Genomic DNA, 142,506 nt, shown 5'->3' on the forward strand with positions numbered 1-142,506 from the left:
TAAAAATATAAATTACTTCATCCTAAGGGAAAATAGCACTACTAAATGAGAAACTACAGAAAAACCACAATGCATAAACATATGCTCTTTCCTGAGAATATATGTACTATAATAAAAACCCCACCAAACTCCATACTTAGTAAAAAAAAATGAGCACCAGTAGCAGCCCCCTGAAATCCTCAAGCTGTGTGATGTTATACTATCAACACAACCTCTTTTCTTCTCTAGGAGATATGTCAGCAATGCCTGCACACAAATCCAAGGTAAACATCAGAAATCTGGGAAACATTCTAAGGGATTTTTAGGTACTTTCCCCTTGTTTCCATGACCTGCTGCAGTGCCACCACTCACCTGCCTGCTTGCACCATTTTTTATCCAAATTAAGTTGTGCAAATATCAACTTTTCCGTGCTGCCAGCTGCATGCTCACCCAAAACCAGCTCCATGGCTGGGCTGGGACAGAATTACAGTGCACGCTGAAAACAGTGTTGCTGAATCTGCTGCACTCTCTGATGTTCAGTTTTGGCTGTAAAGCAACAGACTGGCCACAATGTGCAGCCTTGATATGTGACAGTGGCTGTGATCAGTCAGAGTGATGGCTTGGATCTATAACAATAAAACTATAGGGAGGCACATGTTTTAGACTTGAATAAATTTATTAGTACCAAGTGTGTTCAGTGTATCACAGACACATATCATGGCATCATAAAACATATTAAGAGGTTAATCATTCAAAGGCCTGTGTTATAATGTACATTTTTTTAGTGTAGCTCTGTAAAGCACTGATTTAAAGCATAGTTATATTTTGAGAAAATTGTAAAAATTAAGCCCTCTCAGTAATTTTACTTGTTTTGGGCTACCATTTCTAAGGTTGTGTAAGAGGACCTATTCTCTGCAGCAGCCAAAGAGTCAGGCAACCCAATGCAAACGTAAAGGACTGGGTGAAAAGAACCAGGTTCCCAGGAACAGGGACGTAAGACATGCACAGACACAGAAAGAAAATTATGCCACCTACTATCTAGGGGGTAATAAATTTCAAACATTCACTGTCCTACATCTGAGCTAAAAACCCAGACTAGCAAACAAAGGTGTTTACGTGCTGCCCCTGGAGTGGAAGTTGAACAGCTCCAAGGGCTTTTAACACAACAGCCACAGCAGGTCCCTGGAGAGCTGTTAAAGAACCTGAAAGTTGCTTCAGCACAAAAACCCCTCACATTTGGCCCAATTCCATGCCATACCCAATGTGCCTCTGTGCTGCTCCTGGGCCACTGGCCCAAGAACTCTCCTGCAATCAGTGGCAGGTCAGGCTCTCTCAGAGGTTCATTCGGGCCTCTGTTACTGGAATTACAGTTTACGTCCTTCCATCACCAAAAAGCCAATCTCAGCGTGGTCTCTCACATGCAAACTTCACACACACCACTTCAAAGGCCCTTGGAGATGTGTCAAGCAGGTAAAGCTACAAAATGTAACACCAAGAGACACATTACAAACTCACACCCCTGGCTGTTCCCACTTTATCCTTGTAAAGATTTGCAGGTTTGATCCTGGATTTATGGAGATCATCATCCTGTCTCCAGAGACCCGGGTTCTTATGCTTATCTGAGACAGCACAGAAGGTCTTTGTGATCCAGGATCCTTCTCTTCTCTCGAGAAATAGGATGAGAGGCTTCATTATCTTTGGATAATGGAAACTGCAAGAGGAAAGAGAAAAAAATAAAGCTATGGAGATATCCTGATATTGGGGCCACAGTACTTCTGTAAGTGAAACAGTTAAGGATTATAAACTCCTGGAAAATCAAAACTATGGGGAAAGGAAATTCAGATGAAAATGCATTAGATTCGGAGGAATGCTTCAGGCCACTTAAACAAAAGAAGTCAAAATATTTGGTTTTCACTTGTTTTCAAAGCTAAAGGGAAGAATAATATGAATTTTGCTCAAGTGTGCAACGATATCTGCTATTTCCATCTCAGGAAAAGCCTTCAATTACTGTTTAAATTGTTCATTTACACCAAATTTTTGCTAAGTGTAAGTCTAACAACTACAGAACTACTTCCAATTGTTTATAGACATTATTGCACTGATAATTAAGGCAGTGGAAATAGTTAAGTGTTGCATTGTATTTTACAAAGTATTTCACAGAAAAATGTGTTTCTGATTGAAACCTATGCCTAATTTATTTCCATTTGTTTCCTACCCAGAGAAACCATTTTATTCTTCATTTTACTTGTTAAACTCAATGCATGCTCTGTATCTGATTACCATTTGTATGTATGTGCCAATTATATATCTAGAACACATTATGTATCATATCCGTGAGATTATGCCAGATTTACTTGTTATTATTAGCCACGTAGAGTCAAATGTGCTCATAAATTGCAAAGCTCCATGTTTCTATTTTTCAAAGGAACAGCAAGTTTTCCTAATTACTTGCCCAAAACACTGTAGATAATTTTTTTCTTCATTTTTCAGTGCTGCATTAAACATATAGCAGCCAAATCTACTTCTTCGTCAGAGAGATGCACCAAGAGATGTGAAGTGGTCTTTGTACATTTCCAAATGAAACTTTTTATTGCAGTTGTAAAAAATTCAGTACGCTTTTCACAGAAGAAATCAACAAACATTCCTTAGAGATGCTCCTTCATACTTTACTTGGATGGAAAAGGAGAATGGCTGAGGCACCAGCTTCTTCACTGAAATCAGCATATAAATAGTTCTTTCACAAGCAAGTATTACAAGAAAAAAGGGCTGGGAGTTCTTAGACTCTAAAAAAATAATAGTGAGGCAGCCTTGGAAAGTGCCAGTTAGACAAGAATAAAGTCTCTGATGAAACCTCTTATCTTTCACAGACTTGTCCTGCAAAGTTGAACTTATGCAGAGAAGATGGAGCCTACTGGTTCATAATCCAGCCTCCTGTCCAATATTCTTATTATAGATTACATTGGTAAGGTCCAAAAGTTAATTAGTGCAGAATTTCTCTGGAAATGCATCAAAAGTTTCTGAGGACATGATCGAGGCCTTGGTCCAAGTCAAATCAGCGTCTGAAATTAGATGTCATTAATTTCTTATTATAACAAAAAATGCATTTTATATGCCATGCATCTTCAATTTCTGCAGCAGAAGAAGCGGGACACAAGGAAGTTTAGGCAGAATATTAAAACCATACATCAATTTTAGATCAGTGGGGAGAACGATCTATTCTGAACCAAATCATTTGGATTTTTGAGCAGTATTTTAATCTGCTGGTTCAGTTCCGTACAAGAGTGAAGAAGTTTTCCTCATGAAGAGATGTCACTTTTTATTTTTTTTTTTTTCAAGAAAAATTTGTTAGCAGAAGTTACATAATTATGCTTTCTCCCTCCAGGAAAAATGTTTGAATGTATTTCAGATGGGGCAGCAAGAGGAAGATAATCAGCAGTATTTAAAGGTGTAAAAAACTATCTGGAACCAGAATACCTCTCATGGTCCAGTGGCAGGAAAATTGGACTAATTCCACATTAGGTGCTATATTTAATAAATTATGGCTTTTAAACCATCTTTTCTGCTTTCGGTAATTCTCTGAGCTTCTTGTTGCGTTTTCTCCTTAATGCTGTACTGTAATTCGTCAGGACCTGCCTCTTTTCACACTGTCAACGTTTTGCATCTATCCAGTGGCTTGGAAGAGATGCCATTGGGAACTCCTGTTCTGACAGCGCTCACGGGGGTCACTCCTCAGTTTACTGATCGACCTCACCTGCAGCAAAGTGTGAACACAGCAGAACCATCACGACATTTCCTCCCATGAACTGGTCCTGGAGTAAGCACTGTTTCCATGGGAGAGAACAAACCCGCCCTCCAGCGCACTGAAGACTGTTCCATGTCCACAATTCTGAAAAGCAGCTGCAATAAAACACGCTGAGCTTGTGCACTGTATTTTACGCAACTGCGGGTAAGAACCTATTCTTTCCGTTTCTCAAGGGGAAGGGTGTAATTTTGATTTTTAGCCTAAACAACTCAGGTTTTTACACAGTTACCCTGTCCACGTCCGTACTAACTCTTAACCGTTTCCTGTCTAGCAGCTCCGGGAAACATCAGGCAGCTCCCTCAGCTTTAAGAGCGACCAGAACTTAAAGGTGATGTCTGAATTCTCCAATATTTCACGAAAACCAGCAGGGGCACAGATAAAGAAACCTCCAGTCCAGCTGGCCGGGTAAGGGCTGTGTGAGGGCGGGCTCAGCCGCCGCCATGAGGAGGGCCCGTGTGCGCCTGCGCGGCCCCGCCCTCGGTGCGGGCGGGCGCGGGAAGCGGCGCGGGCGGTGAGTGATTGAGTGAGTGGCGGCGCGGGCGGGCGGTAATGGGGCTCCTCATCCCCTTCTCCCGGGGCTCTTCCCGCTGGGAGCCGCCTCTCGGAGCGCTCTATCCCGCTGGAGGGCTCGGGAGAGTTGCCCGCGTGGTTACGGGCGCAGGTGGGCCCTCGGCGCGGTGTGAGCCAGCGGCGCGAGGTTGTGTTTCACCGGACCCCCCCCTGTCCTGCTCCCTGCGCCTTTCCCTGGAGCGGTGTTTGCTCGGGAAGGGCTGGGAAGCGGGATTGTTCGGGATACAGGCGGCCTGAGCGGTGCGTTGTCGCCGCTCTTTAGCCGTGAGGTACCGGGGAGTTTGTGTGGGAGCCTCCGCAGGGGTTTTGGGGTGGTTGATTTGGGTCGGGGATGCTCCCAGCGCAGCAGGGACGGCCGGGCCTGGCTCTGGGGCTGCGCTTCGCGTGTGAAACTCTGACTGTAAGGGAATAAAACTGGCGGGCTGACACCCCCTGAGGGGTCTGAACGAGCTGTTGGGTTTTTGTTACCCTCTCTCCCAGTTTTCGGTGTTTAAGCAGACAGAAGAAAGCCCCCAGCGCTGTACTTCGGGGTTTGCAGGTGTTCCCTATCCAGGCACAACTTTATGAACACCTGGCAGCTTTTCAGCCTGGAGAGAGCGGGAGTGTTGCCCTTGAATGAAGTCGGTACAGTGCAATGGGGAGGTTGATTTTTTTCACGTGTGCCAAACAAGGTAGATTACCCATATGAAGATAATCTGTGAATTGAACCGTGTTAATGGTTGCTGCTGTGAAATTGTCATACTGGGATATGTTTAACAAGCATTTACCTGGGAAAGCGCTACTTTTCACTCGCTTTCCCAGTTTAGTTCCATTCTGCATTTTTTTGGCTAAAATGTTTTTGTTTTAAAAAGTTTGTTTTCAAAACCGTGTGTGGCCGTTTGTAAACACACCCTCCCCAAACAAACAAAGCTCCAGTCCGCAACTGGATTCTAAATTAAACCTGATGAATTATCTTGTATTTAGAAGCTATTGAAGAGTCAGACAAGTTGTATGTTGGGTGAATAGTACTCTGTACCTTCCTTCTCTCCTGCTGAATATGTACATGTGCTAGTGTGGATACACACATACGGTTCTGATGGATGTTCATCTCAACTGTCCTTGCATCTGTTGCTCATTTTCTGGCTAATTTGTGTGTGAACTATAAAATACAGCTCTATTTTTTTTTTTTGGCAAGTATTACTGTTTTTCTAATAGTGGTTTGTGATCAGTTCACTAAAGAACTCTAAAGGTCTACATGTGAAATTATTTATAATAGTTGCAGAAAGGTGAAAAGTTTTAGGACCAGATTCAGTGTGCTTTTTGATGTGGAATATAACAGGTGCTTTCCTGTTTGCATATATTAACATTCAGGTGTTTCATGAAGGTGCAGAGGTGGTACCTTCACATTCTGGATAACACTTTGATGTTGTTGTCATGAGTGTTTTCTTCCTGAGCATGTGGAAGATCATTTTGGGAGAATCTGAAATGTTCTTCTTAAAGAATTCTGAAGAGACACACTTTGCTCTTGTAAACTGGAAACTACAGTAATCTTTTCTTATTTTTATAGGGCCACACAGTCATTGCTTTTCCTGCTGGATCCATCATGATAACTCCAGCTTTTGAACTGACCCAGGATCCGGATTTTCTCACAATAATAATCAAAGTACCTTATGCCAGAGCTTCAGAGTTTGATGTGTATTTTGAAGGGGAAGACTTTAAATTTTATGCTAAGCCATACTTTCTCAGGCAAGTAGTGAAAAAACTTCTAAAAATGTGAACTTCATAGTAGAAATTGAACTTAGTTTTGGTCCCTCCAGAGCATTCCTCATCTGCAGCTTTTACAATGTTGGACTTGCAGGCAGCCCTCTTCATGCAAAGATCTGTTATTTTGGATCTGGCCTCTTTGTTCTTAGGCATTAAATCACATTTAAAGAGAGTTGAAAGCAACTTTTCTAAATTTAACTTACAATATGTTTTTAATTGTAAGATGGCCAGACAGTTCTCTGGCTGTAGGTTTTGTAGAGCCTTTTCCTGGGAGGAATCCCTGGGGATTTAACTGTGTGGCTGCCATTACTACCAAAAGGAGTCACGTAGTTTAATCCTTTGTGCTGCTTTTGGAATGTGCCTTACATTTTTGTAGGCTGAGATGTTAAGCTGCCTCATTGAAAGCCTGACTAATTCTGCATCTCATTTCTTGCCCACAGATTGACACTTCCTGGGAGAATTGTAGAAGATGGCAGGGAAAAAGCATCCTATAATACAGATGAAGGTATTGGTTCATGTTATTGGTGTATATGTCTTTAAAAATGCTACCAACTCCAGTTATTTATACTTTAAAACAAAAAAAGCAATAAAGCTTAATAGTTTGTTGCTTGCAGAGTGTTTATTACATGCTTGACTTAAGACAATCAGATTGCTGAAGGAGTTTCTTATGATCTTCTGTGGCCTGTTTGATGGAAGGATTAAAAATAAAACAGAGCTTGTATTCTACTGTTGGTTTGTGTTTATACAATGTGAGTCAGGAGACCACAACTGGTTAAATATTCTCTTTGATGTTTTATCATTACAATCTTTGAATTTTGTGAAAGAAGGTTAAAAACACGCACAGAGATTGATGCATAATGAAATGCTACCAGTATGTGTCCCACTTCCTCTGAGCCTTTTAGATGAGAGGAAAAATGCAAATTTTTTTGTTTGTCTTAGATATTTTAAAGCAATAACTACGTTCTGCCTTTCTTTTAAGGAACTTTCACAATTCGGTTACCCAAGGAGGTTCCTGGCCAATATTTTGAGGGCCTGGACATGCTGACATCTCTTTTAGCACCAAAGAAATCAAGATCAGCAAAGCCCTTGGTAGAAGAGATAGGTATGACGAGAAAAATCGTGTTTATACTCATGATACATGTACATGATGAGACAGGTTTAGATCTGAAGTGATATATGTGGAAAAATACATTATTTGTATTACTGACCAGTCCCAGCTGTGAGAAGGGAATGAATAAATCAAAGTATGGATAAGTGTAGAAACAAGTATGTTGTGGACAATATACATGTCAGCTGTATAGGTTTAGTTATGTTGAAATTTGTCCAAAATGTGCTTAAAAATATGCTAATTCTCTGTAGATCTTTGTACCCCTCTAGTGGCTGCAGAACACACACACAGTGGAGTCTTCTGCTTTCTGCAAGCTACCACAGCTGGACTTTTAGCTCGATTAAAACCCCAGGTTCTGGTGGATGTCTTGCTTAACATCAGTATTTAACAGACAAAAATGTTTGACTATCTCTGTTTAAACTTTTAGCTCCTGTCTTAAATTATTGATAACATCGCTTCGCTTCTGTCAGGGTCCTCTTAACATCAAATTCTGACCTTGTTGAAATCAGTGGAACAACTATTTCGGTCTTTGAGGGGGTACACCTAAAAAATGTAGCATTTCCTGGTCTTCAGTCTTGAAAGTGGGAGAGTTGGAAGCAGAACCTGTGGGTCACTGAGCTGTATGACCCGGTGTTGTGTAAGAGTTCTTAAAAGATGCAGCAAAATAAGAAAGGCTTTTTGTCCTGCCAGTGTTTGCCTTTCTAGGAAATCATACATGTATCTTCTGTGCAATGATTTTCTTCCTCTGACCGTGCAATATGTGCAGCTGCCTCTGCTGAGCTGTCTGAGGAGGAGGAGGAAGAAGAATTTGACTGGGAAATAGAACAGACCCCTTATGAGGAAAGTTCAGAAAGCCCTCCACGACTGCAGCACCCGTATGGATTTGGCAATTTGCGGTCAGGGGTGTTCCAGAGGCTGCAGGTAGGTGCATTTTTGTCTCCTACTGTCATAAAAGTTCTGTTTAACTGGCTGTGTAGGCTCTCTGGCTCACGAGGCAACTTTTTTTAAGAGTGAACTCTTGAAGGTGTCTGTCCACCTGATGTGTGGGGTTCACAAGCATTGTGCTGAGGCATCTAAATTTGCTTTTCTGTGTTAATTGGTAGGATAGGAGACTTCAAATGCTGTTACTCTGCTCTTGTGCCTTCAGCAGTTTCTTTTAGTCGTGAATTGATTAAAAGTAATGTAAAACCCGAGTAGTATAACAGTATTTGTAGTCTACAGTGCTTTTATTAAGGTAGATGATAACTTTTTGTAGTGATGATTTTTTGTAGTGTTCTTGCTCTAAGCAACTTCAGCTGTAGCTGTTTAAAGCAACTTAATTATGTAACTCTAATTACTGCCTGAATTGTAGTATTTTCAGGTTTTGGAGCAGAAGGATTGCTATTTCTGGAGAAAGTATTTATGTTGTTAGAATATATATATATACTGGTTTACTCAGTGAAGAAATACATTTCCCATCAGCATTCAAGTACCACTACTTAATGATGTTTAAAAGGGCACTGCAGCTGTCAAGTAATGTACAGCCACTTCAGAGAGCAAGAGTAATCTCAAAAGTCACAAGAACAGTATCTGTGATTTTTACCTTGTCTTTGTTGTGGTTCTGTGCTTTTGTTAAATATTTCAAATTTTACAGCAATGCAAAATAACCTCCCTACCTTATGATAAAATGTCCTGAATAGACTTGATAATATCATGCATTCTAAGGAGCTTCAAATAATTGCATTTCCTTGGAATTTTGATGTTCCATTTGCACAGCGAAGGCAGAATTTGGAAGGTTGGAGATCTGGGGATTTCAGTCTAATGCTGATCCCTTCCTAAACTATTACCAAATCAATCTTACATGTCATACCAGTGGCTTGGTCCTGTAACTTCGACTCCGTTCGCAGGATGAGCTCAGTGATGTGATTGACATTAAGGATCCAGACCAGACTCCTGCAGGTGAACGAAGGAGGAAGCGCCTGGAAGCTGAGGCTGCCAAGTTTGAGCCTGATCATTACCTGTGAGTATTGACTGACTTCATCTGCTCAACCAGAGGCACCTCAGTGGAAAAACATTCACTTTGCCGTTCCATAAATTATTTGGTTTAAAGATCATGTCTGGAAAGAATAATTTCACTTCTCATTTGACTGTTCCTTTGTCTCATCAGGGCAGGCCCTGGAGGGTTTTCTGTGTGACACTGACACAAGACATTGCCCATCTGCTTTGGGGTTACTCAGCTGTTTAATTACTGCTTGAGTCTGTGCTCAAGTGGGGCTGCTGTGAACTCTTGCAGAGCATTGTTCCACAGTTCACCCCCTCAGCAGCTGAGCAGCCAATCCCTGCCAGCATTTTGGGTTGTAGATGTCAGAACTTTTGTTTTCCTCTTGTGAAACAAGCATTAATGAACCATCCTGGTCTGTGAGGAGGTAATTCGAGTTTTGAAGTGAGGAGTATTTTGTCTTGGCTGCTTTGTTTTTTGCTTTCACCTGAAAGCTGTTTTACAGCAGATTGAGGAAAAGTTCCAAATCAAAACTTTTTGTTTCTTTTGTGCTTCATTCCATTTAATGAACATGGAAGAAGTGGTTTTTCATGTTCTTTTCAGGTTGGAGTGTTTCAGGTCAAGTTAGTTTTAGAAGCTGTAAATAAAATAAGTTGAAGCTATGAGATCTATTAATATACATTGATTTCTGCAAGATGGGGTGGGAGAAGAGTTCAGTCCCCGGTAGGTAGAATGACTCCTGTGGTGTGTTTTGTGGGGATCAGGAAGGCTTTACCCAGTCTGAGTTTTTTCAGAAGGTGTCAGCCTCATGTCTTTCTGTATTACACAGAAAATACGAAGAGCTTTCTGGAAATATCACTTGGAAGTACATTTCACTAGAACTGAAGTAGTTCCTAACCTATAATGGGATGCAAATTACAGTAATTCTGAGTTTCCATTTTAGACTCCTGTGTTCTGGCCTGGTAGCTGAGTTACAGCATTTAGTTTAATGGCTGTGTTTTGGTTGCTTCAGAGAACAGATGATCCCAGCCTTCCTTCAAGAGAAGTTGTTTTCCCATGTACCCTGATTAAGAACAGAAGCTCTGGGAGAACTGGTGGCAAACAAGTGTTCTGGTGCCTTTGAGCAAAGTGTACACTGATATCTCTCAGTAACTTTACAATGACATTGAAGGAAGGCAACTAAAAAAATCTGTCAGTGTGAGAGTGAAGCAAAGGACATTCTGTGTTCAGTACACTGGGCGGGTTTTTGTGTGGTGATTAAGAAGATTTTAAGACATTTCCTCCAGTTGTTTTTTCAGTTCTCTGTATTTATACCATTGTTTGGGTCAAAGAAAAAGCTCAGATGGTAAGAGGAGGCTTAGAACTTGAGTCCTTTAGTGTAAATCCTCCCAGAATTGCTATATTGAGGTTTTTACCACAGTGCTGGGATGGATGTAATCTCTCTTCCAGAATTCATGTACAACTCTTCTTTTTCAGCTTTCCTGCCTCGTGTCCTTGTTTACCTAAAAGCCCATCCCTACTTTGTGGTTACCCTTCAGCTGCACACCCTTCCTCCCCACAGAATACCTAGTTCTTAAGTGGGAGACCCTCCCAGTAAAAATCAGGTGATTTGTGTGAGGAACCTTCTCTTTGGAATATTTTCCTTTTAATACATCCCGAACAAATCATGTGTGTTCACCCTTGTGTCACGCTGCAAGCTCACCAATTTCCCAGGATTCTGGGTGGCTCAGGGAAGGTGGAGGAAGTGAGGAAGGGATACTGCAAGAAAACAGAATGTAGTTTATGCTTTTAATAATGACTCTTTTCTGCTTATAAGTCAAAGAACATATTTCTAACGTGTGGAAAATAGCCCAGAGCCCAGTGAGGTGTATTTTATGTGTGCATTAATATATACCCACATGCACTATGAACTGAAATAAATAGCATATGACTTTTCTCTGTCTTTTCCCTAGAGCTGATTTTTTTGAAGATGAAGCTATTCAGCATGTTTTAAAGTACAAACCCTGGTGGGTTGATGCTCATAAAAAGATGACAGCCTTGCAGAGGGAAAGTCATCAGGAACATGACACTCATACATTTGGTGAGAATGTGCTTATAATATATATCTATACACACACCTGTTGCTTGAATGGTAATTGCTGTGATGCCATCTTATGTTCTAGGTTATTGTTCTTAAAGGAAGTTTATTACTTTACTATTATTTTTATGGGTCTCAGCCTTTTTCTGAAGGAAAATCGTGTCCTTTTAGTAACCTAAAGGGATGTTTTCAGGGTTAGTAGATGGCCTTGTAAGAGCAGTGTTAACAGATAACTGAGGTCACCTCCCTGCACACAGTGATTGCAGAGAGCACTGCAAGTTACTATTATGCAGATTCTTCTGTTGTCCTTTGCTCATTTCCTTTGTAGTATGAAAATCTGATATTGAAAGCAGATAATGATAATCCCTTCACCAGAGGTTCTTAGTGCACTAATAATACCTGCACTTTCACATTTTCTACAGGAGAAGAACAATGGAATTTGGGTAAATGTTGTGCATTTTACTGTGAATGTAATCTGATCTTCATTCCTGGTTTCTTTTCAGCCTGTGAAGCAAGAAATTGTTAATTATATCCATCATAAATATTTGATTTTAAAAGCATTGGACAAAGGTACAAAGAAGCTTGAAAACAGAATAATGAGGGGTTCTTTTGTTTGTTTTTTACCCATTCACTCCTTAGTAAATGAAACACTCTGACTGTTTGTCTGTGTTAAGGAATATCATTAAATTAAAGAGCTGCTGGATGATTTTATTGAGGAAGAATATTTTTTCTATGAATTGAGATAGGTATGCTTTTCTTCAGTATGTTTTTGGATTTTAGGGGCAGTAACAACAGGAAAAGTACTTGAGATCTTGGCAAACCTGCTAATGAAAATTACACGGAAAATGGGGCTGCATAAAACCATTTGTTTGTAAGAATGATTAAAAAAAATTGGTCTGACTTAGATATGATTGAGTGAAGAAATTCGTGTAGTTTTGTGGATCTTGAGGCAGTTCAAGTAACAAAAGAAGTGATGTGGTGGCTGGGTGGTGTTAATGGCAACAACCCACCCTTTCCCTTTGAAAGACCTCAGTTTTGGTAACATTTGTACTGTTTGAAGGGCAAGTGACTGAGACCAGTGGAGGCTCTTAAACCTGAGTGAGTTGTGGTGAGGGAAACCACCATGAGAGGGAGTGCAGGTTCCACTTGAAGGTCTGTGAATGGAAATACAAAAGGGCAGGAGGTGGGTCCAGGCTGTTCCCCCTGGAATCTGCTCATCAGCAGAGTGAGTTCCCTGGGGGGTTACGTTGCTTCGTCCAATCGAAGGATGGTCCAGCTCCTCTGAGTTACAGATCCAGGCATCCTTAGGAGCTGGGTGCAGTTTGACTGCACATCTGCATGACTGAGTGTCCCATCCTGCCTGGGGAGTGGAGGTGACACAGCAGGCACGTGAAAGGAGCAGGGCATGTGATGAGTGAAGGGCCTTCTTTACTGCTTGAGAAATGCCGTGTTGTTTCCACTAAAACTGAGCAGTCTGGCTGCACTAAGCCAGGCTGTGCTGGACAGGGAGAAGGAGGCTGTCACTGTACTGGAGTGTGCTCCTGGTGAGAGGCCTTTGAACACAAGTGCTTGGCTGTAAAAAGCCAGAGGGTACTCGAGCACAGAAGCTCTAAGGGCACAAACACTATCCCTGTTGCAGATTGTTCCAAGGTGTTGTATGATGTGTGGTGGTTCTTTGAGCCCGTGTTTGTCTTCGTCTTTGGCTGCAAGGAGTAATTAGGAATAGAGATGGCATTTTTTATGTTTTGCATGGCATTACAATTAACTGAAGATTTTCTTTGGTTGATTACTGCTCTTATATTCATCCCTGGTTATTTTCTCCCTGTTTTTACATCATCAGGTTTTTCTAATGTCTCATTACCAGATTTATTTTTTTTTTTCTTTTTGGATCATCTCTTCTCATTAACATTTAAAGTCTTTGTCTCTCTCTCCTGTCCTTACCTTGAATCTATTTTTATTTGACCTTTTTCTCCAGCTCGTGTGCATGGTGTGTGTCTTTTGCCTTTTTTTAATTTATTCTTTTTTGTCCTTAGTGTCTCTTCTTTCTTTGGTCCTTTCTTTACATTTTACTGTGTATCTTCTCTTCTGGCCCTTTTTGCTCACACTTAGTGTCTAATGCAAGTCAAGTAATACTCCATAAAGCCCAACTAATTACCCAGCCTTTCCCATGAGGGAATAAAACTTTTGGAAAGCTTTCTTTTTGCTGCTGCTGAAGTTTGCATCAGTGTCTCCTGCTTCTACAGATTCCAGATGAAAGGGTTTGTATTTTCCAACAGTCACATTCAGCTTGGTTAAAAGTTCATTTTTATTCTACTTCCAGTTGCACAACTGTAAAAACTCCTCTTTAGGCAACACAATAATCTTCAAAGGCTCAGGCTGACATATGTATTCAATCTAACATTTATATGCTCCAAGGATATCTCATTTTGTTCATGGTAACCAGTGACTGTTCTCTTTCTGATTTCTTTATAGAATGAGAAGCAATTTCCTTTCAAAGATCCACCTTTCAGTAGAGCTTGGCTCAAATATATACCATTACTGGTAGATTCATAAGTTTAAGATGAATCACTTTCCTTTTTTTTTATCAGATTGCTGCAATTGCTCTGTCTGCCACCTTTGCATCATGTCTGTGTTCCTGGCACTGCTCTGCTGCAGAGCAGGTATTTGTCATGTGAGGAGAGACTGCTTTTTATTCATGCAAAATCCTTAATGGTCCGTCTCATCTGCAAAGGACCTCAGATTTTAAAAAGCAAGAAGAGCAAGAAGAAAGAATGATGTATGGTTTTGATATGCTTTGCAGGAACTGTGTGTTTCTTAAAGAATAAAGAGAAAAATTAGTATCAGGAGATTGGGAGATCCAGGAAAGACTGTCCAAGTCCAGTGATTCTATGGAGAATGCCTGGAGGGAGAAGGTCAGAAGTGATGTGGAGGAAATGTGCTGTAAATGTTGATTCAAGAAGTGCAGGGAAGGAAAAACTAAAATTTTCATGGGAGAAAGGCAAAGGGATGAACAAAGCAGACTTGACTGATCACATTTAGTGGGAATATTGGTGTGCACAGGAGGACAACTTTGGGTTTTTAGAACTTCTAGTTCACTTCCTGTAGAACTGAGGCTTGTCTGATCACAAGTCTACCTGACAGAGCTTTAGGGGGTCTTAAAGATGGGCCCATCTGCAAGTTCTCCAAAAATGGCCCCTTGTAGAAGGGAAAGAGCTTTTCTTGAATAGTCAGTGCCCTGTTTTTAAATGTAGAGTCTGTACAGGAAAGAGAGGTTATCAGGATGTCAGCACTGTGGGAAGGTTCAGAAACCTCACATAAACCTCAGCAGGTCACAACAAATTCAAGCACAAGAGACAAATCAATAGAAAATCAGCTTCATTAGTTCAGTCACTTGTTTAAGTTTGTTATTATCAAGTATTTTCAGGGCAGTATCCAGCACAGGGGAAAATGCTGATCCTGCACAAAGCCTTTGGGCATCTTTCTAGGCAGAGTAGCACTGCCTTTTATCTCTTAATGGCTTAGGAAGAGCTTGAAAAGAGCCTTGTTTGCTGCTGATTAATATCAATAACTAACTTTATTCCTGACTAATCCTCTCTCTGCTGACTAATCTCCTCCTTTATCTGCTGCTGCTGATTCCTTAACCTACAGGGATAGAAGTACACGTTTAAAAACCTTCATGTGGTAAAATAATATTTTAGTTCAAAAAATAAAAAGGGAGGGATCAGTTCTCAGTTCTTTGAGAGAGCTGTGGGATTCAAGGCTTGGCTTGACAGGACCCTAAGCCAAGGCTCTGCTCTCACCAGAACACAGCTGGTTATCAGAGGTCCTTCCTGACCTGTACCGTCCTGATCTGACCACTGAGTCAGCTCTCTGTGCAGATATAGCACATTTTATCTAAGTGCCCCTAACACATTTAGAGCTGCAAGTGTCATAGTGGTCTGGAGATACGGATCTTACAGTGATTTAAGTGGTGTTATCGCAGCGTAAAACACCAGTAAGGCTGTAACAAAACACCCCTCCGGCTGTCAGACCTCATCCTCCCCTCAGGGATTAAACCGTGCCTCATTGACACTCAGGTTCTGAAGGGCAGTTTGAAATATCTTTGTTTTAACATGAGGAATGGCCAGTTTAAAGTACGTGAGAGAGATGATTAAGGTGTAAAGGTAGTCTCTGCAGGACTATCTGTCAGTAACTTTGTGAGGTGAATTTGTCTTTGAGTCCTTTACACTTGCATACATTAGCAGTTTCACTGTGGCTAGGAGGGTGGTTTTGCCACTGACAAATGTGCAAAGCAATGCAAAGTCAAAGTTACAGAAAACTTGCAAATTCAGTACTTGATAAGTACCAGCAGCTTCTGCTTTGCATCAGATTAATATTAATTGTTGTACAGACTGTTAACTAAAACGTTGGTAATGCAAGTGTACAGAAGTGCACAGGCTTAACACAGCAGACAGTGCAATTGCAAGTTTACTTGTTAATCTTACTCTGTATACTTGGCTTTTGAACTGGGAAAACAAAGTAGGCGGTGGTTTTGATGTGTTAATAATGAGCTTCAGGCCTGGATAATTCGCTGTTCAAAAACTCTGAGGAACGGATAGATATTTATTTGTAGCGTTATTTTCTCCAGAGAGGGATTTTATTTAGAACACCTGGCATTTGGCAGCGAGTTAATGAACATCATGTAACACTTACCTTTGGGAATTGTCTGCTCTACGTCTTGTTTCCTGTTGTTTAGTAAACCTGGAATTTCTGTATTTATGGTCCAGTTGGAGATGTTATGATGCTTCAGAGTTTGCATTTTAGAGGAAGAAAACTTTACTCCTGTGTTTCCTGAACTTCACTTGCAATTTCTTTGCTGTCTGCTTAAAACGGAAATAGGGTTCACATTTACATTGAAGCATCAATTTACAAAGAAATTTACTGATAGATTATAGATACATCACCTGTATTAGTGATATAAGGGGTAATACAGAGTGGACAGAAAAACAGAGTTAGAACTGCCACAGTCTTACTAAATTGTCATGTTTTTCTGGATCTTAGCAAGTGGAAGAGATTGGCTTTTTCTTTCATTTCTCCCACACAAGGTGGACTTAAACTTCATCTTACTCAGCTTCTGATTGTGCATCCAGGCAGAAATCCTTGGCACTTGCAGAGGTTCAGAATCATCAGTGTGTACATGCAGTAGACTGCAGGGCTGGAGCTTGACATTGAAAGGAATATATCAGAGTTTAATAAAAGTTAAAATGAAAGTAAGAATGATTTAGGTTTCTGCTTGAGTGATGAGTGACTTGTGATTAGTTACATGCTCCTTTTTAAAGAGACTGTTGAAGTAGTATTACCACCTATTAAAATGAATGTGCCAGCTTTAAATTCATAATCAATTATCCTTTTACTTTTTATAGTTGTCTTCTCTGAGGATGAGAGAGAGCAGCTGAGGAAGTTCACAAATAAATCTTACCTTCTGGATAAAAGGAGCCGTCATCATGTATATCTTGGATTAATTGATATCCTCCTGGCATATTGCTATGAGATCTGTGTCAATGAGGGGGACAAGAATGTAAGTTAGAAAAAATAAAAATATAATCTGTGTTAGGAACTTAGTGCTGCACCCTGTACTGCCATTTAGGAAACTTATTTTTTTAAAGTGGACTCACTTCCAAGCATTAAAAATATATGATTGACTTAAAATTAAGGACTTTGTATCTAGAGATACAAAGTATCTATTGGGAAGCATGTGGGGATTAATGGGATTTCAAAATACTTGTGTTCTTCTGCAACAGCATTTTAGTAGGAGAGATGTGGGATTGCAGGAGATTCCAGACAATTCTGTTTGTTTCTGATTTGTGCTGTGATGTGTCTTGATTTATGTAAATGGAAATTTAACAAAATAATCATTCTTTTTTGTTCTGTGCTGTTATGGGGATAATTTGCCCTTTTGGGAATGGACTTGTATCCCAAGTACAGCTTTGAGCCTTGAATCACCTCTGCTGCTATTGAACAATGAGGTGTTTTCTGAATGCTTTTAATCAAAATATTGAGTTGTGTAATCAAAATTCTGTTCTGTCTTAATCAGACTGGCTTGGAGGGCATGGATTGTAGAAGGAGAAGCAGAAATGCCCAGACCTCTTTATTCAACAGAATAATCTGGGATTGTTGTTTTGTGTGTTAGTGCTGCACAAAGTTGCAAATCTGGTAGGAACACAATTGTACAATTGGTTATTTGGTTTGCAGTGAGTGTATGGGATATGTAGAAAACACACTGTGGGTTTTGTCCTTTTTTTCCCCTCCTTTTTTTTTTTTTCTCCTTTATTCCTATTTAATAGGAAAACCAAGACATTCAGGCCACACAAATCTTTTACTAGAGCCAGGATTACAGATCAAGACTTTCTGGCTTTTTGCCCTAATCATCCCACTAGACCACACTACCACACAAATACTGTGAATCTGTCACATTTTAAGAATAATGACACTTTACATGCACTGCTGGCTTTGGGACCCTCTCCCAAAGCCAAAAGTCTTGAGCTGTTTTCACGAAACAAGGCAGTTGAGCTTGGCTTTTGTTGATTCAAGTTTCTGTTGCTTTGTGCAGAGGGACAGAATTCCACTAAAATGCTATTTTTCTGTGCATTGCTGTTGTATTTCAAAGACTTTGTTCATGGGTTCAATATTCCCACTATGAAAACCAACATCTGCATTGCAATATAATTTTTAATGCTGTCCTGTGGCCATTTCAATGCACATAATATAATTACTGCTGCTTATTCACAAAGGTTCTTCAGTTGCTGCCAGAATGTTAGCTTAAATAGTTTGCCAGCAGTCTTGAGTGTGGGATTAGATAACACTTATTTTACTGTCTTCTCTTAAAATTAGGTTGAATCATCTTGGAACATCAGGAAACTGAGTGCAACGTTGTGCTGGCTGGAGGTGAGGCAAAAATAAAGTTCTGTATTGTGTGGGTTTGCTGTATGTTGGGGTTTTATGGGTGTTGTGTGTTGCTTTTGGGCAAAGTTCACTCTTTCAGTACTGAAGATGAATTAAGTGTATGTTCCTGTCTTTAGTGTTCCTGGGAATGACTTCTGGGCTCTGTGGTAGTGTTGCTTTACCTGCCCCTGTCTTTTCAGCCTTATTTATAGAATCATAAAGTTTGGGAAAGACCTTTTTAAGATCATCAGGTCCCACCATCATCCCAACACCACCCCCTTGGTCACTGTTAAACCATGTCCAGGTGCCACATCCCTGTTTGTTTGGTTGCTGCTCCCCCTTTGAAGCCAACAGAGATTAGAGGAAACACTGAATTCTGTTCTTTCCCCATTCCCATTGTTCACTGAGTGCACTCAGACCTGTGTAAAGAAGTTGCTGAAGAGCTGGAAGTGGAAAGGACTTCACCTGGCCTGTAATGCATTAACTGTCATGATGCAGCAAGCTGGGAAGGACTGTCCCACTCCCATGCCTGAAATTACTGAGCCAAGGCTCAGTTTGCAGGATCAAACCTCAAATTTGACAGGACTTTTGGGTTCATCCTTTAAGCTTTTCTAGTGGTGGTCAATGTTATACTCACTAATAACTTATTCTGACAACAGGTCTTCTAGATCTTTTATTATTAATTCTGCAGTAGCAGGTCACAAAAGAGTGCAGTTAAAATGCACTGATTGCCTCAATTCCTGATTTATCTTTTTCAGATCCACGTCCTAACATAGTAAAGGGGTTTTCTGCATGTCCTTATGATATAGCAGTTCTTGGTGCAGCCTGTGCCAACAGTATATTTCATGCTCAGAAAATTCAGTCTCCTGGCACCAAGCTGTTAATAACTATCTCTGTTATACAAACCATGTAGGGTGGGTGTTTTCATCATCCTGTAAACAAAATTGCCTGAGCTCTGGTTTGTTTGAACTGGCTGCCATTTTGCTGGGCATGACATGTACACACACCTTAGCCTTTAAATATTAAATCACAAACCATAAATGATTTAAATGCTTGCTGGTCATCCATTAAAACGAAAAATGGGTTGAGGTAGTCACAGTGCAGAGAAGTGCTGGCTGTCAGCAAAGTGTTTTTATTAATTTTAATAAATTGAGGGTTCAAGGTGAAATAGGTATTTTGATTTGAATTCATAAATGGAGTATTTTGTCCTGAAAAGTGAAAGCTGGGAAGAAATTCCCTCTTTTAAGAAAGTCTTTAATACCACCTTAATGCCTCTTGCCTGAGTAAATTTGAGGTCTTCCTCACTCATAAAGGAGGACAAGGAACTGCTCTCCCCAGGCAGGTATATTTATCCTTGTCTTGAATATCTATAATTTTCATGGAAGGCAAGAGTCATGTATCATTTCTAAAGATCTCATATGTACACATGTATTTGGTTAATATCATGTGGATTTAATTTTTCTTTATTTTTAAAAGGCTTTTTATAGCTTCTCCTTAATATATATAATAACGTGGGACAGATGTAATTTATTGCTTTAATCTAAAGGATGGCAGAGTCTCGAGTTAGATGTTTGATTCTGATGTTCTCTACGTTCTCTTTTTAATCCAAACCCACTAAAATGTACAGGATTTGTTATCCTGCCACGCAAACCAAATGTGCAGTGTCTTCTTTCTGTTTAACATGTTGATTTCCATATCTATTCAAATACAGCTTTTTAGAGGCATAATATATAAAATGTACTTTTTTTCCCCCCCCTCCTCTTGTGCTATGACTTTTTTCCTTAAAGGAAAAAAACCAAGCACAAAAATCTTAATTCTTATTTTTCGCTGCTACACACAGAGCTTCTCTTGCATCCACGATGTGCTGGTGTCTTTTGGAAGAAGAGTGCTGTGCTATCCCCTGTACAGGCATTTTGGGTTAGTGACACGTGCCCTCAGTGACACAGCCATGATACTGCAATTAGGTGAGTGGTTTAGGGGGTTTGTTTATTAAAGTTACTTGCAACTTTTCTATTTATCATGAGTTACTACTTTAAAAAAACAAAAACAAACATTCAGGGTTAAGATGAATTTGTTTGGACAGAAGAATCACTGAGAAGCAGCTCTTCACTGGTTTATTTTCAATTGCAGGATTAAAAACCCACACAAATGACAATATTAATCTCTACCACTGCCAAAAACTATGGATTCAAAATACTATTTACATTATAGCAATCGGGTAGTGAAGTTTTAAGGTGAAGATGGACGGTGTCCTTCTTCACTTACCTCCACTGGCTTATGTTGCTCTTCATACACGTGAAAAAAATAAAATTCTGGTAACAAATCTGCAGTGATACAATGCTGTCAGCCTTCTGGATTATTTCTTTTTTCTAAGGAGGACAGTGCATGAGAGGCTAAGAGGGTGGGCAGGCCCTGGCACAGGCTGCCCAGAGAAGCTGTGGCTGCCCCAGCCCTGGAATTGTCCAAGGCCAGGTTGGAGCAACCTGGGCTGGTGGAAGGTGTCCCTGCCCATGGCAGGGAGTGGAACTGGGTGGTCTTTAAGGTCCTTTCCAACTCAAACCATTCTGTGATTCTGCTTCATGTGGACATAAATCCATTGGGAATGGCATGGGCAGCGTAGTGATGAAAGTAGATTCATGTAGATCCAAGGACTGCTTGGTTCAAATTGACCTCTCCTGATTTCAGATTTCTTTCAGGATGCTGTTGACAGAAGCTGGGACATGGTATAATGCAATGTTTCACAAGTAATAAACACAGTAAACTAATGTATTTTAAAATACTGAAGAATTCTGATGGCACTGAATGCCTCAAGTTATGTTACTTGACTTTAAAAATATTAGTCCTGTGTTGATGGATCACTTCCAAGATACAGGATACTGCATTTTTAAGCTATTAAGGATCCTAGTATGTGGTTGAAACATTTTATTTTGCATTAAGACTTTGTGCCAAAGTCTTAATTGTAAGACAAATGCATTGAGCTGATTAATGTTGAGGTTCTCAGCAGATTTCTTCATATGCTGTTGGAGTGATCTGTAGTACTTAAAATACTTCACAAAACTGTTCAAAATCAATATTGGCTGTATTTATCTGTTCTTTGGGTAGGGTTGAAAAGGGAATGAAATGCAGTGGTAAATCCATGACCCTGCCAGAGCAGGGAGGTTGGACCAGGTGACCCATTGTGGTGCCTTCCAACCTGAACCATCCTCTGATTCTGTGATTCTGAAGTTGTCCTCTATGAGCTGGTAATAAAAACTCATTTGGGCTCTTTTTTGCTACATAAAATGTCCTTGGCTTCTTTTCATGAAGAATCTAACACTAATATATTTACAATTCTGCAGTTACCCATTAAAAACAGATAGTACTATTGCCTAACTGGGTAAGTTATTACCAGGATGTTTCAATTTAAAAGTCTGTGATAGCTCTTGTGTTTAAAAATCCTGTTGTTCTCTCTTTTAAAGGATACAGTAAAGTTCAGTTTATCTTCTTAGATGAATGCTCCTTCCTGAAAATGTGGAAAAATGTACAGAAGTCTTCAGGAAAAATAATGTAAAATAGAAATGGGTGACTTTAAATTTCCTTTGCTTCCAAATACACAATATGAAAGGTGATAGAATTCATGATGTAGAATCAGTACAATTTGTTATATCAAATGGCAGAGACAGATCTTGGGTCAAATTACATCCTTTTTTTTTTTGAAATAGTCTGTGAAAAGAGGACTGGATTTCTGAAAATGTAGAATTCAAGTTGCAGGCTGTGGTGTAGCAGCTCCCATGGCAAGGAACTCCAGAACAACCCAGCGATCTGCAGACGATTGCTCTGAATTTTGTGTTACACGTGTTGGGATCTTTTTATTTGTGATCAGTACAATGCAGAGCTGTGACTTCACACAGGAGAGATGCAAGAGCCGTGTTAGATCATACGGACTCACGCCCTAAAAGCAGACTTTGGTGCTTTGCTGTGCTCCGTATTTGCCTGACTCAGGATTCCCTACTCCCTGTCTGGCAAGATTTGCAGCCTCTCTAATTAGAGACCCATTAAGCTCCCGGAATCCAAAACTTTTAATTTATGAAGAAAGACTTTTTAATTGAGAATTAGTGCGATATTCTCGGCTGTGCGTTGTCGCTTGGCAGATGAGGAGCAGCAGTGGATGCTGAAAATGCTTTGGGCTGACAGTTTGACAGCTGGAACCTGAGAAAATTAGCAAGATTTTAATTCCACATATCATTTCTTTTTAAAAGAGCTCACTTCTTTTTAGTCAAAATACTGAAGTTTGACAAGCTTGGCTTGACAAGCATCGATGGGGATGCAGTCTAAAAGTTATCAGTTATATTTGGGATTTTGTTTTCTTACCTGACTTCTTCAGTAGGTTTTCCAAAACCAGTGGGTTTTTGAATTCTTTGCCATGGCTTATTACTCTTTGTTCTTTCTCCTTCTTTCCACCTTCCTCGTGCTTTAACTTTCACACTCTGTCTCTATTTTTGCAGCGTGGAATTACAAACAAACAAACAAATGTTGTGCTTGAACAGCAGGGGGAGTTCTGATCTTTTTTTTTTTCCTTTTTTTTTTTCTCCTTTTTTTTTTTCCCCTCCTCTTCTAAATCTGTAAAATGTAATTTCATCCCTGTTCAGGTTTCATAGCCTAGGAGGAGCCAGCCTCTTGGGAGAGGGTTATTAGATTCCATTTGCAGTAGTGGCTGTTTTCATTTGAATATGGTGGTTTTTTCCCCATTAAGCAGCGAAAATAATTTTAAGTGTTCCAGCACTTAACCCTTTAGCAACTGTAACCAGCAAACTGAGGGAGGATATTCCAGCTAATTGGATTGTTGCATATGAAGGAAAAATCAAACTGACAACAGAAAGTTTTCTGGTTGTGGAATGAGAAATCATTTACATTTTTAATCCTTTACTGCATTTATTATCTGTGTATCAAACAGGCCCCTTACTGAGCCCTGGGGAGGGAGTTTTTCTTTCATTTTGTCAAATTATTCAGTAACTAGTCAGAAGCAGGAAAAGTTTTCCCTAATTTCAGGCCCTGGTGAGCTGTTGGGCAGTGACATCATTACACTGCCTCACACAGTTCCATGTGCTTGACCCTGCTGAGGGCTGTCTTCCCAACCTTGCTATTTTCCAGCACAGGTATTTGTGGAAGCATCAAGGGAAATGTGTTTTGCTCCAGAGAAATGATGGGGCATAACTCTTTGTTATCTGTGAGTTACTTTTCTGTTTAGTTCTTTTTTTTTTTTTTTTTTGGTTAAAATACTCTGCACTCTCTGCCTGTCACAAAGTTTGGGACAGCACAGCTCGGAGAAGTGGCAAAGCTGGGGGAAGGGGCTCCTTCAGCTGTGGGGAATTACATGCATGGCTGTGCCTTGAGGCTTTAGTCTTGCAGAGAGATTCCCACTGAATTCAGAGGCTCCACACCCAGAGGGATGTGGATACCAAAGGACAGTTACACTGCTGCTGTTCTGAGCCTGAGAAGATGATAAATACCATCTGTCAAGATTCCTAGCGATGTTACCAATCCAAAAATCTGTTTGCAGGAAAAGCTGCAGTTTTGAAGTGTCTGCTGGACATCCACAAGATTTTCAGGGAGAGTGACCCTGCCTACATCCTCAACGATCTCTTCATTACAGACTATTGCATCTGGATTCAGAAAATCAAGTAAGTTCCTCAGTAGTTATTGGTGTGGGTAATGTTTTTAGCATACTTCACCTATGAACAAGTATCAGCAAAGTAAAAAGAAATTCTGTCCCCTCTACATGGAAATATGATCACTCTTTTTCATTTAGTTGCTGTGTCTGTCCAGTTATTCTTGTGGAGGTATTCGGTGCATTATTTAATGTAGTGACATGACTGGAGAAAGGAGGGAGGAATTGCATTTTAAATAAAAATGTGAGTTTTCATTAATCTATTAATAGGGTTTTTTTGGGGGGAAAACCAGCTTCTGGGGAATTTTCATTCTATTGCAATCTCTCAGGAAGAAAAAAGCTTAAATATCACTTACATAACTTCAGGGTAAAGGTAAGAAATAACTTCTGGTTCAGAATTGAATTGACAGCACAGGCAGACCATTGACAGCTGTGAGAAACATTGATTTATGGGCTGTAGCAGTTGTAGCAATTGATTATCAACACCAGAGTAAGTGTCACAAATCTCCATGCACTGTGTGCTCCTGCCCCTGGAGCTGTTTGCCAGCTCCCTCTCCCTGACAATGGGCTTTGGCTTCCACTTCACTTGAGAGGAAACAGTGACTCTGCCACTTCCAGACAAAGTCCCTGCACTTCAGCACTTCTGTGCCTCACCTGTGTTCTTTCAACAGAGTCAGCATGGCTTATTTCCAGAGTTTTGGGAAGTTTGTAGCCAGGCTGGTTACAATATCAGCATGTTTTAATGGCTTAAAACCAAAAGTGTCGGTAGGAAAACAGTGGGAAGTGGATTAAATGATTAAAGCAAGCTGCATGTTCAAATCTTACTAAGCTTTATATTGTTCTTGTCAGATTTATTCTGTTTTTCCATGCAGCTTTTGTATTTTCTTCCTTCCTTTTTATGTCTTCACAGCCTTCTCTGAAGGGCCACAAAAGAAGGTGTGAGTTGGAATAGGCATTGCTGATGTAAACAGAAAAAAAATGCCATTTTCATGCTGGTTAATGTAGCAAAATAGAGACTCATAAAACTGGTTAAAATTATTTTTTGCTTTCACAATTTAACAAGAGAGTGTGGGAGAAAAATAACTTCAGTGCACAAGACACAAGGAGCAGTGAGGGGATATAGAGGGAAATGGGTAATAATTATGATGAGAAGGGGGAATGTGACAGAGAATTGAGCCAGCCTGCACGGGCTATAGGTTTGGGTGTGACCTTATCAGAACTTCTTGGAGAATTAAAGACCCTCGGGTGATAGCTGTTTGTTATGTGTGGTACATGATGTTGATTCTTATTCTCCTCTGTGTGCTTTCAGTGGTTGTGTTGCTATAAATAGCAATGAACAAAACACTCTAAAGCAACTACAGGTGTTTCCAAACATTCTGATTCATCAATCCTCATTAATTCCAGGAACAGCCAGTTCATTTTACACTGTCATATTTGAGGAGGGCTTTTTTTTTTTTGTCACACCTTAAATGTGTGGGAAGTTCCCCAGTTATGGGGAAATTCATGTTCAGGTTGAAGTTGAGATGAAAAAGTGCGGTAAATAAAGAAGGAGAAAGTTATTTCATGGATCTTTCACAAAGAAATGAGTCATAAGACAGTAATATCACTGCTGCCCATATCAATGAATATAATGTCGAGCAAGTCAGTCATAAAACCCAGGGTTTTCTTTAAATCCAGCCCAGGGAAATGCACAGTAGCTATAAGTGACTGATAGATTAACACGTTTCCTCCCAGACTCTCACATTATGTCCCAGTTAAGCAGAACTGACAGCTGCTGGAAAGAGGGCAATTAAGCTCTCTTATTGTCAGAGTGACAGGGCACAATAGCTGTCTGTCATTAGGAGAGCGGGAGAAAGAGGAACCGCAGAAACCATCCCTATTTTTAGGTCTGAATCAGGACAGCATTTAAGCATATGCTGAAGTCATTCCTGTTCAGTTTAGCAGTGAAACATGTGTTTTAAGTTCAGCATGTGCAAAGTGAATGGGAACACTTTGTTATATTCCTTTATGTTGAAGGGAAGCACGAAGTTCACTTGTCATTCAGAAAATACCTTGACAGATGCCGAAATGGGCGACCAGTTGTCTGTTCAGGACAAGAGTTCCCAGCTCCCCAGGGTGAGGCATCTGGAGAGGAGGGTGGTGCATCTCCCAGGGGAAGAAGGTTATGACATCCCTCTGGAGACTCCCTCTGAAGTACTGGCACAGGTTGCCCAGAGAAGCTGTGGCTGCCCCAGCCCTGGAAGTGTCCAAGGCCAGGTTGGAGCAGCCTGGGCTGGTGGAAGGTGTCCCTGTCCGTGGCAGGGTTTGGAACTGGATGATCTTTAAGGTCCCTTCCAACCCAAACCCCATTCTATGATTCTATAATTGCCTTTGTGGTGAGAGAGTTCTGTGAGGGGAAGGTATTCATAGGTATTTTTGTGATGGTCTTCCAGTATAGTTATTTTCATCTCCAGTGGGTCTGGATACTTTTCTGTTTTGTTTCTTGGCTGTTCTTTGCTCCGTGGAAGCTTCGTTAACATTCTTTGTCTCCATTTCCTCCTGTCTTTTCATAACTGAGAGTGCTCTTAAAATCCATGGAGGATTTTCTTTTCTTCCCCTCTTTCCCTGGTATTTAACCAAGTCCTGGTTTAGGTTGGGGCTTCTTTTTTCTTTTATAAATAGTCACAACAGACTGTAGGTTCTTTTGAATGAAGAATTTGGTCACTTTAAAAACAGCTGGAAGCAAACTTTTTAGCTCACCTGTGCTGGCAGAGAAGAGTCTGGGAGATGCAGGTTTAGGAAAAAAGCTTGGCACAGGCAAAACTGTAGTGGATGCATCCAGTGGCAGTAAGCACACAGTCCCATTCCAGATGAAGGGGAACTCCCCTGGTAGGTGCCAGCTTTTAAATATTCCATGTGGAAACAAAAACCTTATGGCCAGCAGTGTGTCAATGGCTGATTACAAATTTGGTTTGAGATCATGGTTTGGCTGTGGGGAAATGAGATGAATAAGTGAATGTGTCACTGAACTGGCAAGAGCTGATTTATTTTAAGCACAGTGTATCTGGAATTGGAAATGATTAAGCTGCTGAATAAAACACATGCAGGTGGCTAATAGTCAGTTGGGTATGGGGAGAACAAACCAGGTCTTTAATGCTAAGGATTTTATTTTCTTTTTTAGCAAAAATTGTTTTAATCAGGTGCCTGGTACTAAGAGAAAAATGGATTCCCGAATGTCTTAGACAATCAAGATATTAGCTAAAATTTTGCCTTCCTGTTTGCCCTCTTAAAGCTAGTTTTACCTGCTTTCTAGGTTTCTAGTATTTCTCTTTAAGCTGCTTGTGAGGTGACTATTAATAATTTCAACTACTGTATGAACTGGCATGTAAATCCTGTTAACTGTTACTAGGCTTTGGAGGAAGGGAGCATGTTGCTCAGCAAAATTCACCAGAAAAGAGGGAAAAGTAAATGTTAACCTGGATAACAAAGGCTCAACAAAGACCTATGGAGGCAGCTTGTGGTAAATCTCGGCAGGTGGTGTCAACATTTCTGTTGAAAAGCCAGATGCAGCCAGATGGAAAATTGCATCTTTAACCCCTGAGGTCATAATGACATGTCATCACTTCATTTGATCCCCCTGCTAAGTGAGCTTATCATCCACCCTGCTGTCACTTCTGTTATGGCTTTCATTTCCATAATAAAATTAAATTTAATTTGTCTGCTTTGCATGCCTTTGTTCTTTAGGTCGGAGCTTTTACAAGCCATTCTGATACATGTGGCAGCCTCTGAGGTGAAGTTGTATCTGAATTTGTATTGTAAATCTGAGGTTTTCTCTGTCTTCCACACCTTCCTTTGAGCAGGAGGAGATGAGGGAGAGGAGAAGGAGTTTTGGGGAAACCTCTGGTTGGTTGACAGCTGCAGTAAGGGCTGCTGAGACCCAGGGAATCCAAGTGTGGGCTTGTTGCAGGAGAGCTTTCTCTCCCTCTGGAGAGGAGTTCTGTGAGCCCACAGGAGTTGTCCTTCACAGAAGTCAGAATAGTTTACCCACTGCCTCTTGCTGTGCTGAGGTTCCTTTGTGTGGCCTGATGTCTTTCTCCAGTGTTTTGTGTTCCCCTTTGTGCCAGGCTCTATTCACACTGGGTTTTGGCCACTGTTGTTCGTGTGTGCCTGCTGGCCATGACATGGCTGGAGGGCTGAACAGTTCCTATGAGTCCTTGTCCAGGCAGGCAGGAAGTCCGTGCCATTCTGCAGCCCTGCCTGAGAGGAAGAACTTGAGCCCACGTCAGTTTAAAATACTTTTACCTACTATTTGCATGCATGTCTAGTTTTAAACAGTTATCACTTTAGTGTCAGTAAATGAGCATATTCTGTATTCCTGAAATGGAGGTGAAGTTCTGAGTGTTCCTGGCGGTTTTCCAGGGATTGGTACACTTAGTACAGAATGACAGAATGGTTTGGGTTGGAAAGGGCTTTAAAGATTATCTTGTTCCACCCCCCTTCCATTAGACCAGGTTGCTCAGAGCCCCATCCAGCCTTGACTGTTGTATAGTTGGGATTAATCTGCTCAAAGTTTTGTGGGTATGAGACACGCAGGAGCATAAGGTACATTTTTCATTACCACTATTTTTCTACTTTTTAATTTACCACCTGACCTTTTGTTCATGTTCTGTTGCAAGAAGAAATATTATTAAATGACTGTTTGTGTATTGTAGTAGCTTCAACTTGTGCAGTGAAGGAGATCTGTGTGTTAAGACAAATAAGCTGTTAAATTGCCTTGGTGTGTTCTCTGGAAATGTATCTTCAACTTGCTTTGTTATCCTTCACAAATATGTGCTCCCCAACCTGAGACAAATGTAACATTGCTAATTTTGGTGCCTGTAGGTGTAACATGCCAGTTTGAGCATGGATTCTTTGATTTTTTTTAAAGTTTGGAAAAAAACCCAGGGTTCCTGGTGGCATTTATACAATCTCTGCAGAAGCTGCTGTCTTTATTGGAACTAACTGAATTAAAGCTAAGCCAGATATTCCTGAGCTGTCCTTGCTTCTCCCTGGTTTGCAGGTGAGACATATCCTGAAAGGCAGGTCGGCCTCATGGGCCTGCTTTCCTTTTCATCTCTTCGTTAGAATCGAAACCTAGTCCTTGTTACAGCATAATTACCTGGTCTGAAGCCAGCAGGGAGTTGCTGCTTTACTTTAGGATGGGGATTTCTCTAAATAAATGTAGGATTAATTACATTCCCAGCATGTCATGGAGGTGAAGAGATTGACTCTGATCATTCAGCCAACCCCTCTTCTTTTCCCCAGGTTTTCTGAATCACTTGTTTAATCAATACAGTGTAGTCTTGGCCTGAATTGTTAAGGCCTGATGTTGCAAAGGCATTAAGAAGCCCAAGTCTTTCAGAAAAAAATATAAGATTTGTGAGATTTAGGATGTTTTGCTGCCTGTGTCACATCAGATCAGAAAGGGCACAAAAGGGAGTAAGGAACTCAACCTGTGGCATTGCCACATTACCTCAGGCTCTTGCTAGGTTTGGGAAAATGTTTTGAAATGTGTAACATCTTTAAGTAGCCAGATGTTATGATCTTTGGATGAATTTAAATAGAATTTCAACATGCATTCCAATGGTATGTTACAGTAATTTGTGAAATGGATCATCTACCTGCAAACGTAGGAAATTGGATCCAGTTATGATTTGCTCAAATCTGGAGAACTTTGAAAAATGCTTCGAAGTATGTAGAAACTGTTTGGATTGTGCCATTTTTGCAGCTGTTTCTCCCTGACAGTTTTGTTTTCTTTAGGGGTTTAGGGTTCTGTAAAGCTCAAAATACTTGAAAAGACAAAACCCAGGCTTTGAAGAGACTTCTGTTTTTCCTTTTTTGCTGATTGTGGGGTTGATATTTACAGAATCATAGAATGGTTTGGGTTGGAAGGGACCTTAAAGATCATCCATTGCCACCCCCTGCCATGGGCAGGGACACCTTCCACCAGCCCAGGTTGCTCCAAGCCCTGTCCAACCTGGCCTTGGACACTTCCAGGGATGGGGCAGCCACAGCTTCTCTGGGCAACCTGTGCCAGGGCCTCCCCACCCTCACAGGGAAGAATTTCTTCCTAATATCTAATCTAAACCTGCCCATTTTAATGAAATCCTCTTCCCTCTTTGTGGCATTTTCATGTTCCTAGGAAGGAATTAACTGTAACTTCTGAAAGTCAGGAGCGTCCTGCTAAATGAGGGGTGAACAGAGTAACTCTTGTGAACTGTGCAACTCTCCTGTGAAAATACTAAGTTCAGACAGGAGGATTCGGGAACAAAACTGTCCTAAAAGGCTTTGAAATGGTGCCCCACTAATGTTAGTTTATTAAATTTTTGATTTGTGATGGGGGGAAGAGGGAATGTGTTAACACATAATAAAGAGGAATCAGTGCTTTAAAGCATTCTCAAATGTTAGGGGAATATGCTAATTTTCAGCTGTTAACCTCTTGGATTCAGCAGCCGTGATTGAAAAGAACAAAGGCATAAGCAGTAATATATTCTGGATGAAAATCCTGCCTCTTGGCTCTGTGGGATTAATCTGATTTGTACAGCATGTTTAATGCACTTCACACAGTGGAGTCCTGAGGAAAAATGCACCTCAGAGTGTTGCATTTCCTGTGCCTTGCAGTCCCGTGGTCAGCTCTTCTCTGCTTTGACTGGCATTGCACTTTGACTTTACCTTCGTTGCTGCCCACGTCAATCTTAGTTTAGTGATGGCTGCAGCAATTTCAAGTTTGACAAAACTCCAGTTTTCAAAGTAGGTGGTGCAGAGAAAAAGCCAAATTGCTTTCACGGTGCTGCTTTGAAAGCAGCTTTGCCATTAGCATATGCTTTTAGCCTGTGTTCTGATGTAGACAGTTGTGTTACTTATCAGAGTGTGTAACAGCCCCATCACAAAGTGCCTTATTTTGATCTGTTTTGTAGTTAGAGGATTGTATTTTCCACTAAATCTCTTTAATGATATTTTTGTTGTGGATACACTAAAGCCCCTTAATTCTCTGCCCCCACCTTCTGCAAAACAAAGGAACTCATTGGATTGGGGAGATTTTTTTTTTACTCTGAAGGCTATTTTTTCCTTTGCTGTTTTGGCTTAATAAGAGCCACGCAGGTACAAGGGATAAATCAAAAAACCTCGGTGCTGCTTGTGCTCACACCTCTTGATGCACAGGGTGAAGAAGCCGAGGTTTATCAGGGCTGCTCCCTCCCTGTCCTGTGATGACTTGCAGCAGTAGCTCATGACTACAATCCCCCAATTATTGTAGCTCATGACTACAATCCCCAATTATTGTAATTCCTTCTTAGCAGGTTTTACAAGCTGGCATTACTGCTGCTGGCAGCCAGTTCAGCAGGCAGCACATTTTCTCACTGCTTGGAGTTAACTGTGCTGCTCTAGCTTTGCTTCTCATTCCCTCCCTTCGTGGCCTGAATTAACTTTGAGGTGTCCCTGCTCTTCAAGCTTCTACCAATAATTGGAGTGGCTACTTCAGATGGTCTCTGAGGTTTCAAAATCCATAAAAAAACACAGGATATGTCTTTTTAGATAAATCTTTTGTGGCGTTAAATGTTCTTTATTTCAAGGCTGAAAAGCAAGCACGGGCTGCCCCAGACTGGCCTTAAGGGCTTATTTGAACAACCTGCATTTTAATACAGTCAAGTATAAAATGACACACTCAACTAAAGATTGTAGACCGTGGTTATGGATGGGAGAATATAAGGCAGTTGAGGGCAGCAGCTTCAGAAAGAATAGGTGGGGTCATGCTTGAGAACAGTTTGAACCTGAGCACCTCTTTATCTCTGAGCAGGTGAGAGGGTGAACACACTTCAGCTGAAGAAGCAGAGGCATCATTTAGAAGAAGGAAGTGCTATGACCTTAGAATGCATCCTCTGTAAGGCTGTGTTAAAACACAGACTGGTTCTCGTGTCTCTTCATGCTGAGAAATGGAGAGAATTAGGGGAAAAAATGTTCCTAAATGATCTGTGTGAAGGCAAAGACACCAGGTAAACTCAGTAGTTCGTTGGTAAGAAAGGTAATGGTTGATCTAGACTTGTCTTCAGGTATGATGGGACAGGGATTTTGGGGTTTAGCCATTGTGTAGTATAACATAAAGTTACAAATCCATCCAGTTGAACAGGAAGCAGGAAAAATTCAGACAGAAGTAAGTTTTTGCATTTTCCTAGTGAAGAGTAATTATGAGTTGGTTCATTCTTCCTGGGTTGCTGGGTAATTCTGTACTGTCTTATTTGTTTCCATCATGACAACATAGCTCAAAAAAACACCTTGTGGCTCAAACATGGGCTCTGGGTCTGGTGCAGAAAGTATTAGAGATTCTGTGCAATTTGTTATGCTACTAAAACAGCCTCACAAGAGGAAATACTATCAATTTTCCTTAAAACTCAGATAAGAGTTAACCAGTTTATCAAAGAGTATGTTGAGTGTTGGAAGAGAACCCAGATTTATTTATTTTCATCCCAAGTCCTCTGCTCTTAAACCTTAGATCACAGTTCTTTGATTTAAAAATAGTAACTAATAATTTGCAAGCATATTATGTGTCTCTTCTTTCCCTGTTTTTGATGCATGTTTTTAATACAGTTTGTTTGTTTGTTTGCTGCCATCACGAGCTGCCAATGCCTCTCCTTAAGTCTTGCATCTTTTTTAAGGCCTGAGCTGTCACTGCAATTGTCTTTGAAGCAGGAGGTGCACACAGAGCACTTTGTAAATAACAATACCCAAGTAATATAATATACTGATTTAAGAGCCTTAAGGCAAAAACACTGTTTGCCCTGAGGGCCCAAAAAGGTGATAGACAGGTGGGTATAATACCAGAAATCCCCCTTCATGTATGTTTTAGCAAGCCCTGTAAAACATGGATTTTTAACAAGGGATTTAATCTCTCCTCCCAGCTGCTAGCTGCAGTTTCCTTTGATGTTTTTCCTCTCCTGCCCTCTGTTGTTTTTTCCTATTTATTCCCTCATTTTTCTACAGCTCCTGTTCCTTCAGGCTGTGTCTGAATGCACCTTGCTGTGGGCAGAGAAGGCAAAAGAAGAAAGCCATTTTTCCCCCCCTCAGGCTACAGCTTTGATTTTCCCAAGTTGTGGGGAGGCATTTCCTATCTGCCTATGGAAGGGTCAGTGAGCTGTGTCCTGTCTCTTCAGTCAGCACATCTCAGCTGACTCGTTCTCTGGTCTGGGGAGGGCTGAGCTCGTGTGATCGTCCCCTTGCCGAGCAGGTGGAATGTGCAGCTCTGGTCCAAGTGGGAAGCTGATCTCCAGGCTGAAAATGCCTTCCTGGTTTGCTTCCAATGTGGTCAGTAGCTAGCTTAATAATAATTATTGTTCCTAAAGGGCACGATCATGGAATCATAGAATAGTTTGGGTTGGAGGGGACCTTAAGGAGAATCTGATTCCAAGCCCTTGCCATGGGCAGGGACATCTTCAACTAGACCAGGGTGCTCTGAGCCCCATCCAACCTGGTCTTGAATGTTTCCAGGGATGGGGCATCCACAGCTTCTCTGGGCATCCTGTTCCAGTGTTATAGCACCCTCACTGTTAAAAACTTCTCTCCTGTCTCTGATCTAAATCAACCCTCTGCAGTTTAAGCCATCACCCCGTGTCCTGCCATGCCCCGGAGCAGCTGATAACAGGTGCCCCGGCACACCAGGGGGTGTGTGGGAGAAGCTGGGAGCAGGCTGTTCACTTGAGACCCTTGTGAAAATCTGCCAGGAATTTGCAAGATGCTCAGATTTGGTGCCTTTTCCTGTTCAGACTGTGTGAGATGAGAATGGACTGTGAGTGGGAAGGATACAGGTGGTGTTTTCCCTTCAAGTGTTCGGGGTGTCAGTCGGAAGAGATGGAGCACTCTAAGAGTTAAACTCGGATCAACCTCACTGTGTTTTTAGTGGATAAATTCCATTGCAAAGGGGTAGGATCATGTTGGAGTAATGTGTTTGTAATTGTGCCTTTAAGGCTGTTCCCTGCCACTGTTGTTATTTTTGTAATGCAGGACTTTACTGGCATTATCCTGACGCTAAAATTCACGTTTTCTGCCCTGCTGTCTGTGAGTGGTTTTTATTCTCATCTCGTAACACAAACTGTATAATTTGCAGTGCTAGGAGAGCTTTCTCCTGGATCACCAGCAGTGATGGTGAAGACCCAGCTCTAGGTAATGGCAGTTCAGAAATTTGAGGGAGATGGAGCTAATGTAGAACAACTGTCAGTGTTCCATTTCTGTAATGCAGCCAATATTACTATCACTTCATGAAATCTCTTTCTTTCTCTGCATCTGTTTTGTGGTGAGTTATCTATTCATCTTTCATTATTTGTGTTTATCATATATAACTTTGGAAGCTGTGCCATTGTTAGATGTTTGGACTGGCTGCAACTTACTGGAGCTATTTTGGCAACAAAGATCCATTAAACTGTTTTTAAAACTTATAAATACTGTTCGGTTTCTTTTTATAGTCCAATATTAATTCCAAGTCTGTTTTCTCTTACGAATATTTTCATAATATCATCTACATAAGTAAGCTGTGCTTGATTTCTTTTATAATCCATGATCTGTTTGGTTTCAACTTATCAAAAAGACCAAGTAATGAAAGTAAGATGTTATATTGGAAAGCTTCATCTTTTTTTTAAATATTTATAAATGTGAAGTTCAGCTCATGCAGTATTTAAATTCATTATGAAAGAAGCACTGTGGAATTTCTGAATAAATATGGAGGAAAGTCACTTGAAACATTCAGACTTATTAACATAAAAGAAGTCACTTAAATTGAAACGATGGTGCTGTGTTTTATATTTGATTTATGGTTAACAAACTGTAATACTTTAAGCTGTGTAGATAGCAGTTCATGTTTACAAGACTGCCAGTTGGATTGCACTGTAAGTACATCACTCTCTTAGTTTCAGGATCCATGTAATGCCCTTTGAAAGCCAGAATTTCAAGATTAAAGCACTTTATGTTCCCCTCAAACCCGCTGGATCCTCCCCATCAGCTGTTGTTTACGGTGCAGGGCTGTTTTCTGTCACCTGAAGAGAAGGGGGGGGCTTCTCTTGTCCAGAGTGGTCTGTTCGTGCTGCCTCTCTGCTCTTCCCATCCCATCCATTTCAAGTGGTGGCATCTTGCTAACAGGGAGATGTATTTTCCAGACTTCTCTTTGAACCCGGTGCTCCCTTTTTCCACTCTCTGCTTTATGTGGTGTCTACAAGAGAAGGAGGGGGAAAAAAAAAAAAAAGATTCTATAAACTTCCCACCCCAAGCCTTGTGCTGTTGTCTCTTCCTCCCATCCCTTGACACTTGCACCAGGCATATCCACAGCTGGAATTAGCATGGATCAGCTGGCTGGGGCGTGCGTGCCGTGGCCTCCTACCAAGTCAAGACACGAGAGCTGTGTCCTGCCAGCCTTTGCTCATGAGGCTCATTATTTATATCTCTGCTTATTTTCATGAAATAAGTAGGAATTTAAAGATCTCCTTTAAATTCTAGGCTGCTCTTAAATTTGATGAAGTTGCCTAATGTTTCCAGGAGTACTTAGAAAGGAAATAATTAACAGTATGGACATGGAGAGCGTAATTGTTTAAACCAAAGTTATTTAGGCTAAAAATCAGAGTCCATCATCTTGAAAAATGGAAAGCATGAATTCTTACCTGCAATTACATAAAATATCTTGCACAGATTGAGCAGCATTTCTTTCAGCAGCTGCTTTTCTAAGGAAGTGCAGAATTTGAATGGACTTTAGGGGAGATGGTTTCTTTCTTTCCTAAGAAAACAGTGGTTACTCCAGGACTAATTCATCTGAACAAATGTGTTATTGCTGGTGTGTTTACACTCATCTGTCTTTCTTTTGGTGCTGGTAAGGTAGAAGATTAGTTAAAGTTTAGGTCAATTTTTACCTGAGTCTTGAAGAAAATTTTCTGTTTCTCCTTTAGCAACCCATTAAATTCAGCTTTGTTCTTCTGTTATCTTCTGTAGTCATTGATCAGAGCTAATGAGATTTTAATGGAGTTATTTATTGCTTCTGCCTCTTACTATAAAAATGTATAATAAACTAAGAACATGAAACTGTTGAATGGTGGTGTTTGTGTTTGTCTCTCTGGCTGTTAATTGTACAACCCCTTCTGTGATCCCTTCAGATCTCATGAGCCAGGTAGGGTCCTGATGAGCTAACCAGCTAATAAAGGCTGGGAGGGGATTTAGCAGATGTTGCATGTTCATCTTTCTTATGGTTATCAAAGAATATTATTTGTTCTTCTGAATTAAGGCCTTTTGTTGCAATGAAAGGGTTGCCCTGTGGTTCAGGTGCTGTATTTTTCAGTTCAGGCCTTAAACTTCATGGTATTATAACTGTAGAGAATAGTTATGTTCCCAGAGCTGGGTGAAATAAAACGTGTGGATAGATTCCCCAGGCTTGTGGGGGAGCTGGGGTGAAGGTGTGTGCAAAGTACTGAGCAATAAAAACAGTAAAAGTTAGAGTTGTTGTCACAGTCTGTACTACAACAGGGTGCATGGATACACAAAGTGGTTGGCACTATTTGTTCACAATTACCAGGACTGCTTTCTACTCAGAATTTCTTTCAGAACTTAATTTGGAGTATTTTTGGTCACTGCTTCTGAGCTTGCTTTTTCAAAGCTATTTCACTGTTGTTGGAGGTCATTGACTAGTGTGTAGCTGAAGCACTCGTTACAAATAACCTTGGAAGTGAAATAAAAACTGGTGAAATACGGCATCTCCCATAAAACACATGCTAAAAGGTGTAATCGAGCCTTAATCTCTTGTCTCCAGGCAGACTCTGAGTCTCATGTTCTTTTGTAACCCATGACTTCTAAAGCATAGTTTGGGCAAATGGATGGTGTGTTTAGTGTGATGAGTTTCTCATTATTGCAGCTGAATTTGTAAGGATTCTTTTCCTGAACTGGGGGATTTTTTTTTGTGATTGAATCTCGTTTTTCGACCATTTGTGCCCTTTTTTTTTTTTTTGGTGCCTGTTGACTTGAGCTGTTTCTGCATTAATGAATTCTGCTTTTGCATTCAACACCATCATCGTTATCGCTTCTGTGTCTTACCAGTCAGGGTTGATCAAACCTAGACTGTTTTATGTCTTGAATATTTTATTAAAATCAAATTGCCTGTCAATTCTTTATCATAAGAATTCAATCATTATATTTATTTTTTTTTTTTCTTTCAAGCTGCTTGAAATTGTATGTCAGGTGTGGAGGGATGTTTGTCATTATTAGTTGCCTTTCTGAAGGGGTCATTCTGCTGTTGAGCTAAACCCCTGAAATTTAAGTTCTGTTACAGCCACTCAAGATCATGTGTGTCTCCCCCATTTATCCTCCACCCCTGGCTCTCAGAATATGCTGATCTAGTGGCTTATGGTGTTGCCTAACAGAGTGAGCTCAGTTATCAGCTTCAGCAGACACGTTTTCCCCAAAGATCACCAGTTTGGTTGCTCGAGTAGCTGTGCAGGACTAGACACAAACTGCACATGAATTTTAGAGCAATTTATTTCCTTCTTGATTACGTATAAGACTAGTTGGGTCATTCTTGTATGAGCTTACTTTGTTGTCTTCTGCTGTCATGTTTGGCTGTACCTTGTTGAGCCTTCTGCTTCAAGAGACCTTAAGCTGGAGATTTACTGCCAGAGGGATATTAATTTCCATCAAGATCACGACAGAGTTCCTGCGGGAAGTTCATTTGGCATTATCAGGAGACTGAATGTTGAACAATGTCCCTTCATACCCCTTTTGTCTGGGCAGATAAGGCTTGGGCTGGGAGACAGTGATGGATGGAATCCAGCAAGAGCCACTCGGGGCAGGAGGAAAATGAGATGATCTGAAGGGTGTGGAGGGTCTGGCCCTTTGCAGGTGCCCTTTTGTTCAGCAGTGACAGACCGTGCAGAAACATCAGTTATGTCCTATTGCAGCCTGTCCTCAACCAGTCTGGTGGCAAGGCAGGGAATTCCATTATTCCTAACAGCCTAACTGACATTTCAATATCTTCCAGATAGTAAATTTGCACGTCCTCTGTATCTGAACTGCTGAGGCTCTACTTTGGGATAATATCTGGTGATGTCTGAGATAATTTTAACTCTGGGATTGTCTTAATACTTTCAGTGCCTCTGGCTAAATGAATAATTGTGGGAAATTGTAAGCAGTGCTGCCAGGTATGTAATTTGGAGCACACTGAATGTGGGGATACTCTTGGCTGGTTCCATTGGTATCTTATCTGTTTTATCTAAGAATGAGAGTGTCTGTGAAACCTTCCTAAGTGAGTTTTGCCAGGCCTTGTGGACAAAGGTAATGTAAATAGAGCCTGATGCTTTCTCCTTCAACTTGGTAACTTCTCATATATTAACCATATACAATTAAGGCTCTGGGAATGTCTTGTGATCCAGCAGGCAGAAAACCTTTTGCCTAATGCAACAGCTTAACTATTATATGGATCCTGCGTGTCCAGAGCTCCTGCTGAGGGGAGATAAGTTAAATAAGTGCCCTTTCTGTATCTGTCAGCCCTGCTGACTGGCACAGCACGCTGTTAGTTTGTGTTTGAATGCATCCCAAGGAACTGCAGGGCTACCAGGGGACCAGAGCTTGGCAGGGAGACAGCCCCATTTTCATATTTGGTGGAACCTGCATCTCTCCAAAGGCACGTCTGCGCTTGAAGGATCTGCTGGTTCTTTGAGACCTGTTTATCTTGCCTGCGAGGCTTAAAGATAATTAATGTAAAGTGTTTTACACTTAAAGCGGCTCGTCAGCCCCGTGGAGCCGAGTCAGAGCAGTGCTGGAGTGCAGGGCTGATTCCCAGCCTAACACAGGCCCTGACCCCATGGGAACAGCGTCGTGCATCCAGGCTGGGGTTAGTTCTGAGATGAGCTGGGTTCCAGGGCCAGTTAGGTCACATTCAGACACCAGGCTGGTAAGCAAAGCTGCTGTCAGTGCTTGTGATCCTCAGGTTCCCGTGCTTTGCTCCTCCCCTGCTGTGCTCGGGCAGGAACAGCTCCATCTGCTGTGGCAGCTCCGAGTGCTGTCACTTGGCTGTGACTGAGCCAGGGCAGATAACAAAGAAATTCTGTTGCATTTTGCTGTGTCTTACACCTTGTTTACACTGTGTACTCAGCACAGTGGATGTTTGTATACATCTGTGAAATGCAAAGCCAAATTGATGAGGCAGGAGAAATAATCCTTCTATTGTTTACAAAAACAAAAGCAGGCTGGAGCTTGTGCCTGTGCAAGGAAAGTCACTTCTCATTCCACAGCAAAATGTGACTGATTCCAGCTTTGCAGGCTGTGCTGCCGCTGTGACTATTTCATAAACTCAGAGAGTGGTTTGGATTAGAAGGGACCTTAGAGATATCTTGTTCCACCCCTGCCATGGACAGGGACACCTTTCACCAGACCAGGTTGCTCAGAGCCCCATCCAGCCTGGACCTGAACACTTCCAGGGATGAGGAGTCCACAACCTCTCTGGGCAACAGCACTTACTCCCATGTTTGCAAATACTCTGTGCAGATTTCTAGACATGGAATTCCCTTGCCATGATGGTGTGCAGTGCCATCATCATACAGAATTCTGGTTTTCATTTAGTCAAGTTCTCTTTGAGTTGTTTGGGATTTTTTTAACAGCTGAAGCAAGAGAACTGGATGTAAGGCAAGTACCAGGCAGATGGAAAGGTCTGGATCATTAACGCTTCCTTTAAAACTTTTCCTTTCATACCGTGATTTCTGACTGATGGACATAATACACAGAAGCATAATTACTAATTTTTATTTTAGCATTTGGGAAAAATTAGAGGATTTTGTGGCTGGATGTATCCCCCCACCCAAGTCCTGCATTTATTTTTACTCTCAGTGACTAGGTTGACTTTTGGTTTTCCTTTCAGCTTATGTTAAAACTTCCTTGGAAACAATCAAATCCCTAATGTGGTGTGTTCTGTGAGACCTGTTTCTCATAGCTCTGTGTCCTGGAGATAACAGCTATCTTGGTTCTTCAGATCCCAGTGCTCTCTGTGGCAGACCTGGAGCTCTCAGGAGTGTTCATCTCTACCTGGAGACGTGTCCTGCTCTCCTCCCACCCCTCAGCCCTGCAGTTGGTCCCATCTCCATCACCTCTCCTCATACTCCCACAGGAGGCCTTTGCTATAAATCTGTAATGATTTCCCTTTCCTGTTGCCATAATCCTCCTTTTTTTTCCCCTCTTTGTTTTCTCCATCTCCCTTTATTTGCTAAATCTCCTTTCATTCTTTGTTGTTTTCAGCCCAGTTTCACTCTTTTATAATCTAAGATCTGTAGAACAAGGGGGTTTTTTTTCTTCTTCTAGCACCTGAAGAAACTCTCTGGTGCATAGGCAAGGATTACTTTAGTTCTGTCTTGGAATTTTAATTCCAGACTACACGGACAAGCCCCGAGATGCCTCTGTTATCTGTTCCTCAAAGCTATACATTAAACAAAACATGCATCTGATCAGTTTAACCTGTAATTAAACATTTTCCTTAAGCAACTGACATCGTGATAACTAATAATTATCATGTGTAGCACCTTTAAAACCTATTATGCATGTTTATGTAAGAACACTATTACCATAATAATAAGATATCATTACCACAAATGTGCATACTGAATGAGCATGTCTTAAAGTAATCATGGATTCCATTAATCATACTTGAAAAATTAAAGTATTTGCTGTCTAATCTCTCAAACACTACTTGAAAGATTTTGGAAACAGCAGGACCTGTTTACTGCAAGTCTCTACGACACGAGATCTCATTTTTGCTTATCTTTCAGCTTGGGAAATCATCAGCTCAGGGACCCCGTGGTCTCCCATTGAAAGCATTGCCATCCTCTGAGTTTTAGGCTGTTTGCCTTGTTTTTTTTGTCCAGGGAATGCTCCCACCTTTTCTTAAGGCTGATGTGAAATGCACTGCTGAAACTCGGTTCTCCTTCAAATTAGATAATTGCCTTAAAGTAGATGAACTGATAGCTAATTGGAATTCTCATAGTCCCTTGCACAGGGGGAGGGGAAAAAACCCTCAGCCTCTTCTTGAAGTGCTCTTTTTTTTTCCCTTCGTTTAATAGAAGATTGGAAAGTTGGGGAGTGGAATTTTCTGCCTTTATGTATAAATTTGCCAAGAGGTGACAGTTTTGAGTTTTTCTCTCCTATTGAAAAGTCGAGCTCTGCAGATTGCCCATTTTTTTGTTCTGATAGAGACTCAAGGACCAGAGTGAAAGTTGGGAAGAAACATTTGGCCTACTAAGAAATCTGAGGAACTGAAAAGAGACTTTTTCATAGAATCACAGAACATTTTGGGTTGGAAGGGACCTATAAGGGTTATCCAGTCTGACCCCCCTGCAATAAGCAGGGACAGATACCTGATGTGTCCAAGAGCTAAAAAACCCAATTATTGCCTTAGAGAGACCGTTCATTTATCTGTCAGTAGGACCACATTGGATTTAGTAACATCATGTGTGTCGAGCCAAAGGAATATATCACTGTGCTTTTCTTCCCTGACATTTGGCATTAAGTAATCTGGAGCCCAGTGGAGTATTTATTAATGTCAAAAAAGCACATGATGTCATACACATCCTCAATACTTGATGCAGTTATGGGATATGTTTCTATATCTATAAGCTGCATTATAAGAGAATAGTGAAAGAGGAGGAGGGGATTTTAAGGACTGAGAATATCAAGGAGGGAAAAAAATGCATGGAAAATCAGAGCAGCAGAAATAGGAAAAACCCAAAAAAAACCATATAGAATTGGGAAACAAATTGACAGACATGATAGAAATGTGAGGAGAAACAGGACTTTGAAATGTGATTTTCATTCTGTGATGGCAGCAGTGAAACAGGTGGGTGAGACTGAGGCAGTGGGAGCTGCAGGTGTACCACCAGAGGAAATTGTGCCAGAGGGTGTGCTGTGAGTCAGTTGTTTGTGGCTGTCAATGACATTAAAGGGAGCCCCATAATAAAGCTGGGACAAACCAGTGTTGTCTGTGCCAGGGCTCATTCAGCTTTGGCAGCTCCTCTTGCTGTGGGCACTCAGGGAACAGGCCAGGAAGAGGGGCTGCACCTTCGTGTTCCTGACAGCTCTCACAGGGGAAGGGGACACAGACACAGAGCTGGAAGGGAGGAAGGAGACTGTTTCAAAAGCAAAGCCAAATGCTTTCTGAAAGGGATATAAACTCTGGTGACTCGGGGTATAAATCAGCTTCTCACCCATGTGCTCAGGAAGCAGATTCCCCTGCAAGCCAGTTGTTCTGCTCCCACCTACCTGCAAGGCTCCATGAACCTCTCAGTGTATCACTTGGCTTCTTTTCCTTTTTTTTTTTTTTTTTTAATGATGGAGCAGGGAGAATGCTTTCTTTGTTCCCAATTAGGTTGGCAATTTCTCAAGTCTTCCATAACTTTTCAAGAAAAAAATCAAGATCTTGACAAAAACAAAATGGAAGTAAATTGCCAAGAAGAAAAATCAGAATAATGTTAAGTAAGGAGATTTTTAAAATTTGGTACCTGACCTTATAGTAGAGGCTGCTAGGGTGTTGTTATATTTAATTCTTAGCTTTATATTTAAAAATCTTAAAAATATAAATTGGTTTTGGTTGCTTTACTTCTGGGAAACTTATTTTTTAGTTTTCTAGTCTGTGGGTTGAACTAAGGAAGTTTATTATATTCTGTTCCAAGATCAGCTTTTAAATGTTGCACTGTCTGTAAAGTGTGTAAGAAGCTGCACTGAATTTCCCTTCCCCCACTTAAAAATACAATTCCTTTAGGAGGGGAAAAAAAAAAAAAAAAAAAAAAAGGAAGCTTCCACGTTATACTGAGTAATTATGCCCCCTGGGAAATAGAATATAAAGATCTTTAAAACCATTCAACTGGGAGAACAAGCACTTTAACTTTTGCCTCGCAGGAGTCATGTATTACATCCCCAGCTCCTCGCTCCAGTGTCAGTGTGTCGTGCCTTGCAGGTTTGCAGCTTTGGCAGAGGAAATGAAACCCAGTCAGTTACTGCAGGATTTATGGCAGACCTGCTGCTGCAGGAAGTGGTGAAAAGCTGATTGATAGTCTGAGGCAGAAACTCTACAACAAGAAACAGGATGTATGTTTGTTATTTTATACCCATTTCCCCCTCTGCCCTCACCACCCTCCATTTCGAGGCACTCTCTTACTTTTTTGGCCTGTGTTTGTAAATCTGTGATGCCCTTCTCTGGGAAAGCACGTGCTGACTTCCAGACACTCAAGGGAATGGATGGGGCTGCACCAAGGATTGGAGGCTGGTGTGGTGTGTCTGCTTTATTAGAGGTATTGATCTAAATAGTCCTGTGACTCCTGTGGAATTGTATTTCAGCTGAATTCCAAGGGAAAGGCAAAGCACATCTACAGAGTACCGAGCATTTCCTGGGATCATGGGTGCACCAGGCTGGCTGGGAGAGGAGAATGGATCACTGAGATGGCCCTAATCATGTGCTGCTGGTTCATACACATTTAACAGACGTATCTACAAGGGCAGTAAACCAAAGGGATTTTGCTGCATATAAAGCTAACACAGCCAGCCACATGTGCTGCTGAAGGCAGCAATCCTGGAAAGGTTTGTTCTGAACCGTGTTCTCCCTCTCTGTGCACTGCTGAAGCACCAAAGCAACAGTATCTTTTCTGAAAGCATCACGAAGACTTTCCGTGGGATACTGCCCAACCTTGTGGGCAGAGTTACCCCAAATAATCATAAAATTATGATTACTTTTTATTTTTTTCCCCTCCTGTAGCATCTGCTTTTACAATCAGGACTGAAGAAGCTGTTCTGCACACCGAGCAAAGGGTAGAAATGTTTTAAGATTTCCCTTCTCGTTACCGGACGGGAAAGTTCTGTTTGTAAAAGTTCAGTAACACATCTTGTTCTTTGTTAAAGGTCAAAAAAGTTGGCTGCACTCTCCGAGTCCTTGCAGCAAACCACGCTCACCAAGTCCCACCTGGGGTTGGAACTGGAGGAGCTGGAAGCAGCAGCAGTGCTGGTACAGGAGGAAGAGGACGCGTTAAAAGCTGCTGGCACAGTTTCCAAGCAACAGCTGCTTCCCTCGGAGTCGGAGACGAGCGACTCTGAAGGATCAAGCAGCACTTCATCATCTGAGACAGAAGGCTCTGATTCAGATGAGCGAGAGTCCTCGACCAGTGAAGATGGGGAAATAAATTCCTTCCAAGGCGCACTTGAGGAGGAGAGGACGGCTCCACTCGTTGCCTGTGATGGACTGAGGCAGGGCACAGGCACCTCGGCGCTGGGCGTTAGTGAGGAAACACCAAAGGTTCCTTTGCAATCTGTGTCCCTTCCCGGGAAACTGATAGAGGAATTAGAAATGCAAATGCACTCTGCAGTGAGGCTTTCAGAGCAGCCTGAAGGATTGGCTACTGCAAGCTGCGTTTCACAGGAACAAGAAGGGAACCCTCTACCCGAACCTGACAGATTTTCGGAAGATTCTGCTGGGAAGGGAGTTTCTTGGAGGTGCCTTCAAAGCCAAGCCCATTGCTTTTTCTCTGCAGCATAAATGAAGATGAAGACTAAAGGACTGTGCAGGAACACCCTGTGACCCACAGCTCCTCACTGTGATGAGATGTCCCAAGGCTGTCCTGAGCTGCAGAAAGATGTTTTTGGGTTTTGTTGGAGGACGAGACTGCTTTGAAAAGCATTTGTGTGACTGTGTGATAGATACCCTCGTAGTTAGTTTTTATTTTGCTCCTCTGATTCAACAGTCTGAGATTTGATGGGGGATGTATAATTTCAATGAGCTCCTAGAAGCAGTTGTCATTAAGCTTATTCAGTGGTAGAATGATGTCCTAGTCAAATACAACTGCAATGAGTTGTAGCATAATTTTAGTTCTCTTTAGATGTTGGGATTTCCTTGAAAAATATCATGTTTCTAGAACTTGGCATTGAACTACTCTTTCTTAATTTTAAAATGCTTTATAGCTAACCACTTCAAAAATAATGGTTATTATTTGATAATGCTCCTGCTCCTACAGATTACAAGTTTAAAAGTCTAAATAAATTTCAAATTATTTTTAAATATATATTTTCTAATTTTTGTACAAAATGAAGGCTTTGTCTTTGCCATCAGTACAAGATAAAATGGTCATCTTATGTGTCCAAGAGACAGAAACTTAGATTTCTGCAGTTCTTACATAAGTTATTTCAGCGGTTTTGTCATCTATTTATTCTTTTTCGTTGTTTCTGAAATGTTGGGCAGTCCTGTGGACATTTCTGTTGCTCTTTAAAGAACAGAAATCCCAGTTATTTCTTATTTCTGCATCTGTTCCTGCTACCCCCCCAGTCATGTGAGCCAGCATGAAGGAACAGCGTGGTACGTGGGTCACGAGCACAGGACTGAGAGCAAACCTGGGCTCTCTGGCCCTGACTTGGCTGGTCTGGTCTTGGCCAACTTAACCTGCTCCTTTTTGTCCTAATAAGGTTAAAACAATCCAGGCACTTGATACATTTTGTTAACTAATTTCTCTTCTTGAAATCAGATGGCTCCTGCAAATTATCAGCTGCTGTTTAATCTCTACAGAATGATTTGGGAGGGGAGTGGAACATGGACCACCAGCTTTGGTTTCAGCAGGAGCACAAATCCAACAGGAGCCTCCCCTGATTCACACCTCTGGAGGAGCAAGTTGTGATTACTGTTCAACCTTCTTGCTATTACAAAGTGTGTAAAAATCCCAAGCTTAAGGATTTATTCTTCACCAGTGCTATTCCCTGCTGGAAATCAGCAGGTGAGCTCTGTTCCTGAGCTGGCTCCTGTTCAGTGAGAGCTGCAGCCCTGATCTGCCACTATTTTTTATGTTCTTAAATACCTGCTGGTCGCTTAATCAGTCTCTGTGTTCTGTTCCCTGGGGGAGAAACCTTTCCCATCCTGTGTGTCAGGGAGCATTTACTCTTCTAAATGCCAGCAATAAAATCTATGCTGGAGCTGCCGCTGTCTTAGAGGGGAAAAATGCACTTCAGGGGAAAAAAAAAAAAGCAAAAGTCCTCCTGCTTTCCCCAAATTACAGGTGTGAACTCTGGGACTTCCTGCAGTTGAACAGGGGGCTGGAGAAAGTCTGTGCCTTTTTTCAGAACTCTGTTCTGATCATGATAATGGATTCTGATTGTTGTATGTTGATTGATGGCGATTTTATGTGACCTCTGTAGTGATGAGGTGGGAAGTTTTTCCATATTGGGTGATTTCTGCATTATCCAGCACAACTGGAGTGCTCAGGACAAACAAGGGCTTTTTTGCTTCTCCAAAAAGGGACACTTCTAAAAGAAAAGTGGAGCTCTGATGTTGTTTAGCCAGAATTAGGGCTTACTGAAGCTGTGAACCACCAACACTTGGGAAAACCAGAAAAAAAACCCAGATCCCACCACTACCCCCTGACCCCTCAATCCCATAAGCTCCTGTGGGTTCTGAAAGAAGTGAGGGAATTCTGTTAAGGAGTCAGAGTTAAGGAGAGGAACTACTTGGATGAATCCATAGGAACTGCTTTACAGATCTTCCAGGCTGAAAATCAGCTGCTGTCTGAGGAACCCAATACATGCATAGTCTGTTCTGTTGGCTTTAAAATTCTCCCTGTCTCTAGTGCACCCCAGGCACCCAGGCTGATTTGTAGCACAGCCAGTACTTGGTTTTAAGGCATTTGTTGCTCATCATCATAATCATCCCAAAAGGAACAGAACTGCAGTGTCTGTCCTGGAAATATGTTTGAATATGAGCAAAGCCTGAGGGGGGAATGCTGGGGGGGGCATTTTGCTGGGGGAGGGGAAAGCGGCTTGTCTGAGGTGTCTGGAGTGCTCTGGGGGAGAGATTAAAAAGAGTTGGGTTGGAAATGTAATTTGTTTACTGTTAATAACCAGTGAAGCTTAAAGCGGTGATTAGGGCAGGTAGGCTGTTGTGTGCTGGCCCTGTGTGTGGCAGGGCTGCCCTGGGGCCAGGGAAGGTGTCTGTGGGGAAATGGCCCCAGGTGACATCCTGACACCTGTCCATGGACCTCTCTGGAGCTTAAATAATTAACACACACACACACACACACCCCCCCTCCCCTTCCTAATTCCAAAACAGTTTTCTGAAAAGCCTGTAAAGGCTTTGCTCTACATCTAAAGAAGAAAGCATCGATTAGACTTGATTTACTGCACTAAATGATAAATATGGCAAAGGAATGGATTCACAGCACTGAGTGAAGGGGCCGGGCAACCCTCTGCCACTGCCACAGCTGAGTGTTGTCACAGCCCCAGCCGATGGCTCAAGGCTGGAGAAAACAAACAGGGAAACACATGTCAAACAGATAAATTGCTCTGCTGTTTAGAGCTCTCCGTGGAGGCCATTTGTCTCCAAGATAAGGAAGAATGCACTCCAAAGCCGGGAGGAGATAAGCAGGGAGAAGAAAATGGATGTGGAGTTGCTGTGGTGGCACTTGGGTGTTGGCACAGGGAGCGAGTGAGGTCCCCCCACGTCTGCAGGGAGCAGGGTGAGCGCCCAGGGGAATGTCCAGTGTGAACCTGCAGACTTTTCTTAAATATTTTGGGAGAGGATGATATTTATACCTCTATAGCAGACAAACAAATGGTGTCATGTCAGTTGTCTGAGTCACTGGAGTGTTTTCTGAGCCTGTCATGGATCTGTCCCTCCCCTTTTTGGTGGTAAGTGGGCTGCAGCCTGTGGTTATGTGGGCATGTGTGAGGCATGATTTTGCACTGACACAACAAATCTGGGGTTGTAGTATTGTGGTACCCATAAATCATGCCATGTTTTATATTCTTAGGTTTTGGAGAAGTAACAGTCCCACTGTGACAAATGCTGCATTTGGAGACCTGACTGAGATTGGATCCAAAACGCTCTTGGTAATGTGGGTTTGCATTTCATTAACTGTTTTCTCACATTCACAAGCCACAAGACAACTGAGCACAGTTGGTGGCATTTTGGAGGATGCCTGGGGACAAAAACAAGGCTGTGTCCCTTAGGTGAGGACTGAGATGTTGGCAGAGCTCCGGGAAGGAGGACAGCCCTGACCCAGCAGCAGGTGATTTCTGGGGGAGAAGCTTCCTTTATAGTGATTAGCATGGAAAAGGGCAAAAAGTTTCAGGTTTAGAAACCAACAAAGTCAGCAGGTGATGACGTTACCAGTGACCCAGGAGCTTGGTGGCCACTCCCTCTCTTTGCTGTTGATGTCCTGAGTGACTCTGGAAATCATTTGATGGTTCAAGAGTTTGGAAATGGGATACAAAAATACATTAACAAGGATTAAAACTCAAATCTGACAGTGGAGACTTCCATATCTGCTACTGACTTGTGCTGAGCAAGAGTGTGAGGCTAAAATCTACCATTTCTGATGTACTGTTAAACCTCCCTCTGTGTATCAGTATCTGAGTGTCTGACTCAAGGCTGTTGTTGTCTTGGGAGCTGCAGTGCTCACCCACACCAGCTGGAGTCACTGCTTCTCTAAACCCCTAAAAAGCTGACAAACCTGGCCAAAATTAGATCCCCAGAAATCTCTTAAAAAATTTAACAAAAGGATGTGTCTCAAGGCTGGGCCTCTGTTCCACTGTGAATCAAAACCTCCATAAAACCTCTGAGCCCTCTGCCCAGCGGGGTCTGTGAGGCTCCAGCACCACCTGAGCAAGACTCTGGTGGTTGTCTGGGAAAGGTTGTGTTCCCAGGCAATCCTGGGCCACAGCCTTGCCTCGAGTCCATAAAGCAAGGTGAAGCCCACTGTGTGCAAGTGGGACTGTTTCTAGCACTGGAAACAGATCGCTGTGTTTCCTCTTGTCAGGAAGGTCACCTTCCTTGAAGAGCCCAAAAATTAATAACTCTCTCACTCCTATCACTGAGTTGGCTTGTACCCCTCTTTTCCAGGCAGGACCCCCTCCTGGTGTGTTGTTCTGCTCCAGGAGGTCCCAGTTCTGTTCACCTCTCCCCTCATCACCTCACCTGTTCACAGGGTGCTTGTCTGCAGCTCACCTGCTCTTTATGTCAATATATTCTATATTATTTTATAAATATAGAATACTTCTTTTATTCTGCCAGTCAGATACGGTGAGACCTCACCCTGTCCTGCTTTCCATGGGACAGGACCTGCAAGGGATGAAGAAGAAGCAGAGGAGAGGAGCTGCTGAGCAGGGAGCACAGAGCCAGCACTGACCTTAAACAAAGCCGTGCCTGGGGAGGAGAAAGTTGAGCAGCCACTTTTGTCAGGAGCCAGCAGCTGCGAGTGCCCGAGCCAAGCCATGCAGGCCTTGGCTCTCTGGGGAGGGCAGGACTGGCTGCTGCTTGCAGTGAGGATTTTGCAACCTTCGGCCGTGCTTTCTGCCTGGAGTCAGCGGTGGGGTGAGCGCCTGTAAACATCGTCCCCCTAATTATGGATGTGTGAGAGATTTGGGAGTATAACTCATAAATGGTAATGAGATGTTAAAGGATAAATCAACTGCATATCAAGGCGAGACCAAACTCCCCTCAACTGCACTCCACATGATCCAGGTAGTGACCTGATGGCAGCACCCTACCTGCCAGGGCTGCAATTACGTTTTCGTCTCGTGTCTGCAATTTTTGGCAATTATGCAGAAATGTCCCATTTCCTGCAGTAAAGAAATTGGGATTCGTGTTCTGCCTTAATGTAACTCCTCCTCCCCTAATATGCTGCATTGTCCATTGATTTGCCTAATTATGTGTATTACAACTGCACGAGGCGCTGGGTAGCAGCAGGGGTCCGTGCTGGGGAGAGGAGGAGGGTGATTGCTCCATCTGTTCCTCCGAGCTGCCGGGAGAAGCGTCGGGGAGTGAAGTGGGAAATGGAGGGAAGGAATTACCATTTAGTGCAGGTGCCTCTGGAAGGGGAATCCCACTGCCAGGTGCTGGCAGGCAGCTCTCCTGAGCTCCTCTCGTGCTTAATTACCCTATAGCGAGTCTTCCCGCCTCAAATTAGAGCCGGCAATTGCAACCGAAGCCTTGAAACAAAATGGGGAGCGTAGCAGCACTTAATCCATCTCACTGCAGAGACCTGCGTTCCTCATTCAGCAAGATTCATGCCCCATTCGGCCGAATTTAAAAGCAGTTCCCTGGAATTAGATGATTAATTTTAAAATCCGAGCGTGGAAGCGCAGCAGACAAGGTCAGAGCATCCGAGCTGCCACTCTGCGTTCCAGTGGCGACATTCCGAACAGCGAGTGCGGTGCTCTGGGATGTGGATTTAGGAAGCAGTTGCTCAGGGCTGCTGGAGCCAGTGCAGGGAGCACGGGATGAGCTGTCAGTACTTGCTGTCCTGAACGAGTGGCTTTCTGCCTGCACAGCTGCTGCTTCTCCCTTTCACGCTGCCTGGATCCCTGATGGATCAGTGGTGGCAATAGGGTAACGTGCTGCTGGCTCCCCTGCTGGCTCCTGCTGCTGAGAGCGGACAACTCATCAAATCACTCTGTTAGTCCAACTGGAAAATAGCTGAGGGATAAAAATGGCCAGGACCTGTTGTGTGTGTGCCATTGTAACAAGTAATGCAGAGGGGCTGGAACGTCCTGGGAGTAACACGCTTGGAGAGGGAAAGGCTATCAGAGCTGAAGTCGTGGTGTGTTTCCTGTTGTGTTTTAAATTGCCTCAGTGCTTTGTAGTGGGCTGTGAGGAGTCACGCACTTCGGTGCAGGTTTGGTGATATATCCACTCTTTGCCCTACCTGGCATATTGCTCAGGATTGGCTAGGCCTGTCATTGATTAAAAAATGAAATTGTCTGAAGTGATCACATAACCAAGATTGCAATAGGAAGTTGAGATTTTTCGTCTGTCCTTGCAGTGTTACACCTTTCCTGAACCTATTCCATAGAGATAGTTGGACAACACTCTCAGGCACATGGTGGGATTCTTGGGGCTGTCCTGTGCAAGAGCAGGAGTCAGACTCTGATGATCCTTGTGGGTCCCTTCCAACTCAGGATATTCTGTCATTCTGTGATAGCTGAAACAGTCAGCTCGTGGAGCTTTAATACCCTCCTCCTAATGACCCTAATGAAAAGTCCTAAATCACACTTTGCCTGATAAACTGCAAAGCTGTTGGGTGTCAGTGAATCCTCAGCAGAGGCGGCAGAGGATGCGTGTGCACACACGAATGTGTGTGTGTGTGTGTGTGTGTGTGTGCATCAATTTGCTTTTCAAAGTGGCTAAAAACAGAACTCTGAGGAGCTCCCCCTGCGAGGTGATTTCCCTGGATGCTGCTCCTTGCGCTAATGGTATCCTCTCACCAGAGAAAACATCCCACTCCAGAGCTGAAGTGGTTGGCAGAAGCTGTAATTAAGGTGTGAAGAGACTTTCCAGACAAGAACCTGCCTCCCAGCGCCGGGCTCCTCGCTTGTCTCGCCGCTGAGCGGAGACTTCGGCAACTGGCTTTTATAAATGGGCTTGGAAGCCTGTTTGTATTCCTGCTGTTCTGTTTGGATTGCTAATCCTCCAGCTTGCACCTCAAATTCCTAAAAGCAAAGCAAGAGCGGGAATGTTATCGCACTGACTTGCAGTAATAAATGTAAGAGAACAAAATATTTATAATATAAATATTTATAATAGAAGTATTTTGGGATCCAAACTTGTCAAAACCAAACTGCAATTAACATATTTTTTTAACACTGATAGTTGCTAGAACAGGAATTCTGAAGATTAGAAATACGGTTTAAGATCATTTTTGCTTAAAGATTTGTCAACTTTATTAATTTAGCAGAGATTTATATGGGAAAAATAGAAACTAAAGAAAATAACGATGCATTAGGTGGGTTGGAGATATCAAATTAACATGAGAACCTATGGGACTTTTGGCAAGTCATGGGAAGCTATTTTCATTGATAATGTGATACAGACCCCGACACACGTGTCTGTGAGCACGGGAATGTGGGAGGCATTGTGCTGGGAACACCAAGCTGGGAGCATGTTGCCTTCTGCTCAGGGATAGAGGTCTGCCTTCCCCCCAGGCTCTGACCCAACCAGGCCCTGCAGAAGGGGCTGGAGCTGCAGTATCAGGTTTTCCTGGCCGCTAATGTTGTTTTAATACAGCCCTGAGTTCCTTGTAATCTCCTGGGTGTTTCCACTGGATCCCACCCCAGGCACAAAAGGGGTTGAGCAGGAGGATGTGAGATGGGGACGGGTCATTTCACCTCATGACTCTGCTGCAGGGATAAACCCCAAGGTATTTAAAACAAGGTCCCCCACCCAGACAGGGGGACCTCAGTGGTGGATTTCTGTTACACTCTCAGCAATGTTCTAGAGGTGCTGCTAACCAGGAAAATACAACCCATGTGATGCTCTGAGAACAGCAACATACAAATCGCTTTGGTAAAAACCAGGGCTTCTTGAGTGACCACAGACAGCTCCCTTACACTCCTTAGGAGGCCAGCACTACAGCTCCCTTGCTGTGCATCAGTGCTCCCCAGTTTTCCACCGTGAAAGAGGAGAAATCTGTTTTCATATTCTGATTTTGTCTTTAATTTACGTTTCACTCAGAAATTCCTGAGATTACAGGTCAATCGATGGTGCAGAGTAACTGGGCGATCCGGTGAGCAAAGCAGCGACAGCTACAAGCTGTGTCTGTCACAGGGCCCAATGTGATATCGATATTAGCTGGATGTTTTATGGATCGGGGAAAGTGGGCCGGCCGAGCGGCAGCGGTGGGAAAGTGTGAGCACCCGGAGACATCCAAGGCCGGGAATGCGGCTGGACTGCCCATGGCATTTAGGCACGCACTCAAAGCTGTGTGGTGAGCAGATGTGAGCTCCAGGGAGGGTTTAAGCCGGCAGAACGCGCCGAGGGAAGGCAGGAGGGGATACACAAAACTCCCTCAGAGTCCTGGCTGGATCTGCTCCACGGGCGTGCGGGTGTGACTGCGCTCTGGGGAGCTGGATGCTGCTGGATGTGTTTAATCCATCCTAAAGATGCCGCAAGAAGTGCCTGTAGAGGCTGGTTCTGGGTTCAGCCGCAGGAAAGGCCATGATCCCACAGGCTGTGCTGCTCTTTCTGCAGCATTCCCAGAGCTCCAGGACTTCCAGGCTCTGATGAGACTTTCTGGCGCTGCCGTGTGTTGGAGGAGAGCTCCCTGCAAGGACAAGGGCATTGTGGCTGGAGAGTTCTTTGCTTTTCAAACTCTTGCAGCTGCTGATCTTTTGTCCCCTGAGCTTAACTTCGTGTCCTTCCAGCAGCCTGGCACAGTGGATTCCATGGAGCAAGAGGCTGGGAGCCTTGCCAGAGGTGAGACCACAGCTTTCCTGGCTTCTTCCATCACTGGTAACTTTGCAGTTTGCTTCGGGGAACGTAGACAGGAAAAAATGGACGCATTTGTCTTAAAAATAAGCTGCTGAACTGCAAATTCCATCAGCTCCAAGAGACTCCAAGGTGCCCAGCAAGTGGCCTCTACCCGCTGGGGTGGGGTGGGAAATCGAAACCCGGAGGTTTCACAGGCAACAGAACTCGGAGCCTGAAGAGCTCTATGCAAAACACACTGCACAACTCGAGGGAAAACTTCTCCAAGTCGCCAGCCTGAATTTTCACTCCACCCTACTCCAAAACCAGCCCCTGGCAGTTCTTTGCTGGCTGAGATTGGTCCGTGGGCGGCTTTAATCTCAAATGCTAAATCGGAGAAGGTTTCAGTCTGTGCAAGCCCGCCCGCCTGCGCTGGGAGTTCTGATTCTCTTTTTCCGTTACTTCTTCCCTATTGCTACAACAATTAATTAAGAATGGTTCTGCTGAACCCTGTTGATTCATTTGGCACTTGGAAGCTTAATGAGGTGTGAACCTGCAGACTGCGGCATCGGTGTAGCTGACACGGTAATTTATATCAATTGCCGTGATTAGTCCAGGTCCTCAATCACCGCGTTGTTTCTCCGAGCAATCTGTCACAGCCTGGGCGGGGGGGACCTCAGGGCTGGATTTCTGTTACACCGGCAGTAATGTCCTCGAGGTGCTGCTAACAAGGAAAATACAACTCATGTGATGCTTTGAGAATAGCAACATACAAATTGCTCCGGTAATAACGTGTACTTTTCACTCCCGGGATGACTGAGAGGCCCAGCCCTCGTACGCGCCCGCTGCCTGCTTGGCGTTCGCAGTCGGAGCAGCTGCGGGGCTGGGGGGAGGTACCTGCCCCAGGTGGGACCAGCGTTTTGGGAGGGTGTTCTTTCGAGGCCGAAAGGTCTCGTTGCTTCAGCCTGTCAGGGTGCGAAAATCCCGCTGGGGGTTGTCGCGTTCACTGCGCCGTGACGAAATTATTCACCAGTAAACTGTTGGTTCTGCAAATTCGGCCCGTGGCCGTTGGAGCAGCCTCAGACCCCTTTGCCCGTGGCAGAGGTGTTGAGCTGAGCACAGCAAGGCTTGTGTGACCCCTCTGCAACCACACGCTCCCCCATTATGTCCTTACTGATGCCACTGCATCGCATTAACTTCTATATTCTAACAAAAACCAAAAGAAGTCACAGAATCCCAGAATGGTTTGGTTTGGAAGGAGATCTTAAAGCTCATCCAATTCCAAACCCCTGCCATGGGTAGGGATATCTTCTACTAGTACAAGTTGCTCTGTCCAGCCCTGTCCAGCCCTGTCCAGCCTGGCTTTGAACACTTCCAGAGATGGGGCAGCTACAGCTTCTCTGAGCAACCTGTGAAGCCAGGGTGAAACCAGGGCCTCACCACCCTCACAGGGAAGAATTTCTTCCTAATACCCAACCTAGATCGACCCTCCTTCAGCTTAAGGCCATTCCCCCTGGTCCTATCACTACATGCCCTTACGAAAAGCCCTCTCCAGCCTTCCTGTAAGCCCCTACAATCACATAAATGTAAATGATATTCTGAGTTTTGGAAGTAATTTGATGGTGAGGTAAGACAAGAACGAGGAGGGGACACAGCCTTTTGGGCAGCCTGGGCCCAGCAAAGCCGACCACAAGGAAAATGTGAATCAGCTGCATTTCTTCTCCTCAGAAATACTTGGTTTATGGATCGGAGGTCCATTCTCTGTCGTTGTGTCATCTCCAGGTCTGTTTGTACACACCTGCCTTGTTCGTGCCCTCTGCTGTGTGAGGAGGGCACTTCGAGGGCCACCAGTGAGCCCATTGCCACATCCTGGCTCGGGGCAAGGGCTGGGTTGTGCAGCAAGGCCTTCAGTGGGAGCTGCTGGCGGCAGAGCAGGGTGGGATCCCGGCGGGATGCGCGGCAGAGCAGGGCGGGATCCCGGCGGGATGCACGGCAGAGCAGGGTGGGATCCCTGCGGGATGCGCGGGCAGTGCCCTCGCGGCGCCTGGCAGGGGCAGTAAATCAGCCCTGCTGATGGGGAGTGGTTTAAATCAGCCTAATTGAGTTTGTGTGGTTTGAATGGGGCTGGTGCTACTTTTGTTTAGTTTTTTTGGCCTGACGAATGGAAAACCAAACAAACCACCCCCCAGCCCCCCTCGCAACTGAAACCAGGAATGTAAGAAACTGAGCAACACGAAAATAAACCCACCTTAAAGCCTTCCCTTAAACTGGGTCTCTAAACAGGCAAAATGGATACATGAATAAATCTAAAAAGCCGTAAAATTAAGGTAAAGATGTTTTTAATGTTCACAGAACCAGCAGGAAGTCATAAAGTGGATTTTTCTGGAAAAGAAAAATTCTGCATGTTCAATGTTAATGCTTTTAAACTCAGGCATGGACACATCGTTTCTGTACCAGGACTCTTCTGTACCACTGCAGTTGTGTAAACTAATTTTAACACCCTTTCTATTTTCAGCACAGAGTCCTTAGAGTAAGTGAGCATTTGACCTGTAACCACTGAGAGAAGTGTTCACTTTGGGGCCGATGTGTAGAGAAATATAATTTATTTTAATCATATTTAAGCTAATGAGCTTGGCTAATAGATATTTTTGAAGCCCTTTATAGGGGTTCAGTCACGGGACAACACGCCACTGGGCACAAATGCTCATTTACTCTGCGAAATGTCAGAGAATGGCCCATCTATTAGTAAAGTGCATTCTGTTTGATTTTTAAGAATATATTTCCATAAATTACCGGCCCTAGAAATAAAATAAATCAGCCAGCTATTCAGTGAAATCTTAAATGTTAATTGAGAGTCACGGGAGTGGCTCGAGCCAAAGGAGAGAAGGGCACAGGGGGCTGAGCTGGGTGCTGGCTCAGGGGCTGTGTCACCCCCTGGGGGGCTTTACCAACAGCTCTCCCATGGGTATGTTCATCCTGGGTCTGTATTAACTTCTACTGATGGGAACCCTGGCAAGAAACCTCTTCCTGTGGCTGGGCAATTGTCCTGCCACCCTGTCTGCCTCCAGCAGGCACGTTGGGCTCAGCTGGGTGGGATGGGGCTGCTCTCCAGAGCAGCTTGGACAGCCTGGAAGTGAAAAGTGGGCCCTGGGGGAGGAGGAGGAGGACTGAGAAACAGTCTCAGGACCAGAAGGGTGAAAATCAAATGAGTCACTGCACCTCCACCCTGAGTATCTGGGTGCAGGGACTTGAATTACACCACGTGTAGGCTGGTGCCTGTAAACTCAGCTGTCTTCCCTGTAGACCTGGTTGAAGGTTGTGTTTCATCGTTGTTCCTTGCATGTTCCTTTCTACATATTTATTTTACTCAGTACCAGCTAATCAGGGTTTCCCTCTGAGGGAAGATGGTTTCTACCACTGGCACATCTGTGGCCAGCTTGAGCTGCTCACGCTTTCAGCATCCCCAGGACTTTCCAGGACTGGGGAGGGAAAACTGTGCCTGTGAAGTCATTGCATCAGGGAACATGGGAAGGGAACAGACCTTGCAAGGTCCATCTCCCTGCCCTCAGGCAGGTTAATCTGCATCAAAATCATTCCCAGCAGCTGTTTGTTTAACCCATCCTTGAGCTCTGCCAACACTGGAGACCCCGCAGTGTCTCACTGACAGTTTTGGTTGCAGCCTGTGGCGTGGATATGTTGTTATATGAGTGCTTCCTAACAAGGACAGTGGGTTTCTCTTCCCCTCCTTTTTAGCAGAGTGATGTGGAGCTCCTTTACGCCCCAGAACAGCAGTAGAAGAGGGAGGGGGCAAGGGCAGCAATTAAATCTGTGCAAGTGCTGTCTGTGGGCAAACCCTGAGGCTGCTCAGCACCTGAGTGGGACCCTGGATCTGAATCCCCCCCCATCTCCTTTCCCCTTCTTTCTGTAAGGTGAAAGGATTTGGGTTTGTGCTGTGCATCCTTCTCCCAGGTCTCATTCCAGGGAAGGAGCAAGTGGCACCTGGAGGCACCATCCCTGCTGGACAAGCTGCTCCACAGGTAGAGCTGTGGCACCTCCACGTGCCAGCAGCCCGGGTCTGCACCGAGCAGATGAAAGATTAGAGTGATCAATTTGGTGAGAAGGGAGATTTTTCTCCATCTGTCCACCCTCAAGGCTCTATTTCCTCATAAACCATTCCCCGAGACATCAGGAAAATTGAAGCTGTTCCGAAATGGAAAAGATAGTTAACCCAAAATGAATGAATCTCCGGCACACTGGCTGGCTCTCTGGAGCAGGGGGGAGCAGCCAGCTGAGCTGCTGGCCCTGCTGCAGCAGGCTGGGTTTTGGGAAGAGGAAGGTGCCCTACAGCCCCTTGTTTTCCCCCAGCACTGCTCCTCTCAGCCAAACCCTTCTCCCTCCACTGCTCCAAGATGCCTCTGCTCCAAAGCAGGCAAGATGTGGGGCTGGGATGGACCCCCTGAACCCTGAACAACTGCTGTTGTGTTCCCTGGCTGTGCTGGGAGTGCTCGCTGGCAAAGCTTGGGGCTCACAGGCTGGTCCTGGCCATTTCCTCATTTGGAATCCAGGCTCCCAGGCCCTCAGGCTCTCTGTCCATTTAGTAATCCAGTGTGTAATGTGGCTTGATTTGTTTTCATTTTAAGGGAACAGCAAAAGATAAAGAAGAAAGGATATTTTACAGGGCATGTGTTTGTGAAGTTTCCATGTCCCATGCTTCCAATCCTCCCAGCTTCATTAGCACTCAGTGGGAATTGCTGGAAGCAGGAGGGTCACCTCTGGAGGACTGGGGCAGGGAAACCTGCCTCTGTTTCCTTCTTGGGACTGCGTGAATAGAAGGGATGTAGTCCTTGTCCTTATCAAAGTGTGCCTCCCTCCTCACCCTGGTTCTTGCAAGGAATTTAACTGCCTCTTCCTCCTCCATCACTTTCCAGGGATGTTTCTCCCTTACTGCTAGGATAGAGAACATTTCTTAAACCCCCACGAAGGCTTCTTGCCAGCCTAAGGTCTTGCCATTCCCTGGGCAGGCCAGAAGAAAAGAGGTGAGCCACTGGGTTTGGAAAGATCCTGCAAGGAAAGTGCTCTGGATGGATTTGCAAATGAACTTGCTGAAGGAAAAAATCTGAGGCTTTTCTCTAGGTGCATGGGGCTGGCTTTCCTGAGGGCCAGGCACGGCCAGGGAGCAGGAGCTGGACGCTGCAGCTGCTCCTTGGAGAAGTTGGGAGCTGCAGGGCAGACCTGGGCCTTCCTCTCAGCCCTGCTCAGCCTACGGATGCTCCAAAGCCGCGAGGAAACGAAGGCACCGCATGATTTTATTTTTGCCTCAAGCCAAGTTTCTGCCAGGAAAACTTCTCCCACACGTCCTGATCCGAGCCTGCGTGGGCAGCCCCCGGCAGCTGGTGCCGTCTCCCACCACAGCCCACCGGCAGCGAGCGTGGCGGGCGGGCCAGAGCTGCATCCCGAAATAACTGGGGGTCCTCATGGGATGGAGAGCAGGGACCTCAGTCTGGGGCAGTGAAACCCGCTGGTCCTGCACACACACACCCCCCAGGCACAGGGTGTAGGTGGTGCTGGGGGATGATGGTGCAAGGGAGGGCCTTGTGGGAGGCCCTTGCTGTCACCCCAGCCCGCTGATGCTGCAGGGCAGAGCTCAGCCCTTCCCACAGACACTGTGTCCCTGCTGTCCCTGTCCCCACCTCCCTGCCATCCTGTCCCCCTGCCAGCCCCGACGAGCAGCTCCCTCTGGGCTTTCAGATGCTTCCACAATGCAAGTAAGGGTCGGGAGCAGCACGCTATTGTCAGCATGAATGCAGAACCAGTCCTTTTCCTACCAGCTGTCAAAAAGTATTATTTAATCTCAAACAGCTCTCAGTAGCTTTTTGTTGTTGTTGTTGCCGTTGTTTCCTCTAGTTTGTTTTAAGAAGGTTGTTGAGTGTGAGAAAGCAGGAAGCAGTGTCAATAACACAGTGGGTTTTTTCTTTTCACAGATACCCTTTGAACTCCCTTTACTCTGCCTCCCCTCCAGTTACATTTACACACCCTATAAATAACCTTCCAGGGCTTTGAAATGCTTTTATTAAAGCTAAGAGTGATTTTTTTTTTTTTTTTTGCCAAATCCAGTGTTATTTGCTGCATTATCTGTAGACAACCTTCAGCATAATTACTATAAATGGCTTTATGTTTTAACCCCTCCCTGTGTGTGCTGAATGAGAAGGAAAACCAGGCAGAAAAGTGGCAGAAGCTCACGAAGGAGATGATGGATGTGCTGGCCCCGGGTCTCCAGGGTGTGTGGGATGGGGGGAAGTGGGGCTGAGCCTGACCCAGTGCCTTCAGTGGCCACTGTGATCCTTGGGGATCCAGGGAAGTACCCTGGGCACTTCCAAGGTCCTGTGTGAGCAGGACTGAATCCCCCAGTCCCTGCACATGACTGCTCTGCTGAGAGGCACTGGCAGCAGCACTGGGGGAGGGAACCTGGGCCAACATCCTCATGTTTGGGATCAGTTCAGCACAGTCTGGGTCTCTGGGATGGATATTTCTGTTGCTTAGTTATTACTTTGGGCTTTACCTTAATAACTCCACAGGCAGTCCCAATTTACACTGATTTAAGCCAGAAAATGATGGTCTTTCATAATAATTCTTTGCTGCCCACAGTACTCTGTGTCCTTGTCTTCCCGTGCCAGATCTTGCAGTAAGGCTTTGGGATGCCTCTGCTCCAGGTTTCCTTCCTTCCTCCCACTGTCTGTCCTTCCTGGTGCAGCAAATTGGTGGCAGAACCACCCCTACAGCTTTGACTGACCCGCATTTCGCTCTTCTCCCAGTTGTTTTTATTTCTATTAGTCATCACTAAGGCTGTGGCTTAAAAAGCTACTTGGTATAAGTTTTGCTGTGTCTCCTGGAGCCAAGTCCCTGGAAAACCACCCAGTGCCTGTTAGAGCAGCACTCAGTGACAGCAGATGAGGGTTTCTGGAAACTTAATGAGGTGTGAGATAAGGCCACTCCTCCCAGCCTTGCAGCCCGCAGGAGTATTTATCTCTGCCTCTTGTTATCTCACTGAACGATGAAAATCTCTCTCACTATCATCAATCTTCGGTTTTCTGTCCCCCCAGGTTGGTGCAGGGAACCCCCTCAGCTCACCTGGGCAAGGGATGGAGCAGGGAGTGGCTCTGCTCTGAGCAGCACCTGCCACAGGGGTTGGAAATAGATGGTCTTTAAGGCCCCTTCCAACCCAAACCCTTCTCTAATTCTCTGATTCTAGGAATTTGAAAGTCAGGAAATGACAAAACCAACTCGTGTTGTTTTGAATTAATGGAAGTATTTCTGTTTGTGAGCCTTTTTTTTTGCTTGCTTTGTTAATATCTGCAGAGGTACAGTTAAAACACCAGCTCCTTAATATGCTATTAACTAGAAAGTTAAGAAATCTTTATCATAATTTTAAATAGAACAAAAAATATTGTAATCGTGACAGTAGTGGATTAGAGTTTCTTTAATTCATTTACATCTATTCCTTTGCAATGGAATTTCACTGTTTTGAGGTGGACACTTTTGGTAAAGGGAATGAAAACCACAAAAAAAAAAAAAGAAGAAAAAAAAAAGACTCGGGAAAATGTTTTATTGCCTCAGAATAAACCCACTGGTCCTGAAATATTTATAAACACACTGTTGGTATTATTGGGACGGTGTATTTTGGAGGAACTGAAGGAAGGAGGAACCTTCCTGACCAGTGTGCTGGAAGCCTGGCAGGTCATTTTCTATTCTAGATGTAGCTTTTGCAGGCGATGAAGGGCATTAGCTAAATAAGAGATGATTTAGTGGTGATGGCACTGTTGGTCCGCAGATCCCACAGCTGCTAAATTTCAATATAAACTCCATAACTCTGGATGCAGAAAGAACTGAACATGCACAAGAGACTGTTTCCGAATATATTTTTTCCCCTCTCTCCAATAAAAGGCACAAATAATAGCGTATTTTTCAGAGTGCAAAGCACTTTACATTGCAAATAGTTACATTAAATTTACATTTCACGGGTGAGTGGCCATAGCCGCCGCTTGCCACGTCCTCGCTGGTGACACTCCAGCAGTTGTGCATGATCTAGTGCCCACTGGCCTGTGCGTGCCTGGATTGTCCAGGACTGGAGGGGGCTGAGGGCAGGGAGCTCTTGAGCTCCACAAGTACCTCCCACAACCTTGTGCTCAAAGTCAGAAGGAGAAGCAGCACAGGGAAGCAGGTGCTGGGAGAAGGCCTTGTGCAGTGACATAGCGATTTCTGGGCAAAGCCAAGGGGAAATCCATCCTTCCAGTACTGGAAGGACATGGTTTCTGTGTCCCCCAGGTGGAGAGGAGCAAAACACCTCCTTTTTTTTTTTTTTACATTAACAGCCAAGCCACACTTCTGCTCCGCAGCGCCCGGCCTGTGGATCTGCAGTGCTTCCCTGGAAAGGTCAATACACTCACTGTCCCCATTTTCTCCAGAGGTGATCAATGCAATGCAAACGTTCTGCTGACAGTTGTTCCAGCCACTGCAAACTCATTTCCTGATGGTCCTCTCTGGGAGGTGCAGAGTGGCTGCTGTTACCCTGGTAATGGCTGCACCCTCCTGCCATGGGCCACCTTTCTGTTTGTGTTGGTACAGACAATTTTTTTTTTATAGAATCACAGAATGATATAGGTTGGAAAAACCCTCTGAGATCATCAAGTCCAACTGTTAACCCAGCACCGCCAAGCCCACCACTAAACTGTGTCCCTGAGTGCCACATCCACAGGTCTCTTAAATCCCTCCAGGATGACCACGACTTCCCTGGGCAGCTTGTTTTCTGATTTTCCTGCTTGGTCAGAAACAGTTGTCTTCCCCTCCTTGTTCCTGCCAATGATTGCTGCTGTGCCTGAGGCCACCAACCAAAACCTGGGTGCTCCCTGGGGCTGGAAGAGTTGTAGGAATAAAAACCCCTGGCTACCAGCACATAATGTCAGGCAGGAGCCCAGTATTCCTTCACCACCATAAGAAAATGGGAGCATTTTTTTTTTCCTTTCTCTGCTTATCTGCAACAGCCTCAGTGACTTTTCTGATCAGAAAGTAATCCCTACCCTGACCTTTTCACTTAGCGCATTGTTTCATTCTAGTCTCAAGGTTCATTGTTTGTCATTTATCTGCATTGGCTTTGGCACCTGAGAGTCCGGGGTCTGCACCTGAGTCACTCCTTACCTGCAGGAATTATTCCTCCTTAGTTGCTGTGCTGGCATTTACCATCCTGGCAGCCTTGAGATCCTGCCTGGTATGTGAGGCCAGGCTGGGTCACAGCTGGGTTTGCATCCGTGGAAAATTAGGTGAGACCTGAGAAGGCACAGTGGGGTCTGGTCCCGTCTCTGGGGAGGGCAGGAGTGTCGGTGTGGGAAGCCCCAGTGGGGCTGTGTCCATTCCTCAGCCTGACCCAGCCATGAACAAACATTTATTCCCTGCGGGATTTACTTTGCCATGGTTGTTGTCCAGCCGTGCCCACACTCGCAGATTAAAAACCCCTGTGGGTTTGCCAGCCTGTGCCGCAGCCGTGGCTCTGCTGATGTGCAGCCGTAGCTGCCTGTTGGGATTTGCTGTTTCGGATTTGTTTGCAGCCTCCTGGGAGAGCCCTCCTGTTTTATGGCTCTTTTCCCTGCACACTGTGCTCCTGCTCCCTGCGAGCAGCGATGCACAGCCCGTGCCACGCACCGTGCCACGCACCGTGCCACATCGGGGGCCAGCTCCTTTGCTCAGAGCACCACAATTTCCAGAATTTCCTCCATGAAAAAAATCTCAAGCAGTTCCTTAATAAACTAGTTCAGCGTATAAAGTATTTAACTGTTGTGTAATTTCCTGGCAAGCCAGCGGGTCCCCTAATAAATGCAGGAGCGTCGTGCTGGCTCCCGGCCAGCGCTCAGGCGTCCCTGGCCGGCTGCCCTGTGCCAGCTCGTAAAAACCTCCCACCCCAGCTCCTCTTCCCATCCTGCTCCCCCCTTGTGGAGGCACAGCCAGGTAGGGAGGGGTCCCTGGGAGCCCCCCAAGTCCAAGTTGAGGCTCACTGCCCCGTTATCTGCAGGGAGGAGGCTGGGGAGTGTAGCAGCCCCCACGGCCTCAGCACTGCTTGTGTGACAGAACCAGTTTTTCTCCTCTGTTTGCACACACAGAGCCCTTTCCCCAGGGGCCGGATGGTTTCTGGCGCCTGCAGCAAAGCCACAGGAAATATCACCGACTTCAGGGGGTTGCTATGGGTTTTAGCAGTTTCTCACCTTTCCAAGCCGGGGTAAAAGCGTGGAGAAATGATTCATCCCATCCCTGAAAACCAAACCAAAACCCACCAGGGAGCCAGCCGAGCCTCGGGCAGCGAGTCAAACCTCCCCGTGCTCTAACCCAAGGTCACGGCTGTGGGGCCTGGCTCAGATTCCTCAACCTTTGGGGTCTGATCCCGGGGGCCTGACGGCTCACCACATCAGCACATCCCTTCTTTCTGGCTATTAATTCTCTGCGATAACCCCCCAGCTGGTGCCTTCCATACAAATTTCCCTTAAGGCACAGTGCCTGGTGGATGCTGGTGGGTGCCAGTGGGTGTGCTGGGGTGCTAACAGATCTACTGGGGTGCTGGTGCATCTGCTGGGGTGCTGGTGCATCTGCTGGGGTGCTGCAGCCCCTCCCATCCATGTGCTGTCCCAATGTGCTGGCCAGCTGATGGAGCCTCGCCGGCTGCGCCGCGTTTGAACTGGGAGGGAGGTGGGACCGGGATGCAGCTTCAAAGGCTCTGAACTGGCTGCCAAGAAGTTCAAAGTGGCAGATTTGGGTTTTATTTCAAGCCTCACGAGAGCCTTGATACCTTATTTTCTGAGCCGTGGGGATGCTGTGATTGGGATTTAGAGGGCTCTGCGTGGCTTTGAAACGGGTCGTGTGTTTGCTGGAAACCCCTCTGGGCAGCAAACGTGGGGGGGACTGTGGCTGACCCGGTGCTGCAGCCCCTGGCAAGCCTGGGAGAGAGGAAGGAGGGAACTAGAAGCCTTAATGTGTGAAGTGAAACCATCTGGCAGACAGACAGACAGACAGACAGACATCCCACACTGGGCTGTGCGAGTCCGGGGGGGTGGTGGGGGCTCTCCAGGGAGAAGGATGGGGAGAGGAGGACATGGAGTTGGGCTGCCTGAGAACACCCAGGCTGGGCTGTGCTGTGAGAGGATTGCCTCTGGGTCACTTGTCCAGTGGGACTGGGCACACTGGGCACACTGGGCAGACTGGGTTGCCCGTGGCAGATCCAGAGGGCAGTACCTGACCTGGGCTGCCTTCACAGGGTGGGGGGGTTCTGGAAGGGCCTCCCTCAGCCTGGCATCAGCTAGGATTGTCCTAGATCATCTCTAAGGTCCCTTCAAACCCAAACTATTCAGTGATTCTTTGATTCTACGTTGCACATTTTTATCCTTCAGACCCTCTGCATCTCTGCACCGACATCCATTTGGGTGTGAGCAAAGCTGAGGTTGCCGAAGCCGTGTGTGGGCATCCCGTGTTAACTGCACTAAACAAAGAGGGAAGGAGCTCTGGGGGGCCAGGCCCAGGGCAAAGCCTGCTGAAGCTGATGAGTTTTCCTGATACCTTAAGAGGACTTTGGACCCTGCCCTTTGGCACATGTGGCTGAGTGATCCTGGAAGTGGTTCGTGCCCCCTGTAAGAGAGGGAGCTGTTGGGAAGCCTCTTGCATTTTCCCATCCACACTGTTTTTTTGTATTAACATGTATGGTTTGGGCAGGGCAGATGAAAGCCCATGCAATACCTTTATCCATATTTCTGAAGGAGATTTGCTTATAGGCTCTTTCACAGTGTTTGGGAAGATGTGCTGGCCTGAATCTGCTCCAGGACTCAGCTGTGCTGGGCATGATTTGGATTTGTTTGGGTCCTTTGTGCCAAGCCAGAGAAGCAGCAAGACCATCATGCCCCATCCACACACTGAATGCTCAACTGGAAGGATTGCCTTCCCTGGGATTTCTGTTGATGAAAATTGGCTTAGCAGGGGGTGGCGCTTTTGAATGTGGCAATTCCTACACTAAATGCTCAAGAAGGTAAAACCTCCCAGCAGACCTTTCCCCAGACATGCTCCCAAGCACCCAGATTGAACTCATTTCTCATCTGCCAGGTGCTAATGCTCACATTTCAGTCCTGTCCACACTGGTGGGACTTACACCAGTCCCTCCAGGGAAAGCCCCTGCACATGCATTGTCCCCTCAGGAAAGACCAGAGCACCTGCTCCATGCCCTGCTGAATCACAACTTCAGAGCACAGCTTGTGGCTGTGATACAATTTAGGATTTTATTCACTGTTTTATTCCAGCCCTATACGTACCTTGCTGCCCAGTGTGTATTTTCTCCTTCCAGGCCAATTGCAGAGCAGTTTCTTTGCCTTGCTTGTCCTGCAGCCATTTGATACAACCACCTTCTGTTGCTGAAGGCTTTGTTTGGACACAGCATCTCACCAAGAAATCAATTGTGTTTTTGTTTGAAATCACACAGGTATCCATATTTCCTTATTTTTGGTTAAGTGGCCATCACCTCCTAATTATAGTTTCTCCTTTTTTTAACTACTGTACTCAATTTACAGCCTAATTACCCTCACCCTGTTTGTTTAATGGAGCTTATATAATGATTCCTGTGATCTTCATGAGATGTTACACTGGGATTTCATTTTTCACTTTATAAACTGTGATTTTATATTAACGTTTTTAACCTCCGGTTTCTAATCATAAAGTCGTAAGGAGTTTAATTGATTTGAAACTAGCCATGCCCCGAAGTGTGTACATGTCAGATTGATTCAAATTGATCCAACGTGTTTAAATAAAACTCATGCCAAAATCACGTTGCACCTTATGCTACCAGATATTTGCCCAAAGCCCTCTGGTAACTTAATTATGCTGCCATCTCAGTATAATAAATTATTGACTAGTACATGTTTTTATGTGTGTTTGTTGTGGTTTGAGGAGCCAGAGGATCCCCCCAGTCCCGCAAGGCAGTGCAGGCACATCGTGTTGGAGGCAACTGGTGCAAATCCATTTGGTGCTGGTACTGGAGGCTCCAGTCCCTGCTCACTGCAGCTCTCAGCAAGTGTCTGCTCACATCCTTGTGTCTTCTCAAAGTCTGGGTCGGTTTTGGTGCTCTAAGAAGCTACTTTTGCTATTTACAGAAAGGAATGGGAAGTCACAGAGAGAGGATGCAGCATGTGGACCCAAGGTGAAGCTGCCACAGGAGCAACACCTGATTCCAAACTGAGCAGTCAGCCTGGAAATCCTCAAGAGCTGATCTGCTGGGTCTGCTCTGCACGTGGGCAGATACAGAATCTCAGTATTACTGTTGGATTTTTATTTATTCTGTAGTTGGGTAAGATTTTAATAAAATAGTCATGTGTCCTAGTACAGACAGATGAGCAGAGACAAAACTGCTGAATGGGCTAAAACACAGCAAAGTTGATTACAGTGACCTGTACAGTCAGAAGCAATGAAGTCAGCTTTGGTTTTAACCATTTTGGATTATTTTATTATAAATTTATGCCAAAAAGCATTGGCTGAGCTGTGATATGTGTTAATGCAGAGATGCATAAATAAATAAAAAAACAACAGGTGGATGTTGAGCTCCAGTAAATATATCCTGGCACAGCCTTGCCCTCTCATCTGCATCTCCTTTACAGTCCCAGGGGTGAGAGGCTGTGCCTGCAGATCTCCCTGTGCCTGGGGTGAAGAGCTTGAGCTGGGTGAGGTAAAGCCAAGAGAAAAGCATCCTTGGAATCGTGGGGCTTCCCTGGTTTGCCTGAGGCAGCAGAGCAGGGGTGCAGTAAAATGCAAAAATGCTCTTATCAGTTAAGCAACTGATTTCCAAGTTTCGGGGTAGATTTCCTGTGAGCTTCAGGTTTGGTTCTGAGTGCTTTTTTCCGTGTAGATGACACTAGGAAACTGAAACGATCTCTCTTCCACACTGACAGGACTTGTGGATTCAAAGACACCAGAGCTCAGAAAACCCATGTTTGTTTGCTTTTATTTAAGTTTTCATGCCCTTGAGAGCACGGGGGTGAGGGGGGGCTTTGTGCACACAGCAAGTGCACTGGAGTGTGGCCACCTCTTTCAGCTGCACAGGCTCTGTGTGCCACCCTGGCCAGCCACAGGCACAGCCAGGGCCTCTCAGCTGGAATTTTAGTCCTGAACCACGAGACCAAATTAAGTGAATTTAGTTCTCATTTTAAACGAATCCCATCTCTTTTCCATAGGCAAATCCTGACAGATGATCAGCTGAGGGTCTGAACCAGCATCCTCTGTCCCAGGATGAACCTGTGCCGTTGATTTCCATGGGCTGCAGTCAGGTCAGGGCACAGAGCTGGCACTTTGCTGCTATTTTAGGAAGTGCTTTGAGATCCTCAGGTGTTCAGAACCCCGAGTGTGACTGTGCCACATGGAGCACGGAGCAGCCAGGCATTGCTCTGTGCTCTGCCAGGATGGACAGAAGGACATCACCGTTACCAAACAGCCCTGCCCTTGTCCGAGCAGTTTGTTCCTGTGCAGGAATTCACCCCAGTGCCACACACCCAGAAAGAAGTCACAGGTGAATGTATTTTATCTAGCTGTTCGTGTTTTGTGAACACATAGAATCATGGAATGGTTTGGATTGGGAGGGACCTTAAAGATCATCCACTCCAACTCCCCCGCCATGGGCAGGGACACCTTCCACTAGACCAGGTTGCCCAAAGCCCCATCCAACCTGGCCTTGGACACTTCCATGTGGAGAGCTGGAGGAAATCACTCCATTCTGCTGAAGGCATTTAAGACAATTGTAAGAAAAGATGCAAGACTGCTGTGGATTTTATTTTTTTCGTTGCACTGGATTTTGTCCTGATTGCGAATGTTGCTGTTAAAAGTGTCTGCAACTTTTTTATCACAGACCCACAAAAATCCTCTCTTAGACTGTCATTTCTCCACAGGCCAAGCGGAGGTGTTGTGCACTGATTCCAGGGAAAAATTCCCCGTGGAGCACTTGTGCTTGTGCTGCCCGTGTCGGGGTAGCCCTCTGTGTTCAGTGTGTAAATCACACACATCTGCACTGACTCGCTAGTAAAATACTGGAGCTCTAGAAATAATGTGCATTGCTCTCATGAGAATATTTTTTATCAATTGGCCCATAAAATTCACCCAGGAATTATGTGAGTACCAATATATCTCTACCACCCTCCCACTGATGAGACCATCTATTCGGTGGAGATGAAATTGAGTTTTAATTTGTTCTCTTTCACAGGCGCAGTTTTATTTTCCGGGTGTAAATATGGTGCTTACACAAACCAATGGGCCTTCAGGGATGCTGGTGACATGCACCACTACTTTTCATGGCTTGGTGACATCGGCCCATGGCAGGCACAGAGTGTCTCTGGGCAGCCAGCTCCGTTTGCAGCCTCCTGAACACCACGTGCCTCGTACCCATTGCTGGATCAGCTGGAAGGGACAGATTTCCCTGGGTGGCCGTGGCAGCCCAAAGTCCCCTCAGCACTGCCCAAGCTCTGGAGTTACAAGTGCTGCAGGCAGCAGCTGTCTCTCTCTCTTTACACACAGCCTGAGATTTGCACCAGGTTCTGGCACAGAGGACTTCTCTGTTGCCCACACAAGGCCTGGGCTGCTGTGACAGCCTGGACAGTCACCAAAGTGCCACATCCACACCCACTGCATTCCCAACCCTGCTGGCAGCACTGGTGGGCTTTGGGACGGAGCAAACCCTCTTTGCCAGAGCATTAGGGCAGAGCTGAATCATGGAATCATGGAATTATTTAAGTTGGAAAAGCCCTCTGAGATTGAGTCCAACCATGACCCCAGCACCACCGTGTTGACCGCTAAACCACGTCCCCAAGAGCCACATCTGCACGCCTCTTGAACACTTCCAGGGCTTGTGACTTCACCACTTCCCTGGGCAGCCTGTGCCAGTGCCTGACCACCCTTTAGGTGAAGAAATTTCCCCTGTTATCCAACCTAAACCTCCCCAAACAATCATTTGGCCTGTGTGGTTTTCTGCATCCCACAGAGAGCCTGGGGCTGTCGGAGGTCTCGGGGGAAAATGCACGTGGTGGAGGCAGATGTTTCCATAAGGTTTGTACCCAGTGGTGCAGTGGAGCAGCAGCAGGTACTGGGGGAGCTGATGGGCATGGGATCCACGGGACCTGATGGGCAACCGGGCTGAAGGCAAAAAGGCACAGTGACACCCGTGGAGCTGATAAGGGTTGCCTGCAGAAAAAGGGGCATTGCCCTGCTGGCACCTGGCCCCCCCAGCTGCCCCTCAGGCTCCAGCCCTGGGATCCAGCCTGTAAACCAACCGATCCAAACACTGTTTTTTTCCCGGTGCCCCGCTGGGCGCCTTTGGAAGCTGCGGTCTGGGTGTCGCTCTGCAGAGCGGGACATTTCCAGCTGCGCTGGAAACCGAGCCCTCCCTGCTTTCCCACACCGCGGGGAGAGCTGCGGGGCGATGCAGACAGAGCCGGCCACGCTGCCTCGCCCCGGCTGTGGCAGCTAAATGGTGTGACGGCTGGAAGGGGCCAGGCAGGGGTGAGGCGTAATGGCAGCGAGGACAGGATGATTTATCCCGAGTCACCGCCGGGCAGGGGGATATCTTTATCTCCGCCGAGCCCCACAGCTGCCTGATAGAGCACAGCCCGCTCTCCCTCGATAAGCGTGCGGGCAGCATATATAATTCTTGCAGAGCCTTCCTGCTAACCTAAACAGAGATTCTGCAAACTTTATGTGCTCGGAAGATAAAAGGCAATGAGACTCCATACATTTCCTGGCTGAGCCCCTTTACCAACCTTTCAATTGCTTCCAAAATGCCCTCTCGTAACCTCTCCATTAGAAATAGATTGGCGGTCTTAATTCTCCTCTTATCACAGACAGCGCCCAGGGGAAAGAGTCGTGTCCTTCCCCTCCTGCTCCCTGGGAGAGATTTGCTTCCCGATCAGGCTGTAACCCGGAGCAGGTCCTGTGCTGCAGGCTGTGCTGTGCAGATGGGGAGGTGGCAGGGATTTGTGGCAGTTCATATATCTGCACTGATGGAGAAGAATTAAAGGAACGGGAGTGCACTGAAAGCAGACGATTGTATTCCTGAGGTTGGGCTATTACATTTTATTTATCATTTAAAAGTACTGTGTCTGCTGCCCTTTGAAACCTGCTGAAATTCAGCCCTGCTGGTGCTGTCCTGGATTCTCAGAAAAGAACAATTTCTGTTCTTCATTAAACAAAGATGCCATCAGCTCCATCAGCTTTACGTTTTGTGATTCCAGGTGGCTCAAAGCTATTTTACGCTTCCTGATTTTTTTAAACCGTGGCTGGTGCCCATCTTTTGTTGCTCCTGGCTCCCTGGTCAAGCCAGGGAACAGAACCACATTGCTTTAGCCTGGTCTGGTGCCGGCTCAGACAACCAGGGTCAGTTCCCAGTTCTGAAGAGAGATCCTGTTTCTAGCACTAAATTCTGTAATTCCTGTTCTGTTCCTGTAGGCAGAGAAGCTCAGGTGAGCTAAATAAGCTGGTACTCATGCTTCATGTCCTGTTGTCTTTCTGGATCAGCCTGTGGCTGGTCCATGTGCTGGTCCCAGCCCTGGGGAGCTCCCTGTCTGCTCTCCTGCCACAGGTGCCCCGAGTACCCCACTCCACACTGGGGCCACCTGGACACACCCATTACTGGTGTGGACTGGGACGTTATTTCTTACAAATCCAGTATCTATTAACCTGTCAAGGCTGTAGTGAGGCTGATGGGAAGTGTGCTCCCCGTTTTTCGGGACTTTCAGGATGAGCTGCTGGGCAGCAGTGGGATGTGTACTGCCCTGCCAGGGGAGAACGTGGGGAACCCAGGGGACCTTTCCAGCCTGCTCTCTGCCATCTGCCCTTGCACAGGCACAGAATGAGACTCCTGAAGTGTCAGGAGGATTTATCAGGCTGTGCTGCTCAAATGGCCTGAGAGTACCTGCCCAGGGCCAGTCTGAGCCTTACTGATTTCTGCTTTGCTTCAGAGACTGGCAAATCAGAGCTGCTCCTCCCAAGGCATTGCGATGCAGCGAGCCAAGTGCCAGAGTATCACCAAATGACTATTGATTTTCTAGCAGGGCGTCTGAGCTGTAGGCAAGAGAACTGCTCTTTAGCCTGGCTGCATGTTGTGAAGAAGAGAAAATCAGCCAAGTGTCATTTGCGGGCTCCAGTGTGCCTTGCTGACCCCTCAGACGCCGAGGACCGAAGGGAGCTGTGCTGCCACGGGTGTCCACGGTGTTTCTGCATGACGGGGGTTGACACTCTGGGGGCTGTGCAAGCAAAGGAGGCACACGGGTCTTGCTTTTTTGGGGGTCTGTGCCCACGGGTCACAGCGTGAAGGTGGCTGGGGAGCTCCCAGGGTGCCTGAGGCAGGCGTGTTGCAGCAAGGGGCTCATGCCACGGAATCATGGAATGGTTTGAGTTGGATGATCCAGTTCCAAGCCCCTGCTGTGGGCAGAGACACCTTCCACTCGACCAGGTCGGACAAATCCCCATCCAGCCTGGCCTTGAACACTTCTGGGGATGCCCAAGGCCTTGCCCATGCCCACGGGGTTCTGCTGGCTGTTGCTGCTGATAGGTCTGTGCACTTTTGGAGGTGCAGCCAGGAGTTGTGTAACTGCTGTGAGCAGTGGCAGCGCCTGTTGCTATAACTACAGCACTCAGGATCCAGCCAGAGCTGCCACAAACGCCTTGCCAGCAGCTCTCCCAGCATGGAGGGCACAGAAGGGCTTGTTTGATTCAATATTTACAATATCAATTATGGTGGGATTGTATCCTCAAACCGAGTTCTGCCGGGTTTGTGTCTGAGTTTTGGAGAACCTCAGGAGGAGGTTGGATCTCCAGTGTTCAGGCTGCTGGCTGCAGAGTGGGGAGGGTGTCCCGTGGCCACCACGCCAGTGTGCCAACGTGCTGACACCCCTGAGCCCCAGCATGGCACCTCCCAGGCCACAGGGCTGCCCTCCAGCAACAGGCAGGTTCGTTCACCAAAAGGGATGTGTGCCTAGGTCAGGGCACTCCAGCGATGCTCCTGAGGCACCTTGAGAACCACTGGTGTGGCAGAAAGTGCTGCCTCAGTTTCCCTCCATCTCTCTAGTAAGTGACACTTATCCATGGTACAAACACAGCTCCTCTCCCTGTCTGTTAGGAAGACATGGAAAGGGCTGACCTGACCTGACCTCTGTGGACAGTCCTGTCCCTGCTACTGCATCCCCACAGCCTCTGAGTCCAGGCTGAACATCCTGGAGAGCCCTGCCAGTCCCTGCCACAGCTGCTCCTGCTTCTGGACCTCTGCAGCAGGTCAGAGTCTCGTCCCCCTCAGGCAGAAGAAAAGCCAAGCTCCCAGCACTGTCTGATCCCAGTGCTCTGGCACAGGCCCAAGTTGGCATCTTTTGCATAACCTGCTCCAATCCCTCAATCCCAGGCGTCACCCAAGGGATGTTTTCCAGCAGAAGGAGCCCTGTGGCAGGAGGAAGAAGTCAGTTCTGCTTGGCGAGTGCTCCATGAGGAGGAATGGCCAAAAGCCACTGTTTCTTCACGCTCCTTCTTGAAGCTGCAGCATCGAGGGTGAGAGGAGGGAGGCAGCAGGCAAAGTCCTCCCCCAGGCCTGCTGCAGCCCAAAGTCTACCTGTTGCTCTGCTCCCCTCTGCCCCTGAGCAGTCAGTCGGCTGCAAGGGAGGTCAGAGGGCAGAAACCCCTGTGCAGAACATGGCCAGGCTGGGTCAGGGCGGTTTGGAACAAGGTTTACCTGTTCCCGGCAGCTCCTCGGGTGCTGCAGCAGGACAAGGCGGCCGCTCCGCAGGGACGGTGCTTTGCAGTCTGGGAGACTGAGGGTTTCCTGGGATAGATAAAGCCTCTGAATGAATGGACCGTCTCTGTAGCTGGAGGAGATGAGTGTGTATCCTCTCACTGCCTTGCAGCGAAGATCTGAGGCCGGTAATGACTCTGCTTGGCTAATTTAGCCCCTGCCCAAGTCTAACTAATTACAAGGCCTTTTAGCTCTGTTCTTGTGTAACCCTTTAAGTGTTTCTTTGGGAAGAGGCTTTGCTAGTGCTAAATGCAGCTTCTGGGAGCCTTTTTTCCAGGACAGCATCAAATGCAGGGTGTCAAGAAACCAGGCTGCAACACATGTGGAAGGGCTGCCGTGCCAGAGCAGGAGTGCTGGAGGCAGGGATGGGTTTGATGGCAGCCAGGAACTTGATTTTCCTCCTCCAGGGAGGGAGCAGGGAGGAGGAGAGCACAGCCACGTTTGACAACATCTTCCCACTGCACCTTGAACTGAGTAATAAAACTGTTCCGAGGGATTAATTTTCGGTGCCTCGGGGCACTCCTTGCAGGAGAGCTGTGGGATGTAAATTCCTCTGTCAGGTCGGGCTTTGCAGCTGGATTGGGGCGGGGGGAGTGCAGGGCTGCTGCCCTGGCCCTTGCTCCGGTCCTGCTCCCCTGTCCATGGTGTGATGTTGTGCCCGAGGCAGTTTTGTGTCAGGGACTCGGCAGGGGAGTCACCTGCAACCCACTGAGAGGCTTCTTCCCCTATAGCTGTGCTCATGAGGGCTGCTCCTGAGTGCAGGGGTGGGTGTCACAGATGTGTCCCCTGCATTCGGCACTGATGAGCTGTTTGGGGGTCACTGAGATTAATTTTATAGCTCCCTGGGGGACAGATCCTGTGGGGAGCAGATCCTGGCTGTGACTTCCCAACCCCAGCAGCCCCAGCAGCAGAGGCTGGTGCTACCTCTGTCCCAGCACCCAGGCACAGGTTGGGGCAGCCCGTGCCCAGCTCTGTCACAGTTTGGAAGGCTGAGGAGGCAAAAGCCAGGCAGGGAGGGGAGCTGGCAGTGCCCTGCTGCTGGGCACCTCCAGGCTGTGAGCCACTGCACAGCCTGGGAAGCAAACTGGAAGTGATGCTGTTAAAATAAAGACGGTCTGGGTGGCGTGGGCAAAGGTGGTTCGTGGCAATAAGCAGCTACCAGAGTTATGAAATGTGTCTTGACAACATCTCGGTGTAATAATCTGCAAGGGGAGGATGCAGGGGAAAACACGTGGCAGAGTTATCCAGGGATCAGCAACCCCCTCAAAATTTATTAACAGCAAATATTCAGTCTTGATGTTTTAATTATCTGCTAGACACAATGCCCTGGACAGCCAACAGCTTCTTTTCTCTCCTGGGCTCTAAAGCAGGATTGATGCCTTCTGTCCCAGTTTGGGGAGGGGATGTAGCACTGCCAGGGCTGCTGGGGCAATGAAAAACGCTGGAGTCCAGGATGGGGAGGTGGGGAAGGACCTGGGTGTGTTCTCAGCATCACAATGTCACTTCTCCCCCAGCCCCATGGAAGAGCTGGCACCCACCAGGCTCACAGGAATGGGGAGGTGTGTGCGACACGGCCATGACACGGAGATGTGTTTATGAATATAAAAGAGTTATTTAGCAAACCGCCAGAACTGGAGGCTAAGTGATGTTAAATGGAGCAGCTGTTGGCTTCTATTTTCCTCCAGCAGCTTATCAGAGATCATCTCTTCAATCAAAGGCACTTAAAAAATCTTTGACAATCAATTCATATTCTACTCTGTGCCGGGGAGAGAAGAAATACTAATAAAAGACCTCCCGTGATTGCCTCTGTAATTTCCTTTGTACAAGATAAGTTTAGGTCCCAGTTCATAAAGTACAACACGTAGGACATTAAGTTGTTGTTTTATTCAGAAAAATGCTGCCAGCCCCTAAAGAATTCAATTTTGTGATTCATAAAACCTTTATTCCACATCTCTATGTCATGCTCTTTGAATACATAATCCCAGACAGACTTGACTGGTAGAAAGATAATCCTATTTTTAGCTTGGAAAAACATCTATACAACAGCAAGGAAAACTTTCCTAGCAGAGCAAGGAAAAATATAAGATCCCAAAACATTAGGTAACAACAAAGCTCTCATTAAAACTGATGGCTTTATAGAAGCTACCTGGAGCCAGGGAAAAGCCTGTTCATAAATACATGAATGGCACTTTGTTGTGTCGTTATCCCTTATTATTCATGCCCTTGAAATATCTCCTGCAGGAAACAAGGTGCCTGTTGGGATCCCACGGAGATGAGTGAGACTGGAGCTGCCAGTGCACAGGGGAGTGGCCAAGTGGGCAACAGGAGGAGATGTGCTGGTTTTCTGCTCCCCTGGGGGAGCGAGGCAGCGCTTCTGCACAAGGAAGTGCAGAGGGGATGTCCTGAGGGGTTTCGAGGTGAAGATGTGACTGCGCTGCTCTGGCTCCTTTTATCCCTTGCACCCCAGTGAAACAGGTTTGGGGAGTTTCTGCCGCTCAGATCTGAGCTGTTCTCCTGAAGAATGAACTGGGCTCTGTAGTTTTATTGCCTTCTCCTCGTGGTTAAGGTCTGGACAAGAGGCTGGCGTGTATCTGGCTGCTCAGGATGATTTTGAAAGCAGGTCCCCTCCCCTGGAGGAGCAAACCCAGTAGGAAAATGCAAATTCACCAGAGAGCAAGAATCAGGTGGAGATAATCTCTCTGTCCAGGTGTTTATGCTTAGGATACAGTCATTTGGATGTGCCAGCTTGGATTTTGCTCTTTCTCCTAATTGTAAATAATGGGAAAGCAGATGTTTAGGGCCATATTCAGCAAGGCACTGAGGTATCTAATGGCCGCTGTAGGGTTTGCAAACCCCAAACACACATCTTCATCTCCCTGCCTTCGAATCTCAAATCCCAAAATGTTGGGGTTTTTGTTTTCACGTGATGCTCTTTTATCAATTAGAGATTAAACAGGGGAGCAGATGGCAAACCTGCACCTGCAATGCTGCCCCCAGATCCAGCTCCCAAACCTCCTTGGCTCCTCATGACAGATTTGGGGTTTTACATTGTGATTTGAATTTTTGAACTGGGCAGCAGCTGGGCAGAGAGCTACAAAGGTGCCCAGCACTCCCACCCTGTCCGGGACCACCCCGTAAATCCCCAGGATCCCTGCGCACCCATTCCTGCCTCGCTCTCCAACAGCCCTGCTGGGAAGGGAGCTGTTTGTGCCTCCTGATTGATGGCGGGCATAAAACCCTCCTGCTGAGCCGAGCGTGGTTTATTGCTCTGTAATTCATCCCCCGGGGGAGGCGGCTGCCCTGCCCCGGCCGTGATACCCGGCTGGCTCTGGTGATGTGCAGCTCCAAGGCCACTGCGTGCCCCGCAGGTCCCAGCCGTGCCCCACGGTGAGATGGGGCTGGCAGAGGGGGGAGGATCCCCCAGGAATGCAGAAGGGGTTTGTTTCAGGCTGCTCAGGCCGCACGCACAGTGCCAGGGATGCATATGTGTGTGTATATATATATATATATATAGATGTGCTTCTGAAGACCCTCTCCTCAGGCAGAGGGGTCCAAAATCTCCCAATTAGCTGAAAACCAGCCTGTGGGCCACACAAGGAGCAGCAGCCTGTGGGCATCCGCAGCTGTCTCAGGGCAACAGGTAGCAGAGCCAGCCGCGGTGCAGCGAGCATCACATCACACCTGACCTTTATCCGCCCGGGAAGGAGAGCGATAACTCACCCGCAGCACTGCCACCGCCGGCTTAATTGGTCTCATCTCACAGCGAAGATAAAGGTCGCTTCGCAGCCGAGTTCAACCAATATGTTCTCCATATGGACAAGAAATGGTGCCTTTGTGTTAGCCATGTGCTGAAGTGGAGCTTCTTTTCTTTTTTTTTTTTTTTTTTCCTTAACACGGGTTTTAGACTCCGATGTAGCTGAGCACCAGCCATTAAAAGTAGCTCCAGCTATGAGAAGAACTTATGGCATTTATAGGCAGTTAAAAGAAATCGCTGCTTCCCATTTAATGCTCCAGTTCAGCAAATCACTTAAGTGCACGGTTAAATTGCAGCGTGTGATGAATCCTCCCCACATTCAGCATGTGTGCACCTCCCCGTGCTCTCCCAGGGACTTAAGCATGCTCTTAAGAAGGGAAAAGCAATATTTATGGGCTTTACTCAGGGCTGGGCTGAACCGAGGCCATTTTATTACTAGAAAATATAATGATGTTACATCAAAGCCTATGTTATTTATAAAGAGCCACAGTCCTTTTCTGATGACAAGACAATCGTGGGAAATGATCAAAGAAGGTTTGAAAGCTACTGAGAAGGCATTGCTTGTGGCAGATGGGAGAGGACTCCTCACCCACTGCAGCTTATCTGCTCACTGCCGCTGCCGAGCCAATATTGACATGGGCTCCCAAACACCAGGCTTAAGGGCACAGCTTGTTTAAGTAGTGATGTTTAACATAAACACGGTAATCATTGTATCAACACTCATGGCTGGGAGATCTTGCATATCTGAGGAGAGTTTCAGCCCCCTGGAGCTGCTTCAGGGAAGGCCAGTGGTCTTGGTCTGGTGATGCTTTTGTCACAGGTGAAGGGGCTGAAAGCAAGGAGGGCTGGGGAACGGAGGTGCCCAACAGGTCTCCATCCTCCATCACACTCCTCCAGCAAGCCCTGGATGAGCAGCTTCTATGGCATCTGCCCTCCTCAATCCTTTGCAGCAGGGTTAACAAAAAAAAGGAGAATTTCCCATTTTTTATTTTTCCCCTTTTTTTTGATTTTTTCCTCTTTTTGGGGGATTTTTTTTTTTTTACTTTTATTGGAGTGCTACCTTTCCTCAGAATATAAATGTCTAAATAATCTCAGCTGATCTTTCTTCACTCTCCTCTCGGGACCGAGGTGTGGAGGATCAAATTCCTCTGCCTCCTTCCTGGAGACACAGTTTATCCAGAGAAATCGCATTGTTATCCAAAGAAATCCTGTTGTTCTCTAAAGGAATGATGTCCACAGGAACTCGGCACTAAGGACCAGAGTTGGTGCCAGTCCTGGCCAGCCCAGGGAGGGGGCATGGCAGGCAGCCTGCAGGGCCAGCCCCCGGGGCCAGCCTGGGATTCAGGGGTTTGAGGTGACATCTGATTGCTTCCTTTGCAGATGGCAGTAAGGCTGTGACCCAAAGGCTCGGGAACATCTCTGCTTCCTGAATTTGCTTCCCTTCGAATGCTCAATGCCAGGAAAAAAAAAAAAAAAAAAAAAAAAGACGTAGCAAGATCCCAAGATGTCTTTGTTTCACAATGCTGCTGTCACAGCTGCCTGGGAGCTCGGAACCATTCCCGTGGGAGATCGTGAGGGCAGCCCTGCCCCAAAAAAATGGAGGGATGGTGGGGCAGACCTTCTTTGGGCTGCCCAGGAGGGGACCCCTGCATCCAGGACCACTCCTCCTTCCAACATCTGTTAAGGCTTTGAGCCCTTGAAATCCATTATTTAAAAGTCTCTTTGACTTCAGCAGGAGTGAGATTTCATCTTCAGTTCAAGTTTTGAGCAGAGAAGGGATTTCAGCTTGGGGAGGCTGGGCTGGATTAATCTTTTGTGTATGGGCTTCAAACATCTTTCACATTCACTTTAGCTTTACCTGTGTTGAACCAGGAAATAAATAATGGATATGGGAAGTAGGGTAATGCATTGTGGCACCAAAACCCTGGAGATGGCTGAATAATAAATAAAAGCCTCTCTCCTTTTATCAGTGGCTTATGTCCTTGCTGGCTGGGTATCAAGCTGGGCAGCCAGAAGAGCAGTGTAAGGGTGAAAGAAGAGGAGAGGAAAAGGCAGCAGGAGCACAGCAGCTCTGAGGGAAAGCCCCTGGGACAAACTAAGAGCAGCAGCAGGCTGCCAGCAGCACTGGTGAGGATGGGTTTGTCCTACAAAGCTGTGTCCCCCTCACAGGGGGCTGTGACCTCTTTACAGGCCAGTGTTGAGACAGGGGCTGGGGAGTTTTGCTCATTGCCTGGCTGGGGGTTTCCACTGAGCCCTGCCAGGTGGATGCCAGCCCCTCCAAAATTTAGAGGGGAATTCAGTTCGGAGTGACTAGTTCAGACAAAAGTGTTTACTCCTGACCTCCATCAAGCACGGAGTCATGAATTGCAGGAAATGCTGGGAGGGGCTCTGGGGAAGGGGAGGGCTGAGGGGCGAGTCCGAGCCTGAGCTGAATCCCAGAAGGAGAATGTGTGTGTAAAGACCCCTGGACCAAGACCCATTTCCAGGAAAGCAGGACCCAGGCTGTGGTTCTGGACTGCAGCTGTGTGTGTATCCCAGCAGCCACCCACTGCTTCACACAGAGGATGCTTGGGAGCTGAAAGGAGGCGTTGGCAGCAACAGGCATGGATTGCTTCTCTCTCCACACACTTGTCTCCAAAGCCTGTAACTGCACTGCTTATATTTGTGGCAAAGAAATGTGTTTTCTGCTTAATGTGTGTCTCCTTCAAGGAGTGATCCCCGTGGGGATGGCAGGTTTCTGGGTCCTCTTGCCCCTGTGTGGGTTTGGCCTCAGACATCTGAGAGATGGAGCAAATGGGGACTCACCCCACTGCTCTGCTCGGGGGAGGAGGCACAGGGGAACGCCAAACCACTTCCCTACGGAGAGAAACAGATGGAGGAGTGTGTCTCCCTGAGACCTGCTGAATCCCAGATCGTTTCTGCAAGTCTCTGCGGCCAATGGAGTTAATCGATGCCATTTGTTTGCCTTTGGGGCAGAGGGTATCGATCCTCTTTGTCTCCCTCCCTCCTTGCCTGATGCCAGGTGTCTGAAACGTGTCCAAGTTGTGCTGGTGCCAGGCCGAGTGGCAGCTGAATTATCACCTGGGTCGCCCGGTTGCTGTTGGAAATGCACAATAAGCTCCTAGCTATGAAAGAGGAAAAAAAAAGAAAAGCCCAACAAAACCCCCAGCAGCTGTGAGCCCTCTGTGCGGGCCGGGTGATGAAAAGCGCGGCCAGAACAATGCCCCGACCCGTGTGCTGGGACTGCTCCGGGGCGTGTCCCCGCTCCTTTGGGGCAGGGACCCCCTGTTTGCAGGGGCCGGCTCCATGTGGAGCTGCACCCCTGGGAGGTGGCCACGGTTCCCATCTGCCCCTCTGGGATGGAACTCCCTGCTCGGTGGGCAAGGGTGGCTGTGGCACTGCTCTCCTCCCCCTCCTCCTCCCTGCAGCTCTGCTCTCATTGTCGAACAGCCTCATGCAGCTCCCCTCCAGACTGGCTCTGCAACAGGTACCAGCTCTAGTGAGGATAACTTGAGGGGCCATGTGTTGGCTCAAGAGCTGAGCTTTGCATTCCTGGTGTAGTGGAAGGTGTCCCTGCCCGTGGCAGGGGGGTTGAAACTGGATGATTTTATGGTCCCTTCTAACCCAAACCTGTGGGTTCTGTGATTCCGCCGGCTCCCAGCGCGACAGCTTCCCTGCCAAGGTTTGTGCAGGACTGGGTTTGCTGCTGGCAGGAGGAGGGGTCCATGGCCCACCTTATGCACGTGTATTGCCACTAGTGGAATTCCACCCTGTCCAGCCAGAGAGGGGAGCAGGATGAGGCCATTGGTGCTGGCTCTATCTGTGTGCTCTATACTGTGCATGTGCTGAGGGTGTGGAGCAGCAGCAGCTTCTCCTCTCGGGCTGTTGGGTCCAGCATGGTGTCTTTAACAATTCAGGACTGTGCCAAGTGCTTAAAACCATATAGTGTGCAGCAGAAGTAACAATAGTGATCTAAGAATTGGCTTTCTAAAATAATAATTATTGCTGCTACATTCCTTCTGTGCTGTTGTCATTGAGGCTGTGTGTGGGCTTTTTGGGGGCAATTGGGAGAAGCAGAAGAGGACTCTGTACATGACAGTGACTGTCACACAGCTGCTGGAGATGGAGGTTTGGTACAAGCTGATTATCATTAATTCCCAATCAGCTAATGAGAGACTGTTGCTAGTGCCCTTTCATTGGTAGCAGAGCTGGTAAGAGCCAGGTCTGGTGGTTCCTCTGATACCAGGCAAGCCTGAGTGACCAGAAGGGCTCAGCCCACGTAACCACAGCTGGAGTCTCCCTTCTGTTTGAGCACAGGGATGACCTGGTAGCATCCCACAGCACCCACTCTTTGGATGCTGTGCACCTCTCAAACTCGCTAAGGCACCCACAAAGTGCTTGGAAATCCATCCCTTGAATAGATGGGATCCAATGGGAATTGCTTGTTCACTTCCAGGAGCACAAACCAGCCCTGAAGTAGCAAAGCATGTTATTCCAGCACAGCCAAAACTGTCAGGAGTGCCCCTGCTAAGGCTGGAGAGGCAGGTTTAATGCTTCTTTTGATACACAGCAGAAGCATTAATAGGAAGCAAGGAGCATTTATCAGACACCTGAAGCACTGGCCTGTGTGTGGCTGATGGGAGCCAGCTGCAAATGTTTATATATTTGCCCTTGCAGGGGGAGCAGGGAGGAGATTCTTCTGCTGTAAGGAAGTGCTGTGTAAGCTGCAAGTGCATTTGGCTGGGGCTGCTGGGCTCTGGCCTGTGTCACTCAGGCTGGGCAGAGGGATGGGGCACTGCAGTGAGTCAGTGCTGGGCTGTGAATAAATGGCCAAAGAAAGCTCAATGTAGGGCAGTTACAGAGCCCCACTGGGCAGAGAGCAGCTCTCCTTGGGCATTACACCAGGCTGACTCCATCTCTGGGGCAGCAAAGGGAAACCCCAAAGCAAGGATGAATTTTCTCTGCAGCATCCGGACTGCTCGGGTGCATTGCTGTACCCAGCACTCACATGTCTTGCTCACTCCTTTTTGTTTTCCTGCAGGAAATAGCAGCACAAGCCTTCCTCCTGTGCCATGTGTCACCAGGGAGCTCACAATTTCCTTGTGCAGCTGGGAGCATCTCTTAGCAGTGCCAGCCATCTCACCCCCGCAGCGTGGCCCCTGGGTACCCGTGCTGTGGGAGACGGGAGCCGCAGGGCCCTCGGGAACAGCCTCTCACAGATGTCATGATACCAGCCTGATCTGCACTGCCAGCTGTCACGTCCCCAGGCACCTTCCCTGCAAGAGGACGTGGGGGGACAAGCACCACAGGAGCAGCAGCACCCACGAGCGCTGGGGATGGGTCACCATGTTTGTCTTCTTGCTGCTCAGCCGAGCATCGAGTTCCACAGCTGCTCCCTGGGTGCGGTTTAAAATCCTGCGCACACGTTATTGCCATTCTCCAAAAGGTATTTTGACAGGGCTCTGTGATAGACTAATTAGAAACAGTCACTTAAAATCCACATCTGAAATGCGTTGGGGAACTGAGGTTCAAGGAGTGCAGGTTTGCTACAGACGCTGGATTCCTAAAGAACAATTTCCCACACCTAAATAATGATGTTTTCCATCATGTTACATCCATTAGCTATAACTTGGCAGTTGCATCCATCATAATATGGTATTTCGGGGAAATAAATGAGTGTATTTTTCTCTGTGAGAACCAAGGCAAAAATATCTCGCTGCTGAAATATCAAGCAGGTTTATACAGTTAGACTAAGTCCAGATTCTTGCTCTTATGCGTTGATTCAGCCATTAACATGGAACATAGACTAGACTGCTTCCTCCTAACCCTGTAACTTCAGAACTAGTGTCTTCATAGCTACTGCTTATTAAGCTTGATTTTAAACTATGCAATTAGCTTTCCAGCAATGTTATTCAACAATATCATGACTCTGCCAGAACCAGCCTGCCTGTATTTGTATCTGTTCCCAAATAGCCGAGACACTTTTTAGTCTCCTTGTCTTGGGAGGGTGTTGGCTTTCCCTTTGCTTTCAAAAAGCATTTCAATTGCGTTTCCCACCACGTGCCAGCAGGTCCCTGATTTTCTGTTTCCCTGAACAGGGACTCGGGTCGTGCATTTCAGAAGGAAGAGTGACACAGCTCCATACACATATGCTTTCCCTGGTTTCCCCGTGCTGTTGATGGGAAGAGCAATGACATTCCCGTCGTACTCCGTCAGCGTCACTTCTGCTCTGCGTCAGAGCGGGATGTGCTGCTCCGGTGGGATGAGCCAAGGAGGAGGAGTGTTCTGCTGTGCCCCAAGCAGCACCCCTCACGTGTGCTGCCCGGCTGTCCCTGGGTGCCTGTCCTCTCTCATTTTTCTGTCTGTAAACCAGGAATAAGTGCAGATCATCGCCCATCGTGCGAAGGATTAGCAGGCAGCTTGCAGTGCTGGCAGCACACAGAGCTCCAGGTAGAACCTGCCCCTTTGCCAGTCCGAGGGGCCTTACCCAGCACCTCCCAAGCTGGTGGGATTTGAAGTGGATTTACCACCCCTTGGAAGAAGGAGAGGGCCCATCTGGGCTTGATTTAAAACTGGCCCAGGCTGCAGTTTAACTGCATCCATGAGGCTGCTGATGTGAAACTGATCCTCGCCCTGGAGGAGGAACCAGCAGCTCCCAGATGCTCCCCATGTCCCTGTGGGCACTGCCCAGCCCCTCCGAGCCCCCCAAGCTTTGGAGAGATGGTGCATCATCTGCTGGGGTGCAAGAGAGTTGTGAGGTAGGTGGACAATGCTGGATGGGAATGATCAATCAAATATACCACTTCTATGCTCTGGCCATAGCATTTGCCAGGTGGGAATCCTTTTCCTAAATCACTGTGGGGAGAAAACTCATTGAGGATTGTAGTGGGCTGTCACTTTGCCTTGCCCTGTGGTGTAAATGGGAGTGTACTGTGATGAAGAATCCTATGCTGATTGATAAACATTACACAAACAGCAGAGAATTTGGAAAATGTTCCAGTTAAAGATTTTCGGTGATATAATCACAGGATATTCAAAAAGCTTGATTCTCAGTGAGCCTAATCAAAGGGAAGTTCCTGAACCTCAGCTACAAAGTGAGACCACATGCTGGAACAACACGAGCGCTAATCTCAGGCTTTAATGGACTACAAGAGCAAAAAATGCTCCTGGGACGACAGCAATAGACACTTCACGGGGCGAGTGAGCAGCGGAGAGGAGCAGGTTCTGGAATCAGCACCTTCCTCTTGCACACCGGGTGCTGATACAGAGAGATGAGAAACACCAACGGGATCTTCTGCTTCCAGCAGTGCTGCTCCCATTGATTTCTAAAGCAATAAAATTGGCCTTTAGTCAACCGCTGTGAAGTTGCACAAAGCATATTTGATGGATTACACCTATCAAAACTTTTAGCGAGAGGAACAGTTACAATTAACAGGCTGCGTACAGGATCTTCTCCGCAATTTTTTCCCTGACACCCTCAGTAATTACCTGCACTAAACGTGCTGCTGCTGCTGCGCAGGGGCTTGTCAATCAAGAGGCAGCTCAGACCCAGAACATTATAAATTCACTGTCATAAACTTTGCTGCCAGATTGAAGGAGAAGCGCTGACAGAAGGATGTGGAGCATCCTCTGGGCTTCGCATCCCTCCCTGTGCCCTTGTGGCTGAGGATGAGGAGGGAAATTACCCCGGAGCTGTGCCACACACACACCCTGGCTGAAAATGCCAGTACTTCCAGCTCTCCAGGAGAGCCATCCCACAATTACCTTATGTGAGCCTGGCAGTTCCCTCCACTGGAGAGATACAAGGTTATTAAGCAAATATGATTAATGAATAAAAGAACCTCTGGCATGCTGGAACGAGGCTCCGAGGCCTGTCGGGCTCCAGGAGGATTCGTCGGCTTGTGCTTTGGGAACTGCACAGATTTCTGCAGTAATATGATTAACACGCTGTGTAATGGGCTAAATCCATCCCAAGTGTCCCTCCAGTTAAGCCTCTGTGTGGGCACCTGGGATGAATTTGGCCCTTTCACAGTGGATACACTTGACAGAGCCATATTGCTGAGCTGGAAAAAAGGAGGGTACTGAGTTACTGCTACAGCTGGGGAGGGGGATGGCAAAAAGGATGGAGAGAAGGGATGGATCTGGAAGGGATCCAGACCAGCCCCTGCCCTCACCACCCTCCCAAAGCACAGGGAGGGCTGTGGGTTGGAGCAGATGTGCCTGCTCTGCCATGCCTGCCATCCCCGTGGACAGCTGCCACACCGGAGCCCGTGTGCCTGCTCTGCCATGCCTGCCATCCCCGTGGACAGCTGCCACACCTTCCAGCCAAAGCCATGGGACTTGGCCGTGGGCTTGTCTGCCACGTGGCGCTGCCTTTCCAGCTCCAGAAAATGTGGAGCTGCCAGACCTCGCCAGCTGGAGGAGAGGGAAGGATGGGGAGCGCTGCCTTCCTTATCTGCGGGGCCAGATTGTGAGCAGCTGTGGGCAGATAAAGAGCGATGGAGATCGGCTGGAGGAAGGCATTTGCTTCCCCTGCAAAGCAAACTCTCTCTCCCTTTTCCCAGTATACTCTGGCAGCAGCTAGGCTGCCTTCTGGGCAGGGAATCTTCTCTGCTGCAGGGGTAAGAGCAAGGGGATGGATGATGTAAGAGCAGGAACTTGAGTAACTGACTCCAGTTTATTTGCAGGCTACTGCTTTATCTCGTCCTGTGGGGGCTGCTGCTGCATCCTGTCACCCGGGATGGATGTCCCCCACCACAGTGTCCAGGCCTGGCCACAGGATTTGCTCTGCTATTGGAATGCTCTTTCATAGGTAGGCTCTGTCTTGCTGTCATGTCCTATAACAGCAATAATTGCAATACGATATTTCTTACCCCTTCCAATGTACCTTCCATTTTGGGCGAGTTCCATGTTTTTGTGCTGTTTTAATAATTTCCAGCAAATGCCTTTGTTTTGCAGCCTCAGATAGTTTCATGCACATGTTCACTCTGGTCCCTTGCAGTTCATTTCAGTCTTGTAATTCCTGAGTGCTCGCAAGGAACCAAGTCATTCAGAGGAACTGCCTAGAAAGGGATTAATCGCAACCAGACCTCGTTAAAATCCCGTTGCCACACCAATTCCCCACACTTACAGAACCTGACCACAGTGTGAAAATTGATATTTATGCTGAGGAGTGTCAATGCACTGCCTGTGCACCATTCACTGATTTACTGTCCTCTGGGCTTTGAACTCTGGGGATGCAAGTGAGATGCGCTGCTCAATTTCCAAGCCCCCAAAAATGAAATAACTGCCCACCTGGGCCCTTGGGCACCAAATGTGATCAGCATGTTAATGCCACTGGATTCTGTGGATGATCAGCCTGCAGCTTTAACTTGTTGTCTGATTTCCTGCAGCCCTATTCCTGCACATTTGTTGAACTGGATGAAAACAGTAGCAGAACAGCCAGATTTTGTGATAGGGATTGAAAATAGGCTGCTGGGAGTAATTTAATTTAAGTTCATTCCTTTTGGCCTGTGGTCTCCCTCCATCCTGCTGGCTAATGGGGGACAGCCTTGGTGCACTGGTGACAGATTTCCAAGGAGTCCAAAACCACTGGGGAGAGGCAATGTGACCCTCCTGGGGACCAGTCTTCTCCCTGGGCATCACATCCCACAGCTGGTTGAAGCGAGCTCCTTCCCAAAGGCCAGGGATGGGTTTCAGTGTTTGTTGAAAATGATAAAAATCTCTCTTAGCTACCAGGATTGTGACACAACAAAATAGACATTTTTGTGATATTCTCTACAGTGGAAAAAACTCTGCAAAAGAAGTGTCTGTTGGCTTTGAAAGTAGCTCGCTCCAATACTCTTACCAGATGGCCGGCGGCTCCCAGCGAGTGGCTGGTCTGTACTCGCAACCCTTTAGCTCCCGTGGAGACCTGAGTGTTTTATTGGGAAAGAGCAAGTTCTGCCTGAGACTGGGGCCGTGGCCTTGCAGGGTGCAGGAAGGGACAGTGGGAGCCTGACAGTCCACACCTGGCAGGCACAGGCTGCCCAGCCTCATGCAGTACCCGAGGCACTGGCGTGACATTTATACTCTGCAGCTCTTCCACGGGATGCTGCTGTGGCCTGGGTGGAGCATCTTGCTGAAAAGGATGCCAAGGCACACACCCTGGAGCAGGGGCAATGGGAGCTGAGAATCCTGATGATTGTGATGTGATCAGTAACGGATCTGTTAACGTAGTCTCTGTACCTAGGGAAGACAGGTTTATTTCTGTAGCTCTCAGGAGACAGGCTGAAGCTATTATAAAGTTATTAAGCTATTATTATACACAGGTATTAAGGCTGAATGAAGAAGTCAAGCGATATGAGGGTGTATGAAAGAGAAACCTCAGAGGCGTGCAGAAGACAGAGGAAGAGATGGTCAGACATTTATAGTGGGAAGGGGCTGGTTTAGCTGTGGGATCAACCAAAGCTAGAGAAGATAAACCCTAAGTCACCTCTGAGCTCTTGACAAGGTGTGTAAACCATTTCCTTCTGCCAGCTGGCTGATTTGTGAGGATTCCTATAGGGAGGTGAGCCCAAGAGCTGGCCCTGTGCTGAGGACACACTACTCACCAGATCACTAAATTCTGTTGTGCTCTGCAGCGTGAGCAGAGACCAGCCAAGCTCCAAAATGCAGAGAAAAGCCCACCTGGAGTTGCACTTGTTCTTGGCCTCTGCAAAAATTACGTCCTAGTCTGCAAAGCTTGTGTTTTTTGGTGTGAGCAAGTGTGCAAAGTCTTTAAGGTCTGAATTCAAATAGCCAGCTGGAGGAGGGAAGCTTGGTGAGAAAGGAGGATGCTAGGTGGAGCTGGCATGTGGAGAGGATGCCTCAAAACCCAGTGTGGGTGGTGCCTTGGATCCACTCAGAGCTCAGAATGTCTAAACACAGTGGGATACAGCAGCTGGATCTTTTTCCAGCAATCTGAGCATCCACCACATGGAGCAGAGCCAGGGCTGTGACACACGAGTGCAAAATGTTAGTCAGAAAGGACAAATGGAATGTGAAAAACCACCAGAAACTCCCAAAATGGGTCAAATTCCTTGATGCATCTAACAATAGCTGTAGGACGGGAAGGACAGGGTCGACTTGGTTGCGTGGCCTCCTGTGCCTCCTAAAACTCGGGGCTCAGCTGTGGGCCTGACTCCGTGGTGGTGAAATTCAAAGCAGGTGGCTGAAATCCTGGAAGCCACAGGCTCCAGCTCTGCCTCCTCCACCCGGGGCCTGCCTGGCATAATATTATCTTCACGCCTGAGCGAGGAGGACTTGGCTTATTAAACTTGCAAACCTGCCTTGCGCTTGCCCTCGGGTATTCAGGGCTGACGGGTCTCTGGGGCAGGATGCTCTAATGCTACTTTTACGCCACGTCTACCGCAACGAGGCCTCCTTAATTGGCTTGTGGTTCCCACCAGCACTGCCAGCGAAGAGCGAGGGATGGAGAAAAAGCTGCCAGCGCCACAGCTCCCGCTCGGTGTTGGTGCATCATTAGCTCACATGTTGTCTCTCTCCCCAAAGACAAACACGCTGCGTCGCCAAAAAGGTCCGCGGGGAGGATGCGCTGCAGAGTCCAAGCACAAGTGGAGGAGGGGGGCAGAGGCAGTTCTCATCCACAACACATTCCCCTTCCTGGTCTGGTTTCTCTCCTCCACTGAATCCTTGCAGTGAAATTTCCTTTTTTTTCTTTTTTTTTATTTTCCCCCTCTCTGTTTTTTAAAGAACAGCCCCCCCTTCCTCTCTGCTTTAATCACTTTAAAACAACCCCGGAGGAGTGAGACTTGGGTAAATAAATGTGGGAACCAGGGGAGTTCTTGAACTGTTAAAGAAATCAATATAAATCAGAGTAACCTTGCCCTGATGTCTTCCTTATCACCTCTGAAGCTCTACCTGCCTTTGTCTAACAACAATCTCAGTTAATTAGATAATTAATCTAATTATCTAATTAGGTGGAATCACTAATAGCTATTCCACCTAATTAGGCCAGTGGCTGTATCTCAGCAGTGGTGGTTCACTCTTTCTGGCTAACCCTGCACCTTCTGCCTGAAACCAGGCTCTGACACAATTCAGGCTCTTTGTTTGCTTTAACCAAAACCACCTGGAAACGGTTTTTCATTTTTTTACTCAGGCTTTCCTTGAATGAAAGCAAGGTGGCCAGTTGGAAAGTAGAAAAGGAAGCTCTTAGATGATTAATTTTTTTAGCAATGGATGCAGGAAGCTCTTCATTGTTTTAATTCATTCTCCTGATGCAAGATTAATTTTAGCTCTGAACACAACAACCTGTTATGAATTGATCCTAGGAAAGAATATTGCTCTGAGGCTGGGGAAACAACATAAGTAGCTTTTTCCCCCCTTTATTTGGACAGGTCTAGCTAACTCATGGCTGCAGTCCTTCCCTGCAGAAACACAGGTTGTTCTCTCGCTGCAGCTTTCCCAATCTGTCCTATGTGTGACAGCACGAGGGAGTGGACAGAATTAAAACCAGCCTGAGGCCTTTGGTCCCCCTGGCAGCAGGGTCCCACTGCTCATCTCTGCAGGGATGCTGTGGTTGGCAGCACCACGACACTGGTTTTGGACCAGGCATGGCAGCACCTCTGGAGCTGCAGGTGCCTTTGGGGCTGCAGAGCCACCATACGGCCCTCATGGGTTTATATTCCCCTTAATGCCTAAATTGGATTTAAGGGCATCTTTGTACATTCCAAAACAAATCAGCAGCTGTCTGCAAGCCAGGCAGCCGGACTGGGCCCTGAGAGATCATTGTGCTCACGCTTTGCACCCAGAGCTCTGCTTTTTCTGGATCCCACCCTGTGCACCAGCCTCAGCACAGGAAAAGCCACTCAACATCTGAGCAGTCAGCAATTTAGGCTCTTCCAGTCCCAGCAATCTTTAGTGGCTCACACCATCACCAGCTGCTGGAGAGCCTTGGTGGAGCCCCTCACACCTGCATCAGGCACCACTTGGTGCAGCATGCAGGGAGAGAGGCACTGGACTTGGATTCAGAGTCCCTGGGAACCCTGGATGGAGTCTAGATGAGATAAAATGGCCAGGTAGGTTCTGCAAGAGCATTTCTGATGTAGACCCCTTCTCTCACCTGGAAATGCTTCCTTCCTGTGGTGGTCCCAGGTTAATCTGCTGCAATAGCATCCAGACCTGTGATCTGGTTCTGGGGAGAGTCCTGCTCCTGCCTACATCCTCTGCATGACTGGGATGATGGGCAATGCATGAATCTATGGCTTTTCATTTTGCTTTCTCTGTATTTTATTTGTTTGGTTTGGTGGGGTTTTTTTGTTTGTTTTTTTAATATGTGTATATAACTGAAGCACCACAAAATGTCTCCTTGAGGTAGTTTGATTTTTCTTTAAAAAAAGCTATATATTATATATATATATATTTTAACTGCTTGGAGCAAAGTTGTCTTGGCATTTTCATTTTGAAACCCCCATATTGAGGTGTTTATTACAGTGTCGTGAAAATTCACGTTTAGTTGAAACTTGGCAAATGTTTTTTGGCTTGAAGCAAGTTTTCTTTTGAAGGAGTTTACTATTAAGTGTTAAAGGGTTTTTTTTTTCCCTTTCTCTCAATTTTTCTTTTGGAAAAGCAACACCTTCCAGAACTGGGTTCAGAAGCAGAAGGCCAGCTCTGCAGCAAGTGTGAAAGCTGCGAGTCGAGCACAGAGCCGCAGCCATTCATGCTTTTTTCTGACATCTGTTCAGGGAATGAGAGGAAGGGAATTCAGCTGTACTCTACGAGAAAAGAGGCTTTTCTGTTGTTGTTGTTGTTGTTGTTTTGGTGAGTCTTGAGTAGCTGCACTCCCACCAGATGCCAGCGATTCTAATGCCAGCTGCACAGAGCACAGCATCTCTCACTGCCTGGAGCTGGTCCTTTCACGTTCCCCAGAGTGAGCCAGATTTGCTGTACCTGGAAGAAAATCGAGTGTGCAGCAGGCTTGTTGCTGCTCTGTGACTTAGATGTGTATTGAACAACAACATTCCTGGCAGGGGCTGGGATCATGTTGTTACAGTTCCACTGGAGTAAGCGCAGTCACTGCTGATCTGGTTTTGCTGCGGCCTCAATATCGATGACACAGTCTATGCTTTAAACTCACAAGCTTTTCTTCTTCTTCTTCAGGTGTGCAGACCCATCTTTTTTAATGTGAGGATGTGCAGGTAGATAACTAGGTTTATATAACCTGTGCAGGCAAGCTGCACATCCCACAGAGCCAGGAGCAGGAGTCACCTACACAGTCCTCTGTTGGGCAGCAAGGCTTTCTTCATCCCTGCCCTGCAGGGAGAACTCTCTGCGAGGCTGAAGGGGTGTGTGCACAGAGCTCTCGTGGGGAGGCTCTTCCACACGCTGTGTTTCCATGTGCCAGGGTGGGTGTGCGAGGACAGCCCAGAAAATGGCCATTTGGCACTAGGGGGAAGGGGCTGTTGCTGCCCCAGTGTTGCTGCCAACCTCCTCTGCCCCTTTTCAGCCTGCAAGCTGTGGGGTGGGTGAGGATGAGGATGGGCAGAGCAGACAGACAGAGCTCAGGCAGCTCATCAGTGGGACCAGCCTTAGTGGCCTCGTGTCCACATACGGAGGTGAACACACATCTCCAGAGAGAGACAGGACCTCCCTGCTGCCTGAGCCTGTTTTTAAACTTAAACCCAGAAGGGATGTCTTCTGAGATTCTGAAATATTGCAGACAGGGCTGAGGGTTGGGTTTTCCCCCAGTTTCAACCAGCAGCCAGAAGTGGGAGTACCAGACTCTCCAGAGCGAGCCTGCTTTCTCTGGCTCTACCTTGCAAACTCAGGAAGTTTGAGGAGCTCTGATAATCACTCTTACCCTTGCTTATTTATCATCTTAGTCTCCACCCGAGGGCGTTCCCAGGGCCCTACCTGAGCTGGCTTTGCTCACACCACCGTGCTGGCTGGCTGCCACAGCAGTGCTCACTGTGACAGGACAAACCACCACTGATACTTTTGGTCCTGTGCTTCTGGTGCCGTTTGAAATTTTTTGCTCTGCCGCAACAAAACTGTTTGTCCTGTGAAGATACCACTTGGTTACCACCATTTTGCATCACAGATTGAACAGTTTCACTGCAATATTTAAGGTACCTCTCTGGAATACCTGTGGTTGGACAAGTGTGGATTTGGCTTTGTCTGTGCTGGGGCTTTTCAGCCCCTTCCACAACACATAATTCGCTTAGGTGATTGAATTGCAATGCTGATTTTCTCTCCCCCCACCATGTTACCCCATTTTTTTTTTATTTATATTTTATAAGGTGTTATTTTTTGACACTGTGCTCCCATGTATCATTACTATGCATTACACAGATCTACTGACCATTTTCCACTTGCTGTGTTTCACTGGTCTGTTCAGCAGCTTTGCATCTTTCCTCATCACGAGCTTTCAACACTCTACAAACAGCATGAACCTAGAAGATCAAGGTGCTTTTTCCTGGTTGCCAACATCTAGCCCAAAGGGGGAGGCAGATTTGGAGACATTGCTTGTTTCTATGGATAATAATCAATAAGACCCATTAGGGAGACAAGTACATACATCACTAAACTTTGACCTCTGCTCTCCAGAGCAGTCCCAAGATGCCTATTCATATGCTGGTGACATCCAGATTGCGCTGTTGCAAAAGCCTCTTTGCTTGGGAAGGGATTACAGATTTAAATTGCACAGCCTTTGCTATCTGCACACTACAGCGTGCAGGATGCTTAGCTAGAGCCTCTAGTTTTTGTTGGCTTTCTTTTCCACTCAGCCAGTTTTATATTCAACGCTGTTGCACGCACTGTGTTTTATGCCTCTCTACCTTTCAGGCTGTTTTTTCACTCCAGTCTGTCTGGCATTTTAAGGGTTTACAGACCCTGGAGATTCTTGGCACTGGCTGTTGCTTGCATATTGCTCCTCATCTTTCAGATCCTTTTTCTCCTACGTTGCTCTTTGGCGGGCTGTTTCTGATAGAAAGTTTTTGGCTGGCTGTTTGAAGTTCCTGATAGTCGGCATTTGATCACTTGCTAATTCAGTTCTAAAACTTTTTTTTCCAAAGAAACCATGAAACACTCTCTAAAAATAGATTAAAAAAAAAAAAAAAGGAAAACTTTAAAAATACCCTTATTTTGCTGAATACAGGAAGTTTTAAGTTTTCTGGGAGGGAAAAAAACCACATACCAAATTTAGAAGCAAATCGGAAATCCCTGGGTGTTTGAGAAATCCATTTCTAGGCACAAGAGTTGGATGAAGAGTTTTCTTCTGCCTGTACCTCTCCCCTTCCCTTGAGAGAACATCTACTGAAATCTGTTGGCTGGGAATGAGTCAGATGAGATTATTTGCTGTGGGTGGGTGAGGAAGGAGAATCAGGACTCTGGTGACAGCAGTGGGCTCTGACCTCAGCAGGATCACAGGGGCAGGAGGGACTCTGATTCTTTCTGTAAGTGATCAAAGTCCATCTTTACATTGAGTGCCTTTGCTCCTCCCACTGCAAAGCTGTTTCTGTTCCTTGTTCCTCTGAAGGTTAGAAACAGATGTCTAGTTTCCAGCCCACATGTCCAGCATGGATCAGTTGTGCTCTTCATTCTTGTCTACTGGCTCTTTTGTTGCTGCAATGCTCTGCCTCCTTCCCCAGTGTACTTTAGACTGGTCATATCTCCTCCCAGCCTTTGTTTCCTTAGGCTGAGCAAGTTGAGTTTGTAGAGACTCCTCTCATAAAATAGGCTTTCCATCCCTCTTACCATCCTAGAAACTCTTCTTCACGCTTAAATGCATTTTTTTTTCTTCCTCTGGAGAATTCTAACAAGGTCTCGCTTGTGCACTGTTCAGTGGCATTAAATGCTTCCCTGTCTCTATTCATTGGTACTTCTGATAACCCCTGCTTGTCATTGGCCCTTTCAGGAGGTAAGTCACACCAGTGGCACAAAAACACCTCTGAGAGAGTTCTTGTCCCTCCTGGGTGCCACACCAACGAGCTTCTGCTCCAAGTGAGAAAGTTTGATTACAAATACCCAGCTGTCAAAAGTCCATAATAATGTATTTCATACCATTTCTATTTTGCTCTCTTCAAGTTACTCTCTTCTTCCATTGTGATATTGTGCTTCTCATTTTCAGGTTATAAGCACAATCCTTTCTTTTCCTAATGGGGTCACTAAAGAAAATATCAAGTAATGCTCATCCCAAGGTGGTTTTATGAGGGCCTCTACCAATAATCTTCTCTCCAGCTCCTCCTTGCTCAATCCCTTGCCCACTTTGCTACGCTTTTGCTCCCGGCACAGCTAAAAATATCCCATCTGACCCTGCATCCAACTCTTTACTGAAGTCTGGAAAATGGAACACTGCGTGATAACTTTTCCTTATCATTTGTTTCTCTCCCACAATTATCAGTGAAGTCTCTGAGTGTCCCTGTATTAGTCCAAGATGCTTGTTAATTCGGGACGTTTTTCTGGAGCGTGCATAAATCTCCGTGGTGCACCAGGGCCATCCATCAGCCAGCGCTGTGTTTACACAATCCCTAGCACAACGCTTTCCCCAAAAAGCTTATGAACTCAGCCTGGGCCACATATTCAAAGATGTTGTCGAGTGCTAAGTGAGACTTCCAAGAGCAGTTTCCTCTTGAGTTCTCTCTGGCATTGGCATCCGAAGCCGACGGCAGTTAACGCTGTGCTTTGAAAGCAAGAGAGGGTGCAGTTTGTTGGCCACCAGTGCCCCTGGGCTTTCTGGTTTGGTATTTTATTTTGTGGTGAAGACTTGCAGGCTTCTGAGCACAGGCTCCTGCCTTCCTTGCCAAGGATGCTTGCATGCATGGCAAACATTACGCTGCTTTGTGTGAAGTCTGACGGCTCGCACACAGCCTCTTTTTCTTCCACCCCTGGATAGCTTCTCCTCATCCTGGAAACCTGGGGAGGCTAAACACATTTAATCCTCTTCAGGAGGACATGGGCAGAATGAATGCTGGCTGTGAAGGTGCTCCTGTGTAGCTGGTTCACCATTTCTACCCTAAATTGCTAATTTCCCTTTCTACCCACTTCTACTAAAAGGTGCTAATTGTGTGGTGGATACTCAGCTTCCCTGACCCACAGAGCAGCAGCATCACTTCTGACCCTTTTAGCTCCAGCTAAACTAATAGAGGGATCTGTGTCCTGAGCCTGATTCCAACTCCTATGTAAGAAATTCCTTATTAAATCCACAGAAAAGTAATTTCCTAGTGGTTAGACTTCAGGCTGTTCAGGGCAGCAGTCACTTCTGAGAAGTTACGCACATCTGATGCAAAATTACAAAAATCTGTGTTTACCACAGTGACCAAGGGGGCTGAGAAGCTCAAGTTAATATTTATATTTGGCATTGAACCCTATGCACAAATACTGACTTTGGCTGGGTGTAGCACCCCAGTTTATTTTTAAATCCTTTTATACCGATGGTCCAGGTGTGTTTTCAGGGCTGAAACAAGGAAGCAGGAGTAGCTGTGATGCTGTTGGGGTAAGGGGGATGTCAGGCTGGTGCAGAGAGGCAACGATGCTCCTGACTGCTGCCAATGGTTTCTGTCTTGCTGTGTTGGTGTCTGGAGGGGTCAGCAGGGAAGTGCTGCCTGCAGCCTGCAGCATCCCAAGAGCTCTGCCTGGATCAGCCCACCAGCACTCCTGCAGGAGTCCTCCATGAAGGAAGAGACAGCAAACTGTGGCTCCAAGGGTGTTTATTATACTGGGAATGCTCACCTCCCAATGGATGTAAGTATTGAATGAAATCACGCTATGCTTGGGTTGCCAGGTTTTTAACATGTGACTTTGAAAGCGTCATTTGCTGAGGAAGGAAGGTTTCCAGTGGAAATTGATAATGAAGGATATAGTAGGTTTTTGGAAAGAAGACAACTTTTGCTATGAAAACAGCAACGCTGAAACTTTTTTGAGGAGATAAATTGCTTTCTAAAAATGGGCCACAGCTCCTTGGCATTTCCACATTAATTTTCTCGGTGCCTGTGGTGGCTGTCGCTCTGCTTAACACAACAACGTGGAGGTAAGAGAAGCACCTGTGGCAGAAAACAGGAGTTGGACCGAGGAGCATCTCCTGAGTCAAAATTTCAGTGCTTTCTGCCTTTCTCTTCTTCTTCTCAGGTTCTCCACTGATCTTGTTCCCAAACACAGTGTATTCTTGTCCCCGTAAGCACCATTGCCATGAAGTTCTGGCAGCAACTGCACACCAGGTCTCTGTGCTTACCAGACCCCACAAGCACTGCTTAGCTCCTGTTCCCACACAGATTCCCAAAGCAAACGTTACTGCTATAATCTAAAAGAGCAAAAAATGTTTGGAAAACAGCAGATGCAATGGGAAAATGACACTTCCTACATGTGATAATTGTGCAACCTTAACTCTGCCCTTGGAGTATATCTGCGTCTTGCTGTATTGTTCAAGGAACTTGGGTGGCTTAGGAAAAAGTCATTGGAAGTCTGTCTGGAAATTAAAGTAGTTGGTGGAGCTGCCAGTATGGGTTAAACTACCTGTGTGGGGATGAGGGGGCTGGATAGAGTAAGTGGATTACACGCAGCTATTAAATATGGGAGATGACTCTGTCAGCATAATTTCGCTGTCAAAATGGGCATCGGTGAATGGGAAAACCCTCTGTGGCTCGTGCATGAGTCCAGATTACTAAAGCTTTAATGTACAAACCATCGGTGTGTTACCTCCTGCCATGGTAAGTGCCTATCCCGCGCTTTAAGCCACTTACACTGGTTTGCTTTTTAGTAACAATTTTCTTTATTTTTTTCCCTCGTATTCAGCCATAGGTCAACTTTGCTCAGACTGTCTCCACACTCACCCTGCAGCCCCGCTCGCTATGCTCTCAGGTACAGCCCTGTCTGGGCTGTGCCTTGCCTGGGGATGAGGTTTGCTCCTCACTGGTGGGAGCTCTAAGCTTGGTTTAGTCGCCACTGAGAAACTGGGAAAGCATGGTGAAAAAGTGTCTGCCCTGCAAGGCATGTGGCCGAACCAGCTTTTGTCTTTACCCATTGCTCCTGCCCTTTCCTTCCTCTTTGCGGCCCCCAAACCCTTCATCCACCAATGCTGAGGAACTGTCCCTGAGTGAAAGGGGGTCAGCAAAGACAGTGACAGCTCATCCTTGGCATGTCCAGCCTGCCATCCCAGCACTTCCACAGGCCCCAGTGGGGAACCTGGGGGCAGAATGGCTGCTTTTGGGAAACGCCACTTTTTGGGAAATGCCACTTTTCACCAGCTTGGGAGTTTTGCAGAACCACAGCTCGTGCTTGGTGGAGCCGACAGGTCACTGAGGGATTGATGGGAACGTTTCTGGGAGCAGCGCTGCGGGCCAGGGACCTGACCCCGGGCGGGAAGGAAACTCGTGAAGGTGGCGGCCGAGGCACTCATGAGGGCAGCGGGGGCCCGGCCCCGAGGTCAGGGCACGGAGCAGGAGTTGGCTCCCGCTGCCCGGCCCCTCCGGTACTCCCAGAGCAGGCACCGGGCGGGCGAGCCGCGTCTGGCCGCCCTTCCCTTCACGGAGCCGCCCTGCCGTCTCCCACCGGGACCCGCCGCCCTTCAGGCAGGACGGGTCCCGCCCGCAGCCGCCCGCGGCGGGGGCTCAGCCCCGCTCTCCCGGGGACGGGCGGGCGGCGAGTCCTGCGAGGGGGAAGGGAAGGAAAAGAAGGGGCCACCGCGGGCTGCGTGGAACCGGAGCGCTCCCAGCGCGGCAGGGTCGCTCAGCGAGAACTGGGGGAAGGAGGGGCGGCCCGAGGGGCTCTGGGCCGGGGCGGGGGTGGGACCCGCCGGGGGCGGCGCGGGGGGCGCTCCCGGCTCCCTCCCCGCTCCCTCCCCGGCAGGGCCGGCGGCGGGGCCGCTCCCATTGGCCGCGGCGCGGCGACAGCTCCGCCCGCCGGAGCAGCGCGGCGCGGGGAGGGAGAGAGGGAGGAGGAGGAGGAGGAGGGGAGGGCGCCGGGCTGCGCTGCGCTGCTAGTCCGGAGCGGAGCCTGGCAGCGGCAGGAGCGGCGGCGCGGGTGCGCAGCAGCCGGAGCCCGCTGGACGGAGGTCAGCCCCGTCCCCTTCCGCTCCTCTCCTCCCCTCGCCTCTTTCTTTGTGCGCAGGGCAGGGGGCGGCCCCTGATCCATGGTCATGGGCGACAAGAAGAGCCCGACCAGGTGAGCGGGGGCGCGGGGGCGGAGCGGGGAGAGGCGGTAAGATGGAGGGAGCGCGGCAGGGCTGCCCCGGCCGCTGCCCCGGCCCCAGCCGAGGGATGGCGGCGGGTAGGCCCCGGCTGGCGGCCGCCGGCGTGTGCTCGGCCGCGGCAGGGGAGGCGGCGAGGGCGCCTAAGATGGAGAGGAGCGAACGGGGAGGGCGGCGAGCTCGCGCCGCCCCGCCAGGTACGGGGTGTGGGGGGCTGCGGGCGGGGAGGGAGCGAGGAGGCTCCTAAGATGGAGGGAGCGTGGAAGGGCAGCGGGAGGAGGAGGAGGAGGAGTGCCGGTGTCTCCCAGCCTGCCGCCGGTGCCAGGGCTGGTGCGGTGCGAGCGCAGCCATGGCGGCTCCGCTCGCTCGCACTCCCCGCTCCGCGCACTCGCCGCTCCCAGACAAAGGGAGGTTTAACAAGGTGGAGGAGGGAACGCGCCTCCCAGCCCGCAAACTCGCCCACCCGCCCCACCCTCCCGCCGCGGGCGGGGGGACGCGGGCGGCCCGGCCCGGCCCGGCGCGGTTCGGCCCGGCGGGGCCGGGGCGGAGCGCGGCGCCCCCCGCACCTCTCCGGGCCCGGCCCCGCTCCGTGTTTGTCGGCTGCTCCCGGCCCCGGGGGAGAGCGGCGGTGCGAGCAGGCGCTGGGTTTCGGGGCTCTGTAACATGGTTTCTCATGTGTGTGTTTTCTTTTTCTCCTCCTCCTCCTCCTCCTCTCCCTCCTCCTCCCGCCGCCTCTCTCCTCCTCCCCAAACACACACGTACACACACACGCTTCCCCTCTCCCTCCCCCTCCTCAAGGCCGAAAAGGCAAGCCAAACCTGCAGCCGACGAAGGCTTTTGGGATTGTAGCGTGTGCACCTTCAGGAACAGCGCCGAAGCCTTCAAATGCAGCATCTGCGATGTCAGGAAAGGCACCTCAACAAGGTAAGTCCGCACCTTCCGACGCGGCTTTTGCTCCGCGCTGGGCTGCGCGGACTTGTTGATTTTTTTCGCTGTTGCCTGGATATCGGCCGGTTGCGTCCCCCCTTCCCCCCGGTGCAGCCCCTTCTGTCCCTGTTCACGAGCTTGTGGATTTAAAACATTTTCTTTCAAGTGTTTAATGGGAGCTGGAAGACATGTTTCGTGGATGTGGCAGCAACCTGAATCTTTTTGTTGTTTCGTGCTTTTCTGTCGCTGGAGATCCACAGCCAGCCACTCCGTGGTTTGGGGCAGATGGTTTTCTGTGGTTTGGGTGGAGGTTTACCCGTGTTTTTTACAGGAGTAGGAATGATTGGGGATTAGGGAGCGAGAAAGGAAACGGCTGAAACTAAAGATGCCATGAGAACAACAACTCCCTCTCTTGAGATGTTGATCTCTCCGTGACTGTTGTCATCAGAAAGGAATCGGCTTTGTGCTCAGTGTGGGAATGGTGCGGATTTCTGAAAGCTTTAGCTGTCAGGTCTCTGTGATTGCCTTGCTCTGAGTAACTGTGGAGGTCTGGGAGATGGTGAAACTGACACACAGTGCTTCATTTGATCTCAAAAAAAGAAAGCCCCAAAACTTGCTCTCTCCCAGTTAAGACGTTCAGAAAGTTTCTCCTGGAGGTATCAGGTGATGCTGAAACAGGCGTGCGGTGCTCTGCTTTTCCTGTCTTTTTGTGGTTTGTTTCTACCATGTTGATTCCTGGTTTTGTTCATATTGTACCTTCCAAATTTGAGTTCCCATTGCTGTGCTGTGCCAAGGAAACAGTCTGCAAGGTTTCCATTGTGAAAGGCGTGGTGTTCTCTGAGTGCAGCTGTGTATTGAGGTACTCTCATCAGCAGGCTGTTTGCATGACTTGGCTGTCTTGGCTTGATTGACAGAGGAGGTGAAAGCGTGTTGGGTTGTTATTGTTCGCACTGTTCTTTAGGCAAAGTGAAGTGCCTACATTTTTAATGGGCAGCGTGGTTTTGGGCTATTGAAACTCTGAGTTACAGTAACAGAGTGCTGTAGTGCTTCACGGTGTGTTTTATGGTGCACAATGGGCTACAAGTATCTCTGTGCTTTCTACAGATTGTACACAGGTGTTGAACTTAAACCAGTTGTTTAGTAGCATGGTTAGAGCACGAGTAAGGTGGAGCTTCTGGGACAGTAGCTTCTGTGCTGCTTCTTGACTCGTCCAGCCTCACTTTGTGTGCAACTAAAACCTTCCCAAAAAACTTGATTCCTGTGGGTCTCTGTTTCCTTGGCTTCCCTGTTGGCTCAGGTAAAACGTGTTGATCCTGCAGCCGCCTGGGCTGTAGCTGTGCTACTCCAGAGCAGTCCCCACGCGCTCCCGCAGCCTCACGTCGAGCATGTGCCTGGGTGTCGGTGGGAGGAGAGCCTTAATGAGATGTAGGAGCCCATATGGGATGGATCTTGTATCAGACACTGTTATTTTCATTGGCCACCATGCTGCTGTTCATTTGGAGAGCAGCAGCTTGCTCTCACGTGTCCTTACTTTTGTTCTCTTTTTTTTTTTTTTTTAAATGATAATTTTCAAACTGTTTGTTGAGGTAGGAAGATGTTTTGTCTTTTAAAGAGCCATTAAGAGGGATAGCAGTCGATGATTTCAGGTTAAGAGCTGTAGCCTTGCTTGCAGATGTGATCCTCGGGTCTAGAACATTGTAATTCTGTTTAGCTTTTAATGGACCCTTATGAATGGCTTCTAATTTTAATTCATTTAATTCATCAGCTTTCTATTCATTTTTTGCTGCTTTTTAAATTGCTTTTGTTTGTAAAATTGGAGAAAGTATTTAAAATATTCAATGGCCCATCATGTCTTCTTGCATATTTGTATAATTTATGAATAAATACAACAGAAAGCAGGAGTGATTGAGTGTTGTGAGGGAGTGTTGTGTGTTGGGAAATCCTGGGAGGTCAGAGCTATTCGTGGTGTTACTTTGAATGTTATAGTATGTGACATGCCAGTCACTGCTGGGGAAATTCTTCAGAATTTTTAAAATAAATGACTGATGTAAAGATACTTAATGAGTTATGATTGATAATCTATTACTTGAAATATAAGGTGTCTGATGAGCTTGACTTTTAAGTTGCAGTTTGACAAGTTGATGACACTTCCACAGTTAAAACTGCCTTGCTTCATTGCGACTTACTTCAGTAACACTTATGGAAATTTATCAAACTCACTTTAAAAAAAAAACCAAAACCAAGTAGTGAAAGGCATGGTGAGGCAACTGGTTCTCATCAAATTATTGTGTGCAATTACAGTATGCCCAGGGTTTTCTTAAGATCTGGTATGACCTACTTCCCCCCTCCCTCCCCTCTGAAGCCAGTTATTTGTTGTGGAATTTACTTTGGCTGATAAATTTTCTCTGATTTAAGAACTAGTGAGGGCCTTGGCTAATTCTCACCATGTGTATATTTTTTCAGACTTGATATGATCTGTTGGCATGTGGGAGGGGTGGCTGGCAGCAGTTAGAAGTTTTATTTTCTCAGATCCAAGTATCCCCTTTCCCTAGGATCTCGTGAAAGGAGCTTCAAACACAGTTTTGGAGTTGACCTGCCAAGTCAGAATCATTGTAGAGGCTAAACAGTTAAGTTGCGCCTGAGTATTTTTTCAGGGAGCTGTTTATAAATATTTCAGGTGCACTTTTAAATAAAAATTAGGTCAAATCCATCTCTGAAGAATTGGGAGTTGTCATGCACAGATTACATTAAACCTGTGGCACTCACTCGAATACTGGATTTGTTACAGTATGCCACTGACTCCCTTCCCTCCACTTGATTCTTGCTATTTTACGGTTAAACTTCTATTACTTTCTATTTAGGCAAGTATGTTGAGTTTTTCTACTGTTTTCCTTTTGTGAGGATCATGCCAAAGATACAGGCTGTGTTCAACTCAGCTGAACCCAACGCTCAGCTGGATGAGCCGATGCTTTAAGCGGCTGTTGGGATGGTGTTTGCTAGGGCGCTTTATTCCTTTCCTGGGGGTTTTTGGAGTGGTGTCACGGCACAGGGAACTGGTGCTGGTCACCACTGGCGTCCTGCAGCTCTTCTGGTGGTTTGCTTTGGTGTAGCAACACCAGCTCCTGCACACAGGAGAAGGCTTGATTTAAAACTTGTGCTGGGAACTTTGCTCCACGTGTTCCTTTCCAACGTCCATTCCTACTTCTAACACGGAAGAAAAGTTTACTTTGGATGTGCTAAGACTGTGAGGGCAGAATTTGGCCTTGTGTTTCCCATTACGGGGCACTGTGAGTTCCTATTTGAGGGTTGGTGATGGGTCCCTGTTTTTGTTTGGTTTTCCTAATGGTGTTCTTGCTCCTCTTCTCCCTTTGGTTCTCTGATAGTTTACATATGTTGTGTTCCTGTACACCTCTGGTAACTTCCTCTCTCCTCCCAGACATGGCTGTGAAGTGTTTCTCCATGGGATTGTTTTCAGGCATCATTGTGAAGGAGAATATTTGCTCCCTCCTGATTTCAGAGATAGTGTTTTCTGAAACTTTCCTGTTGGATAAATAGGCAAGCAGTGCGATGTGGTGGAGCTTCTCTGATGTTAATTTTGCTCTAACTTTAGGATAAGTGCTTTCCTTGTCTGAACTCCACATCCTTTTATCATGAGTGTGCCTTGAATACAGAGAAATACACTTAAAGTCAGTGGAAAATATGAAGGCAACAACTGGATGTGTGACATGCAAATTAACAAAACAATGTGAGTTTATAGTACAAAATTAATAAGTTTTAGGGTGTGTGTGTCTTCTGCGAGGTGTACACTTAATAAGCATTTCTGTTTTATTTGTTGTTAATACCTGTATGCCTGAAGTGCCTGGTTTGGAGTTTGCATCAAGTGATGTGAATATGCACTTCATTGTGGAGTGCTCAGGGAGTGATGCTTCACCCTTCTGCCGTCCTTATTTTTGAGGGGAGGCCAAGCTGAAACTGTTAATCGTAATTCTAAAATGAATATTTTGTTGTGTGGAACAGGTGTCACAGACACTGGCCTTTATTCCCCTTCAGTTCTCCAGAAAATTCCTTTGCATGTTTGCAGGATCTGAGCTAGCACCTTGAGGGATACAAACTACTCTCCATGTCACTGTGGAAAAGCATTCTCTTGTTCTGCATCCAAGCTGGGCTGACCAGAATAGGCACCAGATAGTCCTGCTATTCCTGGAATGAGGCATCAGGATTATGATCCTGACCTTCCTACAACTAATACATGCCCTGCTTATTTGCCATGTGTTTGCAGAACTGTTCTTCTGAAAGCGCTTGCTTTGGTGTGGGGCTGTGGTGTAGGCTGGAAGCAAAGCGGTTTACTTTGCTTCTTTCAAGTTAGACAGCTTTCACTTGCATCAAGGTGGGTTTTCTTTAGCATCAGAGCTGGCCTTTAAGTGGCTTAATTTCTATAAAAATGCAATATGCAACTCGTCTGGAAAAAGCCGTTGTGGAAGGGATGTTGGTGCCTTTACTCTGGAATACTTGTTTTACTGTTTGACTGTTCAGATCTCTGGTTAAATCATCCCTGGTTTGCCCATTGGTTCACTGCAGTTAAATGGCTGTTGGATCAGGTGGAGGGAAGCGTGGTCAGTACCAGCCTGGAGCTGTGTGGGTGTTCCACCAGCCCATCCACATCCTGAGGATGTGTCCCCTCAGGGACTACTGTGCTGGTGATGGAGAGTGCAGTGTAACTCTGCCCAGGTAGTTCTGAGTGCTGGAATGCACAGTACCTGTTAGCAAAATGTTTGCCCACATGCCAGGAGTTCTTGAGATCTCTGTTGTCTCATACCTTGTTTACCAGCACTGCCTACAAGTAAGTGGCTGTTACTTTGGAGTACTTTTGCTAAGTCTGGCAAAGCCGCCAGGGCAGAGGAGCCAAGGACAGGAGCAAACAGCAGTTGAGAAGACAATGCCTATGGTTTGCAGCAAAACCCTCAGTTCTGGGGCTGTGGTTTGACCACACACTAAGTTTGTGACTTGCATTGCAGGACTCCAGCTGTCTCAGCCATGTGGCTTGGAGTATTGATCCATTATCAACTGACTGCTGGTACAGATTCATACTACACTTATTTTTTTAAACTAGCTGGGAGTTCTGAGCAGATGAAGCTGTTCAGCTTCAGATGAGCTATCACCTGGTGCAAGCATAACCTGATGTAAGATCTGTGTCTTGTACTTCAGCTGTTTGAAAGAAGTGAGAGTTGTGTCCTGATTTGCTCTTTGCAGTGTTTGGCTCTGGCATTAATGATCTCATTACCATCACCCCAGGATTTCTCTTAGATCTTAGCACCTCTGGGAAATCATTCTCAGCAGGGAGGATCTTCAGTATTGATGTGCAGCACCAAGGCAATACCCCTTTGCTATGGTTGTCAGATTTGGGTACCTGAGATGCTGTTGGTGACAAATGCAGTAGAGAGTGTGGTGGCTCCTGTGACTCACTTTGCTTCTACCACTTTTTTTACCTGAATGTCCTGTTAAGGAATAATTGCTGTACCTATTGTTTTCCTGGTTTTATTAGGATAACAAGATCTCTTTGCTAAAATAAATAGTAAAATCTTCAGCATGGAAGAAATCAGAGATTGACATTAAACCCTACCCATTTGGGTTAAATAATTGTGAGTGGTAGGGTTTAATGTCAGTCTCTGATTTCTCCTGGAGACTCTCTAAAGATCTAATAGATAAACTGCAACACTGAACATGTTAATATATCACTGATAATATGCAGTGTGGATATTATTCATTTTTCCCTTCCTCCATCAACTGCTTTCTTGGGAGACAGGAATCTAAATCAACATATGTATGTGCATGTGGGAGGAGAGGGCATGCAACTCTCTTATTGCTGCAAACAGGCATCCTGTCCACTGGGATACTGACCCCTTGCTCCTGACAGGTCCTTGTGGGGAACTGGTAGGCAGAGGAATGCAAAGCAACTTTCTCTCCATGCCTTTCTTAATTGCCCTGATTGTTTCATGTTCCTGTCAGCTGGGTGTGGAGGGGCTGCTGCCTTTGCAGGACTGGTGGGAGTATTTGCTCCCTGTTCCTCTGGTCAGTGGAATTGGATGAACTCGAAATAAGAAAGTATGCAGTGTTGCACACAGTTGAGAGGAGGGAAGTGGTAGATGCAGGCATGGTTCTCTGTGGCCACCCCTGGCTCCTGTGGGATCCTGGCTGGCTGTCCTGTGCTGTGTTGGTGTTCCCCAGCAGCGTGCGGTGCTCCGGGGCTCTGTTTGGGCTGAACTGTTGGGGCCCTGAAAAAAGTGCATGAGACCCAAGACAAATGAGGGATGAAAGGTGTCAGGAAGTGTGCTGTGGGCTAGATGGATTGTTTTGGCTGGCTACATCTGGCTTTTGTGCTGTAGCTTGGACATCCCTGCCATAACTCCAGGCTAGTTCACTGCTGATCATGAATCAGGTGTCACTTGTACTCCGGCAGCTCCAAGACTCGCTTTGCATTATTGGTAGGCTTTCTGTTCCCTGCTGTGGTGCTGCTCCTTTTCCTCCTGCTCCGTTGGGCTTGAACAAACAGACAGGCCCTTCTAGGGTCCCTTGGTGAGAAACACAGAAGTTCAGGGCAGTTCTGGGGAGCCCTGCTGGCATGCAGGGATATGGCAGCAGGGTGGGACACACGGCTCGGGGAGCACCCCTGTGTCAGGTGGTGCATGTGCTCTGCTCGTCCTTTATTTGTTGTGCATCTCTCCTTGTCTGGGGAATTCTTCTTACGAGGAAACCCACTGACCTACTTAGTGGGATTTCGGGTGGTTCTGTAGGTTAGTGGGTTCCAGTCCCACAATGTAGGTCACTCGCAAGGTGAGCTGGAGTTTCATAACATGTAGCTCTGCCCTGAAATAAGATTCGTGCATAGTCTCTCTGTGGCTGTGTCTTACAGCTGTACTTTACATCTCTTTGCACTGGGCTCCTCCTCCTTCACAAGGTAAAACAAGAAATTTGGCCATTTCCAGCGGGAAGGGGTCTTACAGGAGGGTTCATGAGTATTTATTTATTTAAGGCCTGCAGGTTTCAGGGTGGTAAGCAAAAATGATCCTTTCTGCCATTTCATGTTTATAAAAGACATGGCAAAAAGAGCAGGTCGTGAATACCGAGTAACCCATCCAGGCTACCCTAAGCAGATGTCCAGGATTACAGGATACAACAGAAATAATGTGGAAATGCCTCCATTACATTTATGTAAGTTCCTTTTACAGCTGACATATGCTAAATACATCGATTGTCTCTTTGTGCAGACAGATTTCCTTTACATCAACCAGAACTCCTTTCACACTTTTTTGGTACATCTGGAGATACGACCAGATCCTTAACATTGCTCTTCCCATAAACCAGCTATTAATTAGGGGCATGTTCTTTGTAGCAAAGTGCTAATTGGTACATCAACAAATTCACTGCCTGTTAAACATGGGAAAGATTGTAATTCTGACTGGCTCAAATATAAATGAGAGGGGAAAAGCATCACTTCTCCTTGCTGGCGTGGAGGGTTTAGTTTGATTGTTCAGTAACTCGGTGTCTTCTGAGTTATGTGAATCTCAAGTCCTGCTTGGAAAAATCCAAAATGCACTGGCTAAAACTGGCTGTTGTTTTGATAATGTTTTATTATTGGAGTGCTGTCTTTTTGAAAGTTCAGAGTACACCCACAGCCAATCTTTTGTTAAGTAATACTTGAAATGCCTGAGAAAAAGGGTTTTTTAGGGATCTAAAGGATGGATTGTGAAGCCAGGAGACCTGATTTTGAACTGTATGTGGTCTTACTTGAGACACTGGCCTGGGATTGTGGAGTACATTCCTGTGCTACAGAGATCAAAGTACTAAAAATTTGTGATTATGTTCTTTGCTGCAGAAGCAGAAGTCTTGTAATTGGAAAATAGATTTTGACCTTCTGACTGATAAACATTTTGAAGCATATGTTTTATGGCAATTTGCTGGGAGCTGAAACATTCCATATTTAATATTCATGGTGTGTGCTTTTTGTCACTTACTGTAGGGAGGTGCAGACTTCCAGAAAAAGTGTTTGCAACTTATATGGGAATATGGACTTGTTGGTGTGGACAGTGGGATCAAGTGCACCCTCAGCAGGTTTGCTGGTGACACAAAGCTGTGGTGTGGTCACGTGCTGGAGAGAAGGAATGCCATCCAGAGGGACCTGGACAGCCCAGAGAGGGGGGACTGTGCAACCCTCAGGAAGTTCAGCAAGGCCAACCAAGTACAAGGTCCTGCTCTTGGTTTGGGGCAATCCAAGCACAAGGACAGGCTGGATGGAGAATGGATTGGGAGCAGCCCTGCGCTCCAGGAGAGCTGGAGAGGGACTTTGGACAAGGGCCTGGAGGGACAGGACAGAGGGGAATGGCTTCAAACTGAACAGAGCTCAGGGTTAGATTGGATATTAGGAATAAATTCTTCCCTGTGAGGGTGGGAAGGCCCTGGCACAGGCTGTCCAGAGCAGCTGTGGCTACCCCATCCCTGGAAGTGTCCAAGGCCAGACTGGACGTGGCTTGGAGCAACCTGGGCTAGTGGAAGATGTCCCTGCCCATGGCAGAGGTTGAACTAGTTAGTCTTTAGGATCCCTTCCATCCCAAACCATTCTGTGAGTCTCAGTTCAGGAGTTCCAGAAACTTTAGTTTGAGGACTTTACCAGATTGGTTGTCTTTAAATAAAATGGAAGCAAAACAAGTCAGTTTTGGATTTTGTTTAGGGCTAAACAAGGAGTAAATGTTTAGACATGTTTTCTCAAGCAGATTGTTGACAGGGATTTCAAGAGTTATGATGAATTGTTTGTAACATGCAGAGGTGCTAAGTGAGACAAAATATCTTGCTTGAGATAAAACTGTCTTCTTCAGATTTGTATTTTTGAGTAGACAGACCTGAGACTGATCATAATTTGAAGTATTTTTACCTGAACTAAATTACTTTTTACATGTGGAACTGTGTCTGGGTAATTCATGAGCAGCTTCACATGGTGGAATCAGGGGAGGTGGGCAGAGGATGCAGAACTACTGGGAGTTCCCAGAACAACTGGGAGTTGGTGGTTTCAGTGATCTGAAGTTGATCAGAACACTGCCCCACGAGTCTTGAGCACAGGTTACCCCCTGCACCCTGGTCCCAAATGTGCAGCATTTTTTGTATTATAGGGGTATTTCTTAATGGAATAGGATTGTTCCCTTTGAATTTTTTTTTTTGTTATCTATGTACTAACTAAACACGTGGGGAAGGATTTGTATTTTCTTCCCACTTCTGCTTGCATGATGTTAATGTGATTTCAGCCTGTGTAAGAGATGCTGGAATTCACGCTTCAGAAAATCAGTTTGCTAAATATCCTCAGGTTGCCATTTTTTAATCTGTATGACTGTATTCGCTGTCTGTGTTTTAATTTGATCAAGAAATTTATGTCTATGGTACATGTTTCATTCTTTTGTTTATTAAAGAAACCAAAATCTAGTTTAGCAGAAGGGTATAAATTTTCCTTGTCCTGGTAGGACAAAGCATGCTGATCTGCTCAGGTTGTTGGAAATGTGTGTTTCTGCTGAGACATTTGGCTCTCATTATATATCTTGGAGCTCTTATTCTGAAAGTGCTTTCACTGTTTTTTTTCGGAAGTGGCACTGAGCACTTTCTCTTCCTGAGATGAGATTTCAATAAGAGAGGCAATACATTGATGGATGATGGCCCTGTGATGGAGTCAATCAGCCAGTGCAGTCATTTGTCTCCTGGGGATACAGGGTAGAGCACATCATTAGCAGCAGAAGGGGAGGCTTTCCTCTGTAATGCTAATAGGGCGAGGAAGCTGGTTGGTGCCTGCTTGCTGCCCTTGCTCAGCTATCACAGGTGCCTTACAGACAAATAAAACCGTTCTCATTTGTTGTCCATGGGTGTGGATCAGTTTAGCAAAAATATTTAATAAGGTCTAGGAAATGTTTCTGATTCAGCACAGCACTATCAATCTGTAAAAATGGGGAAGTATTTTGAGGGAATTGTGTGTGTCTCACTGGTTTTACACACAAGTAGCTTGGCTTGTGTAGGAAAGACTGGCAGCCTGTGTGGGATTTGAAGGGTGGTGGTTCTTATTTGGAGGAGAAGTGTTGAAAGTGGAGCCTATGGGTTGCAGAAGTTACTGTAATAGTGTCTGACAGCACTTTTTGTCAGAGCACAAGGCAAAGCATGTGGCAGTGAGGGTGGTGGGTGGCTTGGATGAGGCACAGCTGGGGGCTGTGCTGGTCTGTGGCAGCAGGACCAAGGTTGGTGTGCTGGGCATCATCCAGCCTTGCCCAGGGAGGATGAGTTAACCTGTGACAGCTGTTCCTCAATGGCTGCTTTGCTCCTTTCCAGGCCCTTTCCTCCCTGTGGAGGTGATGTAGCAGTGATCCCATCAGGAACGAGTGTAGGCCTTCCTTGGGGTGGGCAGGAGCACTACTGTTTGGGGATGCAGGGTTGCAAACCTTGTGTAAGCACAATCTCAGTGTCCAGAGATGGTCAGTTCCAAACATGGCACACAAGGAAACTCTGAGTGTTGGGAGGAAAGTGTTCTGGGTGCCTGGTGGGTGTTTCTGTGTACCCTCTAGCACAGCAACTGGGACACTGCTTGTTGTGGGGACTATTCTTTTCCCCTCTTTTAACTCACTGTGACTCTGGACAACTAGGTAATAACTCACCTGCATAGGTTTACCTGTGTGTAAAGCAGATGCAGTATGAACTCCACATGTAGCTTATAGGAGGTAAAGTTCGTTTTCTGGAAAGCACTTTAGGTTCTGAAATGTCTTCTCAGAAACTGCACATGAAGTCAGACTTACCAAACATTGCTTATCTTCCTTTCTCTGAACTGTGTAGATAATCGTTTAAAAGCAAGGGCAGCAAGAAAGCAAGTGATGTTGCAACTCCTGGAATGGTGTGGTGGGTAGTTTATTTGTACACATTTTTCTCTCGTGTGCAGTGATGCCTTTGCTCCTGAAGCTTGGGAGGAATGGCACAGCTCCGTGGTGTTTGAGCACTGAAGGCGCGGGGTTGTCAGAGCTGTGCCATTTGACGTGCGGGTTGAGCAGAGCAAGGAACATGCTCCATCATGGGTGTGGGAATGCAGTGCTCTGGCACCAATTAAAAGCCATTAATTAGAAGTACTTACTGCCGGATGTGAGTCAAGTAAGTTGTAAGTTGCTTAACTTCTGAGGTCAAGAAGATCTAATGCATCCGAGACGTGCTCTGTCAGTGTCCGTGGGACTGCTGGGCTGTCCACAGGGACGGGCTGGAATAGCGGAGCTCAAACTGTGGAACTTTGAGCTTCATTAAATGACTTATTGACAGTGTCAATTTGGCAGCACCTCTGCAAGCTGGGACCACACATTTGCATTCAGAACTTTAGGCCTTTGGAGGGTTTGTTGCTGCTCCTGGGTTGCATCAGCTGGGAATGTACAAGTACGCGCTGGGAGTTTACGGTGCTGTGCTGAGAGTCACCGTGACTGAATCAGCATTCAGAGGAGTGATAGTGAAACTTTACGGTAAAGAAAAGCTGTCCTGTCCCTATGGAGGAGATGACATTTTATTCCAATTACAAATTAGTAAATTGATAGAAAAATCATTGACAAACAGGGTGGTTGAACATCATGGCCTTATGCCATGGACTTACTCTGTGAATGCATGGGAGGTGACCTGTGTTCAGCCTGTGCAGTTACAGAGATGTAAAATATGAGGACAGTCTCACTGTTTGTGCCTAGAAGAGGCATTCCTTCTGCCAACAACCCAGCATGTCCAGCAAATAATGGAAAAAGACCTGTAATGATGTACCTGTTACAGTTCTGTGCCAGTTCTCGGGGTTTTCTCTGAAGTGCAGCGAGAGTGAGGGATACTGTCTAGCAGTAGTTTATCTAGTAGCATCTCTTTGTTTTTTTCCTCTTGACTAATTTTTTACGTCTTAAGCCAGACCGACTTTTCCACTGGCACTCTGAATTCAGAACTCTGAAGTTGTACAGCCGTGTACTACACTGCCACGAGCATGAGTGGTTTATTATTTTCTTTTTTCCCATGGGGGCATATAGTGTAAGGAGCAGCTTTACTTAGTCACAGGTGTGAGAGTGTCAGAATATGGACCCTGTGCTAAGAAATTAGTTTAATAACAGTTGCTCACTGTATTTCCAAGTGTGCTGGCGTTTGAAAACGTGTCTTGGTTCAGCAGGTAGTTGATGCCTGGGGAGAATGTGACCTTTTGCTCTTTGCATTGATTTTTTTGAGTCATGTCCAGAGGCTGCAGAAGGGGATGCAGCACTTTGCTGTCAGCTGCAAGGGTTGGATCAGGCCTCAGGGACCGATGCATTGAGAAGAAAGGGAATAAGTTGACATGAAACTTAACACGGTTGTCTTTTGTGATCTTGCTTTGTTCCAAGACTATTGTTTTTCAGGTAGATGTTTTTAATAGATAAAAAAGAATTGAGAAATGAGTTGTATTATATAAAACCCTAAATGAGACTCGAGGGAATAGGTTGGTCTGTGTCCATGTAAGCAGAGAACTCCTCAGATCTCTCATAGCTCTCAGTCATTCTGGAGCCTCTAAAATTTGAGCAGTGGCTAAGACTGATACAGCTCTGGATCTGGGGTTTTTTTGTTTGGTTTGCTTTTGGGTTTTCTTTTTAAGAAAACGTCACAGCTGGTGACCAAACATTTTCTTGTTTTTAAGCAGAATGAAGTGAAATACACAGAAAGACCCAACAGATTGACCAAATTTTGCAGTGCTGTAGTTCTCAATGAGTCTCATCCATGTGCTCACTTGGATTCAAAATACGATATTCCTTCTCCCTGGAGAGGGAATGTCTTTGCATGTGTAGCCAGCAGATTACTGGCAGGTAAGACAGGTCGATTCTCGTGCCTCGCTGCTTTTCCTCCCTGTGCCTGTTCAGGGTAATACCCTTAGCAGCTTCTGAAGTAAAGTTTCTCCTGGAAACTGGATTATTTTAGAAGAATTAACTGGAAGAATTACTGGCTTGAGGCAGAAAAAGTTTTCTTACCAGTTTTGAACTACTGGGACTATTGTGTTTTTTGAAATGCAGTTCATCACTTCACAAAACCGCTACAAGTACATCTTGAATCCTGCGTAGCCTGAAGAATATCCTGGGGGTAGAGAGACATAAATAATTGTTTAATTGGGCTGCTCTTTTGTGTAGTTTATATCATATTGAGTGTAGGGAAAGGACTGATTCTTAACAGTGTTTTACTGTAACAGTTCTCTGAGTCCTAAGATGAGCATTTATCCCAGGAAAATTTAATGTATTGTTAAGCAAGACATGCAAATGTGTTTTGACTTGAGTTTAAGTTTGTTAATAAAAATGTTGCCAATCTCTCAGCTTTCAAACATTTGGTAATTATACTAACTGAGGTCTTGAAGAGTTTTACAAGGAAAACAACATTCTATTGGAAGGAAAAAACTTTGTAATTAACAATTTTTGTATTTCATTAGATTAATGAAAAAACAGGTCTTCAGTTGTTTTTAGCAGAGATGTCAAAAATCTGAGTAATACACCAACATTTCTTAATTAAGAATACGTTGATAATTCTAAAATTTCATTTTTGACATCCAGCTCTTGGGTTTAAAATGAATGTCAGACTTGGGCTTTTTTACACTCCGGGAAAATACACTCTTTGCTCAAAACACACAGCAAAAGCTAGCTCATGAAAATCAATTAGAATAATAGAGTACAGCCATTGCAAAATATCATTACAATAGTTAAGTAATTACCCCACTGCATGACTTAGCAAGAGGGATAAATAATGCATGTAGAATTGTGTTGGAGCTTGCAAGGAGGATTCCTGCTGCCAGAGTGGCTGGGAAGGGCAGAGGCAGAGCACGTGTCCGAGGAGGGTGTCTGCTGGGTCCAGGAGCTGATGGATGAAACCTTTCAGTGCCTCTGATAAAATGCAGAACAGATCCAATTTGCTGTGTTTCTTAGAACTTTGAGGTGGCCTTTGTGCATTAGCACAAGGACTTGGAGTCCCATGGGCAGCGTGTCCCAGCTCCTGAGGGAGCTCTGGGTCTGGTCAGCAGGAATGTTGGCTCTTTTTTCAGGGGGCAGATGAGGGAGTTGATTTTTCTTCCTTTCAGCTAGAACTGAACATTCTGAATCTGTCAGTTGCTGTCAAGAGGATTGTACTTTGGATTAGTGAGCTCCTGGAAGCAGTTTGAATCATTGCAGTTAAAAGGACGCCGAACAGCAGTGTAATTAATAGTTATATAATGTACCCAACAAGCTTAGGGAGCCAGAATGTAACTTGGAAAGAAATTCAGCCCCGTGAATCCCTGCACTGCCTGAGGACCACTGAGTGTTTCAGGGGTGATGCTTCTCGTCCCAGGACCCTTTTGGTCATGGCAGGTTTGTTGCTGATGTGTTGGTTCCATCATGAGGTGTAATGGAATCACCTTTCTGCACCTTTGCCCTTCCCTTCTTTTCCTCTGTCCTTCTCATCAGGATCTGGTCAGACCAAGATCCCTCCTCACCTTAGGCTTGTTGGAACTATTCTTTGCTTCTGCTTTTGCAGAAGTCTTCAGCTGCTGTGTAATTTTGGATGCCACATGAAATAACTCCTCAGCTCGTGAGAGTAATACACATTTTTGTTGTTGGGTTTTTGAACAGAAATTTCAGGGCAATTATGCAACACCTTTCTGTTATACAGTCCTCGTAAAACTGTCAGTCCTTAACCACTTGTGTTTTTAGGGGAGCTGAAATGGCTATTGAGACTTGCAGAGTAGCTTGTTTTGTGACAGGCTTGAACCTGTCAGGAAGAGCTGTGCATTTTAGCAAGGCATCAGGTGAGTCTGTGCACCTCAGACCTCCTCTCTTGGAGGTATTGAACTGGAGATGAAATGCTTTCAAGCTTTTTATACTAGCATCTCTGAACATCTTAAGCACACAGAGATGGTGATCAAAATTCGGAGGTGTTGCTCTAATTCTGGGTGAGTTTGATAAAAAATGAATGTAATTGTATTCCTTTAGCTCATTGAATGCTTCAGTTGTCTTAAACCTTTACAATCCGGCATATAAAGTATTTTTTTCTCTTAGTTGATGTGTAGATGTGGTGTTCAGGGATATGGTTTAGTGGTGGGCCTGGCTGTGCTGGGTTAATGGTTGGACTCAGATTTTTATAAGTCTTTTTCAACCTGTATGATTCTATGAAAAAGCAAGAATTTTGCTGGTACAAAACTTAACATTTCTGTTTCTAAAAAGGCACCTTATCAGATGTATTGATTGGTGGTTAATTAGAAAGTAATTCTCATGTCTAAAAGTTTGTTAGAAAACGGGATACTACTGCTAAGCAAATGTAAGGCTGCCTGCCCTCTAGTTTTGTATCTGCTTTGCTTCTCGGAGTGAGTTTGTTCAATGTTCACTGCCACTGACCTTGGATAATTAAGAAAAAACTCTGCTGTTCTGAGGAGATAAATGCAGCTCCTGTTTGGAACGAGGCTGATTAGCCTAGTTGTGAAAGTGTAATTTAGTGTCAGTAGTTTCTGGTGGGATGGATGCTGGCTTTGCAAGGCTTGACGTCCCTCTTTTCTACTCCCTGATACCCAGCTGAAGTTGGTGAAAATCTACCTGGGTCTCCAAGATCTGAAGCTTGCAGTGGACCTCTTCAGTTTGCAATGGAAGTTAATTTAAGGCTTCTTTTACTTTCTGAATCACTTTGCTGCTTTCAGCCTATTTTCCAGTGCAGATTCAAGGCTGCAGTTGTGCACTGGGTGGAGGTTTGAGGTTCCCGGCTGCTGCAGTGGCTGGAGCAGGGTATTGGTGCAGGTGGATATTCCTGTTACACAGCAGGGTCGATGACACTGTTGGGTGTCACACACCAGGGCTGAAGCACCAGTGGAGAGAAAAGGCCAAATCACAAAAAGCAAGAAAAAAACATACAGAAGAATCAAAATTATTTGCAGGCCAGTGAAATTATTTGTCAAAATTTGACTTTTGGGTAAGTCCTTCACTCTCTTATTTTTCCTCTGTGCTGCTTGATGTTTGTGACTTAAACTATGGGCTTGTTTAAAAACAAACAACCCTCACAATGTAAACATCTTCATGATGATCACACAGTTGCACAGTGTTTTAGTGAACTTTTTCTTTTCCACGGGAGATACTTTGCTACTATATTTGCTCTGGGAAAGTTCTCCAGGCTGTAGATGGTTAATAAAGTTGCATTTTTGTGATTTTCTTGGGTTTGTTTTTCTTTAGCTGGTGTCAGCCTCTTTACCTTCTTTAGAGAATGTACTCTGGTGGTAAATTGTGTATTTGCCAGTTTGTCTTTTGTTAATACCCAGTGGGGCACTGTTCCTGATGGGGTGGCAGTGATTATCAGGAAGATTTTGAATGTCTTGTGGACTCTGGTTTTGAAGCCAAATCTGCAGGCTTGAAAATCTTCAAGACGTTGTAATCTTCCCCCCCACCCCCCAAAGTATTATTTATTTGGGAAATTGCATAATACTTGTTATGCAAGCAGTCTCTTTTCAGCCACTGTGTAAAGTGTATTAGAGAAAAAAGTGTTGTTTTGGGTTTTTTTTTTTTGAATTCAGGTAGCAAATGGCACAAAAATCTCACAACTGAGATGTTTCAATGAAGAGAGGTTTTAATGCAGGTTGTGTTGTGTTTGTAGCAGAGGTGAGGCAGCACTGCACACAGCTCCAGCAAATGTTCACACCTGTTCCCACAAAGAGATTCAGTTCCCACCATGCATCCAATTCCAAGAAATGATGATTGAGCGGACAGACTGTGGATAAAATCAACATAGGTCTGTTAACTGAAACACATTTTTCCTGGAATGTTGCTAGTAAACAAGTTCTTAAGTGAAATCTGTCCATACCTTACTTTACAACATCTCATTTGAGGATTTGCTGCTTACCCCAGGTTCTAGGTCATTTTCCACATGTCCGTGCGTGTCCTGAAGTAACTCATTTTTGTAGACATCTCTCCTTTTCCTCTGCAGGCTGGTGCATGGCCTTGTTTTTGAGTTTCCCTGAAAATCTGGTTTTAAAAAAGCATGAGTTGATACAGTGGAGTATTACTGGGGTTGTAGGAGGACACTGGAGCCCTCATCCTCTTTGCACCTTTAACTCCATGGTATTAAAATACGGTGTGGCTGCTTCCCAACATCAGGAGCCTTACAGGGTTTACAGTCAGGTTTTAGCTGTGTGCCTTGAATAAATCTGTTTATTTGAGAAAGGGTTGTTTCATGTAGTGTCTGAGTGGAAGAGTTACTCACTTGAACAAAAGAGACTTAAAATGAAGCTGTTAATTGTCACAGCCGGTGACTTTTTTCTATGCATTGCTGCCAACTGAGAGCACTTTAAACTCCTATACGAGGGATGAGAAGGCCCATACCTCTTATCTGCACCTCCCTGAGTAAGAAAAGCAGTTGTTCAATTATTCTCTATAATTAGTGTGCTTCAGTGGGAGGGCAGGTGTTAGTTATTCAGTCTCTTTCACTGTCTCTTGCTTTTCCAGGAGTGTTTTCCTACCAGTTTTCTGTCCTCAGGCATCAGGATGATCCCTACCTGGCAAGACCTGTGTAGTGGGTGAGCTTGCTCCTAACAGTTGTGAAAAGGGGGAAGCTTAAGATAAGTACAAAAATGAGTCCAACTGATAGAGGTGTATCTTACCCAGGTTGAAAGAATTTGAGATGTACTGTGATTGCGGCAATGAATGAAGTATTCAAAATAACTTGTCCAGTTTTGTGTGGTTCCCCTGAAAGCAGGCTTGCAAGTCTGAGGGCCTGTTATTTAACTTCATGGGGTTGATTTGGACTGAGGTTATATCCTCCTGTAGAAATCATTGAACTTAAACCAGCAGATTGTCATGACCTCAGTACTGCTGTTGCTGCTGCTTTCTGTAAAATGCTTATTACAGGTATTGCAGCATCCAGAAGGTTTGCTCATCACTGAGCACTTGTTACCCAGGCAGGTTGTTTGTGCATCTGTGTACAGTGTGGAGGGTGTGTGCATATAGGATTAACATAGTTTAACTGCGTGGAGAACATTATGGTCTGTACAATTCTGACTAAAACTTAGGCTGTTTTATGAGAATTATTTTCTCCTGTGTATAGACCAAAAGGAAATAAATGATCTGAAGCTCCTGCTGATAAAAAAAAAAAAAAGAAATATAGAAGTGGGTTTTGTTGCTGGCACCTGTGTTACAAAAGCAGCAGATGAGTGTGCCTGTGAAGCTGCTGTGGTGGTTTTGTTTGTTTTTGGAGCAGTGGAGAAATAACTTGTGAAAGGCCTGCGTCTTGGTGTTGCAGCAGGCACTGTGTGTGTGGACATGCTTTGTCTGCTGCTCATTAACAGGTCAGCTTCTGTAGACTTTATCATTCAAGCTTCTTTTATAAACTTATCAGGTATTTTATGTCATTACATGTCAATCATTGAAATGGTAACCTTTGAGACAACACCCATTTAAATTAAAAATCCAGTTTTCCTGAGAAACACCTTCTGCTGGAGACTTATGAAGTCATTTGATGGGAATCTGTCTGCTTTGGTAAAACTCTTGGTTTAGCTGCTGCTGTAAAGAAAGGGGGACTGTTGGTGCAGTACAATGATGGAAAGGTTGTCGAAGTGTACATGAGATTAGAGGAATGATAAACCTGGATTCACACCTTGTTGCAAGCACACCATTCTCAAAGGAGGTAGAACAAGACCTGTGCTCTGTTAAAACACTGCCTTTCCATGGAAACCCCTGTAGAAGAGCACTGGTGTTGATGTCAAAATGAGCAAAGGATGTTCAGTATCCAGGTTTCCTGCTACAGATGTATTTAAAAGGTTCATGTTACTCTTCCTTCAGCCCTGATCCCTCAGTCAGTCCATTGCCCATGTAAGGTAAAGGAGGTTCACTTGAAGTTGATGGAATTGGTGTCACTGAGGTTAAACTTCAGTAGGATGTATTGTCTGAAACGCCTCCGAAGTGCATTTGTCTGCAAGCAGAGAAGTCAGATGCTTCCCAAACTTTTGGTGACTGTACCAGCATGTCCAGGAAGTGTCTGCAGCTTCCAGGGAAGCAACAGAGAATTCTCTTCCAACTCACGCTGGTAGTTTTTAACAGTTGTGTAAGTAGCATTTAAGCTACAGTGAGCTTTGACTGTGTAACTCATTGGCTTTTCCCACTGCACCTCCACTCCCTTCTTTGAGCTTAATATGACACTTCAGGGGAAAAAAAATAGGAGTTTCAAGGAAACTCTGAGGTGATTTGCTGCCTTTTCCTTTAGAAAAGACTTGAAATTCCTACCAAGTTCACAAGGACACAGCTACCTGTGTTTCAGAGAGCAGCATGGAGCGCCTGTCGGGATCCAGGGCTGCTTGTTGGTTTTGGATGAAACTGCCTGCCCCATGCTGCCCTGGCTGCCACCGGCAGAGGAAAGAAGCTGAATAAACAGGGAAACTGTGAAATAAACAGAAACAAAACCAAACCTAGCCCCTGCCTCGGGGCGTGGGCTCCAGTCAGTCAAGCAGCTGTTTCAAAACCAGACTTTCTTTTGTTAAAAGGCACATAAAAGCTTTTCTGCTTTTGTTTTTGTGCCATAATGATAATTTCCATGTGTTTTTCTGTGGTATTTGATTGCTTTCAATTTCTTCTGAGGAAGCTTAGTGGAAAAGTGAGCAGTTGTGTTATTGCAGCATGAAGGTGGTTGCTTCAACTTTTCCTGCCTTGTGTACCCCCAGAAGTGACCAATTTCAGGTAGTGAACTTTTAAGCCTGTGTGTTTTTCTAAGTTTCCACTCAACTTTTAAAGCTAAATACACTTTTGGGAGTCCGGGTCAGGGTGCAAATACTCATGGAGGGGCTTCAGTACTCATGACTTTTCCTCTCTGTTGTTCACCACGAGTGCCAGAGCTGCTGCTGCACTGGTGTCAACCCCTCTGGCTTTGTGGGTGCACCAGGGGGGAATAGGTGGCTTTGGAAAGCTAATGGCAGGAGCAGGCTGGACTGTCTCACATGGGCAGTGCAGACAGACGGGGAAGTTTTGTGTCGGTTTGGATCCTGGCACTTGTTGCTCCTCTAAGTGACCCCACAGATTATGAAAAGAGATAACGATGAGAAAGTATTTTCTTGGTTTTTCTCGAGATGGTTGGTGCATGTGTAATGGCTCAGAAAGTTGTGCTCACCCCGAAACCTTGTGCTGTTTTACTCCCCAGTTTTGGTGCAGAGTGTGGGTATGAGCTCCTTAGGAAGTGGTTGCTCAACTCGGTTTTCCGCAATGCGCTCGAGTAAAAACAAGGTTCTGTTTTTAGCTTGCTTTAACTTGGAAATTCTGGTGATAAGCATTTTTAGCTGCACCAATCCAGGAAGAAATTAGAGGAGGAAGCAACATAACATCGTAGAATCCCACTGAGTCATTTTTGTAAATCTCCAGAAGCAAGTAATTTCTCTAATCTGGTAGATGTGTATCACCAGTGGGTTGTAGTCCCAGAGCTCAAAAAAACTTCCCCTGTGCTTAACTGGAAATAAACCTAACCAAGAGATGTCTGAATATTGTGATGCTGATGATACGCTGAAACCAGAACCAAACCCAGTGGAGCTGGTCATCTTAGTAGTGCTTTTCAGGACTTTCCTTTATTTGTTCTGTTACTGTGTTTGCTATTCTAAAATAATTACTATGTGTTTATTAGCACAAAAGTAAGTTTGTAATATGTTGTCCAAAAATCCCCGTACTTAGTTACGCGGTTGGTAATTTCTCTGCTCAGATAATTTACAATATCTCTAATCTGACATCAGATATGAAGTAGAAAGTCTTAGTGTTTCTGGGCAGTGTGTGTTGTCTGAGGAGGTTGTAAAGGGTGTGCCATGTGCTGTGCTTGAGCTTTCTGTTCTCTTTTGTTGTACAGAGGAAGTGAAACTTCAGCTGTATTCTACGTATTGTCTTCTTCCATTTCCAAGTATGATCTCCACTGACTTCTGTATTTCATTCATCTGCAAGCCTGTTTCACTTTCATGACACCTCTTAGTTACGCAGGGTGGTAAATTTGCATTTATTTGTTATTTGCATGTTGTGTGGTATTTCCTGTTGTATATTCATCCTGTGAGAATTTACAGCGGGATTTACAGGTCTGATGCACTGTCTCACACCTGAAAATACCTCACTGTATCTTTTATATAGAAAAATGCCCAAACCTCGTTTCTCTCTGCCCTGACTAATAGCTGGGCATAGGAACAGTTTAATAGCAACAACCCCTTAAACCAGTGAGTGACAACTGACTTGGTCACAACTCATTTTTGAGCCCATATCTCTGAATGTTCACTGTCATTATTTAGTTTAAGAGAAGGTAGGTTGTATAAAAAGAAAACACTCAGATCCAGAGCCTTGACGTGCAGATTTTGAGTCATTGCAAACCAACAGTCAAGCGAGGACGGATGTTTTGTACGGGAAAGCCCTGTGTTGACTCCCCATCCTTCTATTAAAGGATCGTGCTGGGTGCCGTTGTTCTCACCCCACATTCTTGCCTGTCGGAAATCAGGCAGTGGCAAATGTCCAGACACTCACTCACTTCTGTACCTGCGTCCCCACCAGTGCTGGGAAGTGCAGCAGCTGGAAGTTTTGGGAGCCGCCGGCTGTTGCCGCGCGCTCTCCGTTGGGTCCGCTCCGTCCCGAGACTGTGCAGATGACACAGTGCATTAGGCTGACAAACCCACACGTGTTGCGGGTCAGGCAGGCTGCCAAGAGCTCAGCACTCAGCCAGCGGGGAGGAAAGCATTAGGAATCCCAATAATCCGCACATCAGTCTCTGTGTGCTGCTTGGTCAGTGGAGACCGAGCGAGTGAGCTGTGGAGAGATTGTGGGTATTAAGTGGGATGGGTAATGAAAGGCTGTGCTGGCGCTGATGTGAGACTCTTTAAATGGAAAATGACTTTAAATGATGGTGCCAGGGCGGTTGGAGTGATTTGCCGCTGGCACAGGTTCACAGTGTAACTGGTAGTTTTCAGTGAGACTAACCACTTCTTTAGGATGGAACAGGAGAATTGCTTTGAAGAATTTGAGGGGGGAAAAGGAACTCTTAACTGAATTTGCTTGCTTTCCGTTCTTGGGGCTTGTAGCAGACTGATGGTAATTCGGGAGTTTGGTTGTGTGTGTTTGTGTGTACAAATAAACACAAACCGTGTGAACATATGCAAAACTGCAAAACAATAGTCATCAGGGTGAAAACAGTGGTAGGACAATAAAATCAGTAGTTTAGGTTCAAGATTACCTTATCTGAGAACTGTCTTGAAAAATAATAGTTTTGTCTGGACAAGTAGTTATCATTGTTATCTGCAGATCAGAAGTTGGCTTGTGGAGAACTCGGAAACGTTTCTGTTGTTGTAATTAATTATTTCTGGCTTTTTGTTGTGTAGGAGAGGGGTCTCTGCTAATTTTATGTACACAGGCAGTTGAGTTGCCCTATCCTACATTGTGATAGGGACACATAAATAACTCCCACTAGTACTCCAAGTGGGAACCAGTGGTTTACTAAGCAGGTTTCTTCTAAGGCTTCCTAGTTAGTGGGAGGACGAGCTTTCGAACTGAGTATTGTAATATTGTTTCCTGGCAAATTTTGAAACCATCTGGGTCAGTTCCTCACGCCCAGGAGTAATAATTCTGAAAGCAAAAGTTGCTGCGCTCTCGGGCTGTGCTGTTCCCACGGTGCTTGAACAGCAGCTCTCGACGGCAGCCTGCCTTCCCCTCCGGCTTTCCCGGGAAGCGGCGTGTGTGTGCAGGATAGAGCCGGACACCCCGAAATGTCACTTGTACATCTGTGTTCACTTATCACATTGTGTTCAGAGAACACAATGGGCAAAAAGAGCTCCTCTGAGCACATGGTGGCCTTTTGAAAATGCATGTCTGCTGCCTCGTGGTCCTCCAGAGCGGCTTTTGTTGCTCGGCGGGTTTAGAAAAACAAGCTGGTTTATTGAACAGGGAGATTTTCCATTAAACCTTTGGCAGTGACCTTTTCACTGCAGATTGTGCTGGGACAGAGGTGTGAAGGAGTAGGTGGGGTACCACTTAGTGGAACCAGTGGGAGCAGCTCCCCGTGCTGCTGCATCCGCCCCACGCTGGAGCATCCCTGATGTCCGTCTCAAATTGCACAGCTCCTGCCGGCTGGGGCTTTGCTGTAAAGCTGCATTCCTGGTTGGTCGAGGGCTCTTGAAATGTCACTGTCATATGAAAGGAAATCATATCATATCATTGAGGTTCTTCTAATAAAAAGGAGGTTTGGCTTGCTGGAAAAGCTCAGGTTCTCTCATTTAGGTAAAGCCTGCAGTGTCTGATGTAGTTGAATTAAAATTACTGCCTCACTCAGTTGGCTTTTTTTTTTTTTTTTTTTTTAATATGGCATCTCTAGAGATTTAGGGTCTATTGAGTCTATTCAGCATCCATTGTAGAAATGGGAATTTCTCATTTTGCTTCTATCTGAACTTATCCTGATTGGGAATGATAGAGAAGCCTTCTTTTTCAAATGTACAGTGTTCCAGTGTCATATAAGCACAGTGGAATTCTGCCTTGATAAATCAGCCCACATGTTTTAAGGGGACTTTGCAAGAGAGTTGCTCAGTAGAAATCTTCCTACATGAGAGCAAAGTACGGGTTTTTCTTTGTGCTTACCCAATAGCACACTTCTAAGAAGGAGGCTTTTGGAAATGTAGTTTACGTTTTAGTTTTAATACAAGCTTTTAGGGAGAAGATCAACTTTAGAATTTAAGTGACATATCCTTTTTTTTGGTAGGGAGCTCATTTTCTCAGCATCTCTCCTTTTTTTGTTCCTTGTTTTCCAAGTTTGGTGTCTCTCCTGCTGTGATTTTGAAGTGTGAGACTTGAGTATCCCAAAACCTGGAGGCAGATGCTCACAGATGGGACATGTCAAGCTGGATTAAAGGATGTTCTATACATGACAGTTTCTGTTATTACTCTAGATTTCAGTGCCTGAAACAGAAATATATATATATATATATATGTTGGCAGCAGTGGTAAGGCACTTTTATAACACCATGTCTGGTGTTCCCAGTTTTTAGCTCTAGCTAGAGTTGCTAGAACTATTCTTTTCCTCAGATTTTTGTTATGTTAATTTATAATACAATAGCCATGAGCAGTTTCTTTGGATAATCTACGTGTTAAATTTTTATCAGACTCATTTATACCCTGATGCTGCCAACTGCACTTGGTTACTCAACAGGAAGTTTTGAGCCTGTTCACTTTTCTCAGGATTACACATGGCTTAATAAACAGTCAAATAGGAAGAAGTATTTTAAGTAATTGTTTTTGTTGTAAATCTGTGTATTTTATTGTACACATCTTGGTCGCTGCCAGCTTTATGAACTGTTTTCAAATTTTTGCTACTGAGAGCAGCTGATTTTTGTCAAGCAAGTCAAATGGCCTTAGTTTTATCATCATTCTGGTGCTCGTAGGCAAGTAAATTCTGTGCTGAGACGAGCGATTTTCCATAACAACTTTGTAAGTCCTTGTAAATCATGGAACATTTGGTGTTTTGCAGTAAGGTATGGCTGTAGATGAAAACACCAGGAGCAGCTGCATGCTAAATTTTACCCTTTCAATGTACAACCTGCTGAAGTACCAATTTGAGTTTTCAGTGATGGATTAAAGTGAAGCTCTGAGTGGATCAGTGATGGGTCAATAGCGTGAGAAGGGCAGTTGCAGTAAGTTTCTAGAAATGAAGCTTGTGCAGCACTTGCAATATGTACGTAAAGTTATTTATGACCAAGGGAATTTCACATACCCAAGTAGAATGACTTTGTGATCTCAGGACCATCTTCTCAAATTTGGGCTTGGGGTGATCTTTTACATTTACAGTTGCATCTCATTTGGGTTGTGGATTTTGTGTATATTCACACAGTTTTTCTGGTGCTGTAGAACTGCTTGACTACAAATGCAGTAGACTTGGGGAGAGGGCAAGAAGTTGTTTTTGTTCAGCTGGAATTTAGGGTGATGTTGCAATTGGGAATTGATGCCATTTTAATCTATTACATATTGCAAGTTTTGTTTTAAGCAGAAGAGATGTATTGTCCTCTTTTTTCTTAATTTATGGCTATTTTTTTAAATGGACCATAAAAAGAAAATCTTAGTAGAAAATTATTTTTTAATGTAAAATAGCGGAGCAAGAAACAATCTGAAAAACTGTAATTCAGGCTATGTAGTTTTGTCTTATGGAGTCATAGAAATCATGGAATGGTTTGGGTTGGAAGGGATCTTAAAGTTCATCTCATTCCAACCCCCTGCTGTGGGCAGGGACACCTTCCACTAGACCAGGTTGCTCAAAGCCTCATTCAACCTGGCCCTGGACACTCCCTGGGATGGGAGATGTGAAGAGATCTTCTGTTGCAGCTTAGATGGATGCTACAGGTGAGAAGAGAGGTGAGAGTGCTAGCACTGCCTGTGCTGCCAGGCAGGCTTCTCCTCTAAGAGGAGAAACAGCAGAATTTCTTCCAAAACTTCAGCACGACTTTTGTTTTGCCTCCTGCAGACAGAGTAAGCTCAATTTTACAGAATTAGCAGTTAAGTAAACCCCAGGCTCTGATCCAATAACTGATGCTCAGCATTGTTATTCACTATCACTGCTGTTTTCCATCCTTGCTCTTGTATCAAAGAAACCTGAAGAACAACTTCTGTTCAGCTCTTCCTTTTGCAGTTTTGTGATTTCAGATTAAAGAACTGCAAAGGGGGAAAATTGTTCCTGAAGGGCTGTTTTGCAGGAGACCCTGTGGGATTGGTTCTGCAGAGTGTACAGGAGCTGCTGTCTTTCTTGTACTGCTTGATATTGTGAACCCTCTACAGAGGCACAGCAGAATAAACCTGTGCTCCAAAACTCATGCACCAGAGATACCTCTTGTGTTAGATATCTCTTTTTGAATGATTTCTGCTCAGTGAGGTGAGCAGAGCCCCATAAGACTTGGTGGAACAGACCCAGCTTGATGGTCACTCTCAGGTTCACTTCTTTCTAAGCAGAAAGCCTGGTCTGTGATTTATCAGTTTCCCTTGGGAAAAAAAACAAAACACCAAAACAAACCAAAAGAGAAGCCGTGTACTTGCAAAAATGCAAACAGTGGTGCTTCTCCACTGAAAATTTTCCAACAAATTCCCAAATAGCCCTGTTCTCTGGCTCAGGACTCCTTTCCTGCTGGCAGCCCACCAGGTCCTAAGTCCAGCTGTGCAAGAAGCACCATATAAGATGTTTCTTCATTTGATAGGAGGTGAATGGTCCAGATTTGCTTTAATGTTTGGATTTGTGGTGGTACCAGCAAACAGTATTTGCAGTTTCCAGTCCTATACTGTATTAGAACGGGTGTTTTGAGGAATTCTGTGAGTTCTCAGCTTCAGGGTGGCAAAATTCTGCTCAAACTGCTTCCAAAAACATCCTACGACCCTGACTTTAGACTGTTTTGCAATGGGGTTATATGAGACAATGTATATTAACAAAGAACTGTAAAAGTATTGAAAAACCTATTACACTGTGCTATTGAGCAGTCAGAGTGAAATAGCTTCACAGAGCAATTCTGGGACTCTCTTAGCACTGGTTTTGTGATTTTTAGCATATTTTCACAAAAAAAAATCAGAAACATGGGCTACAGGATCTGTGCAGTGGCAGCTCTTGGAAATAAAAATCTTTGATTTATACACTTTGATTTGTAAATACGCCCAAATAATTAAAAGTAAGCAATGTTCTTCTGTGGCAAGTAAGAGTTGAGTATTCTTTTCACCTACTTTATTCAGAGAGTCTCAGCTCTCCTCTAGTGGCACAGAGGCCGTGACCAACCACTTTCCAGGAAATAACAGTGCCTGTCCTGTTCTGTAAATGGAGGTGACAGCTTGCATTTCATTTAATAACTTTCCCATTCTTAATTGGTTTTCAAAAAAAAAAAGGGGGGGGGGGAGAAAAATTGAAGAAAACCAGATTTTCCTGAAAAGGCAGGGAGCTGGTAGCTTTGTCAGCCCACGAAATGTTAAATACTGCATGTAATTTTGAACTTTACAAAGTTAAAAACAGAAGGGACATGGGGGTTGTTTGAACTGTGAGAAATGACCTGAAGTCTAAAACCTTCTGGTGGACAAAGAAAAAGTTTAAAATACTTTCCTGAAATCTGAACAGCTCAAGGTTTGTTGTTGTGACCGAGAATATTTATTGGCAAAACTGAGGCTTCTTTATCTCTGTGCTGCCTATTCTTGACTCTTCTGAGGAGGAGGTAGCAGGCAGTGGGCTGGATGGTCCAGGAGGATGCTGAGCAGTTTTTGGAGGAGGCTGTACACTTTTAAATGTTCCTGCTTTATTTTATGGCAAACAGTTGCTTGCTTTTTGTGAAGCTGTTATTTTCTTTCATGGTTTTTTTTCTTTTCCAAAATGTTCAGACTTAACACTCTGTCTTTCAAACATGTTGGGCTGTGCCCAACACCTGCGCCCCAGAAGTCAGTGTTCCTGTGATTAACTTTTTATAAACATCTGTCTTTTAAATAAAAACACAGCATTAGCACATCAGTGTTAAAGGAAAAATCTGTTCTTTCAACAAAATACTGCTCAGTCACATATTTCTTGCAGTTTGTCCTTCTACTTGTCTTTTACTGTTTTTATTGTTGCTTTGTGGTCTTGGATCACATGGAGAACTTGAGATAGATGTATACAAGCTTCCATACTGCTTTGCAGTTGTACACTACGGACAATTTGTCCATTCATCCTTTTCCTGGTTGCTAAAAAGGACCGTGTGGTCATCACAAATGAGCTGGAAAATATGCATGCAGGAATGAGGGCTCACCCCCATCATATTTATAGCTTAATTTCTCCAGAGCTTTGGTTCTTCTGGGTGTAAAATTCTTCTAAGGGTATGTTTAATTTTGTTTGTGCTCATGGGTTAATTTCTAACCTTGCTTTTATGCTCAGAAAGATGCTTGCTGTATTATTGTTTTGGCACTAACTGTTTTATAAACACTGTAAATACTTTTAGGCTTGTTTTGTTGTTTTTTCTTTGAGCAAAGCCACGTTCATGTGCCACTGGGGTTATTAAAATAATCACGTACTTCACACTGCACGGCGCCTGAAACGCGTTCTCTCAGAGAGTCGCGGAGCCGCGCAGAGGTCGCCTGGTATCACCACGTGCATCAAAGCCAGAACAGCATGAAATTATCCAAATCCTCCCTACTGCTCCACGTTACACGAGGCTTTTGACTCTGAAATCCCACTCGATGCCACTTTCATTCTTCTGATAACATAGCTGTGGGAAAGTCAGAGCGGCTGTAATTAGATCCACGTTCCTGGGGATTGCCGGAGTCCCTCAAGGTCTGCGGGTATAAAGCCCAGTCCCTTCGCTGCTGCACCAGGGCTGCAGGAGGCAGGTGGCTTCTTTTTCCTCAAGGCAGAGGGACCAGAGAAATCCCAAACAGATAACAGGAACTGGGGTCACGTGAGAAATATGATGCAACTTATCCTCCTGTATCCCTCTGCAAATCCAGGTCTGAGTAACTCTCATGTGTGGGATGTGCAGTGATTTGTGCTGCTCCACTCCTGAGCCCAGCTGCAGGGGCTACAGCACAATTCCTGCGTGTCAGTGCTCGGGATTTGGTCCTGAGACAGGCTTTAAAGGGAAAGCTTTGACAGACAGAAGGAAATGCGAGTAGTGGAACACTGTGAGGTGCTTGCCAGAACCTGAAAGTTACAGTTTGGTTTTTAATTTTTAATTTATTTAAAGAGCACAGTGCAACACAGGCAACAAGCCCTTCAGGGAAGGTCTTGCATTTATTCCACTTCCCATGAGCCAGTGCGTCACTTCATATGACAATCTGATATTATTTGCATGTAGTGTGTATATATATATATTTACATATAGTGTATATTTTCAGGCACAATAGTTCTGTGCTGGTCTGTTACTAAAAGGTAGTAAAGATTATTTTGTGTACATCACTTACGGTAGTTGATGGTGAAGAGGCCCAGATACCACAGCCATTCTTACAGTAGACACATATTTCATATTTTTAATGCAGCAGATGACCTTGCTGCAAAGGTCATGAGTTGTTGTGCAAGTATCTGCTCCTGAGAGGTAAACTACAGTTTAATTAACGTGAAACAGTTTATTTGTCTGTACGTAACTTCGAGAGCACAGTTTAATTTCGTTTAATTGCTCTTCATTTTAGAGGGGAAGAAGACAGTCCTGCATGTTGTAAAAAGGAAAATGATAATGTGCATTTGTTTGTCACATCAGTGTTGGGTCTTTACTCAGTCTTTACTCAGGCTGTCACCTAAATTAAGGGAAATTGTCTAAGCAAAGTGGAACTTTACCGTCATAATGCTCAGGTAGGAGTAAACATACCTATTTCAGATGCTTGCTTTGAAAATTGAAGAACTAAGTCCAATACTAAGTACTGAATCTCTTCAGATAATTTTTGGGAAGTTGAGACTTGTTAGCTTGTTGTGGTTTGTGAGTAATGTTGATACTTTAAACCTTCTAGTAAAATGCCAATATAGTTGTTGCTGAAGTGTGAGTGCTGGTTAGAAAGCTTGAAAATGGCTGAGTTGGGGTTCGATTTTTGTCATTTTAGATGTATTCTTTGTGCACATGAACAGTTTAATGTTACAGAAAGCAAACTGATAAGAACATTTTTTGGATAAAAATGGTTAATACTTGTTTCTGTAGCTGTTTATTCTTGCTGAGTTTAGAAGTGGTTGCAACTTTCTGTTCAAGTTGTTCTGCTCAAGTGATAATTTACTTTAATATAATAGTGGTGTGTTTGGGTTGAAACATTCTTTTTGGAGCTGGCAAAAAAGTCACTAAATAAAAAGGCCAGCTGGAAAAAAAATTGGGGTCCTAGACACATTGAGTGTTCAAAAACAGAAAAGGAAAGAAGGGATCTTTCTGCTCTTAGGACTCCATGTTAAATTGTTGTAGCCCAAGTGGGAATGAGCCTTGCTTCTCTCCTTTTTTCCTTCCTAGTTCAGATTCTGAAAGGGAAGATGACTCGTATCCACTGCAAAGTATTATTGAATTCACTTTTTTCCTTCTTTCTAGAAGGCATTGCAAGCTTCCTGCTGCCACAGCTGGAAAAGAATTCACAACACTCATGAGGAGAGCTACTTTGACACACAGCGTGACTAGGATATGGATGGCTGGCTGTACAGGCAGGAAAGGAGTCTGGAGGGATGATCTACAAGGGCATGTAGTGATAGGACAAGGGGGAATTGCTTTTAACTGAAAGAGATAGATTTTAAACTAGATACAAGGAAGAAATTCTTCCCTGTGAGGGTGGTGAGGCCCTGGCACAGAGAAGCTGTGCCTGCCTCATCCTTGGAACTGGGTGGACTTTAAGGTCCCTTCTAACCCAAACCATTCTGTGATTGCATAATCTGCGCTAGGGATGTTAGGTAGCTCTTGAGTGTGTTTTTGGTAGGCAGCGAAGCTTGGAGCGCATTTTGGGCAGTGCAGCTGCTTCACTCCTTTGTGGTTCCTTTGGTTATGGTTTGCTGTGGTTAAAAACACACTGCTCGACTTGCTTTGCTTGGCTTTTTAGTAAAGGCCTTGTAACCAGTGTATCCTGGCTGTAGTGGCAGCGTGGGCCTTACTTGAAGGATCTTATTACTCCAATTATTATTACTATTAGTATGCCAGTTGCTTAAATTACCCAGTTTTTATCCTCTTCCTAAGCTTGCTGCTCGCGTGAGTGAAACAGTCAGGTTAGGAATTGGAAAGCTGTTTGTTGAGTTATTTTCATTATTTTTAATAAAATCTGTTCTGGCAGCACAGGGGATCTTGGAACGTGCTCAGTGTTGACCAAAGTCTCAGCATCTTTCTGCTCCCTTCCTCGTGCAGGAGGGACCCCGTGAGCAGGGCTGGTCCCCTTTCCTCAGGTTGCTGCCTCCTTCCCATTCTCTTCTCTTCCAGCTCTGGCTTTGCCCTCACCAGTGAGCCATCCTGGTGTGTAAGAGGGAATATGTAAATATGAGGTTTGGAGAAGTTTTGGTAGTAATGTCGGTGGCTAGCCAGAAAATGATAAAACTTAATAAATTCAGCGTGCTGTCACAGGCACTGATAAGGAGAGGAAGAGCACAGGGTGAAGTGTCTCCACAGGAGTGCTTTAAGCCTGGTCCTTTCAGCTTTCAAGCCTTTTCTACAGAAATATAGCATGATGTATTTATATGTGTGTTTTTTATTATTTTAGTTGAAGTTTCTATTTTAAAATTTGTGTCTTGGTTCAAGCAGTGCAGCACTCCTGCAACAGGAAGGGCAGCTTGGTTGGATACCAGGCTTGGAAATAACATCACAAGCAGCACATCAGAGTCCTGCGGAGCAGGAAAAACCCTCAGATTCATGAATTGGGATTTCCCGTGAATGGTTCGGGTTTCTGACTTAGCTGGTTGTGTAAACAGCGAGTAACTGTAACTCTGGGCAGAAGTGGCAGCTTCAAGCAGTGAGGTTAATCATGTATAATCATGTAGGGAGATGGTATCTGCCCTCTCTTTGAAGATTTCTTGACATTTTATCTTTTTTTGCAGTAGGCGGTGAGCAGGTTGCTTGACACAAAGTTACTGTTGTCAGCTTTTAGTGTGGCTGCATCAATCTGAAAATCTTTTCCATGTAACCAAGGGACTTCTTTTAACGTATTTATTCTCAGTCATGCAGACAGAAATTGCTGTGTACTGGATTCGAGGGATGCTCAATATCTTCACTGTTCTGTGGAACAGGTAACTGCATTATCTGATCTGGAGAAGGTTTCAGCATCACACTTATTTAAAGCTGAAGACCAGATCATCTTTGTTCACTCAGACCTGTATGCAGATTGCAGCATAAAATGAGTTAGAGTTTCTGTGTTGGGTGAAAAAACCACAGTGGTGTTGAGCTGGGTCAGAGGCCTGATTACAACCTGTTGCATAGACTTTGTGGTGTGGTATACATATAACTGTGGTAGTGAAATGAAGTATTTGTGTATCTCTGGCTTCAGTAGTAACTTGGTACCATTATACAGGAAACCAGTACCAAAAGATGCTCATACTTGGATTTTCTTATGACAGGGAATAGAAATTCTCTGGGTCTTCCATTGTCTGTGTCATCTCTAAGTGCAGGTGTTACATGTGAGCAATTAGTGGTTTGTACTTTTTCTTTTTTTTTTTAACATGTGAAACCACTAAATAGCTTCTTGAAGTCTCTCTAGATGTTTGCAGTAAAAGCTGGGTGTGGGTACAGAGCTCTTCAGCAGAAACCCTGGGGCTTCTGTGTGCCAGTTATAGCCCTGATGATATTTGGGTACAGCTTTCATTGGCTGTTCTGGTCTGATCTATGTACAAAACTTGAATCATATTTATGAGCATTTAACAGCTCTGGACAAGCCTGAGCAACTGTTCCAATTAGTATTTGGTTCATTAGGGACGACTAATGGAGTTGATTACCTGCTTTTTCTTTTCCCCTCCCACAAGCTGTGTGGACACAGGGAGCATAGATCTTTCTGGCATATTGAAGGGATAGAATCAATCACGGATAGTCAGAGTATTCAGGGTATAAACTGCTTTGTGATGTGCCAGGCCTGGGGGGAGAGGTGTTGAGTTGTCAAGCTGAGAGGGCATTAGAGTTTGGATGAGGAATGAGAGACAAAGGCAGCAATTCCTGCAGGATATGTGAGGACCAATAACCAAGGTATTGGTTACATGCGAGGCTGTTCTTTGTGTAAGCTGTAATTTGAAATGGAAGTTGTCTTTGAAAGGCAGTTTGCTTGTGTTTTTTGTCCAAGCTCCACTGGGGACTGCAGACAATTGTGTGAGGACGGAGTGTCGGAGGCTGGCACTGCCATTCCCTGTGGAAGTGTGAATGCCCACTTGTCTCCTGTGCTCCTGCCAGCCAGCTTCGCTCCCGGCCCTCGGGACAAAGTCATCTCAGTTACCTTCTCTTGTTCATTGTTATTTGTGCAAGGTTTGCTGCTGCGGGGAACCAGAAGCTCGTTTGAGAAATTAAATTGAAAGATATGAAGGAGACTGATGTTTATCAGGAAACTTTTTTTAGTCACATTTTGTTCCTTCTCCTCAAGTGTAGCCACAGTGCATGGTTGGCAGCTTCTTAAAAAGCTGCTTTTTCACTATTGTCCCCCCAAAATTGGCTGTGATTTCATGATATGGATGGAAGAAAGGGAGCATTATACTTATGAAAGTTAGATGGTGGTAAAAACTGATGAAACAGCAGTTTGGAGTATTTCTTTATTTTAAAATTTCTATCTTGTTTGGTAACAGCAGTAGTACTTCACGTTAAATAAGGACATCCATTTGGTTCTTTAAGTGGAGTGTTCTCCCCTGGTTGCTGAAATAAATCTTCATACTGCTCTCAGTGTAGTTATTTTTACTGTGTAAAATTGACTATAGATCTCTTTTTTATTGTCATTATAGAAAACCTAGAATAAACTCTCAGTTGGTGGCACAACAAGTTGCCCAGCAATATGCAACCCCACCACCACCTAAGAAGGAGAAGAAGGAGAAAGTGGAAAAACAAGACAAAGAAAAACCTGACAAAGAGAAGGAAATTAGTCCAAGTGTTACAAAGAAGAACACTAACAAGAAGACTAAGTAAGTGTGAAGGATACACTGTTAAATGTGATGTGATGTTAGTGGCATTGGTTAATTGTGCAGTTAAACTAACATGTTGCTCTCCCTCTTCCCTCCAACTATTGCAGACCAAAGTCAGATATTGTGAAAGATCCTCCTAGTGAAGCAAACAGCATACAGTCTGGGAATACTACAACAAAGACCAGCGACTCAAATCACACTTCAAGGTAACTCTAGACTGAAGTTAAGCTTTTGGTGTCTGAGTTATATAGCAAACACTTCTTTTGTTGATGTATGAGCACTCGAACACTCTGCTGGTGAGCACAGATCTGGGCATTAGAAACATTAACTCTGTTGTCCACTCAGTTTTCATTTCTCTCCTAAAGTAATTGTATTGTCAATTGGGCACTACTGCTTTTGGCTGTAAAACACAGTGGGAGAAAAACATTAACCAGCAATCATATCGAGTTCTTATCATCGCTCGATAGCCGTAACAAAGGTTACTTTTTTACTTCCTTATCTGTAATTCAGTCACTGTAATTGTCAAGATAATTTTCCAAGTATACAGGAACTAAGTATACATGAACAGATTTGCTGGGATCCTGCTATCAAGAAAAAGCACAAATGGCTGGTTTGATATTTGTCTAAGTTTCAGATGAGTGTAGGAGAGAGGTTTATTCCTAGTCTTGCCTGTACTGATCCTCCATTTCTTAAATCAAACATTCAACATCAAAAAAAAGTTTTTATATTATTGAACTTGAGAGCTACAAGAGGCAGAACTGAACTGGGTGCTTTGCCTGTGTGGGCTGTACAAGAATTGCATCTCTCTTTAAAATGTGCTGTAATAAGTGTTTTATAATGAAACCACATGAACTGAGGCAGTATTAGTTTGCTGCAAACAGTTGTAAAGCACATGGGAAATAAGGTTGGCACAGCTGTTGGCATTAAACTTGGCAAGGTGTGACTGCAGAAAACTCTTGGCTTGGAAGTTTTTAAATAATAGCATGAAAATCTTTAATAAGAGTGAATATCCTTTACACAGTAACCCACTGGAATGTAGTGAGGGCAGTGTGAAATCTGCTGTGCTACAAGACTGAGCTGTTTGCAGGGACTGCTGTTAACTCTTCCTCAGCCCCCAAAGACTGAAGTGTCCGTTCCTGATTTGATTAGAGAAATACAACTTTACTACAGCGATTTTTTTTTTTTTCTTTCTTGTCCTGTTCTATAAGTGGTACTTTTATTGAGACTTAGGGTGCAGGAGACTTGATGCACTTGACTGATGAAATAATACTGAATTGAGAGATTACATCAAATAATTGTTTTTCCTTCTTGAAGGAGTCGCTCTGTCTACTGCAGAGTCTTTTAGTCCACGTTTTGTGGCAAGCTTTTGTCATTCTTCATTAAGCCTTAATAGTATCAGGTCTAGCTGGGTAATTTTTAAGGGCTACCTCACCTCCCTCAATTCTTAACCTGTTTCTTTAAATGTTTAGTGTAGTGGAACTGTTCTTGCACTGCCCTCAGGAGTGCTGTCAAGGGTCTTCTTAAAGGATCTGATTTTTACAGAGTTATAAGTTACCTGTTCAGCTTTTTTCATGCCCAGATTGTTTAACTGTTGGTTTTGGTTTGGTTTTTTTTTTTGTAAATTGTCTTTTAGGGCTCTCTGGATTTTTAAGAAATCCTGTTTGAACTTTCTGGATACCATGCCTGCTTCTGACAGAATATCTTTGTTTGTCCCATTTCTCCTTGTGCACTTTCAGATTGAATGTTTTGAAACACTTCTCTTGTTTGACCATAAACCTTTTTCGCTATAAACGTGAAGCACCAGGGTGTTTAATTTTGTAAAATAACATGAATGGGCCAATCCATTTGCCTTCTATGAGAAGCAGAAATTGTGTACATGTGCTGAAGAGATTGTCTGGAGGTTTTCATCTGTGCTTAATCAGCAGCTTGTACAGGGGAAACCCTGAAAACCTTCTGGAGAAATGGTCAGAGAGCTCAGTTCTAAAACTGACACAGTATTTGTGAGTGGGACTGTGGAGAAATCCTGCGCCTCAGCCCTGCTTCGCCTTCTGTGTTACTTTGTCATGGCATTTAAAGATGCATGGGCACTTCCATTTTTATTTTCCTCCTTTTTTTTCCTTTTTTTTCTCCCCCCCCCCAAACTCTCAGTGCCAGTTTTGACAAGCAATAGCCAGAGTTCATGTTCAGCCCTGTAGGAAGGTGGAGGCAGCAGAGTCTGTTCCGGTATCTGGGCCAGCATTTTTTTTTTGTTTTGTTTTGTTTTTTTGGGGCTGTTTCTGAGCAAAGGAGAAAACAAGTGACCCAGGCAAATTACAGGAAGAACTGGGTTTCCTAGAGGAACTCGGGGCTTGGGGAGGAAAATACGTCCTCGTACTCGGCTTCCGGGAACGCTGGGTGCTGCGCGCGGGGGCATCTGCCGGGACGGCATCCGAGAGCCGCGGAAACCCCGAAACGTGCTGAGCTGGCTGGCCTTTCTTGTTCCCCACAGACAAGGTGACATCACTTCATCTAGCCTGTGGTTACGTGTTGGATCTGCCAGCCCGTGCGTGTGTGCGACACCCACGTGGGCGCAGCCGCCCGCGAGCACCGCGCTGGGCTGGGAAAGGCCGGGCCCGGAGCCCAGGGGCTGCTCCCAGTGGGAGCTCTTACTGACTGCTGTGCAGTGGGGTTTTTTGCATTTTCTATCTATTTGAAATGCTTTTCCTGTGGTACTTGTTAAAAACTGAGGCAGCCTCCTAGGTTAGATAAGAAAATACTATTTTTGCTGCAGTAACTTCATTTTTGGTAAGGAAGTTTGCAGAAATGCAATTGTGCTATCTTAGAAGCTGTACATCTGTCCTCAGCACATTCTTCTATTCTGTCTAGTTCTGAAATACCACTTTGATAGTTAGTACTGCAGGACTTTCTCCTTGTTAATACCAGTGCAAGCCATTGAGTATTCACGGCAGATGCAGAATGAGATTAATTCCCTCTCTTTCTGTTTTACTGCACTAGCCTAGTGTGCTGCAAACGAGGAGGAGAAAAGGTAGAGTGGTTTAAAAGCTGGAGCTTGATCCCAAAGTAAACTAACCTTCCCTCCAGCCCTCTCAATAAGGCAGCTCTCAGCAAGCTACTTTTCACTGATGTATAAAGACCCTCCTTTTTAATTTCCCTATTGGGAATATTCCGCTGCTTAAGCCTGACCCTTAATTAGGAGCAAAAGCTGTAAATTACAGCACTCACTGCAGCTGACTTGGAATTTGCTGGTAGCTGGAGGAGTGTCCAAGGTTTGTTGTAGCACAGCTTTGGACCAGCCCATGAAATGTGCATGAATGTCAGCCTCCTAGAGTTTTAGACCCCTATTAGCTACATTACTAATTGAATGATAGCACAGCATGCAAATTACTGAGATAATCCTGAACAATAAATACCAGTGGGTTCTTTTCTGGTGATTTGGTTTTTTTTTTTTCCTTTTTTGTTTTTTTTTTTCCCCTAACCAAAAGGTCTGGCTGCAAGAAATACCTCTGTACATTCTGGATTTTATTTACAATAGCCTCGATTCCAGAGGGAACATTTTGAACTATTCTATCCATAGGCTGATTGGGCATCTGATTTGTATAAGCTCAAAGCAGTTGAAAGAGAAGCCAAGTTGTCCCAGTGCCTGTGTTGTTTGCAGCTGCAGAGTTCCAACATGGGAATGAAAGAGCCGTGGCCGAATGCTTTCATGTGGTTTTGTATTGCAGAGTCACAGCCTTGTCTCATAACATCAGGGCACATGACGAGATGGTGAATTTAGATAAGAGAACTCTTTCATCTGCCCCTTGGGGAGGAGATCCTTCACTCTGTCTGGCTCCTGACTGCTTGGCTCTGCCGTGGTGTCCTCCTTTCTGGCAGAGTTGGATTAGGGATAAGTCTACAACAGACGCCCTGTGCAGAGCTCTGTGAGACAGGTCGTTCCTCTGGGGCTGAGCCTGGCTGGCACAGGGAGCAGGTCAAACCTTCACCCTCCACTGTGCAGCACTTCCTGCTGCCTGGGTTCTCCTCCCAGCTACTGCCATCTGTGCCGGCGAGAGGAGGACGAGTCACACCGACTTTGTTTTCCATTTTTTTTCTAATAAACTCTTCTCTTCTCGTTTATTTTTATCCTTTTAATAAATGGCTTCTCATTTGTTTTAGACCCAGACTGAAAAATGTGGACAGAAGTACCGCACAGCAGCTGGCAGTCACAGTGGGAAATGTCACAGTAATTATCACAGACTTTAAAGAAAAGACTCGCTCTTCATCCACGTCGTCTTCTACAGTGACCTCCAGTGCAGGATCAGAACAACAGAATCAGAGCAGCTCGGGCTCTGAGAGCACAGACAAGGGCTCGTCCCGTTCCTCCACGCCAAAGGGGGACATGTCGGCAGTCAACGACGAATCTTTCTGAAAATTGCACATGGAGTTGTGGAAACTATGAATCAGGGTATGAAATTCAAACACTCCACCTGCCCACGCTGTTCAAATCCTGGAGAGCCTCTTCTGTGCTTGAACACACTTTCTCGGACATCGACCTCTTACTGATGCAACCAGGATATTTTCTGCTTGCCGTGGGCATCTGGCCACCAAGGAATTTCTCACCCTAACGATTACTCTTGACACTTTTATGTATTCCATTGTTTTATATGATTTTCCTAACAATCATTTATAATTGGATGTGCTCCTGAATCTACTTTTTTATAATATCTGCTGTGCACAATTTTCCATGAACATGACAACCTTTTGTTTTGGGGTCGGGAGCGGGTGGGGAGGGAAGGGGGCTTTATTTATTGCATTCACAAACTCCATCCTCTTTCAACATATCCTTTTTAAGTTCAGTTCTTCTTCCAGTTATACTGTGTACTATCAGTTTTGATATAAATTATATATAAATATATATATAAATAAATATATATAAAGGGTTATTTGAAACCAATACATGGAAACGCTGGTGCTTGAAACACTGTGAAGTGATAAAAAAAAAAAAATTGAACAGTTCAAGATCTGGAACAGTCCCCTTCTGTGAAAGTACTGAAACTGAAATGGAACTGGTCTTAGGTGAAAAGTGTTCCTGAAGGTTTGGACCTGGATGGGACCTGTTCTCTCTGTTGTTCCTTCCCAATTTCTTCCCTAAGCAATGGCTAAAACGTACTGGACACACGGTTTTGATTGTTACAGCTTGGGATCCGAGATGAGAGAGAGTTGCTTCCAGGTAGCTTGTGTTTCCACTAGTGTCCCTCCCACTGGTGATGTGCAGGTCCCTGCCCAGCTGGAGCGGAACCATCCCCAACCAGACTGCTGGTGTTGTGGATCTGTGTGTTTTGGTAACCTGAGCACCACGGTGTCGTGCACAGCCAGTCCCACAGGTACTGGTGGTGGTAGAGGTAGTGAATTCCATCCACCTGCCTCGGTGCCCGAGGTAACTAGAACTGGAGTGGTGGCTGTGGGGTGAAGGCAGCAGGGGGCTGTAGGGCTGGGAGCGATCTCGGGCTCGGGAACCAAGCTGGTGCTCATTCCAGCCGCGTGTGGGTCAGTGGTTGTCAGCCCCTTCCATCTGTCCCATCCATGCTGTTGGGATGGCTGCTTCTCCTCGAAGTCCATCTGTATTCCAAGGGTTGTTTCTGAGCAGCATCTTGTCCAGTGATGGGCTTGTCAGCACTTGGACACTTCGGAGTCTCCTGCTGTGGGAGCAGAAGTAGGGAAAAGCTTTCATGCTGGCAAGTGAGCGACATGTGGCTCATGCTCATGACCAGCATCTCCTTCGTTCTTACTCTAAAGCTATTCAGACTATAATTTCTTTTCCTGGCCTGTTAGTGTTGCTTTACAGTTTACCTTCCATGCATTATCCTGCTAAAACACTTGGCTGAAGAGGTGAAACAAACTTTTTTTTTTTTTTTTTTAAAAAAGGCAAAACAAACCCTAAACCTCTTTGGTTTTTCATCTTTATTTAGTGGCCCCAGGGTGCTTTGCAGTAATTTCAGGCACAGAGGCTGTGGCTTCATTTGACATCAAATGCATAACTTTTGGACGTGATGAAAGAGGGCCACGTTTTGACAACTTTGTGCCTGCTTGTTGTATTATGAATTATTTGCTCGGTAAGAGAAATTTCTCTTTGTGGAGGCAACTGATTTAAGATTTCTTTTAAAATCTGTGTGGTTTTGAGTAGCAGATGTAGGTTCCTTTCACACTGGTGACAGAAATGTGTGAGTTAGGGATCTGTTACAGCCCCTGCGTGAAGGCATGTGCTTGGCAGTGCCTTGGCAGCAGCAGTTTTATTCTGAATATGTTAACGTGGGCACCCCAACTTAATTCTGCTTATATTCACAGTATAGGCTGTCTTTTTTAAGCATTTTTAAAGTATTAAAGAACCAAAGGAAAACAGATGCTTCCTATGAGCATCAAGACAATTTATTATACATAGTTTTAAATACTATGAATATCTCAATCCACATTTTAACATTAGTGGGATATTGCAAAGACATTCCTTTTTCCAGTTTTTACTATTCCTTTAAGGGTCTCAGGGAGGGTAAACTGGTCAGCCATATTTATTTATTTTACTGAAATGTATTGGAATAATTTTTTAAGAGAGATTTTTTGAAGATGCCCCGAACTTGTATATTTTGCACTGCTTTATAAATGATCCATTATCAATTAGGCTTGCGTGCATCTCGGCCGTGATCCAGCCAGGAGTTGTGAGCGAGTGGCGGGTCCCTCTGGCCTCAGTGGGGCTGATTCTGGTGCTTCAAGTCAACCCACGTGCTCACCTTCTTCACTGGATCTGGGAATTTGTGCAAAAAAAAAAAAAAAAAAGGCAAAAAAAAAAAAAAAGCATTGTGTGTACCAGGAAATTGCTTCTTTTTCAAGTGAAAATAGACCTGTAGATCAGTTGAAAAAGCTTTAACGCCGTAACCAGCTACTCGTGGTGAAGTCGGTAACATCTGTCTCTTTGGCCTCCTCCTCCTCCTTGATAAAGTAGCTTGCTATAAATAAATGGGACAATTTCTTTGGAACAAGTGACCTGTAATTCTGCATTCAGTTAGGGATTGCTTGCTAAGCATTGAACCCCCCCCCCAGCCTCATCCGTAGCTGTTGTGTTGTGGGTTTGAAGGGCAGCGTTTGCTTTTACACTTGATTTCTCCGGTTGGCGCACCCGCCAGTGGGATTCCCCCCGCGCCCTGTCCGTGGGCTGTCCCGCTGGTGGGTGGGGAAGGTGTTTGAGAACCAAACCAACCAAAAACACTAGTGTAGGGAAGGACCAGATTCGCGGTGTTCAGTGGCACAGAAAGCAGGTAAGTGAAGCACAGTGTTAACGATGGCGAAGTTTCGACTCTTACACAGACACACACACACACAGACACCGACACAGCTTGCCTGACTTGCTCAGTTGACGTAGTTCTGCAAAGGAAAGGTGACAGCGTTTTACACGACCAGGCTATTTATTCTAATTGGAACTCAGCTTCAAATTGGACAGATCGAAAATTCGGCAGCAGCTTCCGTGAGTTTATTTCCACTGAGATGTTTTCACCTGCCTTACCAAGATCATTCTCAGTCTAACTTTTTTAAGCTCTACCATAAACTTAAATTATTGAAAAATTTATTAATTGCTGACTATATAATAACCTTTGCTTGTATGTAACCGAATGGTTTTAAGAGCCAACATTTAGAGTATGACAATGGAGCTGAACAGTTTTTAATGCGCAAGCAGTTCTGTTCTTGTGTATGACTTGTAACCTTAATTTACTGTGTAAAGATGGTTACATTATTTCCTTAGCTTTGTTTGTTGGAGACAAATATAGAATGCTTGTTTAAGTATGTCAAAACATAATCTTATCTTGTGGATTTTTATGTTAATGTATTATACGAGCTATATTTTTCATTTGCCCAGAAAGACAGCTTGTATAACGCTTCTGAAAGTTTTTCCGCTCTGTAAAGTCTTTAGAGCTGACAGTCCTGTTAGGTTTGTTTTAATCTTCATGCTAAAGTGTCAATGGTGGTTTTGTGAACTGGTCAGAAATTCACAGGTCTTAAATGTTTTTGGGAAATTTATATTGGACACTGCTCTTTGTCTAGCAAATAAAAGATGTTAATATATTCCTGTTACTGGCATGTGCACGACTGTTATTAGAAGCCACTTTATCATTTTCCTGCTTTAAATAGAAATGTCTATTTATGAATTCTGCTTGTAGTTTTTTCACAAATAAAATAGTAAAATTTAATTAAATCTGAAAGCTCTCTTTTTTGGGAGATGCCAGTGTTCAGAAAAGGTGGAGAACTCCTGTTGCTGGAGCAGCTTCTCAGTCTGTGCATCTTGTCCAGGAGCCGCCACTCGAGCACCCACTTCTGCAAACACAGCTTGTGCACACGGAGAACCTCAGTCAAGCAAGTAAATCCAGTTTGTTCCCTGGGACTCACAACGTGCAGAGAGTTTCTGGCAGATGTGTCTGCAGAATTTGGGTTTCTGGTCCTCGGAAATAAATCATTTTTCCCCTTTCTGTAGCCGCAGGAGCAGCGAGGCTTCAGTGCAGAGGATTTAGTGAGAGCCCTTGGGAGTTCCTTTGGCTGCCTTGTGCTAACGAACTCCCAGGAGTAAATTTAATAAAATGTAATTGAGAGCCTAATTGTATTTTTGTAGTGTAAAAATACTGGTATTTTGCAAGCAGTGTTTTGGTCTGCCTAGGAAACAAGGATGATGTGAATTACTGTGCTCTTTCTAGTTCATGTTTCCTCTCCACCACCCGAGACGGGAGGTGTGTGATGTAACTGTTCAAATATGAAGTTGAAATTTGAAAATGAAGCAATAGGTAAAATGCAAAGGAGACAAAATCTTACTCCAGAGCTTTTTTTCTCAGGAATATATATGAGGGCAATTCCTAAACGAAAAGTAGTTGGGATACTTTTGTGTGTGGTGGGGGAAGTGTGTGTTAAAAGCAGAGGTCGCTTTAAAAAACCCCATGTGCAAACAGACTTAAATGCTTTTAACCTCAGTTGGAAGCGATTCAGATGCCTTTGTGCCAAGAATAAGAAGAAACAGGAAAGGTAGTGGTTGTTCTACAGACCTGAAAAGCACTTGCTTGGCGTGCTGAGGGCTGAGCAGAGGAACAGTCCCTGCCTCGAAGTGCCTGCGTTCCCCATCCTCCACCTGTGACCAGGCAAGGCTGCCAGAGCTGCTGCTGGGGCAGAATGAAAGAGGAGTGGAGGAGACAGGCTTCATCACCTTAGTGCTTGAATGTGAAGGCTGGAATGGAGCCAGCAAGATTCCTGTAGCACTGCTGTCTCCCTCCAAGTCACCCCTTCCCTGGCATTTTGGGTGACTGGTCTCCTGGAAATCCCTTGCCTTGGAGCTGAGTGAGCCAAGAGCCACCTCCGATGCTGGAGCTGCAGAGCTGGCCCTGCTGCAGGAGAAGGGGGTTGAAGGAGGCAGAAAAAAGGGCACCCAAGGCTGCTGCAAGGTATGTTCTGGACTTGAGTGTTGGGTTGTATTGTTTGTGTTTATTACTTGTAGGGAATTTCAAGGCCAGGTTGGTCTGGTCTAGTTGGCAACCTGGTTTAGTGGAAGGTGTCCTTGCCCGTGGCAGAGGATTGGAACAAGGTGATCTCTAAGGTCCCTTCCCATCCCAACCATTCTATGATTCTGAGTAACGAGGGGATGGGGAATTCTTTTCATAGCTCCTTAGGGTTTTATAAACTTCTGGGACAGTCAGTTGTTTTAAGATTAGTAAGTGTTATAAAACCCAACACCAACTTGCATAACTGGGAGAGAGAAGAAATACCTTCTCCTCTGTAAGGTTCACGTGTCACCTAATTTTTGAAACTTTTTAAATCTGACCGTGCCCCCTTCACACAGCAGTTTGGGGGCAATTCAGATATGAAGATGGAAACCTGCAGTCAGGAAGGAGCTTTAGGAATCCTTGGCAGGGCAGTGTCTGTTCCTTTCCTGCCCAACATGAGCTGTGTATCTGGCAGCATTTAGGTCACAGTGGGAGTTTCCAGGGGCCAAAGCAGAAAGTTGTCTGCAAAAGACACGATGGATGTGATGAACAGCCGTGCTGGACCAGCTGTATCCCCTGGGAATGTGATTCCCATTCTGAGTCAGCAAAGCACCCTGTGACAGGACTTGTGTTTGCATCCCAACTGCAGGCAAAGTGCTTCCCATCACATGGAGGCAGCTACATCAAGAAGAAATTGCAGCTGTGATTGCAGAGCTACTGCCCATCTTTCCTTTTTTTGAATGACCAAAAGGAAAAACAACCCCAA

The 142,506-nt window shown here is 45.3% G+C and overlaps 2 protein-coding genes across 6 annotated transcripts; both read left to right on the forward strand.

The window, feature by feature from the left end:
• The first annotated feature begins 4,263 nt into the window (after nt 1–4,263).
• SHQ1 (SHQ1, H/ACA ribonucleoprotein assembly factor) lies at nt 4,264–49,327 on the forward strand. 5 transcript variants are annotated; one of them, XM_050312829.1, is made up of 13 exons: nt 4,264–4,292; nt 5,898–6,076; nt 6,535–6,599; nt 7,074–7,196; nt 7,969–8,123; nt 9,089–9,201; nt 11,133–11,260; nt 16,660–16,814; nt 18,128–18,181; nt 20,019–20,142; nt 23,718–23,838; nt 47,612–47,690; nt 48,874–49,327. In XM_050312829.1, the coding sequence occupies exons 2-13, from the start codon at nt 5,934–5,936 to the stop codon at nt 48,985–48,987; spliced, it is 1,374 nt and encodes a 457-aa protein (XP_050168786.1). In that variant the 5' UTR covers nt 4,264–4,292; nt 5,898–5,933; the 3' UTR covers nt 48,988–49,327. The 5 variants fall into 5 exon arrangements, with proteins under 5 accessions (XP_050168786.1, XP_050168787.1, XP_050168784.1 ...); XM_050312830.1 differs by having other exon boundaries at nt 48,919–49,326; XM_050312827.1 differs by lacking the exons at nt 47,612–47,690; nt 48,874–49,327 and adding an exon at nt 43,731–44,884.
• A 48,340-nt stretch (nt 49,328–97,667) lies between these two features.
• On the forward strand, nt 97,668–140,468 carry RYBP (RING1 and YY1 binding protein). Its single transcript, XM_050312833.1, has 5 exons — nt 97,668–97,760; nt 98,584–98,709; nt 132,079–132,255; nt 132,363–132,461; nt 136,411–140,468. Exons 1-5 carry the CDS (start codon nt 97,729–97,731, stop codon nt 136,661–136,663), a joined length of 687 nt encoding a protein of 228 aa, XP_050168790.1. The 5' UTR covers nt 97,668–97,728; the 3' UTR covers nt 136,664–140,468.
• The last annotated feature ends 2,038 nt before the right edge of the window (nt 140,469–142,506 follow it).

The sequence above is a fragment of the Myiozetetes cayanensis genome, unplaced genomic scaffold, assembly GCF_022539395.1.
Source record: "Myiozetetes cayanensis isolate MyiCay16 unplaced genomic scaffold, myiCay2020 scf18, whole genome shotgun sequence".
In the NCBI taxonomy this organism is placed as follows: Eukaryota; Metazoa; Chordata; class Aves; order Passeriformes; family Tyrannidae; genus Myiozetetes; species Myiozetetes cayanensis.

Excerpts from the sequence above, each read along its gene's own strand:
- SHQ1 (XM_050312827.1), top strand. The coding sequence starts at position 5,934 with ATGATAACTCCAGCTTTTGAACTGACCCAGGATCCGGATTTTCTCACA. Across the intron at positions 8,124-9,088 it reads GGGTGTTCCAGAGGCTGCAG|GATGAGCTCAGTGATGTGAT; the intron begins GTAGGTGCATTT and ends CTCCGTTCGCAG. Across the intron at positions 16,815-18,127 it reads TCAATGAGGGGGACAAGAAT|GTTGAATCATCTTGGAACAT; the intron begins GTAAGTTAGAAA and ends TCTTAAAATTAG.
- RYBP (XM_050312833.1), top strand. The coding sequence starts at position 97,729 with ATGGTCATGGGCGACAAGAAGAGCCCGACCAG. Across the intron at positions 97,761-98,583 it reads GACAAGAAGAGCCCGACCAG|GCCGAAAAGGCAAGCCAAAC; the intron begins GTGAGCGGGGGC and ends CCCCTCCTCAAG. Across the intron at positions 132,462-136,410 it reads GACTCAAATCACACTTCAAG|ACCCAGACTGAAAAATGTGG; the intron begins GTAACTCTAGAC and ends CATTTGTTTTAG.